The sequence below is a fragment of the Pezoporus occidentalis genome, unplaced genomic scaffold, assembly GCF_034315485.1.
Source record: "Pezoporus occidentalis ecotype Australia unplaced genomic scaffold, CSIRO_AGI_Poc_V1 ctg6, whole genome shotgun sequence".
Taxonomy (NCBI): Eukaryota; Metazoa; Chordata; class Aves; order Psittaciformes; family Psittacidae; genus Pezoporus; species Pezoporus occidentalis.
This window is the reverse complement of record NW_026915943.1, coordinates 2,276,358-2,416,247: the sequence shown is the minus strand read 5'-3', so window position 1 is coordinate 2,416,247 and position 139,890 is coordinate 2,276,358. Positions and strand designations below refer to the sequence as shown.

General features: G+C 49.7%; 7 protein-coding genes across 10 annotated transcripts in view; 5 read left to right on the top strand and 2 right to left on the bottom strand.

Annotated features, from left to right (window-relative positions):
* The window catches only part of GAB2 (GRB2 associated binding protein 2), a 101,734-nt gene extending 56,015 nt beyond the window's left edge, over positions 1-45,719 (top strand). For 2 of the 3 annotated variants that reach the window (XM_062639159.1, XM_062639158.1), the window contains exons 2-10: positions 10,806-11,106; positions 33,693-33,933; positions 36,959-37,545; positions 38,525-38,619; positions 39,346-39,625; positions 41,073-41,163; positions 42,962-43,064; positions 44,260-44,385; positions 45,123-45,719. In XM_062639159.1, the coding sequence (XP_062495143.1) occupies positions 10,845-11,106; positions 33,693-33,933; positions 36,959-37,545; positions 38,525-38,619; positions 39,346-39,625; positions 41,073-41,163; positions 42,962-43,064; positions 44,260-44,385; positions 45,123-45,266 (1,929 nt within the window). In that variant the 5' untranslated portion in view covers positions 10,806-10,844 and the 3' untranslated portion in view covers positions 45,267-45,719. The remainder of the gene's footprint in view (positions 1-10,805; positions 11,107-33,692; positions 33,934-36,958; positions 37,546-38,524; positions 38,620-39,345; positions 39,626-41,072; positions 41,164-42,961; positions 43,065-44,259; positions 44,386-45,122) is intronic. The other variant, XR_009968589.1, reaches the window with a different exon arrangement.
* Positions 45,720-52,948: 7,229 nt separating this feature from the next.
* On the bottom strand, positions 52,949-83,515 carry USP35 (ubiquitin specific peptidase 35). 2 transcript variants are annotated; one of them, XM_062639260.1, is made up of 11 exons: positions 83,377-83,515; positions 72,302-72,998; positions 70,759-70,894; positions 64,687-64,816; positions 63,328-63,429; positions 59,855-60,013; positions 59,136-59,329; positions 58,925-59,018; positions 57,004-57,110; positions 55,084-56,275; positions 52,949-54,466 (listed from the first exon to the last, which is right to left on the bottom strand). In XM_062639260.1, exons 2-11 carry the CDS (start codon positions 72,981-72,983, stop codon positions 54,296-54,298), a joined length of 2,967 nt encoding a protein of 988 aa, XP_062495244.1. In that variant the 5' UTR covers positions 72,984-72,998; positions 83,377-83,515; the 3' UTR covers positions 52,949-54,295. The 2 variants fall into 2 exon arrangements, with proteins under 2 accessions (XP_062495244.1, XP_062495245.1); XM_062639261.1 differs by having other exon boundaries at positions 72,302-72,995; positions 83,377-83,509.
* A 1-nt stretch (position 83,516) lies between these two features.
* On the top strand, positions 83,517-98,001 carry KCTD21 (potassium channel tetramerization domain containing 21). Its single transcript, XM_062639262.1, has 2 exons — positions 83,517-83,601; positions 92,915-98,001. The coding sequence occupies exon 2, from the start codon at positions 92,945-92,947 to the stop codon at positions 93,725-93,727; it is 783 nt and encodes a 260-aa protein (XP_062495246.1). The 5' UTR covers positions 83,517-83,601; positions 92,915-92,944; the 3' UTR covers positions 93,728-98,001.
* A 5,125-nt stretch (positions 98,002-103,126) lies between these two features.
* ALG8 (ALG8 alpha-1,3-glucosyltransferase) lies at positions 103,127-115,485 on the top strand. The gene is made up of 13 exons (XM_062639259.1): positions 103,127-103,282; positions 104,035-104,113; positions 104,940-105,133; positions 106,408-106,517; positions 107,978-108,045; positions 108,565-108,691; positions 109,330-109,433; positions 109,549-109,669; positions 110,380-110,519; positions 111,648-111,787; positions 113,250-113,347; positions 114,230-114,302; positions 115,172-115,485. The coding sequence occupies exons 1-13, from the start codon at positions 103,185-103,187 to the stop codon at positions 115,401-115,403; spliced, it is 1,584 nt and encodes a 527-aa protein (XP_062495243.1). The 5' UTR covers positions 103,127-103,184; the 3' UTR covers positions 115,404-115,485.
* Positions 115,486-116,966: 1,481 nt separating this feature from the next.
* Positions 116,967-121,017, top strand: NDUFC2 (NADH:ubiquinone oxidoreductase subunit C2). Its single transcript, XM_062639257.1, has 3 exons — positions 116,967-117,141; positions 119,418-119,561; positions 120,840-121,017. The coding sequence occupies exons 1-3, from the start codon at positions 117,003-117,005 to the stop codon at positions 120,887-120,889; spliced, it is 333 nt and encodes a 110-aa protein (XP_062495241.1). The 5' UTR covers positions 116,967-117,002; the 3' UTR covers positions 120,890-121,017.
* A 2,136-nt stretch (positions 121,018-123,153) lies between these two features.
* Positions 123,154-124,338, bottom strand: LOC134174355 (mid1-interacting protein 1A-like). Its single transcript, XM_062639256.1, has 2 exons — positions 123,816-124,338; positions 123,154-123,496 (listed from the first exon to the last, which is right to left on the bottom strand). The coding sequence occupies exon 1, from the start codon at positions 124,248-124,250 to the stop codon at positions 123,834-123,836; it is 417 nt and encodes a 138-aa protein (XP_062495240.1). The 5' UTR covers positions 124,251-124,338; the 3' UTR covers positions 123,154-123,496; positions 123,816-123,833.
* Positions 124,339-127,724: 3,386 nt separating this feature from the next.
* On the top strand, positions 127,725-128,885 carry LOC134174354 (thyroid hormone-inducible hepatic protein-like). Its single transcript, XM_062639255.1, has 2 exons — positions 127,725-128,229; positions 128,544-128,885. The coding sequence occupies exon 1, from the start codon at positions 127,801-127,803 to the stop codon at positions 128,209-128,211; it is 411 nt and encodes a 136-aa protein (XP_062495239.1). The 5' UTR covers positions 127,725-127,800; the 3' UTR covers positions 128,212-128,229; positions 128,544-128,885.
* Positions 128,886-139,890: the final 11,005 nt, after the last annotated feature.

Here is a 139,890-nt window from a genome sequence, read left to right as displayed (position 1 = left end):
AGCCCACAGTTTGGATAATGTCTCGTGTTGGGGCTACCATGGAAATGTTTCCTTGACAAAAAAGCTACGGCAGGGAAAGATGAAAGTCCAAACATTGTAAAGGCATGAGGATGTGTTGAGGAAGGTAAAAAAAAGAGAGATTTGGGGGAGCATGTTTAACCAAAGAAATCTAAGCTCTGCAAAACCTTGTATGGCTGGACCCTGTGCCAATTCTTGTATGTCAAATGGAAGTTTTGGCTGTTGGGAGCACAACACCCCTTGCTCTGCTTCCAGCCAGTGTCCCAATGGTGCAACTGTGCTCTCAAAGAAGCAGTTGGGTGCCATGATGCTCAAGAAGTGTGGTTTTATCGCATCGTCCCACTCTTGCAGGGGTTAATCCAACTGGAGACGGTTACGCACTGAGGCAAGGGGACAGCTTGTTAAAGTGGCTGAAAATTAGAGGTTTTCTGGGATTAGAAATCGTCCCTAGAAAGGGGTGTCTATACCAAATCTCCTGCTACAAGCCAGAAAACCAGGAGGCCAGTCCTTCAGATGGAGGCAGAAGCTTCCTGATGCTCTGTTAGCATCTTCAGCCCCATGATACCTCCAGCTCATCATCTCAAACCAAACAGGATGGAGACCTTTTGCTGTGTGTAGAGGACAGAAGAGGTTCAGTATCACCGTGTTTCTGCAGCCTTTAAGCAAAGGAAGTGGCATGTCAAGGGAAAGGGGAATATCGGCGTTCAAGACCAGGTTGGACAGAGCCTTGGGTGCCATGGTTTAGTATGAGGTGTCCCTGCCCATGGCAGGGGGCTGGAACTGGATTATTTTAAGGTCTTTTTCAACCCGAACCAGTCTATGATTCTATGATCCTGACACACCTCTCATTCCTGTTGTCCACTTCTATGTCCATCTGTATTTTCATTCACCTTCATCTGAGAGACTGATGGCAGAGCAGTTTAGTTATGGAATTCACTCCTAGAGCTGACATGGGTGCCTATCTCCAAAGGACTGAAACTAAGCCTCAAGCTGACTTTGTCAGATTCTTTATTAGTTCAAAAGTGCTGTTTTAAATCACCTTTGCTTTGAAACACAAGCAGTATTTAGGGTTTGGAAAGGGTTCACCCCCAGTCTGGGAAACCTGTTTCTCAACTCCTTCCCTGTCTGCCTCTGGGGCTTATGGATGCTCATGGATGTGGGATGTGGTATATGATGTGAAGCCCATCACTGGGAGCTCGTGGGTTTAAGCATCCCTGCTATAGGTTTTCATAGAATCATAGAATAAGGTTGGAAAGGACCTTTAGATCATCTAGTTCCAACCCCCCTGCCATGGGCAGGGTCACCTCACACTAAACCATGGCACCCAAGGCTTCATCCAACCTGGTCTTGAGCACTGCCAGGGACGGAGCATTCACAACCTCCCTGGGCAACCCATTCCAGTGCCTCACCACCCTAACAGGAAAGAATTCCCTCCTTATATCCAATCTGAACTTCCCCTATTTCAGTTTTGTGTGGGCTTATGTTCACCAAGGAGGTCTGGGGCAGGATCCATGGTGTCTGCCAGCACACTGGGGGAGTTTTGGGGAGCACATCCGTATTCTTGGGGTAGCAATTTGGCATAGCCCAAATCTAGGGGTGAGGGAAGGGAAATCACTGACAGTGCTATGGGATTTATTTTGCTCTTGCAGAGGCCAGAAAGCCAGAACACCTCAGTTATCAAAGCGCGGTGCTCGAAGTCATTTGCTCATGCCACATTCCCATGTCCAGCCCTGCTTGTGTAAGGGCCCCCAAAGCTCTTATCAGAGCCTGATACCAAAGTCTCAGGAGGTACAAAAAAAACCTCGGAGCAGTTTGCTTTTTATTCCAGAAACCCAGTGTTGGAAAAGCAAAGTGAACTCCACTCTGTTGGTGTGCTCTGATTTATCCCAGTGCCATGGTCGGCCCTTACTCACCTCCATAGGGTTGAGTGTAGTCAATGGTGATGGATGGGTTTTGCAAACAGACTTGAGAAGCACCAGTCTGGACATGCATCATGTGCAATATACATAACTATAGTATCATAACATATATGATTAGTATAATGACACATAATAAGCTGGTGGGGTATCCTGTTTGCTTGTCACAGCACATTGTCCTTGTCAGCCTCCAAAGAGGCAGCAAAATGCAGGCCAGCCTCTGCTATACCAGCAATGGTGACATGGGAATGAGGAACACGCAGCTTTGTGCTCAGTTTATCATTCATGTGGCAGAGCTGCATCCTTATACCCAGTGAGGTGATACAGCAGTGCCATCACCCTGCAACTTGAATCAGGATGTGGCCAGGGCACATACAGGGACTGGGAATCATCTTTGGGACTGGCATTGCTGAAAACAAAGCACCTTAAGTCCAAGGATGAAAAATCCCTCGAAGCAGCCCAGGCTTCTGGATCAGACCCAGACTAAACAGTTGGCTGGAGACTCGCTGCAATCCCTTTAGGACCCCAGGGGTATCACTTGTTGCTTTTGTAGGACGTGGTCCCTTCTGTCATGCTGTTTTTCCTGGGATGGCCAACGGGAGCTTGGGGCAGAGGTGGTGGAGGTGTCACCCCATCCCTTCCCCGGTGTCCTGCAGATCCTCAGGGAGCCACCATCCCCACACAGTGACACCCATCTGCCTGTACCCCTTTGGGAGGCTGCTCCATTCCTCTTGCAAAGGCTGTGCCATGGCAGGGCCGGAGGAGAGATTTCAGCTGGGAATAACAGAGTGGAATATACAGAACAGGGCTGAATAGCAGGAAATACTTCCAGATGATAAAATCCATGGCACGGCGGCAGGGACACACGTGGACCATTCACTGCCAGTCCCAGGGCAGGAGCTGGGCTCCAACTCATCCCTTCAAACCCTGTCCTTTCCCAGCACCTTCCTCTTGCACTGTTCAGCAGAAGGAATTGCCCAGAAAAGGCTCCTTTACTCAAGGAGAGTTTAAAGATGCCAGCGCTGCCCTTTCTCATGCTAAATGCTGAGGAATGGTGCACAGAGCTGCACACCCATCCTGCTGAGCAGTCTCATCAGGTCTCCGTATGACAAGTTCAACATTCCCCACTGGGAGCTGGACCTCATTATGGAAAAGTAATTTAGATTTGGGATAACTGAGGTCAGAAGGGATCTTTGGAGGTCTCTGGACCAACCTCCTGCTGAATCAAAGCAGGCCCAGCTTGAAGTTAAGGCCAACTCTGGAGGTAAATCAAGCTCCTCGGCTTGTCCAGTCAGGTTTTTAATAGCTCCAAGGATGGACATCACCCCCTTTGTTTTGGTTCATTGTGATGCCTTTTCATTACATTAATGTAAGGCAATTGCATCTCATGCTGTTTCCATGCATCTCCCATTTGAGTTTGGCTCCATCCTCTCCAGAAAGGAGTTCTCCCAGCTCACCCCAGGGTTTCCCCTGGGTCCTTCTATCTCAGATAATCACAGCTTGCCTGGTGGTGTAAGCACAACCTCACTACATGGTATTTTGTTTTCCCATCCCATCCTTAATCAGGCTGTCTATAATCCCAGCAGAAACGTGGTTGCATCCCTGAGAGACATCTTTATTTTCCTTTATTTTCCATGCAACACTGAGCTACTGAAATCTTTCCAACCGGAAAACTCCCATGAACTAAATACAAAGGGAAGCGTTTTCCACATTGTGTCACCCATCACATTCACAAAGCAGGTCCTCCAGCTCACACCAGTTGTACCTTTAGCTCTGAGCCATTCCAACCCCTTCCTTCCCCTGTCTCTGAGGGTAGGAGCTGGTTTGGGGCTTTCAGATGATCTTGCAAATAGGTTTTAGTCTGTGTTTGAGCCTCACCTCCTTAAAACCCCGTCTGAGAGGATGCTCGGTGCAGGAAGCCTCACATTGGCCACACCACCCTTGGGTGGATTTTGCAAGCAGCAATACATAGTGTGCTCTGAAGCCTAATTATAGAGGGGAAATAACATCCCAGGAGGGAAGGTCAGTTTGACAGCCTGAGATACACACTGGATTGGGGGGTTTGCACATCACCATTACTTCCCTTTATCCCCTGGTGAGCCAAGGAAGAGTCGCCTTGTACCCCAGTGAGGTTTCCTGTGCCCTGCAGGGTCTCGCTGCTGCAGCGTGGCATTATTAAGGCTGCCAATCAAACCTCCCCCAAAGCGATGCTGCTAACGAACTCACCGTGAACTCGGCCACAGCAGATGTGTGATTAGCAGGGATCAGTCTCCATCCCTTTGAAGGGTGAGAGGAGAGGAGCTGGGACCTGTCTGTTCCCAGCATCGTGTTAAAAGGTGCTATGAGTGGGTAGCAGGCAAGGAGAAGGTGCTTGGAGAGCCATTAAAGGGTAGGAGGGGGCTCTGGAGCTGCCTGTTTGCTCTTGGGTTTGGGCACATTAGGGCTGTGTGGGGGCAATCAGCCACTAGAACCTGAGTAGACACGAGGAGCTGCCTTGCTGCTTGCACATCTTCTTTCAAGCTGCATTTCCTTTGAGTTAGTGCTAGCACAGGGAGGGGAGAGGTGTTCTTGCATGAATAATAAAGCCAGCATCCTTCTGTCCATCAGATGAGATAAAAAGCCCCCAGGGACACAGAGGAAGACAACATTATTATACAGGTCACCAATAGGTTATTCTACAACCCTCCTGTATGGGGCTTCACTCCCCGATGCTGGTAGCATTGGCTGCTGTATGGGACCCTCGTGTTGGGCTGCAGGGATGGGGTGACCAGGGCACAGTCATCCCTGGTGTGGGGTAACACAGTCCAATGGCTCCCAGGGTACCCCCATCACTGCAGAATGAAAACTGGGGGCATGTGGGGCTGGGACAAGCTTGGGGCTTTCCGTGGGCATAGAACCATAGAATGGTTTGGGTTGGAAGGCACCTTCAAAGCTCATCTGGTTCCAACCCCCTGCAGTGAGCAGGGACATCTTCTACTGGATCAGGTTGCCCAGAACCACATCGAGCCTGGCCTTGAAAGTGGCATCCCCACTGGTGGCCATAGGACAACAGCAGGAGCTACCCTGCACTCTGGGAAGATCCAGGACACACGTGCCCATTTGCCCCACTGTGGGTTTCCTGCTTGAATCACTCAGTCCCTCGCTCCATCCCACTGTAAGAAATTCACCCAATGTCACAGCTAGGTCGTTCATCCTGCCTGCCAGCTCGGATTAGATCCCGTGATTTGTGTCAGGTCGGATTCTGGAAGGCTTATTTCACACTAGGGGTGTGCTGTGCTCGTGGGGACAAAGGTGGCAACAGGGGGTGAAGAAGCAGGGTGGAGAGATTTCATGTATGTTCATCTCTTTTCTTTTCTCTTCTCTTCTCTTCTCTTCTCTTCTCTTCTCTTCTCTTCTCGTCTCTTCTCTTCTCTTCTCTTCTCTTCTTTCTTTCTCTTCTCTTCTCTTCTCTTCTCTCTCTCTCTCTCTCTCCTCTCCTCTCTCTTCTCTTCTTCTCTTCTTTCTCTTCTCTTCTCTTCCTTCTCTTCTCTCTCTTCTTTCCTTCTCTTCCTTCTTCCTTCTTCCTTCTTTCCTTCTTCCTTCTCTTCTCTTCTCTTCTCTTCTTCCCTTCCCTTCCTTCCCTTCTCTTCTCTCCTTCTCTTCTCTCTCTCTCCTCTCCTCTCTTCTCTCCTCCTCTCCTCTCCTCTCCTCTCCTCTCCTCTCCTCTCCTCTCCTCTCCTCTCCTCTCCTCTCCTCTCATCTCCTCTCCTCTCCTCTCCTCTCCTCTCCTCTCCTCTCCTTCCTCTCCCTCTTCTCCCTTCCCTTTTTCCCTCCACTCTCCTCTCCCCTACTCCTCTCATCTCTCCTCTCCTCTCTCTCCTCTCCTCTCCTCTCCTCTCCTCTCCTCTCTCTTCTTCCCCTATCCCTATATATGTTATAAGGGTGTGCTGGTAATATTATTAATATTTAAGATTTGAGAGGTCTTGCTTAGCAGTTTATTCAAGCTGAAAGAACATTCCTTTCAGCTAAAAGCTAACAGTCTCTGTTTCCAATTCCTCACTTCAGAGCTGAGATAATACTGGGAGAGGCACTCCTATAGGCCCCACCAAGAGCCATCTCTTCATATTATCACTGTATTTACTGTTTGATTCCTTCTTAGGATTGTGGCAGCTGGCAAGCTCCCCGGGGATGGGTATCTGGCTTTGCTAGCATTGAAATGATTATTTTCCTCATCTCTTTTCTTTCTCTTCTGCAACAATATATAGGTTGGGTCTCTGCAATCACTTGGCACAGAACAGGGGAGCGGAGGGGAAGATGCTGTCCGAATGTCCCCTGGCTATAATCATAGTTATTAAAGCTGCTCTCTGACCTGTCCTTAATTGCACTTGGGTTATTACACAGTTGGAGTCCCCAGATTGTCTGACAAGGGACAGTCTGAGCCCTCTGCAGGGACACCGCAAGCTCTGTCACTGCATTGCTCCATCAGGGTGCAAGTGTTCAAGGCCAGGGTGGACACAGGGGCTTGGAGCAGCCTGCTCTAGTGTGAGGCATCCCTGCCCGTGCAGGGGGTTGGAACTGGATGAGCTTTAAGGTCCCTTCCAACACAAACCATTCCATGATTCTATGATTCTAAAGGTCCCAGCCACTGCCTGAGCCCCCAGAGCATCCCTGCTAAGTGCACTAAACCAATGAACCCAGCAGCACCACCTCATCTCTGCCAACCCAACTCTGCAACCCATAAACCAACCAATTCCAGGTAGTATCCAGCTGGAAAGGGGTCAGTTTTGTAAACTTTAGCTTGCCACGGCACTGTTGAGCTGGGAAGCGATCGAGCAGTTGCGGTTCTGGGCACTCAGGGAGCATTTTCATTGCACTGGCAGCACCACGGGCATTTGCTTAACAAACAAGCCCTTAAAAGAAGTTCTTACCGAGTGTCAAAATATTTCTCAATGCTATTAAGGGCCTTCAGCAGCTGTAATTCAGCTCTGAAGGCACCTGACGCAGGCAGAGGACCACACAGCTGGAAAGCTGGGCAGCAAAGGCACCATTTTATGGCTGTTAAGTTGTTGGCCTCTCCACGTTGTAAAGCTGTTAAACAAACACAGCCCTTGGCTCACACCACGTGTCGGTGAGGCAGAGTGTTTTGGCAGGAGCTGACAGCAACAGGGGCTTCAAAGGAGCCAGGAAGGAACAGAAATGAGGAGAGAAGGAGAACCCAGGTGGAGAGGGAGATGCGTGTTGGCCGCCACAGCCCTGTGATGGGAGAAGGTGGTCTTGGAAACAGAGACCTACTACAGAGTGTGTAGGTCCACGTGGAGTCACATCCTCCTGTGCTTTGGCGTGGGCTGTGATTGCCATGTACATATACCCTATGCACCCTGCTGCTGTGGCAGCTGGTGGCTGGTAGTCCTTTAAATCACTCTCTTGCAGGAAGGTGATACTCTAAGGAAGCCTAAACATAGAAGATTTGGATGACGTTCATAGCTTTGAATAGGAAATAGGTGTCCCAGGAGGATGGACCACATGCTGCTGGCTGTGTATCCTTTGCCACGTATCATTACATATTGAAGCAAGCCCTGTTAGTGCCATAAGGTGCTCCAAGAGCAGCCCCAGCCTGGCAAACACAAGCTGAGTCTTTTTTCCTAATGGAAACATAGTAAATCCACAGGAAAGAACTGAAATACACTTGCTGAGCTCAGAAGTTCAAAGGAATGGGGGAAATCTCCATAAAAATAGGAAGGTTCCTGGCTATTTCTGTATTATTTCTGTCCATTCTCTTCTAATGGTCAGTGCTTATTCCTCTGGCTCAGAAGCTGATCTTAAGAGGAAGGAATGGCTGATCCTTCTGTGGAACATGTGGAGGGAGATGCATTCAGCTGTGCTTCCTGTTCTGGACAGGCAGTCCAAATGCTGCTGCCATGAGCTGGTTTTCTATGTCAGAAGCTGTTTCAGAGGAAGGCACATGGCAGAGGTGGACAGGGTGGTCATCCTATGTTGATGAGGCTGTTTCCCCATCCGATGGTCCCTTCTTCAAGTGATATTCCAACTCCTGAAGCATCCCAAGAAATATTGTCCTGGCAAAAGCAGGTCTTTTGCTAGCAGCTTATGCTAGGGCTTACCCAATGCTACCAGACTATGTGTGTTATACTGTTTGCTCTGCCAAATAGTGAATGTGTGGGGCTTTCCATTGCTACCAGACACACCAAAAAGCACTAGAGAAGTTGTGGCTCTGGCACTGGCGATAAAATGGGAGGCTATGTTAGCATCATCGGCCTTGCTTGCAGCATTTCCTCCTGTTTTTTCCGTGGAAGCTCTAAATTCTGATGTCCAATTTCCGTATTTTATGGGGTTTTTAACACAACTTCCGTGCCATGAAGAGATGCTGCAAGGGTTGGCTCTGAATAGCTGGAAAGCAACAAGCTAGGTAGCAAGAACTGGTGTTGGATGTCTTCATTCAGGTGGTGGTCCGTGTGGTTTCACACCTTGATCTTCTTTCAGACCCCCTCATTGACGTGTGCCCATGTCTTAGCCCTGCCAAGTGGCTGCAAAGAAATGTCTCGGTATTAAGAAGAAGTTAATGGGACGTTTTCCACCTAGAGCTAGAAAAAATGTCCAGGAGTTTGTTTCCCAATGATTTCAATGGTCCATTTCTAAATGGGCCAGCAAACCATTGCTGTTGCCTGGTGAAATTGGTTTTCCCCTCCCTGATGGACGCAGGTCTCCCATGTGCATTTCATTTCATCTAGAAGCAGCTGTTTCAATGAGGAGTGGGTGAGCGTCTCGTGGATGAAACCAAAGCCTGCCAGCTTTGCACATCCTCTTGCTAAGCAATTTGATGCTCTGCTGCTTTTGGAAGATTGCACTGAAGTTGCTTTCCTGGCACTGGGGACCAGTTTGAGAATTAGTGCAAAACTAATTTGGTTACAAATCTCAAAGGCACCAACAAAAGCTGGTTTTAAGCCTTTGAGAAGTATGGTGCAAAGTGAACCCTTCAGAGAAAGCATTGTAGTTGTTTCTTAGGCTTATTTCAGCAGCAAATCCCCCAGATCCGTGGGATCCTGGTGCAACTGGCACATGCCCATCACCAATATGCAAAGCATCACAGGGCTGTGGTCACCTCCCAGGGAGCATCATTGAGGTCCCAGCACACCACTCACCTTGCTTCCTTTCTTGGGTTACTAATGATGTCTGTGGCTGTTGGTTCTTCTTTCTTAGGCACATCATAGGCGTCCTCATGCTCCAACCTCTCATAATCATATTAACCCCAAAGCTGGTGATTTTAACAAAAAGTAATATGGTAAATCTCATTAAAAAAAACCAAATGTCCACAAGTGATGCAGGATGGTAGGGATTACATCCTCTTCCTTGACATCATTTGGTGCAAACTGAGGTCTGTGTTGGTCAATGCAGGAGTGCTGGCAATATCCCATCGATGTCCGCTGTATCCAACCCATGTTGTTTGCGAACCTCTAGCACCTTCACTGCCCTCCAAGGCAGCGTGAACAACTCATCTACACTTAAACATAGTCTTTCCCTTCTACACACCATGGGAGCTCAGCCCTCTGCAAAGCAGATGGGGAGCAGCTCAATGTGGTCCCTCATCCTGCACATCCCTCCTATGGGCACCAGGGTGCTAGTGCAGCACCCATCCCCCCAAAAAACCCTCCATCCCATGGAATAGGGAATTACACCTGCACGATTTTCCATATAACATAAGTGGCAGTATTTAGCACATTATCATTGTCTCTTCCCCCTCCTGTGGGCTCCCAACTGCATTTGGCATCGGTGAGAGCAGAGGGGCTGTAGCTCCCAATGCCAGGGCTGATGGCTGACATTTATCTTGGAGTATTGCTTCAAACACCATAAGCCCCTGAGGTCTTTCCCTGGTCAGTTTGGCATGGGGCTGCTGTCAGCAGTGCTGTGAAGAATCACTGATAACCTTTTCCTTTGCTAAGGGGTTTCCTACGTGCTGGGGAGCAGAAGATGCTGAAAAACAAATGAAGCTTGGATTCTCCATGGGTCTCTCTGGCATTATTCCTGATATTTAAAACATACAAACCAGATCCTCGTTGGTTTTATTAGCCTTTTCTATCCTGGCATTTAAACAGAGATGGAATTGGTGTGGTTGGTATCTGCAGACTTGCCCTGCGGTGCTCTCAGGGGTTTCTCTGGAGGGTAGGATACTCAGGTCTGAAGCACCTGAGCTCCTCCAAGCTGCTGGAAGGCATTTCAGCATTGCCAGTAATGCCACCCCACAGATTATCTTACATTGAGGTGAAAGGGTATTTAAGTCCTGGGAGTGCAACTGTAAGGTAGGAGCAAGGTTGCTCTAAGCCTCAAAACAAGCAGCTCTTGGAGTCTTAAGCTTAATGAGTCTTAAGCTTAGCATCTTAAGCTACAATGATATTTTGGTATTTAATTCTCCCTGATAACCACTGGGATTTGGGTATTGAACTGATGAGGTGATTCTGTGCACCTCTTGCAGGGATTTCCTGAGCAGCATCCCAGAGCATCAAAGGCGGAGAGGTGTCATGTCCATGTGTCACCCTGTACATGGCAGTGGTTTCTTGGTCCTCATGACTTGAGTGATGGGGTTCATGCTTCCTCTGTTCTTGGTTTCAGTCACGGAAGCAGTGCTGGTTCGTCATCTTGGAGTCATCTTAAGCTACAATGATATTCTGGTATTTAATTCTCCCTGATAACCAGTGGGATTTGGGTATTGAACTGATGATCTGAGCCCGCGCATCTCTTACAGGGATGTCCTGAGCAGCATCCCAAAGCAACCAAGGCAGAGAGGGGTCATGTCTGTGTGTCCTCCCGTGCATGGCAGTGGTTTCTTGACCCTCATGACTTGAGTGATGGGGTTCATGATTCCTCTCTTCTTGGTTCCAGGCATGGAAGAAGCGCTGGTTCGTCCTGCGCAGCGGTCGGATGAGTGGCGACCCTGATGTCCTGGAGTACTACAAAAATGACCACTCCAAGAAACCCTTGCGTGTCATCAACCTCAACTTCTGTGAACAAGTGGACGCAGGCCTGACCTTCAACAAGAAGGAGCTGCAAGACAGCTACATCTTCGACATCAAGACCAGCGACAGAACCTTCTACCTGGTGGCTGAGACGGAGGATGACATGAACAAGTGGGTTCGCAGCATCTGCCAGATCTGTGGCTTCAACCAGTCCGAGGAGAACACAGGTACTGTGAAAGTCATGTCCATGGCCAAGAGCATCTCCTGTCCTGTCCTCCCAATGGGGCACAGCTCCTCTTTCAGATCAGACCTATGGGAGGGCTGGGAGGGATGGAATGGGAAAGAGATGGACACATGGGAAACCTCCATGAGGCTTTCCTGCCTTTGACATCTGAAGCAGAGCAGACTTTGGCCACTTAATTTTTCATGTAACTGTAGATTTGAGTCTCTTATAGAAGCTGGTAGGATGTGGGGACTTTTTTAGCTGCACCCTTGGTCCTCATCCATCACCAAAGTCCCTTTTTGGAGTGATGGGAACCAGCAGTGACATCCCTCCTCATTCAGAGGTTTCAGTCCCTTGGTGGAGTGGGTGAGAAGCTTTATAAGGACCATGTCATTCCCCACCATGGGTGTCCCCACTGCTGGCAGGCTTTCACTGAAGGACAGACACGTCCTTCCCGCCTGAATCCCCATCTCCTCCTGGGGCTCACTGTGAAAATGCTGGGAGAAGAGAACACAGGGTGGTTGTGTTCCATGGTGGGACCTGTTCTACTGGTCATGCTCCACCATCCAAACTCGATTGTGCTTTGTCAAGCCTCTGCAGTAACCATTAGTGAGATGCTTCTGGTTCCACAGAACCACAAGGGCTCACCATAGTGAGATGGGATGGGGATGAGCACAGGATGCAGTCACCTTCCAATCCCATTACACTTAGTAGCACCTCCAGGCATCTTTGCTTCATCTCATCATGGTCCAGCCTCATCCAGGCTACTCCAGCCCTGAGCTCTGTCTACGTGAAACTCCCTATGATAACGTCCAGCTTGAATCTGTTTTGGTCCCTTGTGGAGCAGCTGCCAAGAGCTGTAACCCTGCCAAGAGCTTGTCAGGCAGGACAGCAAACAAAGCATCGTAGCAGCACGGATGTGATCTTCACTGGCTGACGCAGGAAACGGGATGTCACCTTGGCAATGGGTGTGCAAGTGGTAGAGAGGATCCTTGCTAATGCCACTAGCACAGTCTTTCAGGGAAAGGTCAGGCTAAATAAATCACATCCCATTCCAGTGTCAGCAGGTTCAGTGAAATCATTCAGGCCCCTTTTTTTTAGGAGCTGTTTTGTTGCAGGATTTTCCATTTTCAGCTGTGGGGAACTGGGTTTTTTTTTCCTTCCCATTTAGTAAAATGAGCTCTCAGCCCAGCAGCAGCGGGATCGATATGGGACTTCAGTGAAATAGAAATCTGGGCAGCACAAGGAAAAACAATCTCCCGTTTGCAAGTACATCTGTCCCGAAGGGCACACAGGGCTCATCAGGCTGCAGAGATCCGAGCGCTATTCCCTGCAGGATCAAGGAGTGACATCAGCAAAAGAGGAACAAAAATCCCTATTTGTAACAAAATCACAGTGCGTTAATGCTGTAGGGAAAGTACCCACTTGAAACAGTACCCAGCTGCCAGAGAGAGATGCTCTGAGTAAGGTGGGAAACAGCCTGCAAGAGCAAATGCAGCAGATGTGTCCAGATGCTGCAGAAAAGAAGGAGCATGAATTATTCAGAGCTGGTGCTTCGCTTTGGTGCTTGCTAAAGCAGTGACCCCACACTCACCTTTCCTTCACCATCCCTGCTAAGGAATGGCAATAAATCATTGCTTTCCCAAAGTAGGTAATGATCGTTTGAAGGACCTACGGCCCGAGGCTGGGCAGGGAAGTGGAGGGGTTGTTGCAGTGTGATGAGTATTGGGAGTCTTGTCCATCTGGGTGTATTTAAGCCCATCACCCGTCCTCCATGATGGGTCAGCTGGAGGGGGAAATAAAACAGTAGTAGCAGGACTTGTAATTGCTCCGTCTTCATCACCTCCTCGAAGCCATATGTTGATGGATAGAAGAGGATGCCCCATCCCTGGCAGTGTTCAAGGCCAGGTTGGACAGGACTTGGAGCAACCTGCTCTAGTGGAGGGTGTCCATGGCAGAGGGTTGGAACTGAATGAGCTTTAAGGTCCCTTCCAACCCAAACCATTCTGTATGATACAGTGATGAGGAGCCTGCATGAGATTAAGGCAGTTCCTGGGTAGCGATAGAGCTTGTTGGGACAGCTGGTATTTCTTTCTTAGACCTTCACTCCCTCATCCTCAAGCCTCTCTGTGACTTGTTGTGGCTCCTGCCTTGGAGAATGAATGAGTCAGTAATTGGATGCACCAAAAAGGGGAGGAAAAGGGAACCATCAGGGGCAGGAATAGCTCCATGCTAATTGCAGCAGTTAATTAACTAAACCTCCCTCTCCCAGCAGACAGGCAGCGTGGCGGAACGAGATCGGGGACTGCCAGGGAAACTGCTCTGCACATTCTTCTGATTGCACTCATTCCTGGGTGTGCAATTCCTTTACACTGACCCAAAAGCCTTGCTGGGTCCAGCCCCAAAGCCAGGCTGTTCCTGGCTGGGATGTATTTTCATCCTGGACAGGGAAACACTCCGTCGTCATTGTTTACCGCAGCCATCACACACAATCATACTGTGGTTGGAAGGGACCTTAAAGCCCATCCAGTTCCAAGCCCCTGCCACAGGCAGGGACACCTTCCACTAGAGCAGCTTGCTCCAAGCCCCATCCAACCTGGCCTCCTGCTTGAAGGGTTACCCCACATCAGCTGAGCCCCAGTCACCAGTCATGAGTTTGCTTTTAACCCACTGGTGGTGGAGGAAAAGCTGATCAGTTTATGGGGTTGGAGTAAAAGCCTCTTTCACCACCTCCCCATGATGGTAGGGAAAATAAGGGGGTTTGCTTGCTTTTTAGCATGATTTAGTAAGCAAATGGGCAATCCAAAAGCAGCTGCATACGGTGATGTAAACTGGCTGCAAACCATCTGCAGTGGCACAGGACAATGCTGCCCTCACTCCCATAAGACAAAAAACCTAGAAGACCAAACAGATTTATACCCTTTGATGCTTCTTTCTTTTTGCAGCTCAATGGGAGTGTGTAAATAGTATGTCGCTTGGTTTTCACATTATCTCTTCATGTCCTGTCTAGACTGGCGAACTCTTTAGGATTAAGAAACAGGCTGGAGTTTAGGGTGAGCTAACATTGTGCTATGGCTAGTTGCTGGTTTAGCTGATCACGGCTGTGTTACACATCTGGTTTGTCCATAGGAAGCTCGATTCAGCCTCAGGAACCTCAATGTCAGTGAAGTGATGGCCCCAGTACTGCAGCCACCAGTAGGAGCAGCCACTCTGCAAACCCATCAGGGCTTCATTCCCTGCCCTAACCTGAAAACAATTGCACAGCAGCACGATTGCATCTGCCAGGAGAAGGGAAATTAAACTGACTCCAAAGTGTTTACCCAGGCTGCGGCTCTTTCTTTGTTTCTGTTAACACCTATTTACTTTGAGAGCTAATTACTGGACTTGAGCAAGCAGAGCCTCGCAGCATCCCAGGTCCAAGGAAGCTGATGGTGCACAAGGGAAGTAGGTTTCCTCCCGGCTCAGCACTGCGTTTCCACTGTGATTTGCACTACTGCCACCTTGTCTGACTCAGATACAATGAGGGGAGACCTGCTGGGGACCCCGAGCCACAGGCTATGGGAGAAAAGCAGGCACGTGGGTATTTCAGACCATCTGCATTTTCTCTGCCCTAGTGGGCAAGCAGCCAGGGCTCAGCTGTGAACTGGATTTTCTCATGTGCTTTGTTTGTTGGAGTTAAAAAAAAACCAACCCAAATCCAACTAAACACATCTCCTGTGCCATTAACTCCTTCTGGAGCGGATGCTTCCGACAAAACCCTTCCTTGTCCCATTCCTGGTAGGACAGAGGCACAGCTATGGCAGTGTAGAAGTGTGAAGCAATGTGTGTCCTTGCAGCAAGCACATCCTTGCAGGGAACCATGCACAGGTTATTTCGGGGGGGTCAATACCTTTACTAACTCTATCCCCATTTACTGTGGTCCCTGGAGCTCCCCTTCCACTTCCTCATGGAGCAGTGGATCTCTAAGGGCTTGGATGCATGGGTATTGAGCAAACACTCAAGAAGTGTTAAGAGCTTATTCATGCACTGCATTAATGCCTCTGTGCTAGAGGTGTAACCTAGCCGTGGAAACAGGGAAGGGAATACTTGAGGGTGAGTAAATGTCCTTGCTCTGAGCTGAAGGCTCGAAGATGGTGAGCAGGGCATGGGAAAAGGATGGTGCTGGGCTCCTGCCCTTATGGGCTGTGAATGGCAATGGTGGCCTCCCACACCTAGCACAGGCATGTGTCTTCTATTTTACTTTATTTTATTTTATTTCATTTCATTTTTAATTTTATTTTACTTTATTTTATTTTAATTTATTTTATTTATCTGGCACGTCATTAATTTATTTCTCTGCTTTCTGCCAGGGGGCTGCAATGGGGCAATCCCAGCCTCTGGCTCATTCCCTGCTCCATCTCCAAGGCTCGGTGCTGGCATTTCACATCACGGCTGGGATCAATCCCCAGCAGTCTCCAGGCTTTTACCGTCTCGCCGCATGCAAGTCAGGGCTGAGCATTAATGTTTAATGGAGAGCTGAGTATCTCTCCTCCCTCCTTCAGCTCAGCCACACTCACTCCAGCAGAGATTGTGAGATCAGCCTCCAGGCAGCAATCACTCTGCACTCATGTTGATGGGAGCTCCTACACCCCATGTGCATGGTCCCCACTGAAGCTCTCCTTGGCTTGATGCTCCCCAGACCCTCTATTGGGTGCCCCTTCCAGCCCATGACGCAAATACACTGCTTTAGTACCCACTTGATTTGCTTTGGCTGGGGTTCTCATATAGTTTGCTGTCTGGTTGCTCCCCATCCTGCTCCCTGCAAGTCTTTGCTATGAGCCCATATAGCTGCTCTTGCTCCTTCCTTCTTCTCCGCCCACAATGTGTTGGTCCCAGCATCAGACCAGTGATGCCTCCCACCCCATCAGTTCCTTGCAGCCAGGTTTACATGGGTGTTTGCTGAGCAAAGGGAGCTCAAGATGGGCTGGCACAAAGATACCCCTGAATCCCCAGTGTTCACCATCCCAACATGCAGGAGCGAGGCACTGGTGATCCCATGGAAGGTGATGGCTGTGGGGCAGCCCCTCTATTTCTACTGCTGATGTCTGTCCCGTGGCCAGGCAGAACTGAAGCAGAGGGGAAACACTAATTAATGACTGCCACAAGACCAGGTACTTCCTTGCTATTGTGTCTGGCACACGCCTCCTTCCTTCCCTGCTCAAGGAAGTTACAAGCCCAGCACTGTGCCAGGGAATGTGCTGGGGCATGAGGAATAAGGGCTGAGAAATAGGGGCAAAGAGAGAGGTGGAGGTATCCTTGTGTCCCTGAAAGCACCCGAGTCCTGATGCGCTCTGTTTCCACGCCTGCAGGCAGCAGTGCCACCTAAGGGCAGCCGAACAAGCAGTCTCTTGTGGAGCTTTCCGCCCTCAAGGTGGGACAGGACTTGACTCTTTTGACTCTTCAGCTTCTATTGACACAAGTCTATTGGTCTTGACTTCATCTTTAAGCACTGGTATGGGTTGTACTTGGATACCAGCTCACTCGGCGGCCAGTCTGGCCCCTAACAGACAGTACGACACTCTATAATAAGCAACAAGCAAGATTACAGTTGAGTTGAGTTTGATCCATGGGTGAATAGGGCAGGTCTGGTTGGGTTACCTCTATGTATCCCACCTTCCCATGTGCCATCCACCTGCCCAATGTCCCTTGCACCATTTGGGACTTGGAGGTGGCCTGCAGTGGGACAGCAATGTGGAGTCCTTGAGCCTTGAGCCCTTTCCTCTCACCCAGCATCCTACCATACATACAGATGTGGCCTTTTCCTTGGTATTCTCATCAATGCTTTCTGCACTCAGCGTCATGAAGCTCATTCTTTTAAAGCATCATATGTCACATCTAATCCCACTGGTTGCACATCTCAAGGGCATTTGGATCCATCCCACCCATCCATCTCTACCATGTTGAGTTTTCCTAACAAGAGGAAGAGCTATGGCTTTAGATTCACTCTGGGGGGACAAATGTAGATGTCACACCTCATCCCCAGGCTTGATCCAGTTGGGTTGATCCCAGCCTCACTGAGATGAATAGGGAAGAACCTGCAACCCCAGCTCACTTTGCACCAGGCTTATGGTTGGTTGAACTTCAGGTGCATGTGAACACCTCCTTGCCTGAATCCCAGCTCATCCCTTAGTGATCCTGTCCCTTTAAATTCATTCCAAACTTCCCTGACCCTGGTTTTCCTGCTCCACAAACAGCAAGCTATTTTAAGATCTGACACTGTTCAGCTTTTATTTCAGTGTAAACAATACCGGAGATGGAGTGGTCTTGGCACAAAGGAGCAGCTTGAGAGCAGTTCAGAGCCTGCTGCCTTTCCCCCTACTTTTTTTCCTCTTTCCCTTCGGACATAAGCTAGGTGAGGTGCTATTGAGTCTGGTGAAGAGCAGAGAGCCACAGATAATCTGGGATTTGCTTCCTAGAAGACAGAAACGGAGGGAGATCATTGCTGATCTCTACCAATCAGTCAGGGTCTCCTTGCTGTGATTCCCCAGGAACCAATACCACTGAGAGTGAGACATGTGCTGATGGTTATAAGCTGTCCATTTTGGGGAAGAAGATGGGTAAAGATGTCTAAAATGAGGCAAATCATTTGCACTCTGAAAGAGCTCATTTCTTTCCCTTGGCTTTCCAAGGAACCAGGACTGATGAGCTCAGGTGGACACATCCACTTTGTAGACTCCTAAACCTCTGCTGAGGTGAATCCCACCCATCGGTTAAGACCTTTGAGCTATCTGGATCTTTAAATGGTGTCATTTGTCATCATTTTGTTTAAAGCAGATGAGGATGAACCTCTCCTATCCTCTTACACCTTATTCTTCTTGCTGAACTCAGCTCTTCATCATATTGTGTTACCAGATGCATTGCAGGACCAGAGTCAACACTGCACTGCTGTCATAGTTGTGTCCTTAATAATGTCCTTACTGGGGGTTGGAACTGGATGATCTTAAGGTCCTTTCCAGCCCAAACCGTTGTATGATTCCATACCATGAGCAGATTTCTAGCCCATCTGAGTGCCAAGAAAAGGATTGAAGCAAGGATGTAGAGCGTTTTAGGCTAAAGAAAAGGTCTTAAGGTATCTACACAGTTAGAAAACCAAGCTTTTGGCTTTAGCTGGTCTGGTGCAATTGAATATCTGAAGTTTGCAATGCTGGATTTGGAAAATTAGGACGTACTAAGATTTCATTATTTAGAGGTTTTATTGTGGCTGTGGACACTTTGTAGAAGTGGGACTTGTGTTTGCAAACCCGTAACTCTGCTATCCAATATAGACCCCTGGGAGATATGCATTAGCTGAGCCCCCTTTAGCCCAGTATTGATGGGAACATGCAGAGGATGCAGCCATTTGTGGGAGCACCAGGTTTCCAGACAAAGAATGCTCCTGTGTGGCTGCAAATAATAAACCCATCAACCAGCAAGAGAGAAAATTTATGCTCAACTGTCAAAAAAGACCCACAGCCAAATTCTCCAGTTCTTGACTGTTTCCCAGCAGGAGCCCAGCACAAGGGTATCCGACTGGAGATAAATATGGAACTGGAGCACTGGGGCCTTTAGGGAAAAACCTGCCCTTTCCTGGCCAAAGTCCCACTGAGTCTGCTGTGCTGGGGTTGGGATTTGAGCTGGGAGAGAAGGGAGAAATGTGAAGTTCAAGAGGTTTGGGGACATTTTTAGAGCAAAAAGCATTGCCCAGCCTTTGCAGCCCAGGTTTCCCAGCAGAGGCTGGCAAGCTGCGTTCATATGGCTCAGGGCTGTCTCCTAGGCCAGGTACCCAGAATCAGAAGCCCATTTCAAGTAATTCTTGGGTTTTTAATTGGCTTTTATCGCCATAAGCCCCTGTGCATGTAAGGTCAGCCCCATTAGTTTAATGGGCGCTGAGGAATTTGAAGGATGACTTACTGACCGTGGAAGAACAAACGCAGCAGATGGTATCAGCATCACATCAAAAAGCAAAACCATGCAAAGCCTTTGGAAACAAAAACAGCTGATGGGCTTGGAGCAAGGCGACTGGTGAAGCAAAACCAAGGGAAAGAAGGAGGCATTTTGGGTATCATCCAGCTGGGAGGAAAATCACACTCACATTCACCTGCATTTCTATTCCCAGAGGGGTCCTGCAAGTGTTTTAGCCCCCCAGCTGTACCACAATGGGGTTAATGGAGCTGTATCCTATGCCTGCGAAGGTGCTCAGGTATGGGGATATGATGTGGGTCTGCAGGCCATGCCCAACATATAGGGGCTGGGCTGGGAAATGTGATGGACACAGGACCCCAAAATGTGCGTGTGAGCAAGTTGGAGGGTAAGGCAGAAAATCACACCTTTGCAGTGGATAATTTCCGGTAGTTTTTCATTGTGTGACACTTTTTCCCCCCAAAATAATGTATTTCCCCTGTTTTTACCTCTATGTATTCCACATTGTTCCCTCCAGACCTTTGAGAGGGGACATGGTTTGTACCCCCTGAGCACTGCTTTGTAAAACCTGATAGAAGCCAGCACGCATTTAGACTCTCATTTCCCAGACCCCAATACCTCGTTGTTCACTGCTTTGTGTTGCTTCGTATTTACAATTAAACCCAAGCCTGAGTAAAGGGAAAGCTTTCTGAAGCCTTTAAAGCCTCTGAGTGAAGGCACCCAGAGCAGGAAGGAGCCGTGAAGCTGTCGATTGCTATGAACTTTCCATGACACCACTCAGGGTTTGTTTCCAGACTGATCTTTATTTATGAATGCAGTAGCATTTATTACTGATTTTATCTGTAAAGATAACATTTCTTCCCTCGCTGGATTCTGTGCCTCAGTTATAATTACTGCCTGCTTCTCAAGCATACTTCTGCATTATTTAGTGTGGTACGATGTCAGAGCTGTAATGTTGGAGATTTATTACTTGGGCTGTGGGGTTACACCTGATCCGTGGGTGCCCCATGGCATCCAATTGTTGGTCCATACTTAAAATCACTTTAAGCCACAGAGGATGAGGCAAATACTTATAGTTAAGCATGAGAAAACTAAACTAAACTAAACCTGAATCTCCATTCTTGGAGGTCCTCAAAGCCCAACTGGTCACAGTCCCGAGCTGTTGTATCTGCCTCTGAGTAGGGGGCTGGACTAGAGCATCTCCAGAGGCCCTTTCCAAACCAAATATTCTATGATTCTGTGATTTTAATGAATTTATGCTGCAGGGAAATTCCAGGCTTCAGAGTATGGCTGGGAGCTGAGATACCTCAGCAATCCAGCAGGTAAAACTGGGGTTGTTCCCTGTTAACATCAAAAAGGCAAGAGGGCAGATCAAAAGATGAGACATTGCCCCATCTGAGTCTGTATCACAGCATATTGCCTGATACCCCTTGGCTCTGGATAAGTCCAGACTCATGTTTTCTGACCCTTCTTGCTCTGTGTGATGTCCCTCTTCATCCTCCAGCTGCTCCATTGTGGGTGGTGAAGCTCTAGCAGGTCTCTTGGGATTTGTCTCCTGATAGAGCAGACTTTGTCTTTGCTGTCTCAATCCCAGTTTCTTGACTTCCTGTGGCCTTTCCTCATCCCCAGACTTCATCCCATGAGTCTATGAAAAGGAGTCAATGATTTTCACTTGAAACTCATTCACATTTTTACAGTTTATGACAGGTTTTAGTTTTAATTGCGGGTTTTATTACTCAGTTCTTACGGGGCATCCAGCATCCTTTCATACTTACTGGGTCGTTGCCACATACCAAAGGCTGTGTCTGACTTGTCTGCACCTTTGACTGATTGCCACCCTTTATATGTGCTTATTAAGATGGAAAATAACATTTCACCTCGAAGATTTCATCATGTGTTCTTTCAGCTCTGCATGACCAAATCTCATCCTGGCCAGCACAATGCTCCTTGCCAACTTTTGGTACGATTGCCTTTCATCACTTTCCTGCCAAATATATAAACTCCCCCTGTTGTTATATGCTATTGCTTTTGAAAGTAAGCTGGAGTCAAGTGACTCATTGCATTTGCTGGTTTCTTTTCATAACTGACGACAAATCCCCTTTTTGAAGTGTTGGGCAGGCTTCTGGGTACTTACTTCATCACCTGTAGAAGTGTGGTGAGAGGCTATCCCTCTGCCTTTGGCTCAATCCTCACCTCTATCTCATAGCACATCACCTGCCCTGCCAAGCACCACCTCGTTTGACATTGCTATCTGTGTAAGCCATTCCCTCGAGCTTGCATATACTTTGCACAGGCTCAACCTTGATATAAAGCCTTTATGATGGTAATTATTTTGGCTGGCTTGCCATAACGGTTCACATTGCTCTCCGATGAGTCATGATGAAGTCTCTCAAATACCCACTTGAAATCCATAAATCGTGTGATGAGCCTGCTTTTGCTCCTCGACGGTTGCTTTGATGATAAGTGTTAGGGTCAAAGCTTGGTCAGTACATGATCTTCCAGGTAAAAACACTGCCTTCCTCTCTTGGGGTTTGTCTCCTGATAGAGTAGACTCTGTCTTTCCTGTCTTAATCCCAGTTTCTTGACTCCTGTGGCCTTTCCTCATCCCAAACTTCATCCCATGAGTCTAAGAAAAGGAGTCAACGATTTTCACTTGAAACTCATTCATGCTTTTACAGCTTATTACAGGCTTTAAGCTGTATCTGTTCTTTGGTATCAACAGAACTCCTTCTGAGGGCCTGAGAACCTGCTGGCTTCTCTGTAGTGCTCTAGAAACTCACTTCCCCCCCTTCTGCTACCTTTAAGAACTCAGTGCAGCCTTGCAGATGCTTTGAATATCTTTGGCACGCAGCTATAAGGACCAGCCTGTCCTCTGCCTGACACAAATAGCTTTATGCAGATAAGTCCATGATGTCCTAGACAAACACTGCTTCTTGCAGTAAGAAAACCACTGACATACCTCAGTAATGAGAATACAAACTGCTGTCTGCTGTCTCCTGGTGCAGTTTGAAGGGAAAACCAGCCCTGTGCTCACAAACTTGCATGACACAGTGGTTGTTTTTACAGATAAAGTGGCTTAAAGAATTAAGACTGCCATGAGCGCAAGAATGCCCTCAGTTGTATTAGATAAGTTAAAATATATGCTTCAATAATTTATAAATGACGAAGCAAGGCACAAATCAGTTTTCCCTGTGGGTGTGCTGCTGCATGAGTGATCCCTGTGACGTACTCAGCTGTCTCTGAAGCACTTGGATATGGAAAGCTGGAGCAGCCTGGCTTCAGGTCCGGTCTGGTCCTGGTAGTTCCTGCATTCCCGTGGTTGCAGCCAAAACCCGTTATATCACTGTTTATTTCTCCCAGCATCTGTGGGGTGAAACAGATCCAATGCACTACGTATTTGTCACCAAACCGCTTTTCATCCATGAGTGACGGACTCTGATAGCAATGAGAGCGGCACCAAGTATTGGATGTTACTCAGATCTGTTTCAGCAGCCAAATACACCAAGTCTGGACATTTAATTACGATCTAGGTAATTAAAATTAAAACAAAATAAATCCCATTCCTGTGTGGAAGGAAGATCTCTCAGAAGCTGCACGTATGGAGTCTGAACAAGCTGATGCTGGGGGAACGGTGCCCTTGCAGCAAGCAGAGCAGGTGATGAGCCCATCACAAACTCCACTTCAGAGGTGGTAAAAACTCGACATGTTCATCTTTCCCCTCACTGGAATTCATTTTCATGCACTTTCAGTGTCGATTTTCACTCACACCTTTTCAGTCTGAATTTGAATGAATTTCAGAAGAAATCAAGGGCTCCGCTCCGAATTGCGTTTTCACATCGGAAAAGCACATGATGACAATCTTGGGTCTAAGAAGGGCAATCTGCCCCCAAAAAACCCATCCGCTCTGATGAGAATGAATCAAAACACCTTGACCTTCTTCCTTTTTACTTTAAAATCACTTTTATCTTCTAAAGGTAATTTCTGGCTTCAAGCAGTCCCTTGGCAAGCTCCTAGTCTGATTAAATGGCATTTCCCAGCTGGAGGATGTCAGAACATTTTCAGCTGGCCCTAAGCCAAACTCAAAGCACAGGAGATGCACTGGGCAAGAAGATGCTGGTTTTGGTCTGGGTGCTGGTACCATCTGTGGTGTGTGCGCGGATGGGTGATAATGTAATCTGGCTCCTGTGGGTTTTGAGGGTGGGCTCACCGCACTTTGAGCACGGAAGGGGAAGGTGAGGAGATGCTGAATAAGCCCATGCGATGGTTCCCAGCCCATCAGGGCAGAGAGCGTTTGCCTCGGTCTTTGGATGCTAGAGGATGATTTGGTCCTGAGTCAGAGGAATGCCAGAATCCAGAAATATTACCCTAAAGGAGATTGTGATAAATCTGCCTTGTCTGATTCTCTTGAGGACCAAGCTCTATATTACGCTCCGTTGCCTCACTAAACCCAGCTCTGCTGCTGCTGCCATGTGTTAAAAATAACCACAAAACCAGCCCATGCTTTAATGCACAAGGTTCAAGCAGCAACATCCACACTGGGATCTTGTCCTGCGCTCAGCACAGAAATATCCAGTGGGAAGAGATTTGCTTGTCCATGCCAAGATATGATGGGGAGATGAAGGGTGTCCAGGTGGAAGCGGTCACGCGTGGTGTTAGAAACACAAGAGCTTAACGTGGAACTGAACTGATGACGACCAGTGGGATGTTAAACCCAGCAGGATTGAGGCTCCAACCAACCCTGTGTCTCCTTTAACCTCCTTCAGCTCTTGGAATGTATCCCTAGGGATACAAACCATAGTTGATGGGGAATGTGGGGATGGGGCTGACTCTGACCTTGCGGAAGAAGCTGCCAGCCCCATGTTTCTGAGCATGAATACTACACCATCGTATTGCTGTGCTGCTTTCAACCCACGCCAGTCCTTGCCTTTGGCACAAGTCTTGCTCCCCGCTCTTTGCCAAACCAGTACAGATGTTTTAACACCCACCGGAGCCCAGATAATTACAAACAGAACCGAGAGACTGGTTGGGGCTGTTTTCATTGCCTGAGCTCCAGACTTTCTCAAGCAAGACAACTCCCACTTTCTGACACTGCTTTCAAAGGCATTTTTGTGGGCCACGTTGCTAATACTCATTTTATTAGGGGTACGCCCAGAAGCCCCAACCAGGATGAGGATCGCACTGACATAATGGTGACCGCAGAGTGAAACAAGTGCAGGGAAGACGAGTGGAGCAGCTGGGAAAACCTTTTCATAGGGAAATTAGAGCTGGTTTCTAGTCAGTGGCTTTCCAGCCATGGCATTGCAGAGCTCAGGTCATTTTCAAATGGGTTTGGGGGGTGTTTTCAATGAGACAAAATCATGCAATCAACTGGTGGGCACTAGGCAGAGGATGCTGCAGGTCCTTCCCATCCTAGATCCTTATGGGAGGCAATGCCCATCTTAGCAAGTTTGTGAGCAGAGCAGATGAGATGAAGGAAAGAGCAGCATTTCCTGTTTTGATGGAGGAAAGCCAGCAGCAAATGCCTTCTCCATAGTCTGTGCTTGTACAACCCTAAAATACAGGAGTCTGGCCCAAGATCAGCAGCTATGTTCCCTCAGGCCATCTGCAAATAGCCAGGTTTGAGTTTAACAGATAAGAACTGATTTAGCATGAACGAAACCAGATCTCATATGCATCTCCCCTAGCGCCACTTAGAAAGTATGGGTGGGGAGGAGGACCAAGAAAGCCTCCTCAGGCTTCATATCTACATGAACCTCATGTCTCCTTACCCCTTTTCCATCAGGATGCTTTGTGGTCCTGGACATGCAGGTTCAATTTGTCACAGAATCATAGAATGGTTTGATTCTACGATTCTATGATACAAAATGGACCTGCATGGCCAGAAGGACCTCAAAGCATCCTGTCCTTGTATTCATTATCACAACTGATAACTGGTTGGGTGGAAGATGACTGGCACAAGCCCACCAACCTTGGTAGGCTCAAGGCATCTTCATGGCTCTCCCTTCAATCCCTGCTGTGAAATTCCTCTTTCTTTATGCCCAGCCACGAACATTTTCATCCAACATTATTCCAGTTCATTTCTGGTTGCTGTGGAGACCAATCTAAATGAAACTTTAGTATTTTGGAAGAGAATATGATTCTAAAGTCATTTGCGATGCAGGGTCCCATGCTAATAGCATTAGCATATTATTTGATTATGGCGATGTGGAGGGAATAAATTCCAAGTCCTTTTGCCATCATTGCATCTTAAAAGAAAAGGAAGAGAAAAATCTCCAGGTTTTAGCTGATACTGATGACCTTTACTGCTGGTGAATTCGTGGTTTCTGAATGCATAAAACTCGAAGGGTCTCAGGCATTTTTAACCTCATGGCAATGGGAATAGCTCCTTGGAAGGGACCTTTTCCTTCCCTGCTTTCAGTGAGCACTGTTAATAGACTGCCTAATGGGCAGGACTCATGTTTTAATGATGGGTAGAGAGATCCAGGATGGCTTTTTGAGCTGTTTGCATTTTTGCTAGAGTGATGGTGTGGCAGGGCCCAGCTGGAGAATTGTACCTGTGTAAGCTACAATGCTCCCATCCCTTGCAGAGATTTTTCTTCTTGCATTTTACCTTTAGGAAAGGTTTTGACCTCAGGACTTCTTTAGATGATTCCAGTATGAGGACAGGGTATGCCCATACCCCCAGATGAAAAATAATTGCATGGAAAACCTTTGTAGACTGGTTTGTTCTGAGTGTAAAGGCTGCGGAGATGGAAAAGGGAGAGGAACTTCCAGCAAGAAAGAAAACAAAGCCAATCTATTGTTTTGAGTGTCCATCCGTTTGGGGGATGGACTGACCCTTGCTCCCACTGACCCTTGGGCTGCTTTGCTCAATGGTTCAGGGACGTGGTATTGCAGCCACAAGGGTTAATGACTTCTTTTGTCTCCTCTTTCGGCTTTGATGCAGCTGATACTGCCCTGTCTGAGCATGCCGGGCTCACCTAAAGCTATGTGAGGAATTTGGGGCTCTACCACCACCCCCTGTTTCCATTTGCCCCTCTACCCCCTGCACATCACCTGTTTCCCTTTCCTTTTAACTCAACAGCTAAAATACCACCCAGGGAGCAAAAAAAGTAACATTAATCCTATGAATGTTAATAACATTCATATTAATGATATTAAGATAGAGGAGAGGAAAATGGGACCAAACTCCTGCAGTTTGGTCCCATGCATGGATGCAAATGTACCCATGAGGAAGGGGGCTCTGAAAGGAGAAATGTGGGGATCCTCTTTCTTTCTCCATTGCTGCCTTGCTGAGCATTGGTGAAGCAGCTCCGAAGCAGCACCACTGCTTTATTGACTCCCTGGCAAACTGGGAGTTATAATGTTTCTCCCCCAAGGTAAGGAGAGATCGAAATAAATTACTTCTGTAAAGAGCCAGGAATGGCAGTTCTTCTATAATACAAAGTGCAAATATTTGGGCCTCCTGTGCGCTCCCTTGAATAGAAATGGTACTAAATCATGCATAATAAAACAGGTTCACATTTTCTCCGAGCAAAAGTTTTCCTCTGCTCTCCTGAAGCATTAAAGCCCTACGCTTTCATCGCCATAAAAAGGGCCATAAAATTTAAAGCAAGCCGTTAAGAAGCCCTGGCTGGGATTAGGTTGGGATTCATCCTTTCTACTTCTCCATCCCTGCTAAGTGAGGCGTGAGCCTGTGTTTGCTCAAGCAAGGAATGGCACCCACATACTGCTCACAGTGAACAATGAGGGTGAGAAGAAAGCTGTTCAGGACTTAAAAGCAAGTTTTCTCCTGGGTTGGGTGGTGTGAAGTTGATGGTGAAACAGCTTCTGAGCTTTCACCCTGCTCGTTGGTGTCATGTTGGACCATGGCACTGGGTGAGACTGTGTTGGCATGAAGTCCAAGGGAAAGCCAGTTAAGAAAAGCCAAAATTGCTAATCATCACCATCATGGAATCATGGAATTAGAATGGCTTGGGTTGGAAAGGACCTTAAGATCATCCAGTTCCAACCCTCTGCCATGGGCAGGGATGCCTCACACTAGACCAGGTTGCCCAAGGCCCTGTCCAATGATAATAACCAATAAAAAGAACCAATGACATCCTCCAAAACAGGATGCCAGAGCTTCATTTCACACAGTGACAAAGCTGGTTTGATTCTGGGCTGCCTCTGGAGGGGGAAAAACACCCTTTCTCATAGAAATGTTTCATGTCTTATGATAGCTCTTAGTTTTCAACAGCTTCAGCCCTGTCCTGAAGCACTCAGCTCCACAGCTCCAGCCAGATTTGCTAAGGTTGCCCCTGGCATCTGTAGAGAGTACGTATGTCAGAAAAGCAACTAATTCTTCACATCCACATTGCCTTGGTGTTGCTACATTATCCCTACCCTGAAAAAGGCAAAAATGCCCCCTTTGAGACCACTTTGTGTTTTATAAAGTTCCATCCCTCCATCTTTGTCTTTTCTCTCTGTTCCAGCCTTTTCTTTTTTGTCTTTTTGTCTTCTTTTCTCCCCATTTAATCCCTCATCAAATTGGTTTTACAATGTCAGAGATGATGATTCCTGAAGCAGAGTGTCAGAGATGGGGTTAGATCTGTGGAGCAAATGAAGCCTGTCCCAGCCCACGCTGCCACCCTGGGGTTGTCCTTCATCCCCAGCCATAGGTCATTGTCCCACTCTCAGATAAGGATGTCCCAGGTGGGATGCTCAAGGCTGTGTGTAAGCCAGGGCTGCTTTTATCTCCAGCACTGAAGCCCTTATAACACAAATAAATAGGTGCACACCAGACATCCCCTGTGGCCAAATGTTAGACCTCCAAATATTGACTCAAAAGGTGGAGCTCCACAGTCGAGCAGCAGATTTGCTCTTTAAAAGGTAGCCACCCTGTGCAGGGCTGATATGATACAGAGCTGGGTCTCTGCCCCCGCCAAGGGGCAGAGATGGGATTCTGGGCACAGCTTCATCTCACACAAGCAAACCTGTGTTCTCCAGGGAGAAGCATCACATCGTTCCTGTTGCAGTCTCTCTCCGTCCTGCCCCTTTGTCCTTCAAAGAATTGATTGCTGTTAAAATAACTGAGATATATAATGCTTTGAGGTCAGGATGATCTGACTTGGCTCCTTTCCCTCTCTTCTCTCTCACTTACTCTCCAGTGCTGTGATATTTTCCCCTGGTTCCCATGCTTCTCCGAGGCAAACGCTCCCACATTGCCACTATTTTGTAGTTGTTCCATACAGATGCAAGCAGAGCGCTGACACTAATGGGCAGAGATGATGCTATTTATTTATTGCCACTCATCCTTGTCTCCCTGTCTCTCTCATCAGCTCTTTTATGGGTAATTCTCCCGTATCCTGTGTTGCATGCTCAAATAAGTGGGGGATTTCACTGTTGTCAGTAGAAGAAATATCAGGGGAGCAGCTCAAGCTAAATATCATTTAGATGGCTGAAACTGGGTAAGAGAAACCATGCTCCTACCCCTCTGTGCAGCAGATCCCTGGCCATAAATCTCCTCTTCTCCCTTATCCGGTCTGTCCTGATTGGTTTCTCAAAGCAAAATTACTGGAAAGGAAAAGCTCAAAACCCAAATATCACTTTGTCCCCATCCTTCAGCTCCTCAGCAGTGCAGGATGCATCTGTGCCCCATCCTTGCTTTTGGGGAGCTCCATTCCCCCTGCTTAGCACCCAAAATAAAGCCAATGCTGAATATTAGGGGTACCTGTGTCCTTGCACACAGTTCCCACCCTGATGGAAACCGGAGAGGGGAGATTATCCCAACCAGACGCCCTTTCCCACTAGTCTACTGGAGGAAACCTTTAGCAGGCACCCATCCAAGGCATCCTTAGACTGACAACAGCTTTTCCAAATGCCATCCAATTCAGAGGCAATAGGGCAAGCTCGATAAACAAACCTTCCTTGGGTACCATTCTCATCCCCATGTCATTCCAGGGCCTCCTGGCAGCGCAATGGCATGGTGAATCAGCCGTTGGACGTGTTGTTTGTTCTCTCCCTGCCAGGAGAAGCAGAGGGAGGGATGTTTTGGTAGGGTTGTTTGTCTTTTTTCATTATTATTTTGTATTTGTGCTGGAGGAATGAGCTGGCAGCGAAAGCGGAGGCGCAGGCGGATTCCCATGGGAGAAGGTTCCCCCTTTTTATTGCTAATAAATGATGGAGCTGCTCCAAAAAGTGAGGAAGATGACAGCACTCCTGTGCCCTCCTAGGGATTATTTCTAGTAGATTTCTACTATTCCCTCATTGGTCATAAGTTTTAACTGCCATGAAGTCAGTGACATGGTCTGAGGTGGTTTGTGGCCTGATTTGCCAAGGTAGAACTGAGAAGACCTTATCTGTGAAACCCCTTGGACCACTCAATCCTTACCAGCACAGTGTGGGCATCACAGAGAACTCCATGATGCTCATGGATGCCAAACAACCCTAGAATCCCAGACTGGTTTGGGTTGGAAAGGACCTTAAGGTCATCCAGTTCCAACCCCCTGCGACAGGCAGGGACACTTTCCACTAGACCAGGTTGCTCCAATCCCTTTCCAGCCTGGCCTTGAACACTGATGGGAGCTTGACCCAAAAATCGCTGCCTTCCTATGGGCATCATTTCAAGTCCATGGGATATAGCGAGTTGTAGTCCCAGCCTTTGCCTTCAAGCAGGGAAGGCAGACTGGGTTCTGGTGAAAAAGGGCATTCTGAGCAACAGTTTCCAAAGGAGCCTGAGTAATTGTTTCTCTCAGGTAAGTCCAGGAACATGGTGTGAAGCCCTGTGCACACAGCAATACTCCAGTGCTCTGAGAAGGGAATTCACAACTGTCAGCAAGGAGGGAAATACCGCTTTGGGGGATTGAAAACATCCATAAAACATTCCTGGCTCCCAGCCTAGCCCATCCCATTGCCGGCTGTGTGCTCGCAGTTGTGTATCTTTGCTTTGGGGATGGAGTCACAAGGAGATTTTCTCCCTCTTTACTGCAAAACATGGCCCAAAAGGCACATCTTAACCTGGACTAGTGAGTGCCAAGCCTCCAGCTGGCCTGGCACCACAGGGTTTTGCAGGGCTGTGCTGGCTTGTCCCCACTGAGCCTCTTGGCTCGCTTTCTCACAGGGGCCAGCACAACATCTGTAGCACAAGCCCAGTGAGATGTGCTCATGCTGCTGACATTGAGTTTTAAGTTGTGGGTGTCCCAAAACTGCCTTTTCCAGACCGTGAGAGTCCAATTCCCCAAACTCGGAGAAGAGCCAGCCAGGAAATGTGGGTTAAGATGACACTTCCCACATGGCCTCACTACGTAACCTTAACTCTGCCCCCCTGGGAATGGCAATAGGAACTGGAACAAGATCTTATCCCTTCTTGGCTCTATTTGACATTCCGTCAACATATACTCAAGTTCTCAATGTAAAGCCAAGGGATTTGAAGGCTACGTTTATGCTGTTAAATAAAGGAGGGCCACGAGTTTATTCATGGCCATGAGGGATGGAGAAGCGTCATTCTTTATGGCTCATGTCAGATTGAGTTGAGCATCTTTGGTCATGATGCAGGTTGAACTGATGCTTGGAGGTGTCTGAATGGGACCACCTGGAGCTTATTCACTGAATGTCCTACATGGCCATGGGAAAGGAGTGTTGGTCCTCATTGCCTGGGAGCTGGGCACTGCAGCATGGCAAGTTGAAATAGCTCTGGGACCTATGGCTCACTGTGTGCCTTACTCTTATGGAAAACTCTTCCTGTTTCAATCCAATGGAGGAGCACAAACATCTTGACCTTTAGCATGTACTAGTCATCAAATACTATTTTCCTGACTCAATTTCTTTTTGTGCCTCCTGTTCTTCCCCCACCAAGACCCATCATTACTGTGTGACCTGGGCACAGGAGCTGCTCTTATTTCTACTGCAAAACCCGCCTTCAACATAAAAAATACAGAGTAATCTCAGCAATCCCCTTCTGCAGCCACAGGATTTATCATCCCAGCCCTTGCAATCCTCTCCCAGCCCCACGAAGCAATCCATCTCTCACTTGTTATTACGGAGCTCATCTCACAGACCTAATGGAGTACACGAGTCCTGAATCGGCTCCGCTAATGCTCTCGGTGGCTGGGTCCTTGTGGGAAGTGAGCTGGGAATTCATTCTGAAAATCAATGTGGATGCCAATAGAATGGCTTCCCCCAGGGAAGCAATGTGCTTTTACTGGGTAGTGCTGCCTGCTCCCCTTCATCTCCTCTTTTCTTTCACATGGTCAGAGTAACCACGAAGTAATTCATCCTCCTCTCAATGAGTGTGATTTTCCCACTGGTTTCCCCACATCAGGATGCTTTTGGGGAGAAGATTCAGGTCTCCTGGCAGTGCGGGATTCCCTGGGCTCCTCAAAGTGATGTGGTTTGCATTTGCTGGGCTCTAGGGTGATGCTGGGGACAGTCTCCTGCGTGCAGCCCTCTCTGTCCCTTTAGGCTGTGTTGGCACAAATAAATCAGTGTAATTTCTAACTCCTGGGTGTATTTTGGCTTGTCACAGATTTTCCATGTAATGGCAAGCATGGAGCCTGCAGGGATAGTGCTGGAGGATGGCTCAAGGTAGAGGGACCCCAACCCAGCACAGTTCATAGCTGTCCCCAGAGGTGACCTTAATGCTGGTATGGGGACACATCATTACCCTGCCATCCTCATACTATCCTTGGAAGAGTCTTGGCCAAAGCCCGGTGTGATGTGCAATTCCTGACCTTGATTCAGGAGGCAGCAAGACCATTGGGCTGTTCCTGAGAAGCACTTCGGGTGCAGCCCCCCTGGTTTTGATAGGAACAGGGGTACAGGCTCTACCATGCTGATGGAACTCAAAGCACTTGATTTGGGACTAAGATCTGGGGTTCGCAGAGGTCTCAAGACTCCTTTCCAATGGGGAACTGCACTACTACAGGATAAATATTTAATAAGAATGAGGGTCAAGGCACCATTTTGTCCAAGGACACAGAGATGGCCATTTACTCCCATGAAAAGCACCAAGGGATACTTAATGCCCATGCAAAGAAGACAGGAATGGGAGTTTTAAGTTCATCCCCCGCCATTAATGTCAATGTTAAATATTGATCCTTTCTGTGTTTAGCACAGACCAAACAACAGAGTGAAGCCACGCTCTCTGGCTTTTATTAATGTACTTTTTCTGCATCAGGTGAAGTTTGCAGTTAACACCAGGATAAAAAATGTACCGGCTGTGAAGGAGCAGCATTGATTTTGCATCCTGACACCATTCAGAAGTCAGTGAAAAATCACCCTGTGAAGCAGCTCCTCTTCCAAGCCGTGACAGCCATTCCAGAGAACACATTCCCTGCAGTCAGACCCAAAATCTGTGGGATTTGAGGGAAGGAATGGAAAAACAAGAGGTTGGAAATCTATAAAATCCCCATTGTCCCAGTGTCGGAGCAGGCTCCTTTATGGGTGTCTGAAGACAGATTTGAAGAGCAGGTGGGAATTGTGTTGGGAGAAACCCGGGAGCAGTCCCCAGATCAGCAGTGGCCAGAAAATGGGTGGATTTACCCAAGGAAAAATGGCTTTTTTGTTAGATTTTGGTTTTTTTCTGTGTTGTCCATTAGCACCAAGTAAGTATATATCGCAGTTATTATAAAGGGTGACTTCAGTGAATCATGATGAGGGGTTTTCACATGCGAGGAGTGCATGCATGGCAAGGTGACCATGCATTCTCTTCTGCAGCCAGAAATGGATCAACTTTCCCAAATATTGCCATTTGTGGGGTTTCTGGGGTGATTTTATAACGGGGGTTACAGCTTGGCAGTTAAAATTCTTCCAGGATTCAAGTTATTGGAGCACACTCTTACAGAAGGCTGGAGTTGCTGGGTTGTTATTCCATTGAGATGAGCTTAAGATTTGAAAGTGTATTTCATCTTGAAGAGCAGGCAGTAGGAGTCAAGCCTTGGGTCTGCATGCGTTCTACAAGCAGAAAGGAGCAGGAACTCCTCTGAGATCATGAAAATAATAGAGAACTGGGGAACGTGGGAATGATTTTCATCTCTGCTGTTATTATGTTTGTCTACGTTCACATTTACCCAACTGCAAACAGATAGCAGTGATGTCCTTATGCAAAGGGATGAGGATCATAGAACGGTTTGTGTTGTAAAGGACCTTAAGATCATCCAGTTCCAACTCCCTGCCATGGGCAGGGACACCTCACACTAAAGCATGGCACCCAATGCTATGTCCAACCTGGATTTGAACACTGCCAGAGATCACATCTCTAAAGCCTCTTACTAAAGGTCTCTAAGCAAAGACAGACACAGAAGCTGTGGCGTGGAAGCTCTTCTCTTTTTTTGTAACCAGATTTTAAGTCTAACAACCCATTGGGCTCCCTGTGGATTGGACTGACATCGCCCATACATCCCCCCAGGGCACTAAGCATGTGTTAAACCATGATAAAATATGGTAATATTTTAAAATATGGTAAGATATTCATTTCTCTACATGGTATCTATAGTTGCATAGGTACCTATAGTGCTCCAAGCAGAACCTGCTGCTGAGTGCATCAACCAAAGCCATACACAAACCCCACCAACCTGCGTAAAAGCTGGAGCACTTAAGTAAGGAAAACCCTGGGGACAGGGGATGTGTGGTCGCTGTGTGCATCCTCTCAAGGTGTGTTCTCTCCCCGCACAGACACCCTGAGGAGCCTGGCCTCCATGAACCACGCACCGCGGTCCTCGCCGGCAGAGCTCAGCAGTGCCAGCCACCACCTCCTGCGGGAGCGCAAGTCCTCGGCACCATCCCACTCCAGCCAGCCCACCCTGTTCACCTTCGACTCGCCCGCCGGCCACCTCCAGAGCACCCTGTCAGCCAGTGCCCCCCAAGACTACCTGTTCCTCCACCAGTGTATGAGCAGGAAGTCGGAGAACGCAAGGTATTGGAGTCTGGGAGCAAAGCTCAGGGAGGAGGGAGGGCTGGGGTGAGCGGCTCAACCTGCCTCCATCCACAGTGATAGAATCATAGAATCACAGAATGCTTTGGGTTGGAAAGGACCTTAAGACCATCTAGTTCCAACCCCACTGCCATGGGCAGGGACAAAAATGCAAAACCCAGGTGAAGAAAGCTCTGAGTGATGGGCTCATCCCGTTGCGGTTGGGAGGAGGAGGTCAGAGTGGCCACAACCCAAGTTCCCAGCTTTCCTGGCTTTCTGGGTTGTATTGAAAACTGACTGAATGGCTGGACCCAGAACATGGTGATCATTGGCACAAAGTCTAGTTGGAGGCCAGTCACTAGCAGTGTACCCCAGGGGTCAATACTGGGTCCAGTCCTGTTTGACATAGAATCACAGAGTGGTTTGGGTTGGAAGGGACCTTAAAGCTCATCCAGCTCCAACCCCTGCCACAGGCAGGGACACCTTCCACTAGAGCAGCTTGCTCCAAGCCCCTGTGTCCAACCTGGCCTTGAACACTGCCAGGGATGGGGCAGCCACAGCTTCTCTGGGCACCCTGTGCCAGCGCCTCAGCACCCTCACAGGGAAGAGCTTCTGCCTAAGAGCTCAGCTCAGTCTCCCCTCTGGCAGGTTCAAGCCATTCCCCTTGGCCTGTCCCTACAGGCCCTTGTCCCAAGCCCCTCTCCAGCTTTCCTGCAGCCCCTTCAGGCACTGGAGCTGCTCTCAGGTCTCCCCTTCAGGAGCCTTCTCTTCTCCAGGCTGACCCAGCCCAGCTCTCTCAGCCTGGTTCCAGAGCAGAGCTGCTCCAGCCCTCGCAGCATCTCCATGGCACTCCTTGAAGATGATCATTAACAGTCTGGTTTATGGGGCAGAGTGCACCCTCAGTGAGTTTGCTGATGACACCAAGCTCGGATGGGTAGCTGATATACATGGGGCTCATGCTGATAACACCAGAGGGATCTCAACAGGCTGGAGAAATAACCTCAGCTCTGGATACCTGCAACCAGCTCTAAGTGGCCCATCTTGAGTAGCTGGCGTCTGCAGGGGTCCTTTCCACCCTCGACCACTGTGATCCTGCAGACAGGGCCCTAATTCCCACCTTTTACAAGGACAACCACAACCAGAGGGATGTGCAGGGACTGCACCGCTCTGCCATTCATCCCTTGCAGAGCGCGCTGTGCTCCGTGGCATCCCGTGGTGCACAGTGTGGTATCTCAGTGAGCCGCAGCTCCCCTCCTCCAGACCCAGACAGTTGCCTTAAATAGCGTGGAGAACTTCCTGGCGTGGAGAGTTTTGGCTCGCAGGAGCGACGAGGAGATGGGGAATGAGGGAAGGAGGCAGGGAATGAGAGGCAGTCAAATCCCAGCTGGCGCAGGGTGAGAGCAGAGCCAGGGGTGCAGCCTCCGCTGGGCTTTCCTGCTGCAGCTGCCTTTCCCTACACAAAAACAACAGAGAAAGGCTCAGCAAAACTAACTTCAGATGGGGTTAATGGCGCAGTGTTCAAGAACAGGCTCTCTGACACTCCAGCTGTGTGGGTATCCACAAGCCACCCACTGAGACCCCAGGCTGGGACCTGGAGGATGGAGCAAGCAGTGATGCTTTGATGGGCGTAGACAAACTGGCCGGCAGCAGCTTCTGCAGCTGGACCAGAACTAATCACCCTGATCAATACCCAGCGCACAGGGCCAGCCTGCAGGACCACTGGGAATCCCTCTGCTTTCAGCTCCCGAGCTCTTACTTTACTCATCCAGAAAATGAGGGTAATAGCAGCTAATTGGTGGGCAATGCTAAGTAATTAACCCGTGAGATGCTTCAAGTCCTCAGCCAAAAGGACCCTGCCAAAGCACAAACATCTCCCGGGCGGACTGAGCTCCAAGGGCAGCAGGGGGCTGTTTGTCATCTCACAGCATCCCTTGGTTTTTACCCAATAAGCCCTATTTCTGAGCGCCATCTCGTGCTGGCTCCATGGAACAGAGTTGTCCCTGCAGAGCATCAGCCCCATCAGAGCAGTGTAAACCAGCGTCTCCCAGCTCTTCCCATAGGGCTGGCACTTTGCAACTACTGGGAACACTCCCCCTAACCATTGCATTTTATCCCAGTGTTGTGGTACAGGGCAGAACGGTTCTGTGGGGAGATGTTTAAATGAGGCTGGCTGAGCCCTTTCTGGATGTGAATGGCCCCCAAAAGACTGACCCATGCATAGTTAGGATCATAGACTGGTTTGGGTTGGAAGGAGCCTTGAAGCTCATCCAGTTCCAATCCCCTGTCACAGGCAGGGACTCGTTCCACTAGAGGAGGTTGCTGAGAACCACATCCACAGTTACAACTGAAAGCAAAAAGACCCAGCCCCAAGGCTACCTATCACCCTCTTTTGATGCATATGCAGCAGCTCTTCATGGCAGAGTGACTCTTTTTGGGGGCTTTGCTGTATTATCTTCTTCCATGCTGCTTCAGCCAGCTGACAGGCATCATTATCACCCGTGCTCAGCTCTGCTGCATCCTCCTGTCATTTCCCAGCACTTCCATAATGATTCTCATGTTTCCCCAAGTCTTGCAGGATGGGGAGATGCTTCGTGGTGGCAGGAGTTGAGGATGGGAGAGGGAAAAGTCCTAAATGGCCGATTCAAGCACCTCCAGACTCTTTGTCAGGGACTGTAGTGATAGGACAAGGGGTGATGGGTTCAAACTGAAACAGGGGAAGCTCAGGTTGGAGATAAGGAAGAAGTTCTTTACTGTGCGGGTGCTGAGGCACTGGCACAGGGTGCCCAGAGAAGTGGTAAATGCTCCATCCCTGGCAGTGTTCAAGGCCAGGTTGGACAGAGCCTTGGGTGCCATGGTTTAGTGTGAGGTGTCCCTGCCCATGGCAGGGGGTTGGAACTGGATGATCTTAAGGTCCTTTCCAACCCAAACCATTCTGTGATTCTATGGCTCTAAACAGGGGGAGCAGAGCTCGGTGCACCCCAGGACTCACTCTCCCCCATCTCAGCCCCTTTCTCCCCTTCCTCTGCAGGAGCGCCAGCTTCTCCCAAGCCACGAGATCTGCCTTCTTCATGCGGAGCGACACGGCGGTCCAGAAGCTCTCCCAGGGCAACGGGCACTGTGTGAACGGGGTTGGAGGGCAGCTCCATGGCTTTTACAGCCTGCCTAAACCCAGCCGGCACAACTCGGAGTTCAGGGACAGTGCGTACGACCTCCCGCGCTCCTTCGGCTCCTACACGCACCCCAAGTCGAGCCTCACCAGCTCCGAAACGGATAACGAAGAGGTCTACACCTTCAAGACTCCCAACAACACCTTATGCAAGGAGTTTGGGGAGCTCTCCACAGACTCCTATGACATCCCTACCACCCCGCATTCCGTCTACCAGATCCCCAGGACATTTACACTGGACAAGAACCATAACGCTCTGGCCGTGGGCGCCAGCGACTCGCCCACTGCACCCCCTCCACGACCCCCAAAACCTGGGCAGATGGAGCCACGGTGGGGCAGCCCACCCCAGCAGCCCCAGCCTGGTGACAGCTTAGGGCTGGTCCCCATGGCAGCCACCATTCCCAGGAGAAACACGCTGCCAGCGGTGGAGAACAGCAGGTTACACCGAGGTGAATTGGGGGGTGAGGAGCTCGGGGTGGCTTGGTTCTATCTAGCTGCCTTGGATCACTGTGTTGCAGTAGGGATGGGGTGGGTGTTGGCATCAACCAAGGGCCTGAACACAAAGAAGGTCTCCCCGATGAGGATCTGGCCTCGGTTCTTGTATGTAACAGGCAAGGAGATGGATCCCCAAGGTTTTGGGGCTGGAGATGTTCATCTGGCTCTTGATTGTGTTGTACTTTAAACAAAACCCCAAACCTTCTTGCCCCATCGCCACATTTTGATGATTTCAGCTCTTTTTAGCTTGCTTTTACTTCAAATCATAACCAGATTTGTCAGAACCTACTTCAGCCTGGACCTGCCTTGGTTTTGCTCACCAGGGATGTAATTTCACACATCTCCAAGACCCAGCATCCCTTCTCATTGGCCATGGATGGTCTGTGGATGAACAGGCCCTTTCCAAACCTTGTGCCTAGGATGAGATAGGTCCCAAGAAACTTAGAGGAGGTGGCTGGAGAGCAAACATCCTCAGAATGATGCACACAGTTCCCTGAAATGCCTCTTCCATCCCCAACATTAAGGCTGAGATCAGACCCATGCTCAGCAGTAGACAGATCAGTCTAAGAGCTTAGCACGCCATCCTCACCCCATCTTCACCTTACTGTAGGCTGCTAGCCCTTATATTTGCTGAGCGGGGTGTAACAGAGCTCTTCCTTAACCCAGTTTTGTCACCATGACATACCTTATCTGACATCTTTACCCTTGGGATTTTGCAGCACATTGACAGAACCAGGTTAGGTCCACGTGGCACGTGCGTTGATGCATCCGAGAGATGCTAACTGGGAAGGAGCAGAGCAGGGAGTCTGTGACAGGCTAAAAACCCATACCTTCCCATCAGCATCTCCATCACCAAGGGCAGACACTGCCCTCCCGGTACCTGGGTTTTGTTTATCATCAGCTGGAACACGTGCATTTATGGTTGTGTTGCAGCTTCTTCTTGTGAGACGTACGAATACCCCCAGCACGGAGGCAGCAGCGCTGTGCAGTCCGTCGAGTCGATGAACGATGGGTACAACTCCTACCTGGTGAGTTGGCGTTGGTGTTGGCCACACTATAGGCACAGTTTACACCTTATAGATTAAGAGGCAAGTTGGTTCCAGGTTGGACCTCGCAGCCTAAGTCAAGAAAGGGTTTATTACTGGTTACAGTTAAAACCATGGTGGCTTGGGGGGTAGAGATGGAGGAACAACGACCTAACCCAGCACCTCATGCAGAGCTTTGCTTTGGGTGCTTCCACAGAGTGTATCTGCCTGGAGCTTTGATCCCAAAAAAGCACCCAGGAGTTTGGCTTCTTCCTGAAAGCCTGGGATGCTGCTGAGCTGAATTTTGATGTGTTGCCAGAAAAGCCTCTTTTGTGCGCTTTCTAAGACTTCCTGAGCTGGAAATGACATTAAAGCAGCCTTTTATATTGCATTTTAGTCATGGCCAGAGCCCAGGGAAAAATGACTTTCCAGGTTGAGCGTGCTTCTGCAGCTCACTCTGATCATGAGAAGAGGCTCAGGTGTGGGTGATTGAAACCTTTCTCTGAACTCAGGATGTTTCAGCATCTTGCAAACAGTGAAGGTACACCTTCTCAGTGCTATCTGATGGCAAAGGAGGGGACAGTCCACCCCATCCCACTGTGCTGAGATCTTAGAGCTGGTCCCACCTCAGGTGTGTGTGTTCAGTGATGCTGAGATGAATGGGTTTATAGTGGGATGGGGTTGAGGAGTATCTGATGCTCACAGCACATCCTCCTTCTTGCTCCCCAGCAAGCCAAGGCAGCGGTGGGCCGCTCCCACAGCACTGACTCTGAGGACAACTACGTCCCCATGAACCCCGGTTCCTCACCCCTGATCCACACCGAGAAAGCCAACGACAATGCCCAAAATCTGTACATCCCCATGAGCCCTGGGCCGCATCACTTTGACCTGGTGGGCTTGTCCTCGGCCACCCTCCCCGTGCATAAAGGAGCCATGGTGCAGTGCCACAGGCGGCTGAGTGAGATCCAGCCCCCGCCAGTCAACCGCAACCTCAAACCCGATCGGAAAGGTGAGAACAGTTCTTTGTGGGTGAGCCTTTCCAGGAACCCTTCTACTCTTGTAATGCTTCAGACTACACCCGTTGTCTTGTGCACACTCAAGTAGAGCCCTAGGTGGGATGCTGGAGCAAGTCCAGAGGAGGCCACAAGGATGATCAGGAGCTGGAGCAGCTCCTGTATGGAGCCAGGCTGAGAAAGTTGGGGCTGTTGAGCCTGGAGAAGAGAAGCTGCGTGGAGACCTCAGAGCAGCTTCCAGTGTCTGAAGGGGGCTACAAGGATGCTGGAGAGGGACTCTTCATCAGGGACTGTAGTGGTAACGGGGTTAAAACTGAAAGAGGGGAAGTTCAGGTTGGATATAAGGAAGTTTTTCCCTGTGTGGGTGCTGAGGCGCTGGCACAGGGTGCCCAGAGAAGCTGTGGCTGCCCCATCCCTTGCAGTGTTCAAGGCCAGGTTGGGCAGGGCTTGGAGCAACTGGGTCTAGTGTGAGATGTCCCTGCCCATGGCAGGGGTTGGAACTGAATGATCTTAAGGTCCTTTCCAACCCAAACCATTCTGGCCTTCTATGATTCTGTGTGCTTTGTTCCCACCTGCACAGTCAGACCTTCAGATCTTCCCCATCCCCTTCCTGTTTCAGGAGCACTATTGTGGAAATGCAGCTTTCAGGGTGCTTGAACAGCCTGTCTCGAACCCCTCCTGGCCTTTACAGGAGATGAATGTTGCAGGCAGGATCTCACCCCCTTTGCCTGCACCCCTCCCTGCACTCCACCCCAAAATCTCTGCATTGCATTCAGATGACCCAGGTTTCTCCTTCTGTTTCCTAGTGGCTGGCTCTAGTTCTTCCCTCCGGGCTTTGCCTACATCCTCCAAATCCCACCCCAAACCATTGCCTGGTAGCTCACCAATAAGATGCTGAGAAGGAAGGCTCCCATCATTAATGTGTCAACACCTAGCCCGTTCAACGTGCTAGGCAAGGACTGGGGCTGGAGTGCAACACTCTTCCACCTAATGAATCATCTGTGATGAGAAGAACTTTAGAGCTTTCATGTTACACTGCAGATGTCCTTTCCCATTCCCTATGGGAAAATGCTCTGGCCAGAGGCAGCTCAGGACTTTCAAAGCCTGGTCTTGTCCCCATCTAATGGGTTACCACAGCTCCCTGATGAATGGGAGTTAAGGCACTTTTAGCAGGTCTCTATTCCCTGGGAGGCTCATTCCCCTTTAGGGGTCCCCCATCCACTCTGGGGCTGTGGGTCAGAGGGAGAAATTGACTGGTTTCCCCCAGTCCTGTCATAAATGGATGCAGGGAGTTTAGTTGGGGATATTTGCCATCAGCATGGAAGGCTGAGGGTCTAATTAGGAGAATGGGAAGCAAGCAGCATATTGTTGGGGACATGCCAGTCATGGATGCTGAATTGTGGGAATGGGCTGCCTCTTAATCAAGGCTTTTCTCTTCCCCAGCAAAGCCATCACCATTGGACCTGAGGAACAACACTGTCATCGATGAACTTCCCTTCAAATCACCAGTCACAAAATCCTGGTCCAGGCCAACGTGAGTAATGGTTGGGGTATGAATTCTTGCTGTGCTCCAACAGCAGATCTCTGATCTTGCTCTTGTCCACGCGTAGACACACTGTCACCTCTGCCATGGGTTAGACATCTCCGGCTGAGTATAAGGGGGATGTCCACTGCTCCTTTGCTTCCTTCTGACTCACCATCTCTTTTTACAAAGGGCACATTTTTCATGGGTCATCTTAAATCAAGCTTGAATTGAGCCCAGGCATTGGATGCAGACCCAAATTCCCCCAAAAGCTGGATGACCCCTTCAGTCTTCATTGTGTTCTTTGTCAGTGTTAGCAATAGGAGCTGTAACATCATGCAAACATCTGTGCTGGCATGAAAGTCCACCGTGCCCAATACACTACCCCCACTGGGGACCAGCAGGAGTTATTTGGGAAGAGGGACACTTATGGAGTAATTCTTTCCTAAAACATCCTGCCACACCGTGGCAGTCTGGGGGTTTCCTTGGTCACATCATGGCCAGACTTAGGAGCTTGTCCACATGTTGTTGAAGCAGAGTGGCCCCTGTCTTGAGCCCCTCATGAGCTTAGTCAAGTGTTGTGAGAGCCAGATTTGCATTCCCACATCACAGCTGGTGGCAAGAGAATACATTTGTTTAGGTCGGGATTTCACATGAAAGCCCAGCATGTGGCCAAGCAGCTAATTAAGATCTCTTGAAGACATTTCCTATCTCTGGGATCTGACAGCTCCTGGAGAGCTGTGGCTCTAACAAAGGTCCTGTGCTCCACTTCGACTCAGGGCTCAGCTGCGCCACCCCATCCCAGCCACACTGGAGGTGCAGGGCATGATTTCCCATCCATCTTTCCCCCCAGAACCCCCTCTGTAATGTCAAACTGCAGAGTGAGACTCACAGGGTCTGACCGAGCTGTGTTTTGGTTGCCTTGAAAGCAAAGCTTAGTCTAAAGGAAGCCTGCAAAATGAAGCCAAAGCACTTCAGAGCAAAGTCTGCCGGCCAAAAATAACAGGATTCACACAGTTCCAGCTCTTGCTGCTAATTCGTGGCCTGATGTTGTCCAGTGAAAGGCAGAAGCAAGGTTTGGCTGCTATGACTCCTCTAATAAATTGGATTGTGTGCAGATTGACTGCAGGGCATGAGCGCTGTGTGCTGAAATCACTGCACCAGGAAACAGAGAGCAGGCTTTGATTGACAAGACATCCGACCCCAGAGAAGCTAATGGATTTTTCCTTTATCAGCTAATCATATGACCCTGCCTTCACTGCAAGGCAACAAATAGCTTTTTAAGACACAAGCTTTAATGCCAGACGCTGATTGCATTATGGTCTTCGGTATAATCAGATTTGGCCAACTGAAAGCAAGACAATGCCTCGGAGGTTTTGTATTCCAGCTAAAATGGGGATAGGGCCCTGCAGAGCAAACAAATTCTGGAGCTGTGGTGGGGCAGGAGGTGAGAAGCTTCACCGAGGCTGGCCCTGCATGCTCCACAATTAAATGTTTCCTGTGAGACAAATAGAGTTCATGGAGCCTGATTCATGTAGCTGATAGCAGGAGGGTTATGGGTACACAGCAAGCAAGGTGTTGTTAAGAAGTCTTAGAAAGGAAAAGCATTACAGGACCAGACCCAGCGATTTATGACCCATGGAAAGGTCAGGTTGGAGAAGCTTAATGCCACCAGCTCTGCATGTCCAGTCCCCATATCTGATCATGGTGATGTTTGGAACCCTTGGGTGCTACCCTTTCCTATTCCTCCTTGGGAATGGACCAGCAGCACACGCGACCATCCTTAATGCATTGATCCTTGTCCTTACAGCCAGACCTTCAACGCCGGCTCTTTGCAATACTGTCGCCCTGTCTCCTCCCAGAGCATCACCAGCACTGACTCGGGAGACAGCGAGGAGAACTACGTGGCGATGGTAAGGGCCCCACAGCTAAGATATATGGCAGGACATATACGTTCCCCAGAGCTACAAACACATTCCTAGCTCATGACATGGAAGCACTCAGATAGCACCATGTGGTGTTCGTCCTTACGTACATCCCTACATGCACAAAACAGTGGCTTTCATTGCTAAAATGACATGTCCCACTGGGGGATTAACTGTATATGAGAATGGGAACATGTATCACTGGCTTTGCTAGGAATTAAGAAGGGATAACATCATCTATGGGCTGTCAGGGTGTATTTTCCTAATATAAGTTGATTTTTCAGGGTTTTTTCCCTCTAACAGCTGCTGACATCATGTTTGTGTGGAGGGCAGGGGCTATCAGAGCAGCAGCAGGGAGTGGCACTGCTTACAGGGAGGGTATTTGTCTCTTTGTGAAGCTGCTGACTTGAAACATATTTTTGAGGCTATGTAACTAAAGGGGTAGAGGAAATCTGTGCTCTGTGCAGCGTGGTTGTGATTAGTGAGGATCCCGGAGCTGTTCTGGCCTCAGCGAGGTGTGGCTCCTGTGGAAAGCTAAAGCCCATGTCTGATGTCAGGCATATGAACAACATCAGCACGAAGGCAGCAGAACTGCTCTGATCCATCAAGTTAAGAGCGTAAGCTTGAAATATATATATCTAGGTTACCCTGCTCTTGCAGGGGGGTTGGAGTAGATGATCTTTTGAGTTCCCTTCCAACCCTTGGGATTCTGTGATTACATATGTCTATTATATATAATATATATAATGATTATTATATTATATTAATAATATAATAAATATTTATATGCTATATATTATATATTAAAATATTAGATAATATATAATGTATATTAGGTATATATTACATATATTATATATGCAATATATATTAGATATAATATATAATACATATAATGCCTATTAAATGTTATGTTATACATAACATTTATATTATTATATGTTATATATTATATGTAATAATGTCATATATAATAATGTCATATGTTATATATTATAATATATGTAGGCCCCAGCAGTTCTGCATATCCTGGTCCAAGAAGCAGGTGAACAAGTAACCAGCCTAGAACCTCTTTAAAGAACACCACCAAGGCATTTTATTGCCAGTTTTGTGTTAATTCCTCTTTTTCTCCTTTCTTCCCATTTTAATCCTCATTATCTCTCCTGTCTCTTCCCTGCATTAGCAAAACCCCATTTCTGCTTCTCCTGTTCCTAGTGGCACCAACAGCCCAGCGCCTAAAAAGAGCTCGGGGAGTGTGGATTATCTGGCCCTGGACTTCCAGCCAAGCTCACCAGGGCCACACAGAAAGGTAAGAGGGGGTTTATATACTTCTGATTAAAAGTGATGTGTTTTTAAATGGGTTTTGGGTGACCGGGTCTAGCGGAAGTTGTCCATGTCCATGACGGGGCGGTTGGAGCTGGATAAGCTTTAAGGTTCCTCCCAACCCAAACCATTCCATGGTTCCATATGACCTGGTGCTATGCTTATTCTTGGTCAGACTCAGTGTATAGCATGCCTGCAGCCTTGCTGGAAGCATTACCAGCCACATGGATGAGCAGAGCTCCAGGGTTGCTGATGGAACCCGAAACTCAGCTGGAGATTGTATATTCAAAAGCTGTCAAGAAGTATCCCCAGAAGCATCAGAATTCATTTCTTTTTCCTCCTTCAGAACAAGTCCTCCAAAACCTCTGTAAGAGTTCTTGAGGTCTTTGCAAGAAAATGAGCAAGGTGCAGAGCTGAATTTGCAATATCAGCAGTTAGGTTTCGCATTTGCAACCAAACACTCATGCCCCAGATTCGAATGAGGGTAGAGCCCATGTGCTGTTTTTACCTTACCACTGCACCTTATGCAAGCGAGATGCAGAGCAGACTGAAATCTTCCATCCAAGGCCCTTTGGGAGGTTAGGGGGAGGATGGTGAGCTATAGAAAGAAGGGGAGATGCTGGTGGTTGTGTAGCTTCCACGATGCTGTTATGGGAAGGAACAAGAGGGAAGAGCAGGGAGCTGATGGGTGACCAGGCGATGCCATGTTTCTCCTCCCCGCAGCCCTCCACCTCATCGGTTGCCTCGGATGAGAAGGTTGACTACGTGCAAGTGGACAAGGAGAAGACACAGGCGCTGCAGAGCACCATGCAGGAGTGGACTGATGTGCGGCAGTCCTCAGAGCCCGCCAAGAGCACGAAGCAGTAGCGCCTGGGACAGGCAGTGAAGCAGGCAAATCCCAGCTGTGCTTGGGCTGGATTCCTAAGACTTACCTGCAGAGGGGAGGGGATCTCCATTGTTTATTGGTTTTCTTTTTAAGATGAAAAGAAACTTAATTTCAGGGGCAGATTTGGCAGATACTGTTTGCCAGTGATAAAGACCAACTACATTCGGTGGCTAGGTTTGTGCTTTAGCTGTTGGATGCACTATCCAGGAACTTCGACTTAGCAATACCAGGTTTCACCTTACACATCTTTTGCTTGCAGCTATTAAAGCCACCTTGTACGTGCTAACACTGCATTATCTCTCCCAGTCTTCTTCCATGCCATGCAGGTTTGCAGCATCTCTCATTCCCCAGCTCTGATTCCCCACTCATTATGGTTGCCCTTCTCTCTGCCTCCTCCCAGTCCCAAAACTAAGCAAGGACCATTCCTTTTGAAATCACTTGCGTTGTCCCAACTCTTGTAAATAGTATGTTCAAAACCTCTGAGGGCTCTTCTCCTCCTGGACGAACAGCCCCCATGGTTTTGGTTGTGGTTGATAACCTTCAGGAGCTTGAAGAGCATCCCATTGAGCTGACTTAGAAGCCCAGGACTTGTCCTGCTGTACACACACAGATATGCCAGTACATGCTCACACACATGAATGCATGCTTAAAACAGCCAAGTTTGTTGGGGTGTCTTCTGCTATTGATGCTCTCCAGCATCTCTCAAAGTCAACAGGCTGGAGATACTGGCTTTGGATGGTAGAATTTAAGCCCTGACCCATTGCCTATCTGAAACCTATGAATCTGGCCCCAAGAACCAAAATCTGCCCTTTGTGGCACCAAACGAAGCCCATAGAATGAGAGTCCTACATCTGTGGCCATCATCAGAAACTCTGTGGTTAAACGCAGGGATACAGGGAGGCTCTGGAGACCATGTATATCTGAGCTGGTGTGAGGATGAGTGACAAGGTGGGAGTGGAAGGCTGTTGTGAAGACTGGGAGAAGGTGGATGCTGTACTGCAGAGGTTGTCTTGGATGAGGAGCTCCAGTGGGGTGTATCCCGGAGGAAAGGAGCAGGGTAATTGAAATGTTGGTTGATGGGGAGGCCTTAGGCTTGTGAAGAGGCTGGTCAGGAGAGTCAGAGCAAGGTGTTTCAGTATTAGCTTTCATGTAGCGCTATGGTTGGTTTGGTGTTGGGTACAAAGGGCTGGACCAGATGTTTTCTCCCCATGTTCGTCAGTGTTGCTTCAACACAGAAATGGGGCTTGTTGACCCTGGGCTCTAATTATGGGGGTGGGAATCTGCTGTTGCCCCTTGCCAGCATCCTTGACACATCCAGGCTTTGGGATCGCTCCCGAGGCAGCTGCCGGGGACAGAGTGCAGAGAAGGAAGAGACAGTTTACTGCAGAGATAATAATTCATGATCTCATGAAAACAGGAAGAACTAATGATTGCCGTGGAGCAGCCAGATTGCCAGACAGCCAGCAATGACATGAATAAACAGGCCAACTACAAACCAAGAGCCAAATGAAGGAGACATTAGAAAGATTAGGTAATAATATTTATTAAAGAGCTGGAGCTATTCTCTCTGCAAGTTGAATCCTCTACAAGCTCTACAAGCTCTATGCAAGCTCTGGATCCACCACAAGCTCTATGTTCCAACCACCAAGTTGTATCGATTATTAAAGCTTAAGTGTTAACACGTTTGTTTAATCTTGGTCTGGGTTTGGAAAGGGCCAGATGTGACCCACACTGGGATAGGATACTGGTCCCTTAAGGGTTGCATGCTGGTAAAGTAAGTGTTGATCTTCCAACACCAGTTTGTATTTGTTTCTTGCATGCCATGAAAGGGAAGGATAATAATGGCAAAGCTCTGACAACCCTTTTAAGACATCGAACTGTTGGCCTTTTACAGGAATAACGAAGCAAATATCCTAATGCTTATGGTAAAAACAATAATCATCTAGTAGAGAGGGGGAGAAAAGACCCAAAGGGGAAGATTTAGCACAACCAGATGCTTTCTGAAGGCCAGGGAGTGTGTTACAGCTAGCAAGGGTCCTTGCTTGTCATTGGGGGCTTGCAAGCTTGCATGGTGAGATAATGAAATGAAGACCAGACTTCAGTGCTTCATATTTCTATAGCCCCTTTCATCACCGCATCTCAGGGGAGACTAAACATTGGGCCTGCTCCAGAGCCCACTGAAGTGTGTGATCACCCATCCCCACCATAAAGCAAACGTGACTCAAGTAGGAAGCTCTTCTTTTCCTATCCCGTCCTCTAAACTGTTAGAGGGACACAAGGGAAGATGAGGTTGGGGGAGCAGGGTTATGGTGCACGTTGGATGTATTTCCCTGCCAAAAGCGTGCTGTTCTCCTCCTCTTACATGAAAAAGCAGCTATCTCTGGGGTGGATTGCAGCCAGAATTTTGGGAATGGTTCCTTATGCTGCTTTGGGTCTTGCTCTGTAAAACGGTGCAATTAGTTCCAGGCTAAAACGATCTTGAACTGGACCAAAAACCTTGCGAAATCAAGTGATAGTCTGTGCTCAGATTGAGGTTTTTTCCTCCACCTGGGACATGGGGAGCTCAGCAAGTCCCAAATGTACTCAGAAAGTCAGAAGGTGACGGGGAAGCAGCAGCAGCAGGCATTTGATGGTGCAATGGCTTGAGAGGCAACACTATGGGTCGTGATGTTTCTCTACTGAGTCACGCCTTGTGCTTTTGAGATGGGACAAGGTGCATCCAATGCCAGCTCTCACATCTAATCCAAAGCATTAAGATTGGAAAAGCCCTTCATGGTACTGGAGAAACTAGTCCCTTTTCTTCATGTCCCACAGGTGTCTGTATTTGCTTATGGGACAAGCACTGGCATGGGGTAGCTCTATTCTCTGTTTTGATGATTGGCTTTCATGAGCATCCCCAGTAACTGGCCCTTTGCATTTGGCAGACCAAGGGCCAAAACAGCCCAAAAGTAGCTATTTTGCAACTGCTGCTTGCTGGTTCCTCTCTGCTTTGCAAGGAGGTCTCTGGTTTTTTGCCCTGCTAAGCACCAAGCAAAAGGCCCCTCCAAACAAAGTCCATAGACTCTACGCACTGTCATACAGAGAGGACTATATCAGCCCTTTCCTGAAATCTATTAAGTAATCAATGGCTGCAGTGGAAATAGTCATTCTTGACGGTTGCCAAGCTGATTACAGCAGTCCCTGATGATTAATGTTTGTGCAGTATTTAGTCTTAAACCGTATTGAAAAGCAGCTGGTTTAATTACATGGACTGCCAAGAACTTTGTCCTGAAGGCATGGAGCTTATCACATCCATTCTATATTTGGATGCTCAAGTACGACTGACTCCTTTGTTAGAAATAGGTATTTTAAGAAGCTGGGAACACTGCAGATGGTTCATTTTAATTGCCATTAAAATGGCTTGAGTCTTCCCATCAGAGCCAGCTCTTCAGCTCTTGAGTCCCATTGAAGAAAAGGGATGTGCTTGCATGTGTGTGTGGGCTCATGAAGAAAGGTTGTCTGTGGAACAAGCATCATGACCTCAATATTTAGTTTTATGAAGTACCAGGGCCATGGCTTAAAGCTGTCCCAGGCTTCAAAATGACTAAGGTAGTGGTTTTGAAGGCAGAAGTCTCCAAAAGTGTGTATCCCTTGCTGTGAGTGTGCGACTGCTGCTCATGTCTTGGGTGACATGGTCTAGTGTGAGGTGTCCCTGCCCATGGCAGGGGGTTGGACTGGATGATCTTAAGATCCTTTCAACCCAAACCATTCTATGATTCTATGATTCTGTGGTTCCTCTGTCTGGTGACATGTGTGAGATGCCCTGGAGCCGATTTGCTCTGAACTGACATTTAAGCATTGGGTGGGAAATACATTTCCAGCTCCAAATAGATGCCAGGCATAGGTTAGTCTCAAGTTGGAGAAAGAAAATACAAGTGAGTGCAGATTGTGCCAGGGCAAAGCTGAGTGTCAGGCAGATAGGGCCAAAACCAGTAGGTAGCTGAGAGTTGGTTTGACTGGGATGGGTTTGGACCCAGGGTCACCAGCCTCTGTCAAGGGTTATGTATGGGGGAACATGAGACTGGGAGGAGAGAGGGCAGAGGAGTTTGGCAGGAAGATTTGAGTCTTGGACCTCACCTTTGGCATGAGTCCTGAGTCAGATTTATGGAGACCTGTGGGTTGTGGAGTGGGGTTTTGCTCAGTAAAAGCCATGCACTGATGGGAGGGGAGCTCCCACTGCTCCCAGGACTTACAGGGTTTTCCCACAGGGTTCCACTTCCACCTTGGAGCTTTTCAAGACTAAGGTGGATCAACCCCATAGCTGACCCTCCTTGGAGCAGGGTATGGAACTGGAGGTATCTCTTCCCCACCCTTTACCCAATGCTGCTGGTGCTGAGTGGAGACTCCTCCATGAGAGGAAAGGGGCCAGAGGTATTGCCTATAGGCCTGCAGCATCCAAAACAGGGCCAGGGCCTTTTCTCTAGCCATGAAGCCAAGTGGCAAGGCACAGCTTAACCCCATATTCCCCAGCAAGCGGACCTAATTCACACTAAGGTCATCCCTTGCATGTGGAGAGGGCTGGCCCAGACCAAGTCATCCAGGTCACAGATAACTGGGAGACAGCTTGAACCTGCACATGTCTTAGGATAGACATTGACCTAGAGCTCTCTGCAGCCCCATGCCAGCCCCTACACCCTGTCCCAGTCCATTGAGCATGGTGGGAAGAGTTGGGTTCCTTTGGCCATCCATTGAGCATGGCTCCTTGGGAGGGGTAGAGCCATGCCCAGGTCTTATGTGGTAGTGGAATTTGGTAGGAAAAGGTTTAAATAGCTCCCAGATCCTGACTGATCTTCCTGTCCTAAGAGTTGAGTAAGAGGATGGTTTTCTGAAGTCATGGTTTCATTGCATTGATGTTCTCTCACCTGGTGATGTTGTTCCATGTAAAAGCTGACACGCACCCACTGTGTGTCCATTGAAGGGATGTTGTCTGGATGAGGTGGCTGCAGTGGGGCTGTGCCTATGGAGAAGCCCTGCTTGAAATGGAAAGGGCAAAGAGCAGAGCCTAACCCCAGCACCAGCCAGAGGAAAGGCATGGCCATCAAAAAGCCATCAAGAAAATCAGAAGGACCAGCCCAGCATCAAATCACAAGGGCCAAGAAACCAGCTTGTGGCCTCTGGCAAGCCTGTGTGCCTCTGCCCAGAAAGCACCAACTTGCCCACATGTACACAATGATCTTACAACTACTAATGAGGCTCTTGCAGGTAGAGATGTGCACCTTGTCGTCATTGTTTCTGCTTAGCCTGGAGCCGTTCATCCCTCCATCAGCTTGTGCTTGGTGTCTCATCCTTGCAGACACAATTTGATCTCCTTGTTCACAACTCCTAAAGTATTACTGTTCATCAGGTTGCTACTTCAGTGTCTGCTGCTCAGAAAAGCTGATACATAGCAAGGTGTCACCAAACAGCTCTGTCCCCACCAACCCATGCCCAGCCAGTCCTGCCACATAGTTTTGGCAACATCTGCAGCAGAAGCTGGGCCACATGGCCCCATCTCCTGAGCTAAAAGAGCTTCTCAATGGACTTACTTCCAATCCAGCGAAGGAGCCCATTGCTAACATATAATGTGTTCAGTTGTAGGCCAGTGGGTTGACTATATGGGAGAGGCACCAATCCATCATTTTTACTGTTGTTCTTTGGGTGACGCCAGGTAGGACAAGGGGGCTCATTTGAACTCTGTATCCCACTTCTTCTCCAGCTTGTAAAAACAAGGTTTTTAGCACTTACTTCCCCAAGTCACACATGTGTTGTGGGGTGTAATTAATTGACATCCAATAACGCAAAGAGCTGCTTTGAGTCTGCATGCAACAGCCAGGCAGCACGTGGTGTGACCCTCTTGTCATGCCCAGCATCACACATGGCACTGCACATCCTGCTCTGCAAAACCCATTAAAAACCCTCAACCTTAATTCCTGAGGTGGAAAATAATTAGGCAGGCTTTTCTCCTGAGTGAGGGGAAAAGCCATTTGCACAGTTTCAGCCTTCTGCTGCCACACTGGCCCTGGAAATACCACGTTTTGTTTGGATGTGGTGGCTGAAGCATGTTGTAGAGAGGAAATAGAAATAGGACCTGGGCTCCAATTGGAGCTCACCAATGAATCCCGTAGGGTTAGGACCAAACTTTTAGAGTAGCTGCATCCCACTCAACCCAGCCCTTGGTGAAGTCAATGGTTCTCCATTGACTTTGGGTTGAGTGGGAACGGACCCAGCCAAATTAGGGTAGTTTTCTCTATTTGTACCTTAACGTGCTGCGAGGAGGGGTCGGAGCCCTGGCTGGGAAGCCATGGCATCGGCAGCCGATCCGCAGGGATGTTGTGTGTGTTTCCAAGCCTATGACTGTTCTTAAAGAGAAGTCTTTTAAATTCCTTTCTTTTTTTTGTTGTTGTTTTCCATTTGTAGAAGGAAGGACAAGAGTAACCTGTGGCAAACTGTACAGTACGTGTCTTCTTGTGGTGTCACTGTTTGAATGGTTATTTGGTTTTCAAATCACTGTGGACAGCTAATCACTTAAGTTATTAATTTATTCTTTGGGGTTTTGTTGTTTGGTTTTTTTTATTAAAAGTAATTTGAAACAATTATTTATCCTGTAAATTGGTCTTGAGTGAAGCCTAGATAATACTTTTTTGCTGTTAATAAACATGGTACATGCCTGACGTGAAGGTGATCTCATTTTTAAGTACTGTATATGCAGCAGGAAAGCAACAGGGAAATGAAAGACTGGTAATATAAAGTCATCTCTCGCTGGTGACTCCCAGCATGGATTCGGAGTGGGAAGAGAAAGGGGGAATTAATGACCTGATCGAGTTGAATTATGCAGCACCTTTAATGCTTCCAGAGCATCTTCACAGTGTCGCCAAGTATATCCTACAGCTTCCTGTCTGTAGAACGCAGGCATTTAGGATGCAGTTACGTGTTTTCCCTAATGCCAGAACCCAAACCATGTGTTTTGAGCTGCTAAAGTGAATTTCATACTATATATCTCCTCCAGAGATACACTTTGGTGTGTGCAGAGTAAGGAAGCGCTGCCTTCCTTACCCATCAGCAGCTCGGCACCTATGAGCTCCAGTTTAGGACAACAAATCACCCATAAAACCTAAGCACAAGAACAGGTCCTTTGGGTTGATTATCTGCTTTGATTGTTTAGATTAGGATCTTATCAAGACAGTCTCCTGCAAAAGCACATTCAGCACATGGCCCTGAAAATGCCTCTAAGGTGATTCTCCAGCACAAAGCAAAGAGCTGGAATGACAGCAACATGAAAGCTTTCAGCAACCTCTTGGGACAGGAGGTTCATAAAGGTCTATTAATAATACCAGGGAACACTGTTCTTTCTGTATAACTTCAGCTTTGGGTCCATATTTATTTCCTTTTAGCGTCACTTTAAGTATAATGGACTTAAATACAACAAACACGTTCCACTGCTCAACTACAAACCCCCACTAATAGGACTGTGATCTGCATTCAGGGGCTGCAGGTCCCCATCCCACCACTGCCTGCTCCCGTCTTCCAAGGCACCACTCTGCAGTGTTGTCCCATGCATGTGAAGTTGAATGCCCATCTCCCATCTCTTTTTTGACCCATCGAACCCATAGCTATGAGTATTGCAACAAGACACTGAGGCTCTCCGTTGAATTCATTCATTTCCTTTATTTGTATATAGGAAAGGCAATAAAAGAATATGATCGTACACGCCAGAGATCTGATCCCAAGTGTCCTCTCTAGCAGACTTTCTGTTCACCTTATCTGTAACAACCTCTGTGCTTCACCTTTTCCTCCATGGCAATACAATATTCCCACCCCAATACGCCATGGTCAGGATTAGGCCCTGCACACAGGACCTAAGGCACAAGTTTCTGCCACTTGAGCTAGAGAAATCTCTACTACTGGCGCAAGGGAGGAGCAGGCAGGGACAACGGCTGGCGAGGGACATGGGAGGGAGCTGTGGTCCTATAGCCACATGGCCCAAGGCTTGGGTTGGTCACATGCCACCAAAATCACCCCTGTCCCGTTGCTGATTTATATATCAGATTGCTTTATGTAGTTTGTATTTATACTGGGTTGATAGAATATATCTGGTTGGGCCTCTCTCCTTCTAAATCAGCATTTTTGGGTTAGTGGGTTTAGGGTGGCTGTCATTTGCTGCTCAGTTCCAGGTATTCCAGTGGGAAGCCCAAGTTTTAAAGGGCAGATCCAGCCCAGAAAGCCGTGAGATGACAGCAGCAGGAAGAGGCTGAGTCTTAAAGACACATCTGGAAGAACAGCTGTGCATCTGGGCCTGTTGCGTACACCAACAGCATCACTAACAGCATCCAGAGGTCACCAGTAACACAACTGGCCTTTGCTGGAGACCTAGAAACCCAACCAGACCACATCAGTCTCTCTTGGCTGGAGGGATTTGTACTTCTGGGTTGACCTGCCACTGCTCACTGTGACCAAACAGGTTTACAAGCTCACCACCCCACAAGATCAGTGTTGCCATGTTGGCTGCTTGGTGTTTTTTAGCCTTTTTCTACCTTTAGAGGTATGTCAAGTTCTCAAAACCACATTAAAAGAACTGACAAACAACAAGAGGTCTCCCCCAAACCAACTCACAGCTGTAGACGGGATGTGCACTGGGAGATCTCCATCCCTGCCCCACTGGGTCCATCTTCATCCCTGTCCCCATCCTCTCCCCAGGCTGGTGGCATGGCTCACAGCGGGCAAGACACGGCTATGCTGAAGCAAAAGGGCACTTCTCCGAGCTGTCAGCAGCTGCTCATCTCTGCATTAGCTTAGTTACATTAAGGCGTGAAGACCAAGTGCATAGGAAGCAGTGGGAACCTCCGGGCGCCTCCAAATCAACCCCTGAGTCCTTTTCCATTTAAATGTTCTCTAAATCTTCCTCCAAGATGCTCACTGTCATCAAGGCGAGGAAGAGGAACCTCTGGCTTCAGGTTGTCCCCATGGACATCGATTATCTGGTTTAACCCATTGGCTAGAAGACGAGGCCATGAAAGGAGCCGGATCCACCACCACCCGCCGCAGGGCTGCAGCCCCCCGAGGAGTTGTCATCATCCTTATCCCTGTCAAAGTCTCTCCACCACAGTGGGGATTTTGGCAAGGCAGAAATGTAGGCGGCTCTGTTCCTGGCTTCTTTTTCCTGCTCCTGGGAGAAGAAAGAGGGAGAAATAACGTAAGGATTTCTGTGGATAAATGACCCAGGTAGGCGGATGCTCCCACCCTCCCCAAGGAGATGGGAGGCTGTTGGGTTGCCCTCCTCCAAATTAAACTGGGGTGAGAAGGCCATGTGCTAATCTCTAGAGCAGCAAAGCACTGGGCCTCTCCAATGATCAAAACCAGCCCTTCCATGTCACTGCTGGGAGAGGAGGGACTCTCTCCCTGGTGCTGCTCATGTCCTACGGGACACTGCTGTTTGGAAAGCATTGAACTCCACCAGTTGAATGGAATCTGTTCTAGTCTGTATTCCCAGCCTATCCATCTTTCTCGGGCCCTTAGGAGCGCTCCTTGGGGCAGGCAACAGCAAGTCAACCCCACGCACAACCAAGAGGTGCCTTGCACCAACCTTGACACCCAGTTTCATCAGGAAACTACTACCTGTTTATACCTGGGTGCTAAAAAGGAAAGGGATTTGACTTCAGGAAGTGGATGGGTGTCCGCATGTGTAGATTTACCCACAGGACACAACCCGGATGGTTGGGAATGCAGCCCGTGAGCCGGGAAGCTGCAGGATTGCACCCTGCTGTGCACAGCAGAGGGAGTTACCTGCAAGTAGAGGATGTTATCTTTGGAAATGGCTTCCATCAAGTCCTTATGGAGGGAAGGTTCTCCATGCAGGTGGCCCGCCTCGGCCAGAGCCTCATGCAGCAGGCAGCTCTGCCTGCCCGGGCGCTGCCTGTAGAACAGGACATAGGCAGTGTCCTTGGGGAAGAAAGAGGTGACGTTGCTGACGGATTCAAAGGAGGAGAAGGAAACTCTGGTGTCATTGAAGAGGTACCACTGGATTTCAAAGTCCAACTGCTTGTCAAAGGCTGGTTTTGGTGCCCCATCCCGGGGCTGCCCATGGGGGACAGTGTCAGTGCACTCCCTGGAGTAGCAATAGTAGTGGCCACTCTCAGAGGAGATGCCTGAATGCACCACCACACTGCAGAGGTCATACACAACAGACATGAAGCCACTTCCTGGGGCAGCCCTGTCTTTCCCATGCCAGCAAACCTCCTTGGATTCCTCTGGGGCGACAAGGATGGGAAGCTTGAGGACCACGGGGATGGAGACGTTGTCCAGGATCTTCTTCCTCTTCATAGTCCGTGGGTCAAAGGAGAACCGGAGCAGCGTGAGGATGAGGTAGTGTGGACCCTCCGTCAGCTCTGCCACCTTCTCAGCATCCTGCAGGGATGCACATTTCTCACAGTGGTATTTGTTCTCTGCTGTCAGCCTCTCCGGGGATAGAAAATAGTTGATTAAATCCGGGACGGATCTAGAGTCTTTGGATGAGATTGGGTCTTTGGCTGCATCCAAGCCAATGGCATTGCCACTTAAGGGGTTTGCCACTTCTCCCGGCTCCTGGAAACCCAATGTTTCCACTGGCATTGGTGGAGCTGCAGGTTCTCGGGCCATAGGGGCCTTCCTCTGGATCCAAGGAGACCCCGTAAGCTGGCTTGGGTTTTCAGGAGGCTCAATAAGCTGTGGGCCGATTTCTTCCACAGGTAAAACAGATGTGCTCCTACGGATGTGCCTGTCCGATGGGGGGAAAGCCAAGGACAGGTCTGTGAAGGCTTCTTCCCGGGAGGAGACATTCAGACACTTCAAGCAGCGGATCTTTGTCATCATTTTACCCCCAAACATCTTCTCAATCAGTGTCTTGTTTAAGTAATGACGCTCCACTGCCTGGGACATTAAGCTGGATTCCTTGAGTTTCTGGTAGATCCTTTTCCCAGTCTTTTCTTCTTCATGTAACCTTCGGATGGGGGGAAAAAAGGCTGCATCATGCACCAATACAACATCAAGAGGTAGTCTTTAAGTAGGGGTTCTGTTCTTCTCTCCAAGGGGTTAATGTGGGTTAACCTGCGCATGCCCAGGGGTCTGGTACTATGGAAGGAAGGTGGGGAGGAGTTGAGCAGGATTTAGGAACCTGAGGTCCCTGTGTGCCATTGTCCCCTACTTGTAGAGATATCAATGGGGCATCAGAAACTGGGGATTTCTAGGTAAGAGAAAGGCAGGAATGAACATTTTACAGAGGAGGCTGAGTGGCTTGTCATGCAAATCCAAACTTGGTACAACTCATTAGGCAGAAGCTCTTCCCTGTGAGGGTGCTGAGGTGCTGGCACAGGGTGCCCAGAGAAGCTGTGGCTGCCCCATCCCTGGCAGTGTTCAAGGCCAAGGTGGACACAGGGGCTTGGAGCAAGCTGCTCTAGTGGAAGTTGTCCCTGCCCATGGCAGGGGCTGGAACTGGATGAGCTTTAAGGTCCCTTCAACCCAAACCAGTTCTGACCTTATCCCTAAGCCAGCCCAAGCAGGGTTTTATCAGGGAGCCCTGGACAGCTCTCACAATCTGTCACCCCAAGCCTCTACTCTCCCACCTCCTCCAGGTCTCAGCCACCTGCACATGGGTCAGCATTAAACATTATGTCTGGTCTAGGGATATCACTGTCAGCAGACTCCAGACTGATGGTGATGGCCACGTACCGGTCCAACAGGTACTTGAGATACTCCGAGCAGTCCTGCTGAGCACCAGGGGTGAACCAGGGGGGCCAGGAGGCAGAGAGGAAACTCTCGGGTGAGATGGCAGGTCGCTGGCAGCGAGACAGAAGAAGAAATGCATTTAATCTTGGGGACCCTCCATAGCGACAGGACAAAGGGTGATGGGATCAAACTGGAAGGGGAAGTTTAGATTGGATATAAGGCAGAAGTTCTTTACTGTGAGGGTGTTGAGGTGCTGGCACAGGGTGCCCAGAGAAGTGGTGAATGCTCCATCCCTGGCAGTGTTCAAGGCCAGTTGACAAGGCAGTGTTCAAGAGCCTTGGGTGACATGGTCTAGTGTGAGGTGTCCCTGCCTATGGCAGGAGGATGGAACTGGATGATCTTAAGGTCCTTTCCAACCCAAATAATCCTATGATTCTGTTCACACAGGAGGATGGGTAGGGGAGAGGAGGGTCTTCCTGGCTACTTCAGTGGGAGCAGGGTGCACTTGTGTGCCTATAAGGTCTCCCTTTTTATTCCTACAAAGCTTAATCTCGGTGCGCAGGAAGAAGACTTTCATGTTTTGCTGCAAGCCAGGATTCATTTCAGACATTATTTTACATATACTCCATAAACTATCCACATGTTTATTTCTTCCTTCCATTTTAAATGGTTTATTGGCCTGACCCAGAGATTTCTACTTAACTCAGCCTGAATTGAATTTGATGCTCCATTTAATTCGAGCAGGATCTCTCTCACCAAATCCTCTCATAATAAAAAGAAACAAAACCAAAGCAAAAAAATCCACTAAACTTCCACCTGTCATCCCAATCACTGCAGGCAGGTAATCTGCATCTCCAGTTAATGTAATCACTGCCATTAGGAAGCAGCTGTCTCATTAACATGGAAGAAGACACATCTTTGGCAAAGAAGCGGCTTTAAGAACAGCCCGAAGAAGAAAAATAACTAAGAAGGCCCTTAGGAAATGAGCAGGAAGTTATTACCCATAAACTACACAACAAGTAAATTGCATTTGCTTCTGTATTTGCTCATCACAGGTCACACACACACCCCAACCTGCCATCAAAACCTAGACTCTTCCATGGCTAAATGTTAAATTTAACAGGTTGCCTATACTTTAACCCCAAAAGGTATCATCTGTTGTAAGACCACAATGCAACGAGCCAGCTCTGGCAGCCAAGGCTTGGGAAATAAAGACCAGGTTCACAGCAAGGGAAAAATCACTGGGCTTTCAAAATCATGTATTTCTAGCAACACAAAGAAAGGCTTTTTAAGAGAGGAGCTAGATACGAGTTAGCTGTATCCCCAGGAGTCACCCATGTTAAATATAATGTTTGTCCAGAAAGCATTCATAATTCATTTGTTTAAGGGTGTTATTTGTATTTGATTTTCCATCATATATAGACCATTCAAAGCATCAGGAACCTAAAGGGGATTTTTATTACTATTCTTTTAACAAAGCCCCTTTGAAGGCAATTTTCACCCATGATTTCTGCTTTGCTGTGAAGCAAGAGGACAAATGAGCTGCTCCAGTCTTTTCCCTGCTGCACAGCAAGAAACAAAACCCTCTGCTTTATACCAACAGGCTTTTCAGCTGGCCACATGTGTAAGCTATTGCCAGAAGGGCTTGATTGTCAAAGCTATTAGTTATTACATCAGCCCAACCCAGGAAGACTGAAGACAGGGAGCCGGGTGTGAACACAGCTCACTTGCATGGGTGATGGGAGCTCGCCTTCTCCACCCCCAAAATTAGCCTCCCTCCTATAAACAAGACCGGTCCCGTTCTAAGAACCCACCAAGATCCACAGCTCCTTATCAGCCCGTTGGAGTCGACAGGAAGCAACTTGGAGACGAGCCTTTCCGCAGCCGACAGTCCAAACAAATAACTAGAACATGAAATAATTACCTGACTGTGCTCCAAAAACGCAAAGAGCCACTGGAGCTTTGTCATCAGAGGCTGGGAGTTGCCCTCGGTCAGACTCAACACCGAATGCCGAAAGCTGCAAAGGAAAAGCAGAGATGCAGCCCATAGGATGGAAAAGTGGGATGTGGAACACCGAGGGGGTCAGCAACCCCTGGAGCAAGTCTTGAGTGGAAGCAAGGGTGCAAAGACTCACTCTGAAGCCATGAAAAGAGACTGTATGATGCTGTTCATGTAGCAGGTGTTTCCCAAGTTTATTAACCCGATCTTTCCCGTCTCTGATTTGGATGCCAGGCGTGGGTAGAAGCAGGCCAGCTCGTTCTTCTGCGAGGTCCAGGCATTCTGTCCCAGGAGATGTTTAATCCGGTCTTCATTTGGAACAGGAAGAGCCTTGGAAAGAGAGATCCATGTTACAAATCATTCCATGTGAAGAGTTAGTAATGGGCAATCACAACACTCTTCTGCTAGAGGCGCTCACGGAACTCATTTCCCCTGCTCTTTGCATGAACATGCATCCATGCAAGTGTTTAGCTGCTAACACTGCAAGTACAGGGATTCAAACCTACAAGACAGACGAATTGGCCTACAAGAAGTGTTGTCTGGTGTGCTATGTTGTATTTTACACTGTATAAACTGCTAGTATTAGTCCTCTAGAGGCATTCAATATTGAAATCATACCTAAACCCCATAGGCACAATCAGAACTTCTGCTGGTCCACCATAACAGAAGCATCTTCCATCAACTTGCCTACATGGGGCTTAAGCTCAGGATGTTGATCCCTTTCTCCTACCACAGCTTGAGGCATTAAGGTTAAGCCATCCCTACCAGTAGCATGGTCCCTATGCACCAGGCTGCAAACTAGAATGCCATTTCCATACGGAGAACAGAAAAATGACTGAGAGGAGTATGTCTTACCTTAACTGCTTCCAGGACTGGTTCATAGAGATCAGGAAATCCTGAGAAGCGGAAGAACATGCAGTGGATGAGCTCAGCCAGCTGCTCCAGGGAGCTGGTGGCAGAATTGGAGTCCTCCTTCTTCAGAGAGGCCACCAGCCTGGGGATGTGAGGGAGCAGCTGGAAAAGGGAAATTCACTGCATCAGGAATGACTCCAAATTACTCATCACACATGTGGGGGAACGGAATTCACTCCCAGGAAGAAAGGACAGTCAACAGGACTTGACTGCAGTGCCATTCTGGACTTCGTCCTTCACCCTGTGAGCTCAACAGCAACTCTTCTGTTGACTTCAGTAGTGCAAATGCTATAGACCTTGGAGGGTTTCATGGTGCATGGCACCTGCAGGTCCATGCTGCTGCTTTGTCATGCTGCGATTATCATTGTCCACTAAATCTCGGTGATCATGGTGAGGCCGCACATCAAATCCCGTGTTCAGTTCTGGGCCCCTCACTACAAGAGAGACATTGAGGTGCTGCAGCAGGGCCAGAGAAGGGCAATGGAGCTGGTGCAGGGCCTGGAGGGGTTCAGTGTGGAGAAGAGAAGGCTCAAGGGGGACCTGATGGCTGCCTACAGGTGCCTGACAGGAGGATGGAGCCAGGAGGGGCTGGGCTCTGCTCCCAAGGAACAAGGGATGGGACAAGAGGAAACGGCCTCAAGCTGCACCAGGGCAGGTTTAGATGGAGCTGAGGAACAATTCCTGCCCCAGAGGGTGCTCAGGCATTGGAACAGGCTGCCCAGGGCAGGGCTGCAGTCACCGTCCCTGCAAGTGTTCACACCCCATGGAGACGAGGCCTCAGTGCCATGGGGCAGTGGTGGCCTTGGCAGTGCTGGGGAACGGTTGGACTGGATGAGCTTAAAGGGCTTTTCCAACCTATTTGATTCCATGAGTCTATAAATCACACACCTACAGTGGAAAGGAGAATTATACACCAGCTGCCAAGTGCAGGGATTCAGACCTACAAGACAGACAAATCAGCCTGCAAGAAGCATTTTCTGTTGTGCTGTACTAGCATTTTACACTGTATAAACCAAACTGGGATCGCCGTGGTCGGATGGGTGGCGACAGGCGCATAAACAGCACGTTCGTTATCACGCTTTCATCTGGAAACGAACACGCAGACGAACGCAGACCATGCATTGTTCACGGGCACCCTCTGCTGCACCCACAGTGAATAACCCATTTCCAACCCTGCCCAAGAGCTAGAGTGACCCTGGGCGCTTACGCAACCTTTGTCATGCTTATATGAGGTTATTTTTACCCCAGAACAATCCTGGAATGAAGGCTCAGGATCCCAAATCCAACCATTTCTTGGTCCTCTCTTCCTTCATCTTCCTCTCTCCTTTCTCCCTTTTTCTGCTCAAAACCTTGGCGATTTTAACTACTTCCTTTCCAATTTTGTTGGGAAAGCAAACAAGTCCCATTTTCTGCATCAATATTTTGCCAAGCTGTAGTGGGAACCATTGCCAAAGCCCTTCCAAAGTGCCAGGGCAAACACAAGGAGATGAGACGCAAACACACGTTTGTTCCCTGGTTTTTCATACATAAGGGAGGGGATTTGTGCTCGCTGGGCTGCAGATGGAAACTTCAAGCCAAGAGCAACTGACAGCTTTTGGAGTGTTTCAAACTCCGGACGCCCAACTGAAGACAAGGTGTTGGAATGAGCCTATTTATAGAAACCAAAGGGTTTCTCAAGGAATCCAGGCTCATTTAAAGTGTCTCCAGCTGAGGAATGAAAAAGCAGTGGTTGAAAACGTTGGCCAGCCCTGCTTTATTCCAGCCTTATCTGTTTATCCTGTGAACTTCAGGCGCAAAGCCAAATGGAAGGGCTTGAATGGAAAAGCATCCAATCAGACATTAATAGGAGTAGTTTTCCATTGCTGCTTTTATCAGTTCAATCACTGCAAGCATGCCTTTGCTTTCAGTCTTGCTGTCTATTTACAGCATTCCAGGGGCAACACCAGCAAGAAGCAGAGCAGTGCTTTAGTGTCAACAGCAAAATCAACTATAAAATGTCACTATGGGAGTGAAAAGAGAAGACTACAATGCTGTTAAAAGTAGTTTTGTGCTTTTAACAGTGGAGAATTCATGAAGTGGAAGTGTTCTGATCCAGTCCTCGAGTCCTATTGCACTGATGCTGAACAACGCTTTGAAAGATGATGCATCACTTGAAGAAATGGTAATGGGTGACACGTGTTGGTGACAATTTGAAGTCACAGGTGGCATGGGGCTCACTGAGTCCAATGGACAGTCAGGAATCTGCTTAGGAAACAGCAAGGGCTGTTTAAGAATATACTCCCAGTCTTCCACTGCATGAGCCCTCCAAGTTGCTCTCAGTGCAAAGGTTTCACCTAGCACATCCCAAAGCCTGAGTGGCAACATCTATCACACCTCAGCTGAAAGGGTGGGGATAAATATGAGGCTGTATCTTCTATACCTGCTAATAGAAAACTACAACATAAGCCAGCCTGGGTCGGTGTAGCCTGCTCACTTTCCTGTCCCAGGTCACCCCTCTACCTCCTTCCCTTTCCTTCTCCAGGCAAATGCATGTCTGTGGTTGTCCCAGACCCAGACCAAGGTGGGCAATGCAGACCATTAGGATTTCCTGGGTTTCACCTGGGCTCCTTTTAATAAAAAGCTCAGCCCACGGCTGTACAAATGGCTCGGCACAAAGGAGAGTGACTGGGAGAAGCAAGTGGTCTAAGAGCTAGGGCAGGAAAAAGGGGATCCTCCTCTTCGACCTGCAAGGCTGGCAAACACCAGGATAAAATGATTGCAAGAGCACTACAGCCACTGCTGATGGGACCTGCAGTGTGGCATGACAGGCAGTCCAATATATTTGCATCATCTGCACCTTTGGCTGTTGGGTTTTGAAGCTGGGAGAGGACCAAAGGGATGCACTTGCCCTAGAGATCACTCCTCCAGCTGGTAGAGCGCCATAGATGAAAAGTGGAGCATGCACACACTGCACACATTTCAAATCTGGAAGAGCCAGGCCCCAGCCAGCTTTATACCGATTTATCCCTGGAGATGAGCCATCAGGCTGGTAAAGCTCAAGAGAAATGGAAGGAATTATCAGAGGAGAAAGCAAAGCCTTACTTCCCTGCACTTCACTCTCTGACACAGGGTGATTGCTCTGTCTGTGGCAAACTACTCCTTTTAGACTCAGGTCTTCCCTCCACATCTCATCACCAGCTTTGTGATGCTCTGAAAGCTGTTTGGGCTGCAGGAGAGGTTACCAGAGGCTACCTGCATCTCCCAGGACAGGCTACAGGTGGATGGACAGGGTTGGGTTTACATCAGTCACTGAAATCAAGCAGATGAGGGAAATATCGCCCAGTAACTCAGCACCTCAGGTTGCCCTCCACCCCCGTTGCCCCACATCACGGTTACACTCAGGGCAATGCCTTCACCCAAGAGCAGCCCAGCCTTACCAAGTGAAATGCCTCGTGGGAGTGCTGGAAGCTCAGCAGCATGTACTGCAGGACGGACAAAGCCCCCTCCCTCACGATGGGGTACAGCAACTTGGAGAAGACCTGGTGGGGGAGAAAGGAAGCAAATGAGAAGGTAGGATGGCACCGCAACACATGGGAGAAGGGACCAGCAGGAAAGAGGCACTGGGCATCTCCCACAGCTGCTGCTCTGCTTCTGCTCAATGCTGGATGTTGAAGCAAGCAGCCTGCAGCCTGGTCTCCAGTCGTCTCCTATCCAGAGCATCCTAAAAATACCATGTGGGTTATCCTCACCCCCTCTGTAACCCCGCTGCACCTCAACACCTCCTGATGGATGAGGCCTTGCAAGCACAGGGGGATGCTGTACTTTCTGGTTTATTGTGGTATTTGGATCTTTGCCACTAACCTTTCAGGCAGATAGAAAGCAAAGGTGTTTTTCAAAGGCTAAGTAATGGTATTTATCCTACTTCACAGACAATGGCATAAGTTGACAATGCCCTCTACCATACTTCTAAGAGTTTTAAAACTCATGTTATTTTAAGGGCTGTGCCCTTTTCCTCTGCATTAAAGTACAAAAGGAAAGATAAAGAAAAGCCAGAGATGCTTGGCTATTCTCCCACTGCTCAGTGCACATGGGGGGATCACAAAGACAACTGCAGTTATTGATCATGTTCCAATACTAATAATCACAGTCTTAATAATTTCAACGGTGACTTCCACTGGAGGCTCAGCCTGGTGTTATCCCCATGATACAAAGGAGGGAACAGCAGGATCACAGCATGGAAAATGCTTTAAAGTGGTGACCAATTTCAGCCCTTGATGACACAGTTTTCAGAGAGCACCAAGCACTCATTGCAGAAAGAGGTGATGGAAATGGCAGTGGGGGCTTTACCTGCAGTAGTAAACGAACTAAGGCCAGGGCACAGGCTTTCAAACTGATCTGTGTGTAGTTAATATGCTCACTGGTGTGTATTTTGCCTATGCCAACCAGACACAGCTGATGGAGAGCAAGTCACATTCCCAAAGGCAGGCGTTAGAAAAGCTCCATAGTTGGGGAAGGAAACTGGTTGGTTGGTGTGAAAATCCTTGGCTTCTTCCATTTCATAACCTTTAAGATATCAATACCTATGCACACCAAGACCTAAAGAACTGCAGGTTGTTTTGGAGAACAAGTTTTAGCTGCAAAACAGCATCAGCCCATCACCCCATACACAGAAAAGCAGCATTTGCAAGGCACATCTCAAGTCACATCTCGTCCTCATTCAATTGAAAGGCAAGAAGATACCTGAGGTTCAGGGACAAGTCTATTGGTCACATCCATGTTTAAAGGAGCCCACTGACCTTTTCAATCTTAGAAAGAGTAACTTCAATCAAGATGCTGAACTTTTTCACTGCAGCCAAACCCTTCAGCAGAGCGATGATCCACTTGTCTATGTGCTTGCCCAGGGGCCAGGACACCCAGTCGATCATCCTGAAATCAAATACAAGCTCTTCAAGTAAATTTAATGCACAGATTGTGGAAGCCAATCTCCACTCTGAGATAAGCCTCCTCCAAATTCGTGACTAGTGGGATAACTGGGTAAGAGACAGGCTCTTAATAAGGCATTTCACATGTTATTCAAAGCACAACAGAGCCTGAAGTGGAATTACCCCACTGTCATCATCATGCTGTGGTGAACCACATAGACCAGAGAATCAGAGCCAAGTCCATAAAATCATAGAATCATAGAATCATAGAATAATTAGGGTTGGAAAGGACCTTAAGATCATCCAGTTCCAACCCCTCTGCCATGGGCAGGGACACCTCACACTAAATCATATCACCCAAGGCCTCGTCCAACCTGGCCTTGAACACTGCCAGTGATGGAGCATTCACAACCTCCCTGGGCAACCCATGCCAGTGCCTCACCACCCTAACAGGAAAGAATTTCCTCCTTATATCCAATCTAAACTTCCCCTGTTTCAGTTTTAACCCATCACCCCTTGTCCTATCACTACAGTCCCTAATGAAGAGTCCCTCCCCAGCACCCCTATAAGCCCCCTTCAGACACTGGAAGCTGCTCTGAGGTCTCCACGCAGCTTCTCTTCTCCAGGCTGGGCAGCACCAACTTCCTCAGCCTGTCTCCATACAGGAGCTGCTCCAGTCCCTGATCATCCTCGTGGCCTCCTCTGGACTTGTTCCAACAGTTCCATGCCCTTTTTATGTTGAGGACACCAGAACTGCACACAATGCTGCAGGTGAGGTCTCACAAGAGCAGAGCAGAGGGGCAGGATCACCTCCTTCAACCTGCTGGTCACGCTCCTTTTGATGCAACCAAGGATACGGTTGCTTTCTGGGCTGCAAGCGCACACTGAAGCCGGCTCATGTTCAAGTGGGGATTTCTTCCACTGACTACAGCCAACTTGAGTTCCAGTTTTAACACTGAAACTCTATATACCACCTCTGTGAAGTGTTGATCAGGGTCTCTGCATTGTCACCATTAGAAAACAAATGATCATAGAACCATAGAATAGTTTGGGTTGGAAAGGACCTTAAGATCATCAAGCTCCAACTCCCCTGCCATGGGCAGAGACACCTCCCACTAAACCATGTCACCAAGGCTCTGTCCAATGAACCTCTGCATTGTTACTGGTAAGGAAAAAGCACTCAGATTCAGAGCTTTTAATTCTCTGTGGGGAAACACCAATTTCCAGAAGCACATGAAAACCCAGTAAATACTGGTAACTCTAATGGAAGCCAGATATTCCTGAATGTCACAGCTAACATATTTCAACTATAGCCACTCCAGCAACACGTTGTCATCTTTCTGTAAGTTATAAATGCTTTGCAGAAGTCATTCCTAAGCAAATAACCTCAGACTAAGTGATGACACATTGTTTCTGTCGAAATTTGACGTTCAACAAAGATGGGAAGTAACTAAGGCTTGGGATTTCCAAGGGTCGAACTCTGCTAACCATTTCAGTACCTTTGATTTGAAGATATCCCAGATGCTCAGTTTCTCACCTCAGTCCACCTATTTTTCCCAATCAGTCCCTTCTGCTTATTAGACTATCTTGTGCAAAATGTATGAAGGGAGCACAGATAAGTAACCACGACAAGGCAAAGAGTAGGAATGTCGTGGTTTAAAGTCTTCAAGGACCTGGAAAAACAAAAGGCTAGGGAGCAAAGAAAGCCTGAAGAGCAGAATTTATTGGGATGTTGAGAAATACCAAAGCTGGATAATTAAGCAAATGCCAGAAAAGCTTCCACAGACATTTGCATTAGAAGAGAATAAGGGAAGCCATGCAATCACTATCTATGGAGGGTGTGATAGTGATTAAAGGTATGATATGGCCTCTAGATGTGCCTTCCACACTAAACACCTCCTCTGCCTTCATTTTCAGCAAGAGAAATGAATTGATCAGGGTGACAGAGGAGGCAGGTAAAAGATCTGAGAATGGAAACAAGAGCAACAACAGCTGATAGGAAAATGAAACACGAAGAGCTCATGGACTCCAGCCAAGAGGAGATGATTTCCATCATGTAAAACTCAACTCTGGTGAGGTTTAATGACTCCATTAACTTTGGTATGGTGTTTTATGTGGAAAGAATAGGAAGACAATTCCTATAATGAAAACAGGCAATGAGAGCATAGGTGGGAAGAAGGAATACCATGTCACAGGGAGTTACCATAGGTGCCAAAGTCAGGTTTGAGAGGATATATGAATTTCTAGTCGAAGGACAGAAGTAGATCATATCTGACTGGCTTTCTGAAAGGAGATCACAAGCAACATTCTTCAGGGCCTAATGTTAGCACAAACACAACATGGCTGTGAAATCGGTGATGATGCAAAGCTGGGAGGCATCATCAAAACAAGAAGAGGATCAAGGTAGCACGAAGGAGACCCTGAGCATTAGAAATGCAGAAGTGGGAGGAAATGTAATGATTCAAAACACACGCAAGGCACAAGAAATGGATGCTACATGACAGTAAATCTTCTGCTTGAAGGCAATCAGCCAGATACCAGCTGACTACGAGTTCCCAGTGCAACAACAGCCATGGAAAAGACAAGAAGTAAAACTTCTTTTCTACGGCAAAACAAGAGCCTCCCATGCTGTTGTCCAAGGCCTTGATGTCCAAGGCACACGGAACATGATGTGCAAACATCACCATCCATGTCCAACACTAATGAAGTGAAGTGGGAGCAGGTGCTGAAAAAGCCTGTTAAGGTGCTCAGGGAAATGAAGAACATTTCCTGTAAGGAAAGCTCAAAATAGCTTGGCTTGGTTAGCACAGCCACAGGAAAGCAGAGATGGGAAGGGACTGCTCTGCCTGCATACATCGAAGGAATAAACACCAGGGAGGCAAAAGAGTTATTTCAGCTATTTATGTGGGTGTAAGATCAAATGAGGCATAAGATGGCCGGAAATATATATAGGCTGCCTATTAGAGGAGAGATTCGAACCATTAAAGCAACCCAAAGGTGGAACAGCTATAAAAGAAGAGCAGGGGGAGCAAAAGCCCTTCCTGCTTTGAGCGGTGTAGTTGAACATCCATTAAAAGGATCTATGATGTCAATGCCTATAAAGCAGGGAGATGGATCCAGAGATCCAAAGGTCCCTTTTATCCTGTCTGTTTTTTGCAAAGCCATAAAATAACCTTTTCCTCTTTAAGCCATCATTTACCAGCACTAGTGGCTAAGTTGCAGTCCTTCCTACTGCTGTCTGCGCTGCTACACAAGGAAGAAATTACACTTTAAATTCACATTACCCTTTGCACGATGCAAGATCCACAAATGCTTTGGAAGCCAGGGCCCTCATTTTCCAAAGGAGCCATTGGTTTGGTAGGCTAAACCTGTAAAAGCTCAGATCCTGATTTCCAGAGGTAGCAAGTGTCTGCATTAGTGTGTGATAGCAGATGCCTTCTTCATCGGGACATGGGCTCTTTGAACATAGACAACCCCAGGACAAGTAATAGAACCAATGAGTGAGTACTTCTGAAGTCATGGATGCACTTTAATAGAGTTTATTAAAAAAGAGACAAACTCTAAAATCACAGAAGCACAGAACCAACCAGGTTGGAAAAGCCCCTTAAGCTCATCAGGTCCAACCATCCTCCAGCACTGCCAAGGCCACCACTAACCCATGGCACTGAGGCCTCGTCTAAACTACATGTAATTAAAAGACAAAACCTCACGTTTCTGCACCGAGTTAGTTGATACTGGAAGCACATAAAGCAACTTTGTTTTCATGAAGGTTTTACCAGATGGAGCAGAATACAAGAAACATTTAGTCAATGGGAGAACTTGAGCATAAAAACCTCCCCTTTTTGCATGCTCGGTACCACTCATGTGCCTTTTTCCCTTCTCCTCCCTCTTGCACGTACAGTCCTAGAGTTCCTGTTGTCAAACCGAGCTGCAGAAACTCCCCCTTCAAACTGCAGATCCATTTCTTCTGTCGAGCACCTTTTGTTCCCTTTTCACATGACAAATGTTCTAAACTATGACTACTCCTAACATGAGGTTATCTTCCCCTCCAGTGATTGAAAATATCAGGATAAAATCCGACCTCGGACCTACCATAACACCTTCCTCAAAATGCCTCCAAAAAGCCCTCAATAATAAGAAACTCTCTAAAAGAGACTGTGGCGTTCACTTACACCAGCAGGTGCCAGCCTTGCTTTTTGTTACCTCTATTTGCTCTTCAAACGCTCGATCAGAAGCTCAACCCCACGTTCAGTTTATTCCCCTGCTAGTAACTCCCAATCCCAAACTTTGGAGGAAGAGATCTGGGTCCTAAGCTGAAAGATCCTTTCAACTTGTATGTTTTTCCTTGATTTTCTAGGCATGGAGCACACATTCATCCAAAGGCTGATGATTGTTCTGCTGTTTTCTGGGGCACCCATCTACCATAAACACGCTGCCAAACCTTCTGCCTTTCTCCTAAGTGATCTTAATTACATTTTGCAGGCTCTGCTTAATGTTTGGCTAGTTCTAAGCAATCATTTACTCATCCCTCTGCGTGACAAAGACTGCTTTAAGGAATGATGCAATTGATTTTGCAACTTCTATATTTAGCCACTGGTGCTCGTAGAGGATTTATTGCCTGGAGCTCACAGCAGCAGGTGGCCAGAAGGGGAAAAAGAGGGAGAAAGAGGGTTAAGAACTGGGCTGATAACTTCATCTTTTGTCTTGGGTTGCTCTGGACTGTGGGAAAACCATGACCTTCTCCAGCAAGTCAAAGAGAAGCAAGTCCTTTCTGCATACGTAAAGTTCCCATCAGGAATAATGTGTGGTTTTGTCATGTAACCTTACTGGGGAGACACACACACAAATCCTATAATAAGAAAAGGAAAAGACATGTTTCCAGTGAGATCAAGTTCCAGCAGATCCCTTGGGTTAAGTGCATGTGTTACTGTATGTGAACACCTATTTAAATGTAGACCTCTAAGGAAAGCATGGGTTGAAGGTAGAATCACAGATTCATTTAGGTTGGAAAAGACCCTTAAGATCATCAAAGATACCCCTAAGTGAGTGTGGAGCAAGGAACTGGAGCACAGAAGGGCTGTAGGACTTGAACACAAGTACACAAGGAAGATCTAGTGATGCCAAAGAGGGCAGTGGCACTGCAAAGACCCGGTCTAACCTATCAGGTAGTATCGCACCCACTACTCTTCATCACGCCTTGATAAGGTCTCCATTGACTCTACTTACACAGAGGGCTGGGATAAATACCATACATCACTAAGATCCAGACCAGCAGCACCATATTCACCCAACAAAGGTCAAGGTGGGATTATTGAAACAGTTGGGCACACCTCCCTTTCCAAGACTTTTAGATATGACTGATGATTGAGGATGGTGTCTTTGTGAAGGGAAACAGAGGTCAACATGGAATCATAGAATGGTTTGGCTTGGAGAGGACCTTAAGATCATCCAGTTCCAGCCCCCTGCCATGGGCAGGGACACCTCACACTAGACCATGTCACCTAAGGCTCTGTCCAACCTGGCCTTGAACACTGGCAGAGATGGAGCATTCATAACTTCCCCGGGCAACCCATTCCAGTGCCTCACCACCCTCACAGTAGAGAACTTCTTCCTTATATCCAACCTGAATTTCCCCTGTTTCAGTTTGAACCCATCACCTCTTCCTGTAACACTACTTATTTCTTAAAACACTCAACAAAACCAACCAAGTCAAACAAATTAATAATAATAATAATAATAATAATAATAGTCAGTCTTTATTGTAGTTCTCTGGGCCCTCAGAGCTGGAAGTAAAGATCCAGAAGGTCCCTTTTTGCCCACACACTCATCACTAGACAGCAGCAGCCAACCTGGTTGGAATAAAACCACACAGAGGAGCTAAGTGCAGCTTTGGGGCAGGTTTTTCTCTGAACTGAGAATGATGCTCACTAATGCAGCCTCTCCTACCTGCCAATGGCCGTCATCATTTGCACATCAGTGATGCTGTCATCGTTGGTTAGGTTTCTTATAACACCATCCATAAGCTCCAGAGGCACAAACTGGACCACGCTGGCCAAGGCATTGGATGGTGCTTCCTGCTCCTCTGCAAAGACATGGATGAGTGCCAGCAATGAAGATGTTAGTCACCAGGAAAACCAGGCACATGAGGTCACTTCTTGTTTCTAAAAGCCTACATAAATGGAGCACATCATGAGGCCGGATCATAGCAGATGGGCTGTTACATGAAGCCATACACAACCCAAAGGGAGGAGCAAATCAGAGGCCCAAGATCTTGGGTCCCAAATTTCCTCTCTTTATGCTAAGTATTGCAAATAGTCGCAGTGAGATGTAACTGCAGGTTTGCCTCATGGAGCACCTTCCAAAGGAAGAGGTTTTCATACAGAGGGCACTGAAAAATCCTTCTCGTGGGCTTAGCAATAGCTGCAGCAGGAGCTCATCTGCTGCCAGAGTCCAGCCTTTCATGGCACTGGTACCTCCAAAAACCTTCTGAGACCCTCTGCAGTAACCTAAAGGCCCCAGAAGTTGGTTAAATATCTTCTGTCCCACCTTAAGATATGATCATCAGCCAGAGAGACAGTAGGGCTTCTATCTCTAGGTTGGTGCCTAGACTCCTTAGCATTGTCCCTAGTTTCTAGTAGGGATCAGGCTGTGGGGTCCTATCAAGTCAGCCGTAAGAGAGTGACATTTCTAAAAGCCTTTGAGTGCCACTCACCAGCTGCACATAAAGAGCTTTCCATTAAGCTCAGCTCATGCTGGAAAATGCTGAGCACACAAAATGGTGCTGCAAATATTGCAATGCAGTTAACTCGTGTGTACAGGCTGTGCGGTGTCATTGAATCCCAGACTGGTTTGGGTTGAAGGGGCCTTAAAGCTCATCCAGCTCCAACCCCTGCCACAGGCAGGGACCCCTTCCACTAGAGCAGCTTGCTCCAAGCCCCTGTGTCCAACCTGGCCTTCAACACTGCCAGGGATGGGGCAGCCACAGCTTCTCTGGGCACCCTGTGCCAGCGCCTCAGCACCCTCACAGGGAAGAGCTTCTGCCTAAGAGCTCATCTCAGACTCCCCTATGGCAGGTTAAAGCCATTCCCCTTGGCCTGTCCCTACAGGCCCTTCTCCAAAGCCCCTCTCCAGGTTTCCTGTAGGCTCCCTTTAGGTACTGGGAGGCATTTTAGGTGAAGCCCAGTACAGCCAATGGATGTGCACTCATCAAGCTTCTCTGTGTTGCTCCTACACCATTGCTCACTCACTATTCATTGCCCTCTGTCCAAAACCCCACTGTTTTACACAGAGGTTTGGAACAAATTGTTTTCCTAGCTTAAAGCCCTGGGTAACTTTAAGGGATGCTTGTTCATTACATTTCAGCTGTGGCTGCACTTCTAGAGCTGATGAGACCCATGGAAGATATCAAACTAAAGAAATTCAACTTCATTAGAGCCAACATTCACTTTCCCATCCCTTTTTTAGTTTTCTTTCTGTTTCTTTCCATTACCTGTTGAAGAAATGATGGTGAACAGCTCCTTCAAAGAGGGCAGGATGGCTGAGGTTTGAGCCCTCCAGATCCTCTGCAGCAGACCACTCACTTTGTTCACCTGCTCCAAGAACTCCATGATGGCTTCTTCCCCCTCGGAAACACACTGGAACTGCCCAATGCACCGGATCAGCTGCTGACAGAACAAGACCTGGTGTTTCCCAGTGGGAATGCACTGAGGATGCTGGGTTAAGAGTTTGCTGATCTTCGCACACTGCTTGGGGCTCGGTCTCTCGCAGACTTTCCGGAGCACCTCGATCCTCAGTAAGCTGAAGATGCTGTTTGCTGATGGGCTGTCCAGCACAAACTGCAGTCCTAATTGGATATAATCGAGTACATAATGGCTTCTCTTCCCCAGAGGTCCATAACCTTCCTGAAGGAGACTCAGCAGGAAGCGGACGTTGAAGAACTCCTCAAATTCCTCTGGGTGATAGTGGCCATAGACCTCCAAAACCTCTTTCCCAATCTCTCTTTTATACTTGGTGTCCCCTGTGAGATAAAGCTTGGTAGACAGCTCCAGCATGGACCAGCATTGCTCGCTGTCCATGGGCTGCTTCGCTGCCTCAATGACGCGCCTCACGAGCCCTTGCTTCACGTTGTTGGGGTATGAGGACATCACCACGGCTTCCAGTATCTTGTCCATCTCTGCTCCCAGCTGCTGAAAGAGAGGAAAAGAGCAGCAGATTAGTTCAAACGGGGTCTGCTGAGCTTTCAAGCCCATGTTGACAAGGGAGGTCAAAGAAGAGAGCTGTCTGCAACCACTATGAAGGTGATTGCTCTTCTGCCTTTCTCATGGTGACATTCAGAAAAGTCTTCATCCAAAAGCCTCCAAACTCAATTAATACACAAAAATGCAGAATTTCTTCAGACTAATCACACATTTGAACATTCTTGTCTTCTAAACAACCAACTACAACCTTACACTCGAACCTAGGGACGGATGAGCTCCCTCTCCTTGATGGGTTCAGCAGCTCAAGATGATGCCATAGACCTATGGAGGGGTTGAGTGGGGAACTGGGGAAGCCAAGGTCTCCCACTGGTGTCTACTGGCTTATGTGTCCTAAAGAGATGAAGACGCTCCCGATGATTGCCTTCACACTCAGGGAAGGAGAGCAAAGCCCTGGGAAGCAGCGATGGGACTGCAGGCTCTGTGTGCAATCGCAGGTTTGGCACTCGCACCGTGCTGCCAGTCACTCCGGATGAGTGGTGCAGTCTTGGCTTCTCCCCAGGGACCTGCTGCATTTGTATGCGGGACCAGAGCGAGAGGAGAGAGAAACTGCAGAGTCAGGCAAAGTTTCCCATTTGTCACAGCCCAAATTCAGCAGCAATAAAGCATTAGAGGAGGGAGTGCTTAAAGAAACCCTAAGGATTTCCCTAGAAGGGCTCAGAACAGCATCTGTAACTAGCATCTGTCATAGGTGTTGGATGCATTACTGCACAAGAAACCCCATTCCAGAGTGATGCAATTAGACAGCCAGGATTTCTTCACCCACAGCAGGTCTCCCAGTGCGATGTACTGCACAAATGCACATTTGGAGAACCTCCTTTCCTGCCTACAGCCTGAAATGATCCATGGGGCAGGAAGAAGGAAGGTCTGCATCATCTTCATATTGATATTTCGACCTCAAAGACACATGGGCAGAACCACCTGAGTTTAGTCTTCCAGTATCTGAAGGGGGCTGCAAGGATGTTGGAGGGGGGATCTTCATCAGGGACTGTAGCAATAGGACAAGGGGTGATGGGTTCAGACTGAAACAAGGGAAGTTCAGGTTGGATATAAGAAAGAAGTTCTTTATTGTGAGGGTGCTGAGGCGCTGGCACAGGGTGCCCAGAGAAGCTGTGGCTGCCCCATCCCTGGCAGTGTTCAAGGCCAGGTTGGACACAGGGGCTTGGAGCAAGCTGCTCTAGTGGAAGGGGTCCCTGCCCGTGGCAGGGGTTGGAACTGGATGGGCTTTAAGGTCCCTTCCAACCCAAACCACTCTGTGAGTCTATGATCCTGTGATTGAGTTGACCTTGTGGAGGGTCCATGCTCTCCTCTCTGCAAAGGACTCTACAGTACAAGGTTAGACTTTAGGTAACAGACTCCCACTTCTTTAACTACCTGTTGATATCAGGAGGGGACAAACAAGCCCATGTGTCCGTTGTGTATCAGGGTACCCCAAGCTGCTCCCTGGGTATGGACCAGACAAAGCCCGGATGGAGGATGCTGAGAAGACGACATTTATAATCTTAGAACTGCATTAAAATAGCACTCAAGTTGCTTTGTAATACGTAATCATAAAACTACACTGAAAGAGCATTCCACACTAAAGCATCATCAACATGTCAAAGGTGAGGAGTTTAGATGGCTAATTCAACCCCAGCACAGCTCCAGATGCTTTCAGAGAGAGATTATTTAAAGGATCTCATATTAGCTTTCTTTCCCCCCCAGGACCTGCCTGAAGAATGAATCAGGGTTTGCAGAGGAGGAGACGATTGTCTGCAAGATCCCTGTCTCATCTGTTGCAGGAATTGGAAGTGCATCATAAATAACCCAGGATGCTGCAGGAGAGGGAAGGACAATTCCATTGCTGGGCAGCCGAATGCTGCCTTAGAGATCTGGTCCTTGGCTCTCCTCTGTTTAATACTGAAATAAAGAGATAATCAAGCTTTTATAATGAGTGGGACAACCTGTGTGCACTTCATCTTCCTCACTGGCAATAACAACTCATGGAAAAGTTGGGGGGATCAACTCATTCCTGCTTGGAAAGAGAACCGAGCTCCTGGAGCACAGGAGGTTGCTGTAGAAGGTCAATGTTAATTATGAAGCTGAAGAGCAGCTTTGAGGTTCCCATCTGTTCTGTAGCTCACACAGAAAGTGCAACATGAGCTTTGCAGGGAAAAGAAAGAATCCCATGAAATGGCAAAACTGTTCTGCTCCCTGGTGAACAATTGGCAGGAGCATCTTGGGTAAAATGATGGGATAAGGAGGGAAAGGACCTTGGGAGGTCTCTAGTCCAATCCCTGCATGAAGCTGAAATCACACTGAGCTGTTCATGGCTTTGTCCATTTAGGTATTGAGGCATCTCAGGATGGAGACCGCACAGCCAACCTGCCCAGGGCCTGATTAGCTCCTGGTGGGAAGGTCTTCCTTAATTCCAGTTGGAAACTCTCATTTCAGTGTCTGCTTTTTCTCATCCTGCCACGCTCTGCTCTGGAAAGCCTGGCTCCATCTCCTGAATCATAGAATCATAGAATAGTTAGGATGGGAAAGGACCTTAAGATCATCCGGTTCCAACCCCCCTGCCATGGGCAGGGACACCTCACACTAAACCATGGCACCCAAGGCTCTGTCCAACCTGGCCTTGAGCACTGCCAGGGATGGAGCATTCACAACCTCCCTGGGCAACCCATTCCAGTGCCTCACCACCCTCACAGTAAAGAACTTCTTCCTTATATCCAAACTAAACTTCCCCTGTTTCAGTTTGAACCCATTACCCCTTGTCCTGTCACTACAGTCCCTAATGAAGAGTCCCTCCCCAGCATCTCAAAAGCCTTACTGAAGTCAAGGACAGCATCTGCTGCTGCTGTCTCACCCACAGATCTACCAGAGCATCCTTACAGGACATCACAGAAGTCAGGCATGATTTACCCTTGGTAAATGAATGCTGGTCATTCCCAGCCACCTCCTTCATGTGCCAGACATAGCTTCCAAGAGGATGTCCCCTATGGTCATCCCAAGAGCCAAAGGGAGGCTGACAAAACCAGGCTCTAACATAATCTCTCTTGATTTTTGAAGATGTGCTAGACAGGGAGATGTGCTCTGGAAGAGGGATGTCTCCCTATCTCATCCTGTGTCTCCCTGTCCCATCCTTGTCATGCAGACGCTCACACCTACAAAGCCGTCCTGAAGTCATTCCCTGTTCCATGGGGCACATCAACAAGTCTTGATGGCATTAGGTACCACACACTGCATGCACAAATACACACTGTGCTTTCTCCTATGCCCCCTCAGAATAAAAAGGGTGCTGTTAAAGACTGAAGCTCTGGCTCCAGACTCAAATTCCATCTAAAGCCATAAATGAAGTATTTCATCAACACTTGCAACAGGTATTGCTGCCCATGAGATGTGTCCTTGCAAGGACCAATACCCAACCACGCTCTAGAAACCAGAGAAGGAAGAGGAATTTAAGCCAAGAGAGCATCACCCAGCTCAGCTTCACTCTCTAAACCAAGTAAACTGCAAAACCTCAGGATGAAAACTGACCTTGGGCTTTGCTTGGGTCTAATCTCCATAATCTGCACTGTTCAGAGGTGTTATATTTATCTTCTGCCTGCGCTTTCCCTTTAGTTAGGATTCATTTCAATTGAAGTCTATCCAATTATTGCTAAATCAATTCATTCCCTTATCCCTGCCAGCAGCTGATTGCCAGGAAAGGCTCCTTAGGATCTTACGCAGAATGCAGCATCAGTTCCCACATCCCAGATCTTACAAAGCTCTGAAAAGATAAATCTCAGATGTCCCTTAGCATCAGGGAATCTTGGTAATGAATTCAGCACATTTCATACACTGGCATCATTTATAGTTGGATAAATACCACTAAAGGAAGGAAAAAAATCCCACCATCAAACACAAGCTGATAAATAAAGTGATTTGCTTCCTGCTTACAAAGAAGAAGATGAAATGATGATCCCCTTCCCTGAATTCTCTGGGGGCCTGGAAGTACAGAGACAAGATTCACCTTTTACTGTCCATAACTGCTGCTGAAATGGTTTCTTTTATGTCAACCAAGACATTACTGCTGCTCCTGCTGCATCCTCCAGGCAGCCAGGCAATAAGGGCTCAATCCTGTAGCATGCTGAGTTGCTGCAGGATGGAAGGGAGCACACTCAGTGCCTTGCTAGAGCACAAAATACTGCACAGACAACACTGGATGGTCTAAGATTGGTACAAAATTTGCCATGACTTGGTATATGACTTCTGAAAAGGACCATCCCCTGTGTCACAAACCTCTCTAGGGCTGTTTTCCAGAAGCATTAAAGCAATTGTGTCCTAATGATGGTTTTCCCCTTTATTCACAGGCAAAGGGGGTTATTTTTGGTCCAAAGAACCTGCCTGTTCTTCCAGCCAAGGATGAACGACCATAGCCTGTGACTCCTCATTACCACATCCAGTAGATACAGCCTGAGCAGCAGGTATCAGACAGTCACAGACAGTCATTATTACCACTTCCTTATGACTATTCCTCCAAAAGCCTAAAAAAACCTCTTTAAATAACTAGGAAAAAATGGCAATTTCCCTACAAGGCTGGAAATAACCAAGCAAATCCACTGCTGGGCCCTCATCTGTGCTACTGCACCTCCTACTTCTGCTTCCTCCTGATGTATTATCATTTAGACACCTGGCTATACTCTTTGTTTAGATGAGATTTAGTTTTTCTGGCTAAATAACCTTAATTAATGTAACTGATGTGATTCCAGTTCAATGCTCTTCTGTGCATACATCAAGCACTCACAGTGACTTAATGCTGTGGTTTCTATCTTGAGTCCTCCCAATGACACAATCGCTTCTTCTTTCTTCTTCTTTATTATTTCACATCTGGCTACTCATTGTTCTCTAAAGCCTCAGCCTCTCTTATGTATTATTTTCACTGTAACAATGGCTCAAGGCTTCAATTAAAATAGAGCCCAATGGCATACAAACTATATCTATAGGAAGATACCCAAGGGAAGATCTCACATAAGTGACAGAGCAGGTATCATTCACATTGTTGTAGCCATATGATACACTGATGCACATCCAGATCAAACCATTTCATAGAATCATAGAATCCCAGACTGATTTGGGTTGGAAGAGACCTTAAAGCTCATCCAGTTCAAACCGTCTGCCATGGGCAGGGACACCTTCCACTAGAGCAGCTTGCTCCAAGCCCCTTCCAACCCATTCCCCCTTGGCCTGTCCCTACAGGCCCTTGTCCAAAGCCCCTCTCCAGCTTTCCTGCAGCCCCTTTAGGCACTGGAGCTGCTCTCAGGTCTCCCCTTCAGGAGCCTTCTCTTCTCCAGGCTGACCCAGCCCAGCTCTCTCAGCCTGGCTCCAGAGCAGAGCTGCTCCAGCCCTCACAGCATCTCCATGGCCTCCTCTGGCCTCGCTCCAACAGCTCCACATCCCTCTTGTGCTGCTGCCCCAGAGCTGGACCAGGACTGCAGGAGATGCAATAGGTTATGGCAGAGCCAGCAGCCAAACCTCTCCAGACCTGCAAATACATTAATGGCAAGTCTCCACCTTACTTTGCTCGCTTCAGCTGCTCTCTGAGTTGCACCCATCAAGTGCCATGGCACAGAAGAGGATCGGGCCCATTTCTATGAGATCTGGGCAGAAGCTCAGACCTGATAACTGCAGAAAAACCCAATTAAATACTCCTTGGGAAACAGAAGTGTGGCTCTCCCCATCTGCAGTCGTAACAGGGAAAAAGTGCCAGCACGGAAGCCTGGCCAAATATTTTTGTGTGCAATTATAATCTGCCGTCCTAAATTTCCCTTCTCTTTTCAAGGGGATCACATATTCTTCTCTTCCTGTCCCAAACTGCTTTCCAGTGACAGACTGTACTTGTGTTGTGTATCTCCTACTCACTAGAGCTAATTACTTCTGGCTGGCAAGGCTCCTCGTGCTTTCCTGTCCTCTGCGGCTCTGAATCACAGCCGCCCTTTAGTACAGCGCTGATGGAGATCCCCCTTTAGTCACAGGCAGTAGCAGGAGGCTGTCCCCACGCTCTGCAGGACCTTGCACCCTGCTCTGCAGCTTTCTGGCCTCTCCAGAGAGTGGAGATTTATCTGAGCATCACCACCGGAATGCTGGCACTTTTGCAGGGATTTGCTGTACATCAGGAGCTCCACCTTGGGAGCAGCGAGATTCTCTCCTGTGACTGCACAGATTTCCAATGGGTTTCAATAAGACTGTAGAATTCCAGAGTGGTTTGGGTTGGAAGGGACCTTAAAGCTCATCCAGCTCCAACCCCTGTCACGGGCAGGGACCCCTTCCACTAGAGCAGCTTGCTCCAAGCCCCTGTGTCCAACCTGGCCTTGAACACTGCCAGGGATGGGGCAGCCACAGCTTCTCTGGGCACCCTGTGCCAGCGCCTCAGCACCCTCACAGGGAAGAGCTTCTGCCTTACATCCAACCTGAACTTCCCCTGTTTTAGATTGAATCCATTGCCCCTTACCCAAATAAAAGGCGATCAGCCTAAATTTACCATCTAAAAAGTTACCATATTAAAATCAGATGGTTTAGACCACTGAGGATCCTTCTCCTTTCTTCTGCAGTGCCACGTATTTCATCCTTCCTTTTTCCTCTAAGCCATTATAAACATGCTTGACCACGCCATACAACTCTATCATCAGCCATCTCTAAGTGACTTACCATGGCCTTAACTCATGGACAGCAGTGCTGGGCTGCTGCCCTTCCTGAACCCATCGATCTTAGCCACCCTGCTCTCTTATTTCCCCAGTGCTTCTTCTTTGGTCTCTTTGGTGCACACAAATCGATCAGCTTCTTCTCTTGCTCTCTGCTTTTTGCTGTTGGGCACTCAGTCATTGAATAGAGAAAGGCTTTGGCTGGATGTCAGTGATCAGTGCAGTAATACCAAATAAAGCCCAAGGCTCTGACATCTCACCCACTCTTTCTTCAGCCTCCTCCTCCCAGCTCTGTTCCTCCCCTCCAGTCAACAGCTACATACACATCTCTAATACCTCTAATACGTGCATCTCTGATACCTATTGGTATCTTGGGCTCATAAAGCATCTCAAAGCCATCACTAGCATGTTAATAACTATGCTATGGATGCAGAAAGCAAGACACAAGGAATTAAATTCCTCTCTCCTTTCATTTAAACCAGCAGCAGAGAAAGGCATGGAAAGGGCAGGACTTGCTCTCACCATTACAAACCCCTAAGCCCAGCACCAACCATAGGCAGAAATAACCCACCCCGGTTGCTTCTTAATTTACTGAATACATTTGGCATTGGATGCCCAAAGCTTTGTCCTGCCCACAGCAGGTCCGTTTATCCCAGGTATGGTCACTCCTCCTCACATTCCCCACAGGAAGGTATCTTCCCTTTCTTCCCTTTCTGCTTTCCAGAGCTCTCAGCCAGAGCTGTGCTCCCCTATTCCCTAGGGCTTTATACCAGGAGTGCCTGCATCCTGCACTGACCTTCAGACCAATGTCCTTTCTATTATCATCCCTGGAGGCTGTAAATACATCTCCGGAAAGCTGGCTGTTTTCTTGCAGGTATTTATAGCATTAACATCGCTCTTCTTCCTTCAGATTTCTGTCTGCTCTTGCCTGTGTCAAGAAACTAAACCCCTGGATACAGACCAAGGGAAAACCATGTCCTGTTTGCCAAAGCATGTTGGAGGGAGGGGTTAACACCGGGATCCATCAGATGCTGCCTCACTGCTTGGAGATACAGACATCCCCAAGGTTTTGGTGGTGCTTTTATCCTTCAGTAACTCCTGCAAAGCCCAACTCAGGGCAGATGTAACCTGCAAGCAGTTCCCTATGGGATGGGAACACTCCTGGGTGTCTCTTCTCAGGTCAGCTTCCCTAGGGAAAACCTGATCCGTCTTGGCCAGTTTCTCATGATAGATTTGCAAAGCCCTGCAGGCACCAGGGGACTGCACACACAACCCCACCTAACAATGCTGATCTTGTATCTCTCCCTCCAAGCATCCCCCTGCACCCTGTCACTGAAGCATCGCTCCTCCAGGGTTCCATCCACATCCTGACCACAGACCATCCCTCTCTCTGAGCATCCCTCCTGGAATCCTGAATCCTGAGCCTCTCTCCTGAACCCCTCCCTCCAAGCAACCCTCCCCTGAGCATCCTTCCTGCATCTCAGCCCTCTGAGAAGCCCTTACTCCAAACATCTCTCCTGCATACCTCCCTAAAAGCCTGTTTCTACATCCCAACCCCTGAGCATCTCTCTGAGTATCCCTCCCAAGCATCCCTTCCCCTGAGCATATGAGTTCCTGAGAACCCTGACTGCATCCTGACCCCCAGACACTCCTCACTGCAACTCCTTCCTGCATCCCAGTCCCTGAGCATCACTCCTGCATCCCAGCCACCGAGTATTCCGCCCTCTGAGCATTCCTCATGCACCCCTTCCCCTAAGCATCCCTCCAGCATCCCAACTCCAAGCATTCCAAACCCCAAGCATCCCTCCTGCATCTCTTCCGTTGAGCATCGCTCCCTTTCAGCATCCCTTCTGCACCCGAGAGCTCCCTTTTGCATCCCGATGCCGAAGCATCCCTCCTGAACCCCTTTCCCTGAGCACCCTTTATGCATCCTTCACTCCAAGTATCACTCCATCATCCAGATCCCTCAGCATCCTGACCCCTGTGTATCCCAACCCCAGAGTCTCCCTCCTGCATCTCTTCTTCAAGCATCCCTCCCTTTGAGCATCCCTCCTGCACCCCTTTCCTTAAGGCTTCTCTTCTGCATCTCTTCCCTTGAGTACCGCTCCTGTATCCCTCACCCTGATCGTCCTTCCTGCACCCCTTTTCCCAAATGTCCCTCCTGAGCACCCCTCTGGCATCCTGACCTCCAAACATTCCTCCAGCATTCTGACCCCCAAGCATCTCTCATGTGTCCCTTCCCCTGCACACCTTCCTGCATCCCTCCAGCATCTCTTCTCTCTAGCACCCCTCCTTTTGAGCACTCCTCCTGCACCCCTTTATCCAAGTACCCCTCCTTCATCCCTCATCCTGAGCATTGCTCCAATGTCCTGACCCTTGAGCATCCCCCTGAATCTCTATCCTCGAGTATCACTCTCATTGAGCACCCCTTCTGCACCCCTTTACCCAAATCTCTCTCCTACATGCCTCACCCTGAGCATCCCTTCAGCATCCCGAAACCCAAGTATCCCTCCTGTATCTCTTCCCTCGAGCATCCCTCCCTTTGAGAACCCCTTCCGAATCCCTTTCCCCCAGACTTCTGCATCCTGACCCTTGAGCATCACTCCCGCACCCCTTTACCCAAGTACCCCTCCTTCATCCCTCACCCTGACCATCCCTCCAACATCCTGACCCCCAAGCATCCCTCCTGCATCTCATACCTCGAGCACACCTCCCTTTGAGCACCCCTCCTGAATCCCTCACCCGAGCACCTCTCCTGCATCCCTTTACCCAACTATCCTGCATCCCTCACCCTGAGCATCCCTCCAGCATCCCGACCCCCGAGCATCCCTCCTGCATCTCCTCTCTCCCTTTCAGCATCCCTCCTGCACCCCTTTACACAAGTACCCCTCCATCCCTCACCCTGAGCATCTCTTCAGCATCCCGACCCCCGAAAATCCCTCCTGCACCGCATCCCTCGAGCACACCTCCCTTTGAGCACCCCTTCTGAATCCCTCACCCAAGCACCCCTCCTGCACCCCTTTACCCAACTATCCTGCATCCCTCACCCTGAGCATCCCTCCAGCATCCCGACCCCCAAGCATCCCTCCTGCATCTCCTCTCTCCCTTTCAGCATCCCTCCTGCACCCCTTTACCCAAGTACCCCTCCATCCCTCACCCTGACCATCCCTCCAACATCCCGACCCCCGAAAATCCCTCCTGCATCGCATCCCTCGAGCACACCTCCCTTTGAGCACCCCTCCTGAATCCCTCACCTGAGCACCTCTCCTGCACCCCTTTACCCAACTATCCTGCATCCCTCACCCTGAGCATCCCTCCAGCATCCCTCATCCTGAGCATCCCTCCTGCATCTCCTCTCTCCCTTTCAGCATCCCTCCTGGACCCCTTTACCCAAGTACCCCTCCATCCCTCACCCTGAGCATCCCTTCAGCATCCCGACCCCCCAGCATCCCTCCTGCATCTCATGCCTCCCTTTGAGCATCCCTCCCGCACCCCTTTCCCCGTTACTTCTGCATCCCTCACCCTGAGCATCCCTCCCGCACCCCTTTACCAAGTACCCTCCTTCACCCCTCACCCCGCGCACCCCTCCCAAGCCCCCTTTGCCCCCCGCCCATCCCCGCAGCCGCTTCCCTCCCGTTCCGCGTTACCTGCGGCCGGGGCCGGTCCCGTCTCCCTGCGCCGTGTCCGGCTGCGAGCCGCAGTCCCGCGGGAAGAGCCGGGGCAGGGCCGAACCCGCTGCGAACTACAAATCCCAGCACGGCCGGGCCGGGCCGCCCCCCGCTTCCTCCTCCTCCTTCTCCTCCTCCTCCTCCTCCTCCTCCTCCTCCCGCAGCGCCCGGCGAGCGGCGGGGCCGGCGGCTGCAGGGGCGAAGGTGGGTACGGGGAGGGAGGGAGGGATGGATGGAGGAAGGGAAGGGGAGGGGAGCGCTGGGAGCGACCCCCTCCCTCCCCGAGATGGGGAAACTTGTGCACAGGGGAGGGAGGATGAAGGATGGGGGGGACACACACGGACCGGCAGCGCTGCTGCTCCATGGAGGAACTCAGTGAGATGCGGGAAGAACGGGTGATGCCGCACACAGGGGGGATTTGAGGGGGGTAATTTAGAATTGTAAGCTGATTTAATGGTGTGAATGCCTGGCTGTGTAAGAAAAAGCCGATTTGTGGCTCAGGGTAGGGCTCAGCACCACTCTGCAAACTTTGCACATACCCCCCATTGCTTTCCGCAAAATAACTCCAAAATTAAAGGATTTACAGTGATTTAGCTAATCCAAGGCCTATATCCATACACAGGGATGCCTCTGCATCTATGATTCTATGTGCATAAGATAAATCCTATGGAGGGGTTAATTCTGGATGGCACCTACCTTGTTAGTGGTAGTTCCGAGTGGGTTTTGCCAGCATACAGCTGCATCCGTGCTGGCAATCGGCTGCCCTCTCATTGCAGGGGTGACCTGGAAGTGGAGGTGTCAGTGGGAAAAGGGGTGGAAGCTGGATGGAGGAGCACAGCCCTGTGTGCATCGAGCAGGACGCAGGTGCTGGTCTGCCACGTGTGCAGATGAAGTGGTCCAGCAAGGAAATATTGCATCTGGAAGATACTCTGAGGGTGCTGGACAGCCAGGCTTCCAGTGCCTGAAGGGGCTGCAGGAAAGCTGGAGAGGGGCTTGGGACAAGGGCCTGTAGGGACAGGCCAAGGGGAATGGCTTGAACCTGCCCGAGGGGAGACTGAGATGAGCTCTTAGGCAGAAGCTCTTCCCTATGAGGGTGCTGAGGCGCTGGCACAGGGTGCCCAGAGAAGCTGTGGCTGCCCCATCCCTGGCAGTGTTCAAGGCCAGGTTGGACACAGGGGCTTGGAGCAAGCTGCTCTCGTGGAAGGTGTCCCTGCTCGTGGCAGGGGTTGGAGCTGGATGAGCTTTAAGGTCCCTTCCAACCCAAACCACCCTGGGATTCTATGCTAGGAAATGAGGAATCAGTGAAAGCCATTGCCAGGGCTGGTATTAAATTGGTTTCTTGGACTGTACAAAGGGTTACATCAGCTGCTTGGAAGGAAAAGTGCTGCTCCTGCTGCCATGAGCTCCCAGCCAGGCTCCCTCCTGCAGTCTGCACTGCCTGCACAGCAGCCCCTGACCCAGGGGTGCTGGAGATCGCACCAGGAGTGCACTGAGCACCGCAGCACCTTGGCTTTTATCCTCCAAACCTCACTGCAGCCGCATCTCTCTGGCTGTGCCTTGCCTCTCCCCCTCCATCTTGTGTTCTGCTGTTCTCCGCCGGTAGCAGTTAACCTTCAGTTCATTCTCCTCCTCCTACGTACACCACTGCTTTCGTTCCTCTTCTCTCCCAAGGAACGTGACCTTTGGTTTATATCACTGCTTCCTTTTACTAACTAGGCACCAGCTTTTTCCTACCCTGTCTCCTTACCCCCTTCCCTTAATGCTTCCATCCTGCAAAGAGCCGGTTTCGCATCCTTTTGCATTCCCCTGCATCCTTATGCAAGCAGCCCAGCAGATGCTCAGGGGCATCAAGGTGCAGGTTTGGGGAGGGATGGACACATGGCATTGCACCCACAATAAAGCAGGGATGTCAGGAAACTCCTGCTCATGCTTTCCTATTGTTTGTGTGTTCCTGGCAGAGGAGAGTTTATGTGTGGAATGAAGCACTGTTAGAAGGCTATATCTATACCTATATAGAGAGAGATAGATATAAAGAACTGGCAGCTAAGAAGCTGCTTTCCAAGCTGGATACTCAGTGTGTGTGTTACTGGGTATCACAGCCGCTGGCAGATCGATCCCAGTCCTGCCTTACAGCCAGAAGGGAAGAATGAGCCATTGTTTCCTGCCTTGTGCCTGCTGGGAATTGGAGTCCCTTCCTGGAGCTTGTCACCGGTATCCCTTGTGCCAAGCCCAAACATGGCTGGAGTTTTCCAGAGGCACCACAGCGATCCTGAAACAAAAACCAGCAGCTTCCCCCCTTCCCAATGGTGTGTTTGGGGACATATTGCTCCTGGCAGGACATGCCACACTCTGCTTCACCCGCTGAATTATAAGCCTCTAAGTGCTGCAATAAGAGTTGACATTCAATGAGGGTCCAAAATTAGATGGGTCCGTCCTGTAGTGATGGGAAAACATAGGTTTTCCTCTCTAATATTGCTATAAATAAGCATGTAGAGTGTAGAAACCATGTTATAAATGTTTAATTTACATCTGAGGATGAGCTGAGCTAAGTAAATGTGCATCAGAGATGCAAAGGGAGGGTAAGCCTGTCCTTGCAATGGATTATGTCCCAAATCCTACCTTAAACTCAGTTCTCACTGGATGCCACTGGCTGCTGCTGGCTGATAAGCAGCTAACTGGGTTTTTAATCTTTTTTATCCCCTAAATACTGTTTCCTTAGTTTCTGCCCTCCTTTTATTGTTCTTTTAGTGGTATTTTCCTTCTTTTAGTAGTATTTTCCTCCTGTCTCTTATGGCGTGATGTCTACGCTTCACACTACAGGCCCCATAACACAGTGGGGCACTAAGGCATAGCTGAGGGTCTGGATTTCCTCTGTGAAATCATTCCCTGGATAAGGAATAAGGCACAGAACTGGTGTCTAGGGAGAGTCCCAGCAAGTGCTGAGGTTCCCAACTCCATGAGGTTTATTTGTCTCAGGGCTTGGGTGTTTCATAGAAATGAGAGTTTTTACCCCAAAATGTGGTTTTCACTAAGATGTGATGGAGCAAAGCGATGTGTGCGAGCATGGGAGCAGAATGAGCACCTTTGATTGTGGTTGCCATTGATTCACTCTAATGAAACAGACTGGGGCTCCATCCTGCAAGCCACCATCTCCTCTCGCTGAATCCCATTTGAAGTCCCCAGCTGCCACCCAGGTGCCCAGACATATCTCTCTTCATCCCTCCTTTTAGCTGCAATCAATCCTGCCCTTCCCAATGCAGAACTGCTTCCTATAATGCATTACCTGCTCTGTCTCTCGTAACTGATGGGGCTTTCACCAGCTCTCTTGGGCAGCACTCAGAAAACCAAAGAGGTTTTTAATCTGGCTGCTCTTCCTGATGCTTTGCAGCAAGTCCCTGGCTTGCTTTTACTGCCACTCAGGCGTCCTTCATTGTGCCAGACTAAATAATTCATCTCCTTTTCTATGCTGTTTTATTTGCTCTGTGTGTGTTTCTGCAATTCATTCTTACTCCTCAACTATTCCTTAACATAGCTGCACACGTTTCACTGTCTTAAATACAGGTTTCCCTAGCTTTGGTCATGAGGGACGTTTTACAGCTGGGCTATTGAAGGCTACACTATAAAGTTAACCAGTAGTGCAGTGCCATATGTGTAAAATTAATACTAGGAGCAATGACTGTGTAAATGGCCACATACCATTACATCTGGCAGCAGAAGACCCTGTTGTCACAGCATCCATTAACTCAGATTTCAGGGGATGCTACAACCTTTAATGCCCTGATTGCCGCATGTCCAGGCATCAGAGGCCATAAGCAGCCTGTGGGATGGACTTTGTGACCTCTAACAGGTCATCGTGGTCCACTCCTACCAAATCACACATTGTTGTTGCTCTGCTGCTCTCTGTGTACTCAATTTGATTCATGAGGTGCTCTGAAAGACACTGGGGTCAGGCTGTTAACCCCATCCCGGGTGTTGCCTCTGAAATCATGGAACCATAGAATGGTTTGGGTTGGAAAGGACCTTAAGATCATCCAGTTCCAACCCCATGCCATGGGCAGGGATGCCTCACACTAGACCATGGCGCCCAAAGCTCTGTCCAGCCTGGCCTTGAACTAGTATTAGCTTGATTTTAACACATGAGGCTGTTGAACAGAACAAGGCACAGCACATCTCTCTGGTTCTTCATCAAATCCCTGTCCCAGGGTAGATTATTTGTAACGGGAATGATCTAAGTTATCATTTTTTATCTGAAAACGTAACCAGAAATATCCTGTGAAAACTTGTCTTTATAGATGTGTGTCTAGAGGAAGGATCCATGTCTCTGTGAAAACCATCTAAACATATTTATAAGTTCACCGTTTCCATTACGCTGCAGTTTTGGGGCTAAAAAGGGTAGACTACAGCCATATCCCTTTTTCAGAGTGTTAAGTAGGCAGTAATACATGAGCTATTTCTTAATGTTTTACTTAGGCTGGCAAATTGTGACTGATGCTTTTTTGGGGGTGATTACTTGTACTCTTGTGGGTTTTTTCCAGGCTGGGCAAAACAGACACTCAAACTGCATCTACAGAGAGTTATTTATGAGTTTATTAAAGTGCTTTCCATAGAATCACAGGCTCACAGACTGCTTTGGGTTGGAAGGGACCTCAAAGCTCACCCAGTTCCAACCCCTGCCATGGGCAGGGACCCCTTCCACTAGAGAAGGTTGCTCCAAGCCCCTGTGTCCAACCTGGCCTTGAGCACTGCCAGGGATGGGGCAGCCACAGCTTCTCTGGGCACCCTGTGCCAGTGCCTCAGCACCCTCCCAGGGAAGAGCTTCTGCCTAAGAGCTCATCTCAGTCTCCCCTCAGGCAGGTTAAAGCCATTCCCCTTGGCCTGTCCCTACAGGCCCTTGTCCAAAACCCCTCTCCAGGGGTCTCCCCAAAGCAGAGTAGGGTCATGGGGAGCTTCTCCTCACCCAACACCCCAAGTCCTTCTTCTCAGGCTGCTCCATCCGGTCTCCCCCAGCCTGTGTTTGTGCTGGGATTGTCCTGACCCAGTAGCAGGACCTTGCCCTTCCCCTTGTTGAACTCCATGAGGTTCACACGGTCCCACCTCTCCAGCCTGTCCAGGTTCTTCTGGATCCCATCCTTTCTCTTAAATGTTATGAATGCGTAAGAGGGGAAATAAGTTTAATCAGAACTGTAAGTACATGAAAACAGGCAGATGTTGTCTTTTTGCATGCACTTTTATACCTCCCTGCTGTGTTTAAAATGGGAGCTATCCCAGGTTCAAACCAATTATTTGCTCAACTAAACTCATAGGGTAAACAGGAATGTTCTGTATGGATCTGTTGAGGATGCTCCTGGGAGTAAAACCCAAGTTAAAATGCACAAGCCCTGGTCAGTTGAAATGCTTGGATGCTCAGGCAGCAGCTTCTGTTCTAGAGTTTGACTTCCAAAAAAGTTCACCACTGCTGGTTTCTCTGCTTGCATCACCTGAAAATGACTTTAAATCAACCATAGAGTTTTCCCCTATGATATTAAATACATCTGTTTTAAAAGGAAAAATGTATTTAAATGCAGTTCACTCTGAAAGCACAAAATAAATCCTGTGCTCTTTGGCCAGATTTGCTTCTTCAAGTCCCAAATTAAGGTCTCTGGCTCATCTAATGTGAACGAAGTTTAAGTGGTACTTGGGGAGCAGCTACACAAAAGGCTTTACTGTAATTCTCTGCTGCCAAGAACTGTACCCCAATTCGTACAGCCTAATAGGATCAACTTTCCCCAGCTACTGTCAAGCATATTGGTCAATGCATTAAGGCCAGGTTGATGAGCAATCAGTAGACATATGCGTGCTCCTTTGTGCTCTGGTTTTGGCTCTTCGGAGGTTGCCAGACTATCAGGTTCCTCTTCACGCTATGAAGCTGCAAACCTGCAAGTAATGGGATGAATCAGGCAAAGCAGATGATTAACTTGTCCTATGTTGATCCCGCTTCATGAACGACAGCTGGGGAATAGTTATCCTGCAGCTTTATCCATGGGCCAGATGTTTGCACCGTTAAGTGTCTGATGCTTAATCCAGCGTGGGGGCAGTTGGGAGGTCTGAAAGCAAGGGAAGCTGGTGCCTTGGAAGGCTGGAATCCAGCCTGTATGGGGCTATAGGCTGCAAAAGAGCCTTAAGCAGAATAGGCTGATCAGGGCATGTGTGTGAGCAGCATTCAGAGGTGGGAGAGGAGCAGAGCCCACACAGGGAAGGAGTAAGACCGTGTCTGCCAAGCTCTGTGCTACTGCACCCACAGCAATCCCAGTGCCAGAGCCAAAGCTTGGTTGAATGTCTGATGCTGTTGCTGGCAGCATAGATGTGGTCTTCAGCTTCAAAGAGTTCATGTTACTACCATGTTTTGTTGGCAGCCTCCCTTTTGAGACTGCTGATAAAGAAGGCAGTTGCAAGGTATTTTCTTGTTCTGCCCCCCAGCCTGCTCACTGGTAGGGCAGCGTGAGCAGCTGCAAAGTCCTTAACTTAGTGTAAACACTGCTCGGCAACAACTAAATCATCGTAGAATCATAGGATATGTCAAGTTGGAAGGGATCCTTCAGTGTGTTATCAACGTTATCGTCATCCTAAATCCAAAATACAGCACTCGTAACAGCTACTAGGAAGGAAATTATCCAAGCTGAAACCAGGACAGCTGGATTGAGATGTCTGCCTCTTATCCAGGCTGTATTGCCAGTGAGTCTTTGGATCAGAATGTACTTACAGAATCGTAGAATCACAGAATGGTTTGGGTTGGAAAGGACCTTAAGATCATCCAGTTCCAACCCCCCGCCATGGGCAGGGATGCCTCACACTAAACCATCTTACCCAAGGCTCTGACCAACCTGGCCTTGAACACCACCAGGGATGGAGCATTCACAACTTCCTTGGGCAACCCATTCCAGTGCCTCAGCACCCTTACAGTAAAGAACTTCTTCCTTATATCCAGTCTAAACTTCCCCTGTTTCAGTCTGAACCCGTTCCCCCTTGTCCTATCACTACAGTCCTTAATGAAGAGTCCCTCCCCAGCACCCTTATAGGCCCCCTAAACATGGAGGATGTTGAGTTTGAAGTGAAAATCTTCGGACCATCCAGTGGGCTTTAGGTTGTGACTCTCGACGAGAGAACGTCCCTTCACTCTGCCAAGTGAAGCCTGTCATGTACATACGTAGAGTAACATCTCACCCTGCATCTGGCTAAGAGAGCATGAGGGAAGTACTCCCATGGTGTCAAAGAGCAGGCTTGGGATCCCAAATCTGAAAACACAAGCTATGAAGAAAGAACAGAATCATTTGGGTTGTTTAGTCTAAAGCAGCCTGAGGGGTAGCAGAGATGGGAAGCAATGAACAAGGCCCTTGGGGTCATTGGCAGGCCTGCTCCTACAAGCTGTGTTATTTGGAGGGACATACAGGCAATGCTTTTGTTTGATGCAACTTGGATGAAAGAGTAAAATCCATTTTAAGTTGGTTTTGCGAATGTCAGCTCGTGCTTGTGGCAGTGCTTTAACAGACATATTGCAAGCCCTTAGGGGAAAAAATACACGCAGCCACTTGTACAACAGAATTAGACACGTTGAAGCCTCTGTGTGATCTGTTTTAAACAGCAGTTTGTTCTAAATTGGGTAGAAGTCTTCCAGAATGGGAAGTACACTGAGATGACAGTGCTAAAGGGAGTTTAGCACTGGAACAAATAGCTTTTTGTAGGGTATATTTGGCTGAGGTTAGTCACAGGGATGGTCTTTGCTCATGGCATAGACGGGGTGTTGTGTTGGTCTATGCCTGCATCTTTATTTACCAGTTCTGTTGGATATGTGGGACTAAAGGATACACAGGCAAAACACCCAGTGGATTTAGAGGTCTGCTTCTTTCCATTAATTACTGTGCAGTGAGATGGACACTGTGTGCTAAGGGCTAAAGTGGACTAAAGAACAGAGTGGAATGTTAGTCTTAAACTAGAAATGACGTACAGATTCTCCTTTGACCTATTCATTAGCTGCCCTCAGTCAGGCAAGTTCTTCATAGCAAAATGTTCTTGCTGTCTAGAGGTATATTTGGTTTAGGGTGCCATTAACGCTGTTATTTGGGGTTTAGCAGCCATAAAAGAATTGATATTCCAGAACAAGATGGCATTCTTCCTATCTCTGTTTTGCTGTGGCTCCAGAGCTGATAGTAACGTTGTAGTGTCTATGATTATTCCATGACTAGTTAGGAAAATGCCTGCACTTAAGCTTAATTTTAAGGGAGCTGTCTGGCTCCTTTCTGTTGAATGAGCATAGTTGCTATTAGCAAGAGCCTCTGCAAGCAAACTGTAATGGGTTTCCTGCTGATAAAGTCAATAATAAAGTGGGAATGAGCTGATTGATTTGGATTCAGCAGACAAGGAAAACCAGATTTGCAGGTTCTGAGCGAGCAGGAATGAGGGCTCACCTTTTCAAGGCAACTGAGTTGATCTGCAATGGAAGGGGCTGCTTTGCTCGTTCCTCTTCCCTTGCACCAGCCCTGGTATTCATCTGGTTCCAAGATCACAGAATCACAAAATACAGGGTTGGAAGGGACCTCAGGGATCATCTGGTCCAACCTTTCTAGGTAAAGCATGACCTAGACACGACATCCCAGCACCCTGTGCAGCCCAGTCTTAAGATGTAGCAGAAGCATATTCTGAATAGAAAATGATGGGGTTTTCTCCTTGAACTGGCTCACTGTGGGATCAGATGAGTGCCAGAGCTGGCATAAGGGGAGAGGAAGGTTTAGTGGAGGGTGAAGGGAGGAATGTCCCTTCCAGAGGCAGTGATGCTTCACTGCACCATAAAATCACATCCTCTGCTCATCTCAGCTGACTGCAGAGGAGCTGTGTGGAACCCACATCAGCTGGGACATGGCCCAGATTAATTAGGAGATGTTTCCAAAGGTGAAACACATTGCAAAGAGAAAGCCTGGTAGGTTTCCTGCTCAATGGAACGCTCTAAGCATGTGCTTAGAGCAGCACTGCTTGCTGGCCAACTGCACTCAAGTGTGTGTCAGGGGATTCTGCTACAACAGCTTTGTTGCTTTAGTTGTATCTTCAGATGCCACAGAAGATGTTGGGATGTGTCCAGTTTGTGTCCTGTCTCTTTTCTTGCCCTCTAAGCTCTGTGTTCATGAGGGAGATGGGATCAGGTGAGCCCAGAACACAACTCTTGCTTTGAAGTCAGTTGTTCAGCTGCAGGCATCCATGGGAGAGATTGCACTTTCAGCGTGATTGTAAAGCTTTGGAAGACTCATGATTTCTGGCATTAAGCTGAACTAAACAAAGTCCTGTTTAAGTCTGTTGGGAGAAAAAACATCCTTCTGCTTGTTCTGAAGATACAACCTCCAAAAGTAATCCCCACTTCTAATTCCTGTGATGAATCATTGCCATGTAGTTTACCCTTCTATATTTAGGACTCTATCTCTGCAGTTTAACCTTTCAAAGAGATAAACAACTGAATGTGTGGTGTTGGATTCTTTCTTATGTTGTTTTTTAGAATCAGTCCCCACATCGTGACTTTTCCATCATGTCAGAACCCATCACGCTCAATGTTGGAGGAAAACTCTACACCACCTCTCTGTCCACCCTGACGAGCTTCCCAGACTCCATGCTGGGGGCCATGTTTAGTGGGAAGATCCCAACCAAGAAGGACAGCCGGGGCAACTGCTTTATTGACAGAGATGGCAAAATCTTCCGCTACATCCTGAACTTCTTAAGAACTTCTCACCTGGACCTTCCCGAAGACTTCCAGGAAATGGGTTTGCTCCGAAGGGAAGTAGATTTTTATCAAATCCAGCCTCTGATTGAAGCCTTGCAAGAGAAGGAGGTGGAGCTTTCTAAAGCAGAGAAAAACGCCATGCTCAACATCAGCCTCGATCAGAAGACCCAGACCGTGCACTTCACCGTCCGAGAAGCGCCCCAGATCTACAGCCTGTCTTCCTCCAACATGGAAGTGTTCAGCGCTCATATCTTCTCCACATCATGCCTGTTCCTGAAGCTCCTCGGTTCCAAACTTTACTATTGCTTCAATGGAAACCTCTCGTCGATATCCAGCTACTTGAAGGACCCCAACCATTTGACCTTAGATTGGGTGGCAAGTGTGGAAGGCCTTCCCGAAGAGGAATACACCAGGCAGAACTTAAAGAGACTCTGGGTGGTGCCAGATAACAAGCAAATCAATAGTTTCCAAGTGTTTGTGGAAGAAGTGCTAAAAATAGCCATGAGCGATGGTTTCTGCATAGATTCTTCTCATCCACATACTTCAGACTTCATGAATAATAAGATTATTCGCCTAATTCGGTACAAGTAGGAATGGCTGGTTTATGATGGTGGCGGCATGGAGATAACACAGGTTAAGTGGTTCCCTTTAAAACACACAACCTAATTCAGAATCATGCTTATCTGGATTAAGAGTCACTAACAGGGAGATGATTTCCCTTTAATGTAATTACCAATGCGACCTGTCAGATGATGTCCATGTTCTACACAGAAGGAATATTGTCTAGTGCCTGAATTAAGGACTGGCTTTGCCTCCACCTCTTTGTACCTGTTGTACAATTGTGGGAAAATCAACTTCTGTCTTTCCTACGTTTTCCAGTTGGAAAAGGGGAGTGATCCTTAACCTCTATTGAAGGGGATGTGAGGGTTCAGCAACCAAGGTTTGGCATGTATCTGTACAACAGATGCAGTGAAAGATGCCATGGAGCTGCAGTGCAACAGAGAGCCATGGGAGCACTTTTCCATGTCATGGCCATATCACCCGTGCAGAGCATCCAGGAAGCTTGGTTGGATCCACAGAGAAGAGGCCACACGCTTCTCATGCAGCACTCAATGAAGCACTCATGCAGCACTCGGTAAAGCTGTAAAGGATGGTGCAGACTGCAAGTAAAGGGATCCTGTCTCTTTGGGTTCAACAAAGGATTTCTGTCACCATCTGAAGATGGCTTGGGGTTTGTCTGAACCCTGTGAGGAAGCCCCTGTTTAAATGATGTGCCTGGCATGGGGAATGACCAAGAAAGCCATAGCAGAGAGAATGGCCTTCTTACAAACTGAGAACATTGTGGCTGGTGGGGGAATCTGCACTCCGGATGCTCTTAAACCTTTACTTCCACATTCCAAAGGCATCCAAGCCTGCCAGTCCTTTTCTTTCTCTTACAATGTTAACGTTTGTCTGCAGGATGCTGCTGAAACTCTGTGGTAGAGACAGATATGGGGGCAGAGCCCCACAAATATCTCCTAAGCATTCGAGCCTCTTCTTTGGGCACAGCTCCCATCCCCTGGAGTGCATGGGATGCTCTCTGGGAAAGATGGATTCCATCTGAAAGGACAACGTTCCTATCAAACATTCCTGTCACAAAACCAGAGGCTCTCTTTTCCTATCCTGGTACACTGAGCCATTTCTTTTACATCACTGTGAAATGGTCAGGTCACTGAGCCAGCATTTTACCTGCTTGCTTGGCTCCGGTGTCAGAGAGCTGGAGGTAAGGCAGTGAGAAACCAGAGGTTGACGACAATGGTCAAGTTCTTTCCTCCACACCTAGTCTGTGCTATAACAAAGATCATAATCTCTTAGCTGCATGCTAGTTCTAAACATCATTTGCACCACATTCAAGGTGGTTCGCCCTTAGCTAATGTTTAGAAGTATCTTAGCTGTCTTTCCCTAACCAGATTGCTATGTGTGCATGAGAGACCCTCTGGAACATTTCCCATTATCTCTAATGAGATAGAAGGGAAAATAGAATAACCAAGTTTTGCATTTAGAAGCTTCATTGCTTCCAAAAATTCTTAGCCCAGGGCTGCAAAGCTCAGTGTTGCTCTTGTCCTTGTTTCCCAAAGTAACTCTCCTGTCGTTACATCAAGGTGACCTGCGAACAAGCATAAAGAAGCTTTTTGTTACTGGTGTAAAAAAAAACAGTGAGCTAAAGCTATTTTTACTGTCCCAAGCTGTATCTGCAGGAGGAACACAAAGGATGGTGATGGTAAAAATGTCCATGCTATTGGCAGCCTGTTACAAACCACTGCCCATGTGTGACTTGGTGCTAAACCGGCGTGATGTACGTGGGACCATGTTGTTAGGAAGCACTGCCTGGGCTTAAAGCCCTCAGAACCGTTAAACCTGGCAACTTTGGAGGTTTTTAAACAGGATTTTGGGGCCAAATTCCAGCCTGACTCACTATATTCTTCTAAACTTAGTTGCATTAGGAAGAACTCCATTTTCCCCATCCATCCTGAGCTATAAAGCAGGAGTAATCTGTTCCAGGGGTTGCTGCCTGCTACTGACAAAGTAAAGTGTGAATCGTGTTTCTGACATGAGTCAGTTGGACATTCACAGTGATGATCTATAATAGTAATAGTATTATGATCTGTAAAGTACCATACATGAACCCTTCATTAAATCTAGGCCTTGCAACAGATATGCCTCTGCTGAATTTATCCCACAGAGCTTTTGGGGACTATTAACAGCATTTCTTTTTAACCTATGCCCTTGAGAATAGATCCCCCTGATCTATAACAGGAGTTCTTGTATGTCAGGACTGAAATACTACCTATCTGTAGTAGTTTATTTCCTGTCAGCTTGAGTTTATCCAAAGGTAAGAGCAGTTGGCTTAAATCTCATTGGAAAGGGGGGAAAGTCTGTCCTACCCTCTTTAGAACCCTGAATCAGTAGTGCACCATTCTGCTTCAGCAAAATAAGAGAGTTGAAGCATTGCTGCATTTTCTGGTCAAAGGCAAGTAAGAGGAGTCCATAAAAACACTGTGCATAGTTTAATGTAGAGCATTTACTCCTCACTTTTGCACCCACCCTCTTTTCTTCTCTTTGGATGATAGCAGCACCCACGCTAAAAGCAGTTATACAGCTCCTATAAAGAGAGCTCCAACCTGGCCTAGACAGTAACTGGGGTAATTCTATGACATGGACATAGAGGTTTCAATCCCCACAGGCTAAGAAGGGAACTGAACCCAGGTTTACACCTGGAATGCTTTAACCCATCGTTCTGTTATTGCTAATACACAGAGAGATGTAAAATCTCTCTCTTCTGCATACAGAGAGATGCAAAATTCCCAGCCAGTATAAAGACAGGAGGGAAGAGAGGCTTTGGGAGGAATCCGAAAACTTGAGATACCTCTAAATTGCAAAGCAGAACAAACATCTTTAAGCATGACTATTTATAATGCCACCGTTTTTCTGCTTGATAATTGAGTACATGAAACAAGGAGCAAGTGAATCACTTGCAATTGCAGTCAAACATATGTTACACAAACGCAGTTGCTATTTCAAACTACATGTTAAGCTAAAATTGTAGCTGCTCCCTAATTTTGCAGTCTGTGAGTTACATTATAATGACTGTTTATAGGAATGTTCCCTCTCCAAGGCATTTGTTGGCTTTTCATGTACATAGCTGCCTCTTGTTTACCTTCTTTTCTGGAGCTCTAGAGGTGTAGGTGGTGAGAGCATCCAGTTCGATCATCCAGTTCCAACCCCCTGCCATGGGCAGGAACCCCTTCCACTAGAGCAGCTTGCTCCAAGCCCCTGTGTCCAACCTGGCCTTGAACACTGCCAGGGATGGGGCAGCCACAGCTTCTCTGGGCACCCTGTGCCAGCACCTCAGCACCCTCACAGGGAAGAGCTTCTTCCTTATCTCCAACCTGAACTTTCCCTGTTTCAGTTTGAACCCATTACCCCTTGTCCTGTCACTACAGTCCCTAATGAAGAGTCCCTCCCCAGCATCCTTGTAGCCCCCTTCAGACACTGGAAGCTGCTCTGAGGTCTCCACGCAGCTTCTCTTCTCCAGGCTCAACAGCCCCAACTTTCTCAGCCTGTCTCCATACCAGAGGTGCTGCAGCCCCTGATCATCCTCGTGGCCTCCTCTGGACTTGTTCCAACAGCTCCATGTCTTTCTTATGTTGGGACCACCAGAACTATAGTGCAGTTCTCCACATAGCTTGCTGGTTTTTACCACTGATGATTCTTCTTCTCGCAAGTTTTCCTGAATCAAAGAGAACGTGCACAAAGCTATATCTAGTGCAGCACTACCCCATCACTAGTCATGGAAAGCATTTGTTTGGCATTTATTAGCAGAAACATAGAATCGCAGAATGGTTTGGGTTGGAAAGGACCTCAAGATCATCCAGTTCCAACCTCCTGCCATGGGCAGGGACACCTCACACTAAACCATGGCACCCAAGGCTCTGTCCTTGAACACTGCCAGGGATGGAGCATTCACAACTTCCCTGGGCAACCCATTCCAGTGCCTCACCACCCTCACAGTAAAGAACTTCCTCCTTACATCCAATCTAAACTTCCATTTCACTGTTGAGTGGAATACTGCCTCTCAGAACAAACTGAATGTTTTCCTATAGGGGTCTGAGAATCAGGAAAGGACCTAGTGAGGTTTTTTTCCCTTAAAGTTTGAAGCTGTTCCGTATCTTGGTGCATAACTCGTGTTCTGATCCTGCCATATGTCCTTAACATCTCCCTCGACACCTTTGTGTACAAAATGAGGCCAAGTCCTGCACTATGCATTTAAATAGCCTAGATGCTGAGAGAGCAACTGAATAGAGGGACCAGTAGTGCTAGAGCAGGGAACCACCAGTTAGGGGAGGATATAAGCTGTAGTCGAATGGCATTTTGGGCATGGGCATATGCAGTGGGATTTCTTACATGATAAAAAGATTATTGTGAAGCATCCTAATGGAGTCCAGGAAGAATTCTCTCTGTGGTTTTAGGCTTGATCACTCTTAAATATCCAACGATGTCCAGTTACAGTGAAGGAACTAAAACCATACGTAAATATTAAGACATCTTTGGTTTGTATCACTCTAAAGGGTTGGAGGGAGGAGCGTTCATTGCTGCAGGTGATGGTAGGGAAATAACAGAAATAGGTGTAAAAAGTCACACCTGAAAGAGTTCACATTAAGAAGAAACCCAGGATTTAGAAGAGGAGAATAAATAAGCTTGATGTGTTCAGGAATAAATAAACTTGATGTGTTCAGGAATAAATAAGCTTGCTGTGTTCAGGAATAAATAAGCTTGATGTGTTCAGGAATAAACCCAGCAAGATAACAACAGAGACAACGATTTTGCTACAGAAAGAGGCTGCAATTAGAATGACTCACTGGTCCTTTCCAATTTTAATCTCCTCTTATGCACCTTAAATATTGGTCATGCCAAGAGTTATGCTAATACCTTGTCAGGAGCAGACAGCGTTGCTTCGATTTGCATGTGCTTTAAAACACCAAACATATGTGCTGCTGTAGTTACTATATTGTAACTGAGTTGCTGAGTGTAAATTGCTGTTTGAGTTCGCTGGCAGTAAATACCTGCAATCAGATTTATTCTAGGGCAGGCTGGTGGGGTCCATATATAGCGTTGACAGGAGTGATAAATACTGCCTTCAAACATAGACTGTGGAAAATAAATCATAGAATCACAGAATGGTTTGGGTTGGAAAGGACCTTAAGATCATCCAGTTCCAACCCCCTGCTATGGGCAGGGATGCCTCACACTAAACCATCTCACCCAAGGCTCTGTCCAACCTGGCCTTGAACACTGCCAGGGATGGAGCATTCACAACCTCCCTGGGCAACCCATTCCAGTGCCTCACCACCCTCACAGTAAAGAACTTCTTCCTTATATCCAGTCTAAACTTCCCCTGTTTCAGTTTAAACCCATCACCCCTTGTCCTATCACTACAGTCCCTAATGAAGGTCCCTCCCCAGCATCCTTGTATCCCCTTTCAGACACTGGAAGCTGCTCTGAGGTCTCCACACAGCTTCTCTTCTCCAGGCTCAACAGCCCCAACTTTCTCAGCCTGTCTCCATACAGGAGCTGCTCCAGCCCCTGATCATCCTCATGGCCTCCTCTGGACTTGTTCCAGTAGTTCCATGTCCTTTTTATGTTGAGGACACCAGAACTGATATTTCACAGGCAAACAAAGAAGTTATGAAGAAGGCTTCTCTGAGGAGTTTCATTTTCACCCTATCCCTTTGAATCTGGTGTCACTGCTCAGAATTCCAGTGGTTTTGGAAGCATTTGGCTGCATTCTGTGGTGGCTCCTGCATCCACCCACTGATGGACACAAACATGCCTATTTGAAGAGTGCCAAGAGATGAGGTTTATTTCCATAGAGAGCTTGTAGAGCTCTCACATTTAAAATCCAGTTGCGTTTCTCTGCCTGGAACTCATTTGTGAACTGATTACTGATGTGTATTTGAGAAGACAGTCCATAAAACGTGAATGAAGCAGGGGATGCTTTGTCTGATGTACATTTCTTGAGGGGACAAAAAGCATGCAGTGATACCTGCTGATCTGTAGGTTTTCCCCTCTCTAAGGATTTCACATCCTGCAGTGCTTACCTGGACATCTCCATGGCTTAGAAGCGCAGGAAGCTCCCCAGAAATCAGTGCGATTGTAGACTTGGATGAACCGGTCTTCCTCAATAATCAACCCCATTTAAAATGCATTAGCTCATTTATGTTTCAAACACTTACAGAGGATTCATTCCTCCAGTGAAAACCCTTTTAAAACCCTAATGCTTTACCACTGTTTAGCTTGTCTCTAGTCCCCAGGATGGAGCAAACCGCAATGTGGTGTTGTGCAGGAGAAAATCAGTTTAATACATTATCTAGATGACTTCATGCAGCCCCTACAAGGTGCAGTCCCAAGGCAGATGAAGGTTTGCTGTAAGGAAGCAAAAAGGCATCAGCTTTGCACACATCCACCCTCCAGGCTGGTGGTTTCTTCCAGGTATTAAAAACTGAGCTCGTTCCTCTGGAAGAGCACTTGATACCTGGAAGCTGACTCGGTCCCCAGTAGCACTGGTTGGAGATGGTACTTCCATGGAGCACAGCTAAGCTGAATCTGAAGTGGCTTCTGCCTGATGCCAGCACCTCAGCAGCCTCACAGGGAAGAGCTTCTTCCTTATATCCAACCTGAACTTCCCCTGTTTCAGTTTGAACCCATCACCCCTTATCCTATCACTGCAGTCCCTGATGAAGAGTCCCTCTCTGGCATCCAGGTGAATCAGCAGGGTTAAGCCTGTGCTGATGGCGAGGGGCATGGTGGGCTTCCCAGCACCCTGCCCAACATTGCAGAGGGCATGCAAAGGAGCATCCAGAGGGAGATCCTAAAACATTACACAGATCCAGGGTGAAGCAGAGCCCTCCATCTCTTTAACCACATCCCAAGGACAAGGGAGTCTGCTGTAGGAAGCAGGAGCTGAAGTCGAGCCCTGTAGTAACAGCAGGAGTGAATATAGAGGAGCATGAAGAGATGGGGTTAGGGCATGCACTCAGGTGATGCCAACCCTATGTGAGACCAGCCAGTGATGAACATGGAACTGGCACCACACCTCACTGAGATGCTGGCCACCAGGAGCAGCCCAAGCCCAGGCTTGCTGCAAGCCTCACACGGTGCAACCCAGTCCCACAGCATCCAGACCCCACACAATACAACTCCGTAGCTGGTCCCACAGCCACCCGACCCCACATAGCACAGGCCTACCACCACCCAACCTCATATCATGCAAGCTCAACAGCACCCAACTCTATAGCTGGTCCCACAATACCTAACCCCATACACATAGGCCCTACATCACCCAACCCCTCACCACTCAACACCACATCACCCAGGCCCCACACCACCCAACTCCATAGCTGGTTCTGATACTGAATTCAATTAGTATTTCACTGTATAACTGATACCAAATTAAATCAGTGTTTCACTGAATGTAGAGATTTAGCCATAGGCAGGGCTACAGGGACTCTCAACCTCATATTTCACTGTGTACAGAGGCTTATAGGGATTCTCAAGATAAGGAAGGCTGCAACAAGGACCAGATGTCTGCTCTCCAGCCTGTTGATAAGGCTTGAGAAAATAGGTAAAGGGCTGCAAAACAAAACAACTTTGGAGCCTGTCAGGGTTGTAAATGAGACCAAACAAGAACATGGAGTTAATGGAAAGACTAAACACATCCCAGTGTCCTTAACTAACAGATGCCCATAGAAGGGTAAACTGAGTTGGGGTATTTCTCCCCAGAAGAGAGGTTCTCTCCTCACTGAGAGGTTGTGGTGGTTTCTCCACCACAGGCGCCAGAGACCAACCCTCAGAATTCACAGTGCCTGTATGGCAGCCTCATCCACCCAAATGACCGTATGGATGAGTAACGGGAATTGGGTGGGCGCTTCATGGAATTGCAGTGAAGATGTGCATAAGGAAGAGAGATGAGCTGTGCCCCATGCACCCAGTGCCATAATGAAGTCACGTCAGTTTCTAACCTGTCATTCTGGTTGGAGAGGTTAAGTCACGGGGTTTGGTGACGGTTCCATACTGGGTCCCACACCACCCAACCCCACATCACCCAGGTGCCACACCATCCAACTCTGTATCTAGTACCACACCACCCAACCCCACATCACCCAGGTGCCACACCATCCAACTCTATATCTGGTACCGCACCACCCAACCCCACTGCTGGCCCCACACCACCCAACCCCACATCACCCAGGTCCCACACCACCCAACTCCATACCTGGTTCCACAACAACCCCACTTCTGGCTCCAAACCAGCCAGCCCCATACTTGGTCCCACAACACCCAACCCCACTGCTGGCCGCACACAATGTGGGGTTGGATGACCCCACATTACCCAGGTCCCATACCACCCAGCTCCATACCAGCTCCCATCCCATCCCATACCAGATCCCGTCCCATCCCATCTCATCCCATCCCATCCTATCCCATCTTGTCCCGTTCCATCCCCATTACATCTCGTCCCATCCCATCCCGTCCTATCCCATCCTATCCCATCTTGTTCCGTTCCATCCCCATCACATCCATCCCATCACATCCCATCTCATCCCATACCATCCTATCCCATCTCATCCCATCCCATCCTGTCCCATTCCATCCCATCTCATCCCCATTTCATCTCATCCTATCCCATCTCATCCCATCCTGTCCCATACTATCCCATCTCATCTCATCCCCTCCTATGTCATCCCATCTCATCTCATCCCATCCCATCCTGTCCCAACCTATCCCATCTCAACCCATCCCATCCCCATCCCATCTTGTCCCATCCCATCCCATCTCATCCCATCACATCTCATTCCATTCCATCCCATCCCATCTTGTCCCATCCCATCACATCTCATTCCATTCCATCCCATCCCATCCCATCCCATCTTGTCCCATCCCATCCCATCACATCTCATTCCATTCCATCCCATCCCATCTTGTCCCATCTCATCCCATTCCATTCCATCCCATCATATCACATCTCATTCCATTCCATTCCATTCCATCCCATCCCATCATATCTCATTCCATTTCGTCCCATCTCATCCCATTCCATCACATCTCATTCCATTCCATCCCATCTCATCCCATCCCATTCTGTCCCATCCCATCCCACCACATCCCATCCCATCCCCATCACATCTCATCTCATCTCATTCCATTCCATCCCATCCCGTCCCATCTCATCCCATCCTATCTCATTCCATCCCATCCCATCCCATCCCATCTCATTCCATACCACCACATCCCATCCCATCCCATCTCATTCCATCCCACCCCACCCCATCCCGTCCCGTTCCGCCCCGCCCCATTCCACTCTCCCCACTCCCCCCCCCCAACGGGCGCACCCACCCGCGCATGCGCAATATGCCGCACCCGCTGCATCTCCGCGCACGCGCACAGCCAGCGGAGGGCGGGGCCGCGCTCTTCAAACGGAGCGGGCGGGAGGCGCCGCGCCGTCGTGCGCATGCGCGGCGGCTGTGCCATGGCGGCGGGCGGCAGGAGCTGGTTCCGCGGGCTGGCGCTCGGCGTGTCCCTCCTCAAGTGCCTGCTCATCCCCGCGTAGTGAGCACCGGACGGGGCTGGGCATGGGGCAAGGCCTGTCCTACCCGCGGGGAGCCGGTGGGCTGCCCCTCCGCCTCAGGGCGGCCGGGGATGGGCTTGGGGAGTGGGGCCTGGGGGGCCCACGGCGCCTGAGGGGGGCTCTGAGGGGACCATGGTGCCTCAAGGCCTTGCTTCCTTCGGTTTGTGGTGGGGAGCGGACGGTGTTGTATGTTGCTGCCTGCTCGTCCTCTTGCGATGGGAAATTGCTTTGGTTTGGGGTTTGAAGGCGCGTACAGCCCGTTGCAGTTCGGGAGGGCCTTCGCGTGTGCTGAAATATTACTGCTTTTTTTGATTTTTAAAAGGGTTTTTTGATCAAAAACCCCAAAATTAAAATTGCGACTAAAAAATTAGTTGGAGCCTGTGATTTGGGCATTAATTGGCAGTTAGAGGCTGTAATTTAGGCATTAATTTGGGTCAGAAAAGGCCAAGCTGTAAGTCATTCTTCCCCTCTGTCACCTGTATATGTCCATGGCATAAAGTTAATGCAGCATCCTGGTTATTACTTAGAATCATGGAATCGTAGAATGGTTTGGGTTAGAAGGGACTTTAAAGCTCATCCAGTTTCAACTCCTCTGCTGTGGGCAGGACTTGACCAAACTCTTGCCCTAGAGGTGTTCAGTGTGGGTTTTCTTTTTGCTTCCCCACAATGATGTGCTCTGAAATACATCTCCTTTAAGGGCATGTGTCTGACTCTTCCTATAACCCTTTTGCAGTTACTCCACGGATTTTGAAGTACATAGGAACTGGCTTGCCATCACTCACAACCTGCCCCTCTCTCAGTGGTACTATGAAGTAAGTGCATGTTGGGGTGATTTAGCTGTTTTTAAATGATAGTCAAATCGGGCACGCCAGCCTGGGTGAATGCTAGAGGAGAAAGCCTTGTATTATGTCATGGATGCTGATGGTTGGCAGTTGTCACGCAGTGATATGAAAACATTGCAGTCATGATTTGCTGCTGGTGCTTATGAAGGCGAAATGGAAAAGATGATTAAGGCATGTGGGTTATAAAGACTGTAACACTGGATAGAGTTTAATGGTGGTCTTAAACTGCTGCTGTCTTCGCTCTTGTCACTACTGATACACAGGTATCATAAAGAATGAATCATATCAATATGCATTATGAAATCAATCACAATGTTTTAATCTGGTGCACTAGTAGCATGCATTGATTTTAATCTGGATGAATCACCTTTAAGTTCATCACAGACTCAGCCTACACATTTGGATTGTAATAATAGAATCCCAGACTGGTTTGGTTTAAAGGGACTTTAAAGCCCATCCAGTTCCAACCCCTGCCACAAGCAGGGACACCTTCCACTAGAGCAGCTTGCTCCAAGCCCCTGTGTCCAACCTGGCCTTGAACACTGCCAGGGATGGGGCAGCCACAGCTTCTCTGGGCACCCTGTGCCAGCGCCTCAGCACCCTCACAGGGAAGAGCTTCTGCCTAAGAGCTCAGCTCAGTCTCCCCTCTGTCAAGTTAAAGCCATTTTCCTCCTGTCTTGTATCTGTTAAATACAAGCTACTGAGATAAAATCCATCAGCTGACTTGCTGTGATGAACTGAAGGACTATAAACAGCACAGATTGTGTTAAACTCTTTAACCTTACTTTGTCTTTAGGCAACTTCAGAATGGACTCTGGATTATCCACCCTTTTTTGCTTGGTTTGAATATGCCCTTTCACACGTTGCCAAGTATTTTGACCCCAAGATGCTGGTTATTGAAAACCTGAATTACACCAGTCATGCAACCATCTTCTTCCAAAGATTTTCTGTCATCTTTACAGATATCCTGTTCATCTACGCAGTTCATGAGTAAGTCTTAATGCCATACTTGTAGGGACAGTGGGTGGTCTTAATGTATGGCCTTATTCCAGAGTAAAAACAAATATTTCTACAAACAAGCTTATAAATGCATGGAAATATCCAAGTTGCTTTAAGCTATTTGAGGAGACATTGGAATATGCTGCTAAACGCAAAGTAATTTGTTCTTGGAGCTGCTGGTGCTGTACCTGCGATCAGACTTGTGCACATTCAGACCTTACCTGCTGTTTCACATGTGGCTTGTTTGTGTTGCTGGGTTCATTTTGTAGGACTTGCAGTCAACTTGTGTGCACCCAAGTGGCCTTTTCCTGTTACTTTTCTTATATCTCTGCTCTTCTAGAGTAGTAGCATAAAAGAAACTTGTGACAGAAAGCCTTATCAAGTATGCAAAATTGCTGTAGCGGTTTTGGTCTTCTTGATAATAAACTGATTATTTCAAGTGGAACTTAACTATTAATATTATAGGTTTTCAGTGTGCCCTGATTTGTGAAGAAGTGTTTCTCTTGCACCTAAGGAGGCCAGGGAGGGAGATGCTTTGAGAAATATATTGCTACCTTAACAATAGCTGTGACAGTGTTCCCTCGTTCTGTGTGCTCAGAACCTGGGTAGGAAGTTGCATTGAGTGCTACTGCAGGTCCTTTATTTAGTTTCTCTATTTGAAACAGGCTGGCTTTGCCTTGTGACCTTTTCCTTTTATTGTTCTGACTTCAAGATGTAGGAATGAGCTGGTTGGCTTAAAATGGCTCTACTTGTAGTCTTTCAGCACAAATCATCCCCAACTTTTCAATCTGATCTAACCTTACCTTCAAATAATAATATGGACTGTATAGCTTCACACTGAAAAGTAATAGTATGGTTTTAACTAGTAGTAGTTCATGATGTTGGGGAGGGCAGGAAAAGGTTAGTGTCCAACTGAGTACCTTAAATATACATGTTGTCTCCAGATGTAGCAATACATTGTTCCTTCCTGAGAAGTTGGCAGCAAGCAGGTTATGACAACCTTACAAGTATTATTGAATGTGAGACTTGAATCTGAGACTAGGCTACTTAACAGAAGCTTTAGCAGCTACTACAGCTATTGAAATCTCAATTCCTATTTTTACTAAGCTTCACTCCTGTCTTCTGATGAATTCTGCAGGAATTTTATCATTGCCTTCTGATAAAATAGTTAACTTCAGGTTAAGTGCACTTCTCAACTCTTAAAGGCAGTGATGTTTTTGTTGGCTGCTTCAGTTAAGGATTCTGTTGCTTTTCTTCTTGTTCAGGTGCTGCAGATGTATCAATGGGAAACGGGCTGCAAAGGATATCCTGGAAAAACCAACATTTATTTTGGCTGTTCTGCTCTTGTGGAATTTTGGGTTGTTAATTGTGGATCGTATCCTTTCAAACTGTTGTGGGTTGTTTGTGTTTTATTGGTTTCTTTAACAACATGTTACAGCACGTGGTGAAAACCCATGAGTATTATTATTCCTGTCACAGCAAGTAACAGTGCTGTTGCGTTTCTGGAGTTAGTGAATAACTTCATGTTCTTCTTGTTAGAATTAGTATTTGGCAAAATGGCAATTGTTCAGTTTTTTGGTCTGATTTGCCAGGCCAAGTGTAAGGTCCTGCAGCTGAGTTGGGCAATCCCAGCACAAACACAGGCTGGGGATGACTGGAGCCCTAAGGAGAAGGACTTGAAGTGCTGGGGGAGGAGAAGCTCCCCAGAAACTGGCTTCAGTGTTTGCTTGAGCCCAGAATGCTGCCTGAGCAGCAGCTCAAGGAGGGGTTGTTCTATATCCAAAGCCCAGAGAAGCTGTGGCTGCCCCATCCCTGGCAGTGTTCAAGGCCAGGCTGGACACAGGGCCTTGGAGCAAGCTGCTCTAGCAGAAGATGTCCCTGCCCGTGGCAGGGACTTGAAACTGGAGGAACTTTAAGGTCCCTTCCAACCCAAACCAGTCTGGGATTCTATTATGAACTACAGGAGGACCAGTCTGGCAGCAGCATGCCTGTTCCTGCTGGGTACTTCTCCTCTGTGCCTACAGAAGCATTAGCAGACAGTCTCTTTGTTCTGGATGTGCTTCTAAGTTTGTCCCATGGCAAGGAAAAATCTTCAAGTGCTTTATGTTCAGATGGTTTTCAAGTGGTTCACTTTACATGAGAATTAGCAAGGTGTATTAAAGAGGGTATGAAAACAACTCTGGAAAGTCCAATTATTGTGAGTCACTGTTGACACAATGTGCACTGATCTGGCTGAAGAGGGAGCAGAGGGGGAAAACAACAGTAATTATTTTATAGAAGGAAGAGTTTTCTTCTTCCCAGTCCTTGTCTAAGTTGCCTGCTTACAGGTGGGACATAAGTGATGACTGCCATCTCCTTTAACCAGTGTGTGGCAGAGACTAATACTTAAATAAGTGGAGAATTAACCCTTTGGTTTGTTTCTTATAAGCTGCACAATATATATTTGGATTGTTACATTTAATCAAGATAATACACAGCATTAGTAGATTTTATGTCTAAGAGTACTTACCTGTAAGTTTAACAGTGACTTTGTGTCCATGTTCCATCTATGCTTTGTGAATGCTCCATCCCTGGCAGTGCTTAAGGCCAGGTTGAACAGAGCCTTGGGTGGCATGGTTTAGTGAGAGGTGTCCCTGCCCATGGCAGGGGGGTTGGAAATGGATGATCTTAAGGTCCTTTCCAACCCTACCTATTCTATGATTCTATGTGGAGTTAATGTAACATTACTGTCTTGATCAAAGTTCCATTTTAATTTGGATTTATTGTTTGAGTCTGCCCCAGAAAACTGGTAGTGATAAAGAAAACTTGCTTTATTCTTTCTTGATTCAAGTTCAGATATTCATTTCCAGTACAATGGCTTTCTGTTTGGGCTGATGCTTCTTTCTGTTGCTCGACTGTGTCAGGTAAACTTGAATGGCTCTTTTCTCTTTGCTGCCAGATGCAGTTTAGGTGTATCAATTCACTTCATTGGGCTGCTCATATTGAAACCAATAGGAGTGATTTGAGGTTGATGCGTACTAGGATGGGTGTCTAATCATTTATTGAGTTTGGAGAGCTTGAAACTCACCATAACTGCTTGCTGATGCTGCAGCATTACAGTTGCCAATGAGAAAGCTAATGTCTGTGTTAGACCTGAGCAACATGGCATGGTTGCCTGCCAACTTAACTTCTTCCAAGTCACCAGCCCTTAGAAAACACACCTCTGAAGCTGTGGGGAGGTGAAACCTATCCCAGTTTTCCAAGTGTCACGACAAGTTTCCTTCTCCATACATGTCGTGCACAACACTACTGAGTTTGTCATCTGAAGTAAATACTCTTTTTATACCTATGATAACTGCCCTGTCACCTTAGGAGTACAACAGAGGACCATTAAAACTGAGTACAAGTAGAAGAGCTTGGGTTTTGCTTTGCTTTTCTTTCAGAGAAGGTATTTGGAGGGAGCTCTTCTTTTTGCTGTTCTCCTGCATTTCAAGCACATCTATGTGTATGTGGCCCCGTCATATGGCATTTATTTGTTACGATCCTATTGCTTTACTGCAAACAATGCAGGTAAGATGGGGTTCTCCTCATTTGCTTTTGGGGATTTGTCTTGGGGGCCAGGAGAAGACAAGACATGAAGACATTGGAATGAAATGGCTGTGGGTCAAAAATTTTGCTTGAGTAACAGTTGGTGAGATCTTTAAAGATCTTTGAAACTTTAGTGTAAAATTGTTTCTAGGGAGTTTCTCATCTATGTTGGTAAGAATAGATGATATTTTCTGGAAACTTGATGTGTTTTGTCCCTATGAGGTTTTATTTGATTAGCATGAGTTTCACAGTAAGAAAAACCACCATGAACAAGCTGCAGGTGGCAGTTTGAAGCCATAAGAATTATTCTGGATATGAAACAGCATCAGAAACTATTTGAGACCTCTGTTTGTCTCCATTTCCTAGCACTGAAGCATGTCCAGTGCTTGTCACACAGGCAGAGAAGGTACTTCTCTTGAAAGTACCAAAAGGTTATATAATGCAGGAGCTGCAGTGTGGGAAAGAGTAAATGCAAACTGACTCCTGAAGGAAGCAACTGGATGCATTGACATAAAAGGCTATGTGCTGCTTTTAGGTGCTAGCAATACAGGTCAGCATGGAATGCTTTGCCTCCCTCTCTGACACAGTAACTGTTTTGATAATCTCTTTGCTTCTTGTAGATGGATCCCTAAAGTGGAGAAGTTTCAGCTTTCTTCATTTGACTCTTCTGGGGTTGATTGTCTCTCTTGTTTCTGCTCTTTCACTGGGCCCCTTCATAGTGCTGGTAATAACCCCTTTTGTACCCTGTTATTCCCCTGAACTGTTAGAAGATGGTGTTACAAAAATAGAAACCACATCTCATCTAAAGAGGCTGTTTCTTTCTGTCTTGTTTCCCACAGGGCCAACTGCCTCAAGTCATGTCCCGGCTTTTCCCTTTCAAAAGAGGCCTCTGCCATGCTTATTGGGCCCCAAACTTCTGGGCTCTGTACAACGCTGTAGATAAAGCGCTAACAGTTTTAGGTACAGTGTACTAATCCTGTTGTTTGTGCCTATTTGCAGATAGATCTCTATGGATTTTAGTCCTCCCTGTTTGAATGCAGGCAGTAAATTACGTTTCCAGATTGTCTAAATCCTCCCAACACCAGTGCGTGATGGCACTTGCAGCCCAGAACCCCACCATGTGCTGGGCTGCATCCTCAGAATCCCAGGGATCCTGCCCTCTGCTGTGCTCTCTGGAGAGTCCCCCCTGCAGCCCTGATCCAGCTCTGGGGCAGCAGCACAAGAGGGACGTGGAGCTGTTGGAGCGAGGCCAGAGGAGGCCACGGAGCTGCTGCGAGGGCTGGAGCAGCTCTGCTCTGGAGCCAGGCTGAGAGAGCTGGGCTGGGTCGCCTGGAGAAGAGAAGGCTCCTGAAGGGGAGACCTGAGAGCAGCTCCAGTGCCTAAAGGGGCTCCAGGAGAGCTGAAGAGGGGCTTTGGACAAGGGCCTATAGGGACAAGCCAGGGGGAATGGCTTTAACCTGCTAGAGGGGAGACTGAGATGAGCTCTTAGGCAGAAGCTCTTCCCTGGGAGGGTGCTGACGCTCTGGCACAGGGTGCCCAGAGAAGCTGTGACTGCCCCATCCCTGGCAGTCTTCAAGGCCCAGAGGATTTGGCTTTGTACTAAATTCAGCTACTTCATTTTCTTTGTTAACATTTATCTGTTTGTGCTTTGTTTTATGTTTTGATTTTAGGTTTGAAGTGTAATTTTCTTGATCACACAAAAATTCCTAAAGCCTCCATGACAGGAGGGCTGGTTCAGGAATTTCAGCACACTGTCCTCCCTTCTGTGACCCCACTCGCAACATTAATCTGTACTTTCATATCTATATTGGTAAGAATAAATAATATATATAATAACTGTATATAATAGTGATAGGACAAGGATTAACGAGTTAAAACTTAAACAGGGGAATTTTAGATTGGATATAAGGCAGAAGTTCTTTACTGTGGGGGTGCTGAGGCACTGGAATGGGTTGCCCAGGGAGGTTGTGAATGCTCCATCACTGGCAGTGTTCAAGGCCAGGCTGGAGGAAGCCTTGGGTGCCATGGTTTAGTGTGAAGTGTTCCTGCCCATGGCAGGGGGGTTGGAACTGGATGATCTTAAGGTCCTTTCCAACTCTGACTGTCCTATGATTCTTTACTGGGGAGGGGGGAACCTGATGTGTTTTGTCCCCAATAGGTTTTATTTGATTAGCATGAGCTTCGCATGAATTTTAATTCTAGGGCAACAAATAAGTTTCAAGGCCAGGTTGGGATGAGCCTTGCAGCAACCTGGTCTAGTGCAGGGTGTCCCTGTCCATGGCAGGGGTTGGAACTTGATGAGCTTTAAGGTCCCTTCCAACACAAACCAGTCTGGGATTCTAAAATCATGTCCTCTGTCAGCTCTGGAATGGTTAAAAGATCATGGATCAAACCCACTCTGTATGGTGAGCTGTAAGAGACCTTTTATGACAGAAAGTAGTTGAACTAGGATGGGAGTGTAGGTACTGATTCAACTCCTTGGGTGTCTTATGGTGTTCCTGACAGTGGGAGCTACAGGTGGGAGGTGGCTTTCCTATTGCAACCAGAGAATTAAAGGTTTGGTAAGTCATTACCTGGATGCAGTCTTTCTTACTCTAATGAGTAAATACCCTTTGTTTCAACACCTTTATGCACTAAGTTTGATAAAATGAGTCTGTTGGTTTAGGTGCAAAGACACTTCTTGCCAGACAACTAACAGAGTTGGCTGTGGTCTTTCAGTCTGCTTTTCCTCTCCTGGTAGACTGATGAAGTCCCTCAAGCTCTGCTCATACATCCAAATAGATATTGTCTATTACACTGCTGTGTAATGCTTATGCCCCATGAGCACAATCTGTGTGCAGTGGTGTTTATTAACGTAGGAACATCTCTTTGCACAATGGCTTGTGTTCAGGATTGCCAGACTGTTCACTGAAGTCCTGTTTTTGCCTGTTGTTTCTAGCCCTCTGTTTTCTGTCTTTGGTTTAAACCTCAAGGGCCCAGAGGCTTTCTGCAGTGCCTTGTTCTCTGTGCATTGAGCTCCTTCATGTTTGGCTGGCATGTGCACGAGAAAGCAATACTCCTTGCTATTCTGCCTCTAAGGTAAGTGAATTTCCTATGTAGCAGTTGGCCAAACTGAACCTGCAGCCACTTGTTGAGGCATCCTCAAAGAGGATCACTTTGGTTTCAGTATGTTTCAGAAAATTAACATAGAATGTCTTAAGCTGTAAAGTTTTAGTGCACTTTAAGTTAATTTCAACCACAATTAAATGTGGCTGCTTTTGCAATAGGGTGTGCTCATGCCAGTGTAGCGTATGTAGGAAACCGGTGTGGTGTCAAACGCTATCTTTATGAGATACTAACACTGGCTTATACTTCACAACAGCTTGCATTGACAGAAGCTTTAAGTAGAGCTTTATTTGTGGTAGCTGAGTCCCATATCAGCTCTGTGGGGCACAGCAGAGCTTTGTGCTGATTTACACATGATCAGAAGAATAGAAGCGTGTGGTGTTGGGAGAATTAGGAGTCTGACTCACAGGCTTGTGCACTACATACACTCTTTTGTGTCTCTTTGAAGGCGGAGCTGTATCTCCAAGTATAAAATCTGTGGTTTGATTCAGATGCTTGATTGTTGTTAGAGTAATGAAAACCAAACCATGCTTATGACAGAATGGGGGTCAGACATCAGGCTGCTCATGGACTCACAGCTCTTAGAAGAACTCATTCAGCTTCTTGAAGCCTATTTAGGAACACCCTGGGAGCAGGCTTGATAAAGCTCATGTGACACGGTGGATGAAAGCAGGCCGCTTTGTTTCTCCCGGTGTTACTCCATTTGTGCATTCATTGCACCCCAAAAGTCCACGACCTGTTTGTTGCATGTCTTGTGACTTTGCTTCCTAAAGAGAAGAATTAATTGCCTTGCCTGGTGTGAGGCACTTGATGATGCCATACTCAAGCTTGGGAGCATTTGTGGTTGATTTAGTTCTTTTTCTCTCTGAATAGTTTAGAGATCTGCTCTGGCAGGGACAAATATAGGGATACTGTGGCTTATTAGCCACAGCTCAGGCCTTTGTGAGTGCTGTGGTTCATAGTTAAAACTCAGGAGCCAGCTGAAGAAAGGGACCTTCTGCATTGTGCTTGACAAGAGCAATATATGGTTTCTACCAAAAGGACTTCATGCCTGCTTGGGGTAGAATCAGAAGCTGCCTCATCAGTGTTGCTACAGACTCTTTATTTCACTTGTTTGGAGATTTAGTGATATTTAAACTCTTGAAGCGAGAATTGTGAGAGGGAGGAAAGCAGGGAGGAAATTAGCCCTGGGAAAACAAAAGGAAGGAGACAAAGCAGGGATGACAATGTTTGCAGCCAGCTGCCAATGGGATTTATAGCTGATTTTCTTCTACATTTTTATCTCTGAAGCCACATGGTTTGGAAGCAGGGGGCTTCATCCCAGGCACAGTGTTTGGAGGGCCTGGGGTACTATGAAACTCTGACTTCAGTCTCTTGGTATTTGGGTAGTGTTTTGCTGAAAGACCAAAGCCTAATAAACCCTTGTCATTTTTAGCTTGTTGTCTGTTCAGAGGGCCAAGGATGCTGGCATCTACTTGATTCTGACAACAACAGGGCATTTCTCACTTTTTCCATTGTTGTTTACACCACAAGGTAAAGTGTTTTCCTTCTTTGGGGATTTGCATCTTGCTGCATTGGGTGGTTCCTATTTTGGGTAATGGGTTTGGATTGTGTAGTATGTTGAAAGGTGAAAGAGGCTGGATGTCTGCCTGATGCCATAAATACAAACTCTCCAGCTAGCCAGCCTAGTGAAAAGAAACACTGATTTTTAAAAGCTGTATAAGAAGGAGGAGTAGCATTTAAGCTGAATTGAGATAAGAAATGGTCACAGTTTGTCTTCATTATCCCCCATTCTGCCACAGTTCTAGAAACTTCCCCCATCCAACATAACCATGTGAAGCAAAAGTCATGAAGACTGTTAGGAAGCATGAACCTGGCAGGCTGATTTCCAGCTGGCTTCATGCTGTCCGTAATGTGCTTAAACTAAGAAATGATGCAACAGCACCAGTTAAATCAGTTTGTGTAGGGGCAGATCTGTCTTTGTGGCCAAGAGCTCTTCCTTCCTTCCTCCTTCCCCTTCCAGTTAATGAGGGCTCTGTTTGCCTCACTTAAACCCCAGGCCATTGTAGCTGTGACAACACTGTACTGATTGTCATCCTCTGGGACAATTCAAATCCAGACTCTCTGTCTGATAATGCTTCTTATTTGCAGTGGTAAAGCTGCTGCCTTGACAAATGAGACACTTCCTTTGCCTTCTCTATTACTTGATTTCATTTAGCATCCAGCCTCGAACTAGATAGCATTGCTTTGGCTGCCACTTCTGTTTTAAGCTGATTTTTAAACACTCAGTTCTGGGTGGAGACAATAACTTGAACAATTCAAGTGTGATTAGTAGGGTTTAAAGATCCTGCAGTTTATATGGCAAAAGGGTTTTATAATTAACTTTAAAAGTGTGCCATGTTCCTTGTATTTCAGAACTCCCAATTAAAATCCTGCTCATGCTGCTGTTCACTGTTTATAGCTTCTCTTCATTGAAATCTCTGTTCAGGTAATTAAAGAAACTTGTTCCTAACACCCAGAACAGTGTCTTCTGTTACTGGGAATGATGTTGTCACATAGCAAACTGATGCTGAAGTGTCAAAGTGTTGTGTGTCAAAGGGTGCTGTTTCCTCTGCTCTCAGGAGGCAAGGCTTCAGATGGGATCATTACAGCCCATCCTGGTTACACTGGCATTGTGACAGCTCCCCAGTTAGTCCCGTTGTAAATCCCTGCCTGCTCCATGTGTTGTTAAAACACGAAGTTGTAATGCTGTAGCCTGTGAGGATTTAGTTCAGTATCGGAGCACTTACTGCAGTGAGTTCTCTGGAGTTTATCTGCACCAGCTACAAATGCTACAGTGGGGTTTTGCAGTAGTACAGAATCATGGAATGGTTTGGGTTGGAAGAGACCTTAAAGCTCATCCAGTTCCAACCCCCTGCCATGGGCAGGGACCCCTTCCACTAGAGCAGCTTGCTCCAAGCCCCTCTATCCAACCTGGCCTTGAACACTGCCAGGGATGGGGCAGCCACAGCTTCTCTGGGCTTTGAATATGGAAGGATGTGTGTGGAGATCTCTGTTCACTGAACTGATGTGAGGTGAAGCAGAGCTCACCAGAGCTGCCGGTGAGATTTCTGCTTAGATTCCAAGGCATCTTGGAACTCGGTGTAAAAGCCACATGATAGGGAAATTTGCTGTACTCTTTGTTACTGTGCTGGGTTTTTCCTCCTGAAACTCTTTAAATTGATATTTAGAGACTTATTTTGAACTAATGGGGAATATTCTCTGCACTGTTCACGAGTGACAGCTGAAAAAACAAGTTAGTTTTAGTTAACATCATGTATTTTAACACTGTATTTGTGGTTTTGATTCCCCCAACAGGAGAGAGAGGCCTCTTCTTACCTGGCTCGAAACAATCTACCTCATGCAACTAGTGCCTTTGGAAGTCTTCTGTGAATTTATCTTTCCCCTGACGCCCTGGAAGTGGCATTATCCCTTCGTGCCTCTGCTGCTCACCTCTGTCTACTGTGCTCTGGGTGTCAGTTACGCTTGGCTGAAACTCTACATCTCTGTCTTGACTGAGAGAATTTCTGTTAGACAAAAGGCTGAGTAAAGGCAGTGTTGGGACCAGTCCTGGGTTATCCCTTTGATGGGATTATCACAAGGGCACATGACTCTTGGCAAGACACAAACTAGAACTAGTTCTAGTTCTTCTATAGTGCCCAACAAGGATACCTCTGATCAGAAGCGCTCGTCACCATAACCAAGGGCACGGTAAGATGCCACTTGCTGTGGATAAACTGTGAACGTCACAAGGGCCGGACTTCATTCCTAAGGAAAACCTGCCTGGCTTTCCTGTTACTGTTTCTATCTGAATAAAAGTCACTGTGGCAAATCACAAGGGATCCCTTGCTGTGTAGCAGAGAATTGTAACTGCGCTCTGTGGAATATGTAAATAAAAACTTGGTACTTTTTGTTTGAGCATTTCCTGAAGGTTGTTATTTTTAGCACAGGTCTAAGCCCTGCTGTTGAGGGTCAGATGTACAAGTAAGGATAGAGAGTCTGGAAACTTGTCTTGAGGTGCTTTATCATGCTCCTGAACACCCAAAGCTCAAGCTTTAAATGAGTTGTGTGGTATCCCCAGCTGTCCATGACCTGGCTTCAGTGAGTGCTTCAGCCCAGAACCCCCACCTGTGCCTGGCTACACCCCCAGAGGGTGAGCAGCAGCTCATGGAGGGGATCCTGCTCCTCTGCTGTGTGAAGGGGAGACCTCCCCTGCAGCCCTGATCCAGCTCTGGGGCAGCAGCACAAGAGGGACATGGAGCTGTTGGAGCAAGGCCAGAGGAGGCCATGGAGATGCTGCGAGGGCTGGAGCAGCTCTGCTCTGGAGCCAGGCTGAGAGAGCTGGGCTGGGTCAGCCTGGAGAAGAGAAGGCTCCTGAAGGGGAGACCTGAGAGCAGCTCCAGTGCCTGAAGGGGCTGCAGGAAAGCTGGAGAGGGGCTTTGGACAAGGGCCTGTAGGGACAGGCCAAGGGGAATGGCTTGGACCTGTCCGAGGGGAGACTGAGCTGAGCTCTTAGGCAGAAGCTCTTCCCTGTGAGGGTGCTGAGGCGCTGGCACAGGGTGCCCAGAGAAGCTGTGGCTGCCCCATCCCTGGCAGTGTTCAAGGCCAGGTTGGACACAGGGGCTTGGAGCAAGCTGCTCTAGTGGAAGGTGTCCCTGCCTGTGGCAGGGGTTGGAGCTGGATGAGCTTTAAGGCCCCTTCCAACCCAAACCATTCTGCGTGTTCATATGCAGGGCTTCTCAACGGTTTATGTCAGTCCTGGTGCTGTTGCAAGCGGCTTAATGTGATTTTATATTAAGAAAGGAAACGGTAACGTCGTGCTCAGTCTCATTCTTTAACCCATTGGGAAGAGCTGGGTTGGATTTTAGTGTTGAATTAAACCCTTGGTTACAGCCTGGCCTCCCTGCTGTGTCCCACGCAGAACCGCTTCACCCAGGGGACCCCCGAGCCCCAATAAACACTTTAAGGGAGAGAACGGTCGGGGGGGGGAGCGTCATTTTGGGGTTGTTTTAGGGGTTTTTGGTTAAACACCGAGGTTTTGTCCGGGCGCGGAACCCGAGTGCGCGGTGGCGGCGGCGGCGGAAGGTGCCGCTGCGGCACCGCTCCGCCCCGGTCACCTTGGCGGGCCCCCGCCGCCGCCGCCGCCATCATGGTGTTCCTGCCCGACGAGTCGCGGTCGCTGCCGCCGCCGGGCGTCGTCAACCACATCTCGGCGTGGCTCGGCTTTTGCGGCTGGGTCGCGGCGCTGCTCGACAACGGCTTCAACCACCGGCCCTTCCTGAGAGCCGGTGCGGCGGGAGCGGGGGAGCCCTGAGGGGAGGCCTTGGGGCGGGAGGGAAGGGGGAGGCTGAGGTGAGGGGATGGGGGCGGGACGGTGGGGGAGCGGGGTGACTGTGAGGGGGGAAAGGGGGAACCAGCCTGAAGTGAGGGCAGAGGGTGCTGAGGGGTGGAGGATGTGGGGTTTGGGGTGACACTGAGGGACGGAGGGGTGGGAGGGAGCCCTGAGGTGAGGGCATGGGGGTGTGGGGGGTTCGGGGTGACATTGAGGGATATGGGGAGGGGAGAAGGGGGGAGAGCTCTGAGGTGAGGGGCTGAGGGAGTTACAGTGGGGATGGGGAAGGGGATTTGTGGGATTTGAGGGGTATAGGGGTGGGGAGAAGGGGGGAGAGCTCTGAGGTGAGGGGCTGAGGGAGTTACAGTGGGGATGGGGAAGGGGATATGTGGAATTTGAGGAGTATAGGGGTGGGGAGAAGAGGGAACCAGCCTTAGGTGAGGGGCAGGGGGGTAGAGGGTGCTGAGGGATGGAGGATGTGGGGTTTGGGGTGACATTGAGGGATGTAGGGGTGGGAAAGAAGGGGATGGAGGCCTGAGGTGAGTGGATGGGGGTATGTGGGGTTTGGGGTGACACTGAGGGATGTAGGGGTGGGGAGAAGAGGGAACCACCCTTGAAGAGCAGGGGGGTAGAGGGTGCTGAGGGATGGAGGAGGTGGAGTTTGGGGTGACACTGAGGGATGTAGGGGTGGGAAAGAAGGGGATGGAGGCCTGAGGTGAGGGGCTGAGGGAGTTACAGGGGGATGTGGGGATGAGGATGGGATATGTGGCATTTGGGGTGACTCTGTGGGATATGGAGGGGGGGGAAAGGGGAACCACCCTCAAGTGAGGGACTGGGGGTAAAGGGTGCTGTTGGAGGGGGTATGTGGGATTTGGGGTGACTCTGAGGGACTCTGAGGTGAGGGGATTGGGGAGGGTGGGAAGGGGGTGTGCAGGATTGGGGGTGATACAGAGGGATATAGGGGTGGGAAGGAAGGGGAGGGAGTCCTGAGGTGAGGGGATGGAGGATGTGGGATTTGGGGTGACACTGAGGGACGGAGGGGTGGGAAAGAAGGGGATGGAGGCCTGAGGGAGTTACAGGGGGATGTGGCGATGAGGATGGGGATATGTGGGATTTGGGGTGACTGTGGGATATGGGGGGGGGGGGGAAGGAGGAACTGCCCTCAAGTGAGGGACTGGGGGTAAAGGGTGCTGTTGGAGGGGGTATGTGGGATTTGGGGTGACTCTGAGGGACCCTGAGGTGAGGGGACTGGGGAGGCTGGGAAGGGGGTGTGCAGGATTGGGGGTGATACGGAGGGATATAGGGGTGGGAAGGAAAGGGAGGGAGTCCTGAGGTGAGGGGGTGGAGGTATGTGGGGTTTGGGGTGACATTGAGGGATGTAGGGGTGGGGAGAAGGGGGGGGCTCTGAGGTGAGGGGCTGAGGGAGTTACAGTGGGAATGTGGGGATGGGGAAAGGGATATGTGGGATTTGGGGTGACATTGAGGAATATGGGGGGGAGAAGGGGGGCTCTGAGGTGAGGGGCTGAGGAAGGTATTGTGGGGATGGGGAAGCGATATGTGGGATCTGAGGGATATAGGGGTGGGGAGAAGGGGGAACCACCTTTAGGTGAGGAGCAGGGGGGTAGAGGGTGCTGAGGGATGGAGGATGTGGGGTTTGGGGTGACACTGAGGGATGTAGGGGTGGGAAAGAAGGGGATGGAGGCCTGAGGTGAGGGGCTGAGGGAGTTACAGTGGGGATGTGGGGATGAGGAAGGGGTGTTTGGGGTTTGAGGTGTCTGTGGGGTATGAGGGCAGTGGGAAGGAGAAGGGGTCCTAAGGTGAAGGTCTGGGGGGGGCTCCGAGAGGTTTTGGGTGTCTCTGAGGGATGTGGGGATGGGAGTGAAGGGGGGGAGCCCTGGGGGGTCTGTTAGCAGGGCTTGGAATCAGAGGGAGCTGGGAAGGGGCATCCTATGGGTGCGGAGGGGATTTGAGGTCACTCTATGAGGGATATGGGGGGCAGGAAGGGGAAGGGGCCCTGAGCAAAACTGGGCCTCTCTGCAGGGCTGTCAGGACCATGGGAGGGCTGCAGGTGAGGGTGCTATGGGCCCCTGTCCCCAGGGGCAAAGCGGGGAGAGACGAGCTGGGATGTGTGGGGCTGAAGCACGTGGAGGGGGGGGGGGCTGGAGAAAATGGGGGCTTATATGGGGCCAGGATAAATGGGTTCAGACCAGGGTCTTCCCCTTCCTGCCGCAGGAGTTCACCGCCAGGTCCTGCTCACCACCGTGGGCTGGTTTGTCGGCTATTACCTGGCTAAGCGCACGCAGTACATGTACGCCAAGCTGGACAGGGAGCTGCTGGAGTACGTCAGGCAGCACCCAGAGGACTTCAGGGGAGCAGGTAGGATAAGCTGGGGTTTGAAAGGAAGAGCTCAGCTTGTGCTGATGTGCCTTGGTGGAAGGATGGTGCTGGGCTGCTTGCGGAGTCTGGGCTTATCTAGGGAGCTGGACCGACTACGAACTCCTTCCTGCTTGTTCACAATGTGAATTGCAACGGTATTGAGGATTTTATGAGATGAAATTAGAGAGCTTATATAATATTATAAAGTAGAGGTCTACCTGGATTACAAATAGAAGTAAGATTATAAATACAGAGGTCTATATATTATATATGTTATTATATATAATACTATATATATTATATATATTGTATAATATATAGAATATATATAATACTATTTAGTATATACAATATTATATTTATATAGATATATGTAATATATAATAATATAATATATAAAGAGTTCTTCCAGTGCCTAAAGGGGCTACAAGAAACCTGGAGAGGGGCTTTGGACAGGGCCTGTATGGACAGGCCAAGGGGAATGGCTTTAACCTGCCCGAGGGGAGACTGAGATGAGCTCTTAGGCAGAAGCTCTTCCCTGTGGCTCTATTCCTGGTGTTTAGTTCATCGGGTGTTTTGATGAGAACCTCAGAAGAAGAACAGAGCTTTAGTGAATGTTGTCACTGAGCCCAGTGATGGCAAATTTTGGTGAAAATTGACTGTTTTCTAATACAGTTACAGTTTAGGGAGTGTGCTGTTAGATTGTGATCCACATAGAATCATAGAATAGTTAGGGTTGGAAAGGACCTTAAGATCATCCAGTTCCAACATCATGCAATCTCGGAAGGAATATGTGGAAAGAAAGAAGTGCTAGTAGTGAGATATCTTCACAGGGATCTGTGGAGAGCCCTGAGCACAAGGACTGATATATTTAGTTTATGCAGCAAGGTTCACTGTTGGTAGCAAAAATCAGAGGTTTGGTGCCTTCATAGTATCACAGACTGGTTTGGATTGAAGGGCCCTTAAAGCTGATTCAGTTCCAGCCCCCTGCCACAGGCCGGGACCCCTTCCACTGGAGCAGCTTGCTCCAAGCCCCTGTGTCCAACCTGGCCTTGAACACTGCCAGGGATGGGGCAGCCACAGCTTCTCTGGGCACCCTGTGCCAGCGCCTCAGCACCCTCCCAGGGAAGAGCTTCTGCCTAAGAGCTCAGCTCAGTCTCCCCTCGGGCAGGTTAAAGCCATTCAAAAGTGAATAGGTAGTTACCCTTAAGACTTCGATCTGAAACATCAGGATCAGTCTCAAAGGCTGATGAGGTTTCTCACCTTCACCTCTTGCAGAAAAGAGAAGAATGGGAGAGGTTTTTGAGGAGTTCTACCCAGTTCGCTGAGGGGACACGGCAGAGGATGAGCTAATTCCATACCAAGAACTCTGTCAGGCTGCTGTCACTGCTCAACCGTCCATAGCTGGGAAATGAACCAATGCTCACGTTCATATAATAAAAGCTACAATTCAATACTTGGTATTTAATTGCTTGCTCCTCTGTTCCATTCTGGCATATCCTATGCAGGTAACTGATATTTGTAATAAGTTTGATTCCCCCTTTCCCAGTTATTTTAACTGTGAACATGGATGATTCTTCCTGGAGCGAATGTTTTATAGAAACTACTTGTGAAGGTGCCTCCTATTTACCTCTCCCTGGCACTTCTAATCTATGAACAAACACTTTTTGGGTCCAGACTGTGCTTTATCTCTTGTCTCCTGCTGCTGAGCCTGTGTGCCAGGGCCCTGCTTCCTGCTCCACTGCCTGTGGCTGCACAGACAGAACTGAACCGCTGCAATCCTGAGGTGCTGCAGGGATGGGAATGGAAAGTTCATTCCCTGGGGTGGCCACAGAGAGGCTGATCTGCCCCATCTGCCCTCGTCCTGAAGGGACCTGCACTGGGTTTGACAAGGACAAAGACCTTTCTGGGGAGCACCTCCTGTCCCTTATCAGCTACGTCCATCAGTGACGGCAGCAGCGTGGCCCTGCTGGGATTGACGCAGCGTGATGCAATGTCCTGCAACAGAGCAGCCACGAGCGTCCTAGGAAATGGGAGCACGTTGTCCGAGCCAAAATCCATTCCTGGAGGTGACCACAGGAGTTCATAGAATCAGAACCAGCCAGGCTGGAAAAGCCCTTTAAGCTCATCCAGTCCAACCGTTCCCCAGCACTGCCAAGGCCACCACTGCCCCATGGCACTGAGGCCTCGTCTCCACGGGGTGTGAACCCTTGCAGGGCCGGTGACTGCAGCCCTGCCCTGGGCAGCCTGTTCCAATGCCTGAGCACCCTCTGGGGCAGGAATTGTTCCTCAGCTCCATCTAAACCTGCCCTGGTGCAGCTTGAGGCCGTTTCCTCTTGTCCCATCCCTTGTTCCTTGGGAGCAGAGCCCAGCCCCTCCTGGCTCCATCCTCCTCTCAGGCACTTGTAGGGAGTGATCAGGTTCCCCTGAGCCCGCTCCAGCACCTCAATGTCTCTCTTGCAGTGAGGGGCCCAGAACTGAGCACAGGATTCGATGTGCAGCCTCACCAGTGCCCAGCACAGGGGCACAATCCCTGCCCTGGCCCTGCTGCTGCCTTGGTGCTGGTACAGGCCAGGATGCTGGTGGCCTTGTTGGCTGCCTGGGCACAAGCTGCTCACGTTCAGCCGGTGTCAGTCAATACCCTCTGGTACTCACTGTGACCATTATCTTCAGGTGATACAGGTCCCATCCCTCAGCTGCAGCCAGGTGATGACCACAGAGACATCACATCCTCCATGGTCCTCACCTCAACAGGTACAGACATCCCTCCCTCCATTCTTTAGGGTTCAACCCCTGCATCTGCCATCATCAGGGAGGTAGAGGAGCCCCAGAGTCAATTTGGAGTCCCCATGTCCATCTTCCACTTTCTCTTCTCTCAGGGAATGAACCAATCTGTCCCAGCTGGAGGTGGCATTGCAATGGGAATGGCCTGACTCTCCCTTTATCCCTCTCCTGCTCCATTGTCTCTGCAGGGGACAGGCCCCATCTTTTCCCAGGCTGAGAAGGGACATGGAGGGCAAATCTGTTCTGATGTCCACACTGACTGGTGGAACAAGTGCTTGCCACAGCTTGGGATGTGGGAAACTGTCACCAGTGTGTCTCTGAGTGCCCTCATGTCATCCTCAGCACGTGCAGTGAAAGGACACCCCTCTGGAGACCTTTGAAAGAGGGCCCTGAACCTGGTGTCTCACTACAGCATAGGTTGATGCCCATATAGTGTGTGCTATGGGCACAGCAGCAGGGTTCCAGAAGGAATTCCTCACTGGGTCCATTGGGAATCACTGCACAGGTTGCCCAGACAAGTTGCACATTCCCCATCCCTGAAGTGCTCCACATCAGGTAGGAGGGGATCTTGAGCAACCTGGACCACTGCACCATGTCCCTGCCTGCGGCAGGGCATTAGGAACTGACTGGTCTTTGGAATTCCCTCCCACCCCACCCCATCCTGTGACTCTGGGATTCTGTGTCCCTTCACGTTCCCCATCACTGCACGGGAAGGCCCCTCCCAGCAGAGCCAGTGTCCCCCTGCCCCACAGCAGCTGCCTCCCCAAGGGCTCCACCACAGCAAAGCACCAACACCACCCCCGAGGGCTTCTCAGGGCTCATTTTATTATGAAAGAAGGGGAAAAGCCCCTTGGAGTCCAGGAACCAGCTGGAAAAGGGCTCGGCAGCCGCTCGGAGCTGGGGGCCCCCGCTCGACATCGCTGCTTCGTGCTGCTCTTGGCCATAAAGAGCGGGGCCCGAGCCCGCGGCTCCTCCATGGACCTGCAGCACCTCCAGAGGCTCCTTCCCAGGGGATGAGGCCGGCTCTGGCTCCGGGGTGGCCGCAGGCGTCGGTGCCAGCGCCGGGAGATCCGCTGCCACGTGTGGGGCTGGGGAAGAGCCGCGATGGGCACGGTGGGGACGTCCTCTCCTTTGTGCCACCAGCACCCGTCCTGCAACGGCAGCCGTGCTGAACCCGAGACCATGGCCGCAGGTGCCTGGGCACCAGCCCTGCTCCATGGACCCTCAACCCCACCGGCTCTGCACAGAGGGATGGGATGGGATGGGATGGGATGGGATGGGATGGGATGGGATGGGATGGGTCCCCTCCTGTGGCACGGAGATGGGAACCTGCCGGCAAGGGAGGGCACAGCCCCCACTGCAATGCCCTTGCCAGGAGCTCCCAGCCTGCAGCGCTGGGGACCCCTCCGTGCCCATCGGCAGCCCCTGGCCCCGCTGCCCCAGCTCTCAGCAGCATCCCCCAGCTCTCACCTGGTGGCCGGGGCAGGGTCACCAGCTGGGCTGCCCCTCGCTGGGGCTGATCTGCTCCAGGATCTGGCTGTACCTCCGCGTGAGGGCATTGGTGTCCCTGGTGAGGTGGGTGAGGACCTGCTGCAGCCCGGCCAGGTGGTGGCACAGCCGCTGCTCCAGCCGCGCATCCCCGCTGCTGCCGGCCTCATCCCAGGACGCGTCCTCATCGCTGCTGCTCGAGCTGTGGTCATGGACAGAGGCCAGGCCCTTCTCCACCATGGGCTTGATGGCCTTGAGCTGCTGGTAGCGCTCGTAGAGGTCCGTGTGGCCGTCGGCATCCGGAGCCGCCCCGTCCTGCTGCTGCTGCTGCTGCTGCTGCGGGAAGACCCCTCGGAGCAGGCTGGGGAACATCACCTCCTGCTCCATCCTGTGCGTGGCTGAGAAGTACTGCTCCATGGCCCCGCTCCGGCTGCCCCAGCGCTGCTCCGGGCTCTGCTCCGCTCCCCGGCCCCGCCGCCGCCTCTTTATGCGGGGCCGGGGCACGGCCCCGCTCTGCCGCGCTCCGCTACTGGCCCGGGACCGCTTGGGCCGGGCCGGGCTCGGCTCCAGCCCCGCTGGGGCTCGCCCGCGGCTGCCACGCTCCCGGGACGTGAACACCGCAGCCTTGAGCAAGCCCGGCCCCGGCCGCCGGCCTTGGAGCAGCCCCAGCGCTTGCAGAAGGGATCAGCGACCCCGCGCCCTTGCCGCAAATAGAACCGTTTCCACCCGCTGCAGGGACGCCTGGGGACAGCAGAGCCGGGCTCTGCACAGCCTGGACCTGCGCCTGCACGGGCCCGGGGGAGCGGCTCCATCCGCACTGCCCCATGGGCCGCTGCGCTGAGTTCCAGCGCTCCCGATCTCCCTACACGTGCACACGCTGCTGCCGGTCCTTCCCTGCTAGACCCGTCCCCACCGCCCCTCCTCTCCCTCCCCGGGTGTCCCCAGCATCTCCGGGTGTCCTGCCGTGGGTCCCAGTGCTGCACCGGGGTGTGTGGGTGCTGCTTACCCCGTGTCGGTGCCAGCCCGGAGCTTGGCCCTTTCAGAGCCATTTCAGGGCTTGGGGCACTGCAGAGCTGCTTGGAGGCGCAGGGATATCGAAGGGATATCACAGGGCTCCGGGGTCAGGGACAAAGGGGGTGCTCTGCACCCCAGCTCCCTTCAGCACCACCCTCTCAAGTTGCTTGTGGTGCTCTTAGCAGCATGCTGGGGGGCAAGTGGGGTTCAGCAGCTCCAGGTCACTGCACAGCTCCGCATCCTTGGGACATGCATCATTCCCAGAGCCTCCCTACACCTCCAGGGATCCCATCAGCCAAAAATGCACACACCCCCCCCCATCCTGCTGGGAGTCAGGGGTAGCTGCTGCTGTCAGGAGGAGAGGTTCCTGGGCTGTAGTCCAGAACAGCCACCATGGGGCTGCTCCATGGCTGGGGTCGGGCTGAGCTGAAACGGGGCACCCAGCTCCAGGCACCCCTGGGAGATGCAGTGAGATCCTCGGGTCTCTGCTCCCATGGACACTGCATTTGGACCAACCTCCCCCTGACCTGCTGCTCTCCTGAGGAGTCTGAGCCCAAACGTGGCTTGTCATGAAGAAGATGCCACCGCACACGAGTCCCCGACTGTCCCCGTGTCATCCTCAGGGTACCCCTGAGACCTGCAGGGGGAGGTGGAGGTGACGGCTTGGAGATGTCCCTGTGTGCTGAGGGGCCTCTTGGGCTGGGCAGTCGTGGCACTGAGCCCCCTCCTGCCCCCAGGCAGTGGTGGCTGGGCTGGCTCCTGCCCCTGTGTCCCCGGGGGAAGGACACCTCCCAGCAGAGCTATGACCGGTGGCTGCAGACCAATGCGTCCTGCACGGTGAAGCTCCAGCACCAGGGCAGGTCCAGCAACCATGGCTGCCACAGCCACGCTGAGGGACACTGTGATGTTCCCTGCACCTCCAGGAAGCTCCGTGGTGACCCAGACACCCTGAGACTGTGGAGCTGGCAGCACCTACGCACCTCAGTGCAGCGCTGGTCCCCATGCCAGGACACATGGAAACCCTGGGGAAACCAGAAAGGGACCAGAAGTGTGGTGGGGACAGATATGGGGGGAGAGGTCAGCCTGAGCTGGGACATGTGGGCACACTGGGAGGGCTGCCAGCACCAAGGGTTGCAAAGAGGGTCAGGGACCCTGCGGTGTTTCCCCAAATAGAACAGCTATTGCTGACTGCCGCAGGGGACACGCACAGCCAGCCCCTGACGGCCATTGCGCCAGCCGTGGCCTCTGCCCCACGATGGGGGCACGGGGAGCAGTGCTGCCACCGTCCGCGCTCCCCATGGGCAGCGGTGGCTCAGAGCCATGTCTGTGGGAGATTTCCATCACGGCCCCGGCTCCTCACCACAGCCCCATCCCGTGTCCCATGAGCACACACAGACCCCGTGCGACAGCACAGCCTCACCCGTCACTGCACAGCGGGGTTGCTCAATGCCCTGCAGCGTTCACGTCCCCGGTGCACGGCAGAGCCTGGTCCAAACACAGTGTCCATGGAGCTTCACCGTGCAGGACGCATTGGTCTGCAGCCACCGGTCATAGCTCTGCTGGGAGGTGTCCTTCCCCCGGGGACACAGGGGCAGGAGCCAGCCCAGCCAACCCTGCCTGGGGGCAGGAGGGGGCTCAGTGCCACGACTGCCCAGCCCAAGAGGTCCCTCAGCACACAAGGACATCTCCAAGCCGTCACCTCCACCTCTCCCTGCAGGTCTCAGGGGTACCCTGAGGATGACACGGGGACAGTCGGGGACTCGTGTGCGGTGGCATCTTCTTCATGACAAGCCACGTTTGGGCTCAGACTCCTCAGGAGAGCAGCAGGTCAGGGGGAGGTTGGTCCAAATGCAGTGTCCATGGGAGCAGAGACCCGAGGATCTCACTGCATCTCCCAGGGGTGCCTGGAGCTGGGTGCCCCGTTTCAGCTCAGCCCGACCCCAGCCATGGTGCAGGCCCATGGTGGCTGTTCTGGACTACAGCCCAGGAACCTCTCCTCCTGACAGCAGCAGCTGCCCCTGACTCCCAGCAGGATGGGGGTGTGTGTGTGCATTTTTGGCTGATGGGATCCCTGGAGGTGTAGGGAGGCTTTGGGAAAGATGCATGTCCCAAGGATGCGGAGCTGTGCAGTGACCTGGAGCTGCTGAACCCCCGTTGCCCCCACCAGCATGCTGCTAAGAGCACCACAAGCAACTTGAGAGGGTGGTGCTGAAGGGAGCTGGGGTGCAGAGCACCCCCTTTGTCCCTGTCCCCGGAGCCCTGTGATATCCCTTCGATATCCCTGCACCTCCAAGCAGCTCTGCAGTGCCCCAAGCCCTGAAATGGCCCTGAAAGGGCCAAGCTCCGGGCTGGCACCGACACGGGGTAAGCAGCACCCACACACCCCGGTGCAGCACTGGGACCCACGGCAGGACACCCGGAGATGCTGGGGACACCCGGGGAGGGAGAGGAGGGGCGGTGGGGACGGGTCTAGCAGGGAAGGACCGGCAGCAGCGTGTGCACGTGTAGGGAGAGCGGGAGCGCTGGAACTCAGCGCAGCGGCCCATGGGGCAGTGCGGATGGAGCCGCTCCCCCGGGCCCGTGCAGGCGCAGGTCCAGGCTGTGCAGAGCCCGGCTCTGCTGTCCCCAGGCGTCCCTGCAGCGGGTGGAAACGGTTCTATTTGCGGCAAGGGCGCGGGGTCGCTGATCCCTTCTGCAAGCGCTGGGGCTGCTCCAAGGCCGGCGGCCGGGGCCGGGCTTGCTCAAGGCTGCGGTGTTCACGTCCCGGGAGCGTGGCAGCCGCGGGCGAGCCCCAGCGGGGCTGGAGCCGAGCCCGGCCCGGCCCAAGCGGTCCCGGGCCAGTAGCGGAGCGCGGCAGAGCGGGGCCGTGCCCCGGCCCCGCATAAAGAGGCGGCGGCGGGGCCGGGGAGCGGAGCAGAGCCCGGAGCAGCGCTGGGGCAGCCGGAGCGGGGCCATGGAGCAGTACTTCTCAGCCACGCACAGGATGGAGCAGGAGGTGATGTTCCCCAGCCTGCTCCGAGGGGTCTTCCCGCAGCAGCAGCAGCAGCAGGACGGGGCGGCTCCGGATGCCGACGGCCACACGGACCTCTACGAGCGCTACCAGCAGCTCAAGGCCATCAAGCCCATGGTGGAGAAGGGCCTGGCCTCTGTCCATGACCACAGCTCGAGCAGCAGCGATGAGGACGCGTCCTGGGATGAGGCCGGCAGCAGCGGGGATGCGCGGCTGGAGCAGCGGCTGTGCCACCACCTGGCCGGGCTGCAGCAGGTCCTCACCCACCTCACCAGGGACACCAATGCCCTCACGCGGAGGTACAGCCAGATCCTGGAGCAGATCAGCCCCAGCGAGGGGCAGCCCAGCTGGTGACCCTGCCCCGGCCACCAGGTGAGAGCTGGGGGATGCTGCTGAGAGCTGGGGCAGCGGGGCCAGGGGCTGCCGATGGGCACGGAGGGGTCCCCAGCGCTGCAGGCTGGGAGCTCCTGGCAAGGGCATTGCAGTGGGGGCTGTGCCCTCCCTTGCCGGCAGGTTCCCATCTCCGTGCCACAGGAGGGGACCCATCCCATCCCATCCCATCCCATCCCATCCCATCCCATCCCATCCCTGTGTGCAGAGCCGGTGGGGCTGAGGGTCCATGGAGCAGGGCTGGTGCCCAGGCACCTGCGGCCATGGTCTCGGGTTCAGCACGGCTGCCGTTGCAGGACGGGTGCTGGTGGCACGAAGGAGAGGACGTCCCCACCGTGCCCATCGCGGCTCTTCCCCACCCCACACGTGGCAGCGGATCTCCCGGCGCTGGCACCGACGCCTGCGGCCACCCCGGAGCCAGAGCCGGCCTCATCCCCTGGGAAGGAGCCTCTGGAGGTGCTGCAGGTCCATGGAGGAGCCGCGGGCTCGGGCCCCGCTCTTTATGGCCAAGAGCAGCACGAAGCAGCGATGTCGAGCGGTGGCCCCCAGCTCCGAGCGGCTGCCGAGCCCTTTTCCAGCTGGTTCCTGGACTCCAAGGGGCTTTTCCCCTTCTTTCATAATAAAATGAGCCCTGAGAAGCCCTCGGGGGTGGTGTTGGTGCTTTGCTGTGGTGGAGCCCTTGGGGAGGCAGCTGCTGTGGGGCAGGGGGACACTGGCTCTGCTGGGAGGGGCCTTCCCATGCAGTGATGGGGAACGTGAAGGGACACAGAATCCCAGAGTCACAGGATGGGGTGGGATGCGAGGGAATTCCAAAGACCAGTCAGTTCCTAATGCCCTGCCGCAGGCAGGGACATGGTGCAGTGGTCCAGGTTGCTCAAAATCCCCTCCTACCTGATGTGGAGCACTTCAGGGATGGGGAATGTGTAACTTGTCTGGGCAACCTGTGCAGTGATTCCCAATGGACCCAGTGAGGAATTCCTTCTGGAACCCTGCTGCTGTGCCCATAGCACACACTATATGGGCATCAACCCATGCTGTAGTGAGACCCCAGGTTCCGGTCCCTCTTCAGAGCTCTCCCCAGGGCTGTCCCTCCACTGCAGCTGCTGCCCGTGCCCCACAGCTCCCCATGCATTTCTCCTGCCCATCAGGATTCCTGGCCTGGAGCTGCCCCGAGTGGAGCTGAGCCTGGCACCGTCCCCGAGGGGCAGCAGAGCTGCAGCTCTGGGTGCCCGTGGAAAGCAACTGCCCCTGGAGCCCAGCCCCGTGTCCTGACAGGAAGCTTCGAGTCCCATTGGAGCTTCCCGGCTCCCCTCTCCTTGCTCAGGCCACTTCTGGCTGTGGAGACCACGTTGGCTCTGTCTTGTCCTCAGTGAGCAGGGGCAGCAGGAGCAGGGTCCCCAACTACCTGGGACCGGGGGCACTGGAAGGGGCTGCTGGGGACTGGGCCCAGAGCAGCCGCACACCTGAAAGGGTCCTGCTCAGGATCAAGCAATGGCAAGGACGGCGCTGGGGGGGTTCAGGGCACTCAGAGACATGGGAGATGTGCAGCAGGAGATGCTGCGGATGGCAGGGGCACCCCCAGGGACACGGCTGGGGGGGGGGATTTTGCCCCTTCCTCAGCTGTGGCTCAGGAGGGAGGATGCTGCATAAGGGGGGGTCTTGCCCAACACCAGGTCTGTGGCCACAGAGACCCAAGGGATCTCATTGCAGCACCACCCAAAAGCCTTGCTTTCCTATGGAAGCAGCTTCGGAGCACCCAGTCCCTCAACACGTGGGCAAACACAGGTGCTGGCAGCCAGGGCGAGGACAGCAGAGCACATCTGCCCTCTGTGTTCTGCCTCAGGCTGGGTAAAGCTGCAGCGTGTCTCATCCAGAGCCAACGGAACACGAGTGGGAGAGAGCCAGGCTGTACCATGGCAGTGCCACCTCCCGATGGGGCACAATGGCTCACGCATGGAGCAGCGGGGCTGGAAGATGGACACGGGGGCTCCAAACTGCATTTGGATCCCCTCGCTGATGGCAGAGCCAGGGGCTGAACCATGAAGCATGGAGGGACATTGGCTCCCCATGAGGTGGGGGCCGTGGAGGAGGTGATGTCCCTCTGGTGCTCTGCCTGGCTGGAGCCGAGGGCTGGGCCCTGTGTGCTCTGGAGAAGACAGTGGTCCCAGTGAGGAAGGCCTGAGGTCACCTCCAGCAATGGCTTTGCTTCGGGTGGCTGGAGAGGCTGGTGGGGCCTCAGGGAAGAATCACATGGGGACATCTGGTGAAGTGCTGAAGAAGATTGAACATGGTCAATGGGATCATGGAGTCACGGAATCAACCAGGTTGGAAAAGCCCTTTAAGCTCACCCAGTCCAACCGTTCCCCAGCACTGCCAAGGCCACCACTGCCCCATGGCACTGAGGCCTCGTCTCCACGGGGTGTGAACCCTTGCAGGGCCGGTGACTGCAGCCCTGCCCTGGGCAGCCTGTTCCAATGCCTGAGCACCCTCTGGGGCAGGAATTGTTCCTCAGCTCCATCTAAACCTGCCCTGGTGCAGCTTGAGGCCGTTTCCTCTTGTCCCATCCCTTGTTCCTTGGGAGCAGAGCCCAGCCCCTCCTGGCTCCATCCTCCTGCCCGGCAGCTCTAGAACACACCAGCAGAACCCGGAGCAGTGACCCGAGGAGCTGGATGGGCACAGGGATGACTTCTGCACCACTTGCAGTGCCCAGCACCCCCGGCTCCCTCTGAGCTGGGCCTGGCAGCTGGCCCTGACCCCGCTCATTCCCAGGACATTCGTGGCTGCTCCGCTTCCAGGACGTTCCATCACGCTGCCCCGGGGTGCAACTCGCCCCAGTGGGGCCACGCTGCTGCCACCACTGATGGACGTAGCTGATAAGGGACAGGAGGTGCTCCCCAGAAAGGTCTTTGTCCTTGTCAAACCCAGTGCAGGTCCCTTCAGGACGAGGGCAGATGGGGCAGATCAGCCTCTCGGTGGCCACCCCAGGGAATGAACTTTCCATTCCCATCCCTGCAGCACCTCAGGATTGCAGCGGTTCAGTTCTGTCTGTGCAGCCACAGGCAGTGGAGCAGGAAGCAGGGCCCTGGCACGCAGGCTCAGCAGCAGGAGACAAGAGATAAAGCACAGTCTGGACCCAAAATGTTACATCAGGAATTCCAAAGAGCCTGCTCTGAGCAGCCCCATGAAGCCGTAGGGGCCACGAAGGTGTCCTCGAGGCAGGCACAGTCACCAGCTCTGGGGAGGAGCAGGAAGGAGGGATCCTGCCCCTCTGCACAGCCCTGCTGGGACACAGCCGGGTGCTGGCTCCTGCCTGGGGCCCCTCAGTACAAGAGAGGCATGGGCAGAGTGGAGAGCGTGCAGTGAGGAGCCATGGAGGTGATGAAGGAGCTGGAGCATCTTCCATACGCAGGCAGGCCGTGAGGGCTGGGGCTGTTCGGCATGGAGAGGAGGAGGCTCAGGGGGATCTCATCCCTCTGTGCAAAGACCTGAAGGGTGACATGGAGAAGAGGGATCCAGACTCATCCCAGTGATGCCCAGCGGTGCCACAAGAGGTGATGGGCACAAACTGAAGTACAGGAAATCCCATTGGAACCCAAGAGGAAGCTTTCTATTTGCTTGCAGGGCAGGAGGTCAAACCCATCAAAGGCTGCCCATGAAGTGATGCAGTCTTCATCCTCAGAGATACCCAAACCCCAACGAGATGCAGTCCCAGCACTGACCCTGCTGGATCAGGGGCTGGCCTAGATCCTCTCCAGAGGTTGCTTCCAGCCTGTCCAGTGCTGGCTCAGGCTCTGTCCCTGCCCGGTGCTGTCAGAGCAGGAACTGCTGCTAACAGCATCCAACAGGAGGATGCTCAAAGAGACCCAGCAAAGCCTTTGATGCTGCAGGGCTGCTTTTGGCTGTGTGCCACAGGCTTTGGCTCCTGCCATTGCCCCTCTAATGTCCCTCCCTAATGCTGACACCTTTCACGCTTCCCTCCAGCCTGAACCCTTCCTTTCAAAGTCCCTTTTGCAATTCCCTGTCTCTGTCTCACGCAGCTGATGCTCACCTTCCTCCTTGACACAAGCAGCAGGAGGAAGCATCCCCGGTTCCTGAGCCCCTTCTTCTCTGAGCAGGGGCTGTTCTCAAGGCTCCTTCACAAGGGTGGGCAGTGAGAGACCCCCGAGCAGCGCTGCAGGAGCTGTGTGCCCGGCCAGGGCTCACGGGGGAATCCCCCTCTCCATTGAAAGCCGTCTCCGGCTCCCCGTGCCCGCCCTCAGCGCTGCCCAAGCCCAGGAGCATCCCCACGGAGCTGCCGCTCCCTGCCCGCTCGGGGGGCCCCGGCAGCGGGGGCCGGAGGGGCCGGGCCGGCGCTGGCAGCAGCGGGAGCCGCGTCCAGGTCGGGTGAAGGCCGCGGGGAGGCGGCTCCGGGAGCTTGCCCAGAGGCAGGGGCAGCCGCGGGCGAGCCCCAGCGGGGCTGGAGCCGAGCCCGGCCCGGCCCAAGCGGTCCCGGGCCAGTAGCGGAGCGCGGCAGAGCGGGGCCGTGCCCCGGCCCCGCATAAAGAGGCGGCGGCGGGGCCGGGGAGCGGAGCAGAGCCCGGAGCAGCGCTGGGGCAGCCGGAGCGGGGCCATGGAGCAGTACTTCTCAGCCACGCACAGGATGGAGCAGGAGGTGATGTTCCCCAGCCTGCTCCGAGGGGTCTTCCCGCAGCAGCAGCAGCAGCAGGACGGGGCGGCTCCGGATGCCGACGGCCACACGGACCTCTACGAGCGCTACCAGCAGCTCAAGGCCATCAAGCCCATGGTGGAGAAGGGCTTGGCCTCTGTCAATGACCAGAGCTCGAGCAGCACCGATGCGGGTGCAGATACAGCCGAAGATGAGGGTGTAGACAGTAACCTGGAGGAGCGGCTCTCCCATCATGTCAATGGGTTGCAGCAGGTTCTGACAGACCTGACCAAGAACACCAAAGCCCTCACGCGGAGGTACAGCCAAATCCTGGAGGAGATCAACCTCAGTGATGATAAGCCCAGCTCTTGAGCCTGCACCCCCAGCCTGTGAGGTAAGAGGTTGGGGAGATGCAGCACCAAGGAGGCTGAGGGGTATTGCACTTTGTCCTATTGCCCCATCAGCTGGGTGGCATCCCATTGTTTGCATCACACCCCCAAATCCCAGGAACTTAGTGTGCCCTTCATTGCTCAATAGTCGTCCCCACTTGGTTTTGTCTTTCTCAATTGCCCACTGGTGCAATCTGTGCCACGGAACAAAGGCCACTGTGTCAGCTCCATGTCCCCAAGACTCCCCAGCTTGCAGCACAGGCAATGTCTGGCTGCTGCTGGTTAACATGAACAATCCTAGGTACAAAAGGGATGAGCTCTGGGCTCAGGGATCTGCCTTGAGTTTATAGCCCAGATGTTTCTACGTTTCCTCGGATGGAAAATGCAACAGAGTCATTTTTAGGGGGGATTTTGGCACTTGCAAGTCTCCAAATGTCTAAACTTGCCATGTCACCTGCAAACAGCTCACATACTTCAGTCTTCCCATAGCAAACCCATTGTCTGTGCTGGTGGGGCTTTCATCCCTGAGACCACTTGAGTAGATATCCACCAGAGATAGTGCTCATGGCCAAGGTCCTTATAGTTGAATGGAGAGCATAGACCTGGAACATTAACAGGAACTTCACAGTGTTAACCCTCGTTTTGGATGAAACCCATCAGGAATGAGGATGTCCGGGTCCAGCCATGTTCCTTATCCCCACAGGGTGATCTGTTGTCTTCAGCCCAGTGGCTCTTTCTCTCCTGCGCCAAGCCCCATGAGGAACATCCTTCATGAGCAGTGCAGAGCTTGGTCGTCTACCCACGGGATGCTGCTTGTACCATCCAACTTGCCCTGTGGCCGATCCTGCCGGCAACCTTGCTGCTTCCTTCACCCTGTCCCAGGGGGAATTCTGCATGGCAGAAATGAGTGTTTGTGTTATTGCTTTGTAGGAGGTGTCTGTACCTTGGAAGTGATGCTTTTTATCTCTGTCTAACCCTCCCCACCCAACCTCTTTGATGTAAATAAAATGCAAAGCCTTGTACAGATGTGTCCTGTGTGTTTCCTACCAGCTGTGACTTGGGTAGAGCTACTGTCCCCAGCCCATAAGGATGAGGAGATCTTGGCCACTGAGGCCAGGCTGGGTTTCTCCAGCAGGGAGTGGGAATTGGGTTTGCATTGGGATAGATGTTCCCAGGGGCTTCTGGCTTGGTGGAATCCTGCCATCATCCTCTGCTGGGTGCTGGGATCCTAACCTTATTCCCAGCATCCTTTGTTCCCTTCCCTAACATCCCCTCCTCTCGCAGACTCCCAGCTTCTCAGCTCCCCAACTCAATCTATGGCTTCATGACCCTTCCCTTGGCTCATGCTCATCCAGTCCTTCAGACCCATCTCCACCACACATAGCTCTGTGGACAACCTGCCATGATCCCAAAGAGCCCCAGCAACACCAGGAGGACAAATTCTGCCTCCTCACTGCTTGAACATGGCCCTACAGGACCAGAGGCAGAGGAGGAGGTGGGGATGCTCAGCTGGGAAGGGCTTTACTCGCCTTCAGTCCCTATGAGCTGTAGAGAGCAGGGGCAAAGCCCCCTCTGGATGGGTGCTCAGGGGCTGTAAACCCTTTGAAGGGAGGTTGGAGCCCTCAGCACAGGCTGGGTCCCACCTCCGAGTGACTCCTTCCCTCCCAGACACACCACCATAGGGAAGTCCTACAGAGCTGGGCACTAGAGGGAGATGTCCCCTTGCCTCTTTAGGCCATTGGAAAGCAAAGTCAGCAGTTGAAGCAGTGCTGCATTGGCTGAACGTGCACTGGTCCTCCATTAGCTTTGTATTTCTGCTTAAAGAAACTGGAGAGGAAGGCTGTGACCAGGCTCAAGCTGCACCCTGTGTGTTGCTGCACGTGCTGTCTGAATCTGCTGTATCATAGGAGTGAAATAACACCCTTCACACTGAAATCACACACACAGCAGCTTGAAAAACCTCAGTCTAAAATGAGCAACTTCTCTGCAATTGGTTCCTCTGTTTCTTCCCATCACCTGCAGGCACCTCGTGCCTTGATAGTGGGTTTACATTCATGTTAAGCCCTTTAGTGGGGCCCTGGTTGCTCAGCAGATAGTGGGTTTACATTCATGTTAAGCCCTTTAGTGGGGCCCTGGTTGCTCAGCACTTTGAAGCTCTACAGAGCTATAAGGAAGAGCAAAGCAGGGACTCCAGCCCTTGCTTTTGTTTCAATGACGTTCTGGTATCACAGAGAATTCATTGCACAATTTCACAGTGAAATGCACCCTGGCTTCAAAGCATCCCCAGTCACACCCAGAGATGCACAGCAAGGTCTGACTTCTCTTTGCATCCTTATTTCTGGGCATCTACCTGGCAGCCAATGGACTTATCTCTCAGCCTTGCTTTTCCATGACTAGTCCAACTTCTCCTCTCCTGCTACCACATTCAGAGCAAGGGGTTGTAGCCTCAGCAGCAAGACGAAGCATAAACCCCCTGGTTGAGTTGCCAGCCTTCATAGCCTACATTGAAATGATCCTTGTTTCTGCACATCGTCCTTTTTCTGGCTAGAGACAGCATCAGCCTGAAGTTTGAGGGACAACCCAATGTCCTTCAGGATGGAATGACCAAAATGGATCCAGACCAATACCCTCAGTAGGACTGCTGTGTGACAGGGATCTGGAAATAGTGACACCCATGCACCCAGCTCTGCCTCACACGCTCCATGTGGAACATCAAGAGTTGGGAGAGAGTCCAGGAAGGGAAAGAACACAGAGAAAGATGGGCAAGAAGAGAGCCCCGTTGTATCTAGTTTGGTTTCTTGCTCCAGGAAAGCCTACAATCCAAGCTGAACAAGATACAAACACAGGAAAGAAGTCAATGGACATGAGGATAAGGAGAATAATTTGGTTTCTTGGGAATATGGGCACTGATGAGCTTCTTGGATTGTTTTAACTGATGGCAACAGGAATGGTTAAGTCTGCCTCCCCCCATTCATCCACTGGGGATGGTGCATGTACTTGCTTGGCCAGGAGGCATTTTGTTCTTGGCTCCTGACGGTGTCCTGGGGCCTCTCCAAAGCCAGATGAGATCTGAGAACAAGCCACCAGTCTTAAAGGTGCTTAAAGGTGGAGCTGACAAGCAGCTGGCAGGCAGCAGGTAGGAATGTGGATGCTGTTTGCATACTTCATGGCTGTTTGGTTTAGGAGTGGCTCCTGGTCTGCAGAGCCACCAGCCCGGTTGCACTGGTACAGTTCCTGAGCAGGGCTAAAGCAAACTGCTGATGGTGTTCACGGACTGGGCAGGCTGGGAAGAGCTTCTGCCTAAGAGCTCAGCTCAGTCTCCCCTCTGGCAGGTTAAAGCCATTCCCCTTGGCCTGGCCCTACAGGCCCTTGTCCAAAGCCCCTCTCCAGCTTTCCTGCAGCCCCTTTAGGCACTGGAGCTGCTCTCAGGTCTCCCCTTCAGGAGCCTTCTCTTCTCCAGGCTGACCCAGCCCAGCTCTCTCAGCCTGGCTCCAGAGCAGAGCTGCTCCAGCCCTCGCAGCATCCCCATGGCCTCCTCTGGCCTCGCTCCAACAGCTCCACGTCCCTCTTGTGCTGCTGCCCCAGAGCTGGATCAGGGCTGCAGGGGAGGTCTCCCCTTCACGCAGCAGAGGGGCAGGATCCCCTCCCTGAGCTGCTGCTCACGCTCTGGGGGTGCAGCCCAGCACACGGCAGGGTTCTGGGCTCAAGTGCACGCTGAAGCCGGGTCATGGGGAGCTTCTCCTCACCCAACACCCCAAGTCCTTCTCCTCAGGCTGCTCCATCCAGTCTCCCCCAGCCTGGGTTTGTGCTGGGATTGCCCCAACCCAGGGGCAGGACCTTGCCCTTGGCCTTGTTGAACTCCATGAGGTTCTCACAGTCCCACCTCTCCAGCCTCCATAGTTTTGGAATCACCTTCTCCAGGTGCCCGTTTATCAATGTATCATCCCTCCCAGCAATGATAATGTTAGCACCTATAATACAGTGTGAAGGGTGGAGATCAGCTATGGATTGCCTCCTCCATGCTCCACGCAAATGGACCAGAGCCGAAGGCTCCTCCCCTTGAGGAACTTAGGTACTGGAGAATACAGAATGAGAGCAGAAAGGCAAACAGAAGCTGCTCCCAGCTGCTTCCCCACATCCAAATGTCTCATTTCCCTTCCTGTTTTAAGCACATAATTCTTTCTTCTTTGGTTTCCCCCCTTGGATTTCATGTATTCACTTGAACTGGGGCATAAAATCCAAGTCTGAATGTTGTTGACCTGAAACAGAAGCTGACAAGCCAATGTGTTAAAGAAATAAATCTGTTATAAATGCTTTTATACCTAATACTGTTTTCCAAACTGCTCTATGTCCACCCAGAAATGGTCCAGCTCATTGTTATGGACATATTTAGACAATTGTCGTATTTATTCCCCACAAAGCCATTGTCAAGTTCTTCATTCTTTGGCAGACACCACGTTCTCAGCATTAGTAGGATTATTCTTATGACTCATACTGGGGTTGCTTGTACAAGGTCCAGGCACAGACTAATCCTTTCACGCAAAGACAGAGGGAGAGGATGGTCCCTGCTTGAAAGAGCTTACACGCTTGGAATTATCCCTCTTCCATTCAAGAAGAACTGTGGGCAGAAGGAAATCCACTTTTGAAGGATCTACAAAAGACACGTCGGGAACAGCAGTCACCCCATGCAGAAGAGGCAGGAGGCCTGAAGCATCACAGTGCATGAATGAAGGACAGGAATGAAGATCTAACTGCTTCTTCTTCCTTGTGCTATTCATGGCTCCAAGACCTCTCCAATAAGGCTCAGCAGCCTCCCTTTTGAGGACAAGGCCTTGTTGATCCTGTTTGATCTCCTCTGCAGACATCCTCAGAGGTTTCCTCTCAATTGCAACCAGATGGATCCCCAACAAACCATCAGTGCACAAGATGCAGCTTTAAAAGGCCCAAAGGATGAGGGATTCCAGGGACCCAGCCCAACTGGTAACAAACATAAAGCCCAACAGAGATCCTAAGTGGAAATCAGAGCTTAATACAAATCAAATCCCATTCCCCAAAAGGAGAAACCCAGTTTAACCTCCCTGAAACAGAACCGTGGTGGGCAAGACCTGTCCAGGGGCTGTGGAGCAGCAGCTACAATGGAGCTGCTGGTTGTTGGAATTCTAGGACCCCATCGCCCGAGGCTATGGAGACTTTCATGGTGTTGGCTTCTTACTTCCTTCTCAAGGGAAGAATGGGATTCAAACCAGCAGCATGGACTGCTCAGAGCCTTGTTGGAGCTGCCTCCTCTGGTCCTCTCCAACCCCCTGATCCTGCTTTTGCTGCTCCCCCATCACTGGTTTCCTCAGCACAGCTTTGACCATGGGGCAGAAAGAGCCTGGCAAACTGCACTAGTGACTGTTTCCACTTAGTGCAGGCACAGAGGGCTTTCATGTAGAGCTGGGTGCCTGCCTAGTGAAGCTGAGACACTAAACAGGTCAAATGTGTGGTCCGAGGAATCCAGGATGCGTGTCCACCTAACGAAAAAGGCACCAAATCCCCATGGGAAGGCAGTGATGTGCCAATGGTTTGGGCTGTGAAAAGTTCTTCCTAAAGTCTCTTTTGGGATCAGATGAATTTGGCAGTTGAAATCAAATCCTCATTGAAAAGGAGGAGGGGAAAATCCAACTGGGAGTAATTTGTATAGCAGGACTGAAAACTGGCATCTTAAAGCAAGTCATGCAGTTGGTGGGATTAAGAAGTCCCAGAAGAAGTACAAATAATGACAATCGGACTATTCACATACACGAAAACATTGGGGCTGATTCTTTGTCTCATAATGTCCCAGCAAAAGTGGCCAAGGAAGAGGTAAAAGAGTGGAGGAACCAGAGCAGCATGTTCATCAGACTGAAGGAATGGCTGTGGTTGCTCTAGCAGTAGAGAAGTGTTCAGACTAACAACTCTTCCCTTTGCTGAAGCGGTAAGGATCTGTGTTGTGGCATTGTGTGGCTTCAAACACCATCAGCCACCCTTGATGCTGGTTTGGGGAGACCTTCCAGGTGAGCTGTGGAACAAGGTAACCTACTGCTCTTCACCCTTCCCTTGTGAAAAGCTTGCGTGAGCAGCAACGTGATGGTCCACTAGTCCATCCCCCAAAATGGGATTTGCAGGAATTAAAGAATCATAGAACATAGAATCCCGGACTGGTTTGGGTTGAAGGGACCTTAAAGCCATCCAGGTCCAGAGCAGGGACCCCTTCCACTAGAGAAGGTTGCTCCAAGCCCCTGTGTCCAACCTGGCCTTGAACACTGCCAGGGATGGGGCAGCCACAGCTTCTCTGGGCACCCTGTGCCAGCGCCTCAGCACCCTCACAGGGAAGAGCTTCTGCCTAAGAGCTCAGCTCAGTCTTCCCTCGGGCAGGTTAAAGCCATTCCCCTTGGCCTGTCCCTACAGGCCCTTGTCCAAAGCCCCTCTCCAGCTTTCCTGCAGCCCCTTCAGGCACTGGAGCTGCTCTCAGGTCTCCCCTTCAGGAGCCTTCTCTTCTCCAGGCTGACCCAGCCCAGCTCTCTCAGCCTGGCTCCAGAGCAGAGCTGCTCCAGTCCTTGCAGCATCTCCGTGGCCTCCTCCGGGCTC

What these genes read in the sequence shown, in the direction of transcription:
- USP35 (XM_062639260.1), bottom strand. Translation starts at nt 72,983, where the DNA reads ATGGACAAGATACTGGAAGCCGTGGTGATGTCCTCATACCCCAACAAC. An exon ending in CTCTTTCTAAGATTGAAAAG is followed by an intron (nt 63,430 to 64,686) that starts GTCAGTGGGCTC and finishes CTCCCCCACCAG; the next exon opens with GTCTTCTCCAAGTTGCTGTA. An exon ending in ATAACATCCTCTACTTGCAG is followed by an intron (nt 54,467 to 55,083) that starts GTAACTCCCTCT and finishes TTCTTCTCCCAG; the next exon opens with GAGCAGGAAAAAGAAGCCAG.
- KCTD21 (XM_062639262.1), top strand. Translation starts at nt 92,945, where the DNA reads ATGTCAGAACCCATCACGCTCAATGTTGGAGGAAAACTCTACACCACC.
- ALG8 (XM_062639259.1), top strand. Translation starts at nt 103,185, where the DNA reads ATGCGCGGCGGCTGTGCCATGGCGGCGGGCGGCAGGAGCTGGTTCCGC. An exon ending in TCTCTCAGTGGTACTATGAA is followed by an intron (nt 104,114 to 104,939) that starts GTAAGTGCATGT and finishes CTTTGTCTTTAG; the next exon opens with GCAACTTCAGAATGGACTCT. An exon ending in CTGTTGCTCGACTGTGTCAG is followed by an intron (nt 108,046 to 108,564) that starts GTAAACTTGAAT and finishes CTTTTCTTTCAG; the next exon opens with AGAAGGTATTTGGAGGGAGC.
- NDUFC2 (XM_062639257.1), top strand. Translation starts at nt 117,003, where the DNA reads ATGGTGTTCCTGCCCGACGAGTCGCGGTCGCTGCCGCCGCCGGGCGTC. An exon ending in CCGGCCCTTCCTGAGAGCCG is followed by an intron (nt 117,142 to 119,417) that starts GTGCGGCGGGAG and finishes TTCCTGCCGCAG; the next exon opens with GAGTTCACCGCCAGGTCCTG. An exon ending in AGAGGACTTCAGGGGAGCAG is followed by an intron (nt 119,562 to 120,839) that starts GTAGGATAAGCT and finishes CACCTCTTGCAG; the next exon opens with AAAAGAGAAGAATGGGAGAG.
- LOC134174355 (XM_062639256.1), bottom strand. Translation starts at nt 124,250, where the DNA reads ATGGAGCAGTACTTCTCAGCCACGCACAGGATGGAGCAGGAGGTGATG.
- LOC134174354 (XM_062639255.1), top strand. Translation starts at nt 127,801, where the DNA reads ATGGAGCAGTACTTCTCAGCCACGCACAGGATGGAGCAGGAGGTGATG.